A 142,740-nucleotide genomic window follows, 5' to 3' on the forward strand; every position below is an offset into this window, starting at 1 on the left:
GAAGGTCCAGGGAAGGGGGAATTCTGCCCCTCAGTCCCACTCAGGTGAGGCCCCAGCCCTGGATCCAGCACGGGAAGGAGCCGGAGCTGCTGGAGAGATCCAGAGGAGGCACCAGGATGATCCCAGGGATGGAGGAAAGGCTGGGAGAGCTGGGAATGTTCCCCTGGAGAGGAGAAGCTTTGGGATGAGCTCAGTGTGACCTTCCAGGACCTGGAGGAGCTGCAGGGAACATGGAGAGAGACAATTCCCAAGGGATGGAGGGACAGAACACAGGGAATGGCTCCCATTGGATGGATGGGATATTGGGAAGGAATTCCTGGCTGGGATGGAATTCCCAGAGCAGCTGGGGCTGCCCCTGGATCCCTGGAAGTGCCCAAGGCTGGGCTTGGAACAGCCTGGGATGCAGGGAATTCCCTGCTATGGAATGGGGTGGGAATGGCTGATCCACGATGAGGTCACCCCAGTGCTTCTCTTCTCCAGGTGAACATTCCCAACTCTCACAGCCTTCCAACATCCCAGAACATTTGGCAGAACCCTCTCCTTCACCTCACACCAAGGAAATCCAGGATTTCATTTGGGATCTGGGACCTGCGGGCTCTGCCCAGCGCTCCCAAGAGTTTTGGGTCCTTGCTGAGGATTCAGGGATTCCCAAATTATCCCAGGCTGAAAAATCCCGGGAATTCTCCTGCTGGTGTTGCCGCTCCCTTCCAACCCACAGCACTCTGGGATTCCAGGACTCTCGGATCTGTTTCCAAACGACCTTCCCAGTGCGGATTCCTGGAAATCCAGCTCCAGACGGGTTTGTCTGGGACCTCTCCCACCCCTGAACTCAGCGAACGGAGGTGCCGGAGGGAGCAGCTGCTTTTTATCACCCTCCCATGTTTGTCCTCCTAAACTCCTGGAATTCCATCGGAATTGCAGGGGAGGCAGGAATGGGGTGAGAAGGGCCAAGGGTTACTGCAATAAAATCACATGGGAATTCTGCTCCCACATTCCAGAAAAAGAGGAAAACAAATCCCGAGGAAAATCACGCTGGAAGGTCGAAACCAGCCCGGTGTTGAGATATTCCAGGAATATTCCACCTTTTCTCCCCCCGGGCTCTGCTTTCCTCTCTTTCCAGCAATCACAGATGAGGTTTCAGTGTTTTCCCAGGTTTTTTGGGATTTTTCCACGTGGAAAGTCACCGGACAATTCATCTCCACTGCCTCTAAGTCAGCAAAAAATTCCTTAATTTGGGTAAAATCAAGGTCTCCGTTAACCACGGAAAGTCCAAAAATTCCAAAGGGAAGTCCTTCCCCTGGGAAGATATTCGGGACAAAGTGGTGAAATCACCATCCCTGGAATTTTTGGAAAAGCGGTGGATGCCCCACTTTGGGATACGGTTTAGCGGGAATTTCAGTTGAAGGTTGGAACTGGAGATCTTTTCCAACCTTTGTGATTCCATGATTGTCCTAAACCTGGATAAATCTGATGGGAGAGAACTTTCCACTTGAAAAATAACCCAAATATTTCCTTCCAATGAAGGAATGTTGACTTTGGAATAAAGATCTCAGGAAGAATCGGATCTAGGAAATAACGATGGGACAAACCCAGCCCTGCAGCTCCAGGAAAAGAATGGAAGCTTTTCCCTTCCCAATTCCTGGATATTCACAGGGAGGAGGAGGGGGATGAAGGAAGAAAATTCCTTTTTCCATTTTTTTTTGTTTGTTATTGGGTTAAATATTTCCACACAATCCAAATATTTGGATCCCGGGCACGGATATTTTATTGGCATCGCTCCCCATCCTATGGAAGCGGGAATTTCCCTGTGTTTTCCTGCTCATTCCTGAATTCCCGTAGGAATTTCCCCCACACCAACTGGGTCAAGGAATTTCTGGAGTTAAAACCAACCCCAAATCAATGGAATTCGTTTTATTCTGGATGAGTTTTCCGGGTTTGTGGTAGCCCAAACATGGATCGGAGGGAGCAGAAATTCAGGATTAATAGGGAATATTCAACATCTGTTTATTAATTTGATTTATTTATTGATGTATTTATTTATTAATGTATTAATATTTACATTTTATAAATATTAATATTTATTAATTTTATATCTTTTCTTTACTTTAATATACACTTATATATCTTATATATACTTATTATCTATTTTCCCATATCTGTTTATTTAATATCTACTTCTTAATTTAAAAAGGTATTTAATAAAATAATTTCTATTTATTTAATTCATTTAAGATATTTATTAATTATTTCTTAATTTATTTAATTGATATATTTATTTAATATTGATATAATATTGTTATTTAAATAATATCGAATGTATTATTGAATATAAATATTATTAATATATTATTTAATCAATCACATAAATAAATTTATTTATTCATTTTATCCTATATAATTACACCATTTAATTTTTAATATAATTATTCAGTTTATTAATAGAATTAATTAATTAAAATCAATTTAATTGATTAATATCTAATTCAGCATTTAGATTTATTTGGTTTATTTATTATTTAACGAAGAGACATTAATTGCAAGGAATCTCATCCTGGGATATCTCTTAGGAAATCAATAATTCAGCTGCAAGAGATCCCACAGGGTTTAAATTGGAATTTTGGCTTTCCATAAAATATCCATCACAGAATTATTTATAAAAAAAATTATATATTTTATATATAAAATAATTTATATTTTATTATATTTCCTGCGGGGGCAGGAAATCCCTTCAAGGCAAATTTCCACATTCCTTTTCCTTTTCCCTTTGTCCAAATCCTTCTTTCCCTGGAGAGGGATCGCTCCAAGCTGGGTATTCGCACCTGAGGATGGATGTGATTTGGGAAAAAGGAATCCAGGATTCCTCCAAGACCTCTTCCAGCAGGAGAAAAATCATGGAAAGCCTTATTTGAAGTCACCAGGCAAGGATTTATGGGATTTGGGATCAACTCCCATCTCTCCCATTCCAGTTTTTATGATCCCATCACTCTGTTCACCATCTGGGAACGAGACATTTTTCCTTGACTCATCCACGAAATCCTTGGAGTAGGAGCCATAAATCTTCCCATAAATGCAGCGCTGAGCCAGACACATTGTCCTGCCTGAGGAATCCTGGGATTCCCGCTCATCTTTCCTGGGATTTTCTCTACCCTTTGGGAATTCTCCTTTTCCTCTTTCTCTTCATCCTCTCCCTCTCTCCTTCCTCTTCTCTTTTCCTGATTCTTCTCCTCTCTTTTTTCCCTTCCCTTTTCCCTTTCCCTTTCCCTTTTCCTTTTCCTTTTCCTTTTCCTTTTCCTTTTCCTTTTCCTTTTCCTTTTCCTTTTCCTTTTCCTTTTCCTTTTCCTTTTCCTTTTCCTTTTCCTTTTCCTTTTCCTTTTCCTTTTCCTTTTCCTTTTCCTTTTCCTTTTCCTTTTCCTTTTCCTTTTCCTTTTCCTTCTCCTTCTCCTTCTCCTTCTCCTTCTCCTTCCCCTTCCCCTTCCCCTTCCCCTTCCCCTTCCCCTTTCCCTTTCCCAGAACTCACAAACCTCTTTATCCCTGCATCTCCATCCCAGAACTTTCCCAGCTGATTATCCATTGCCGCCTCTTGTTCAGGGATTTTTTGTTTGTTTTTTTTCTCTTTTCCTGGAATTTTCCCTCCGCCCTCCTGATCGATTTTGACGGAATTGACACAAAATATTTACGGGACTTTCGTCCTTCTGGGAAATTTATTTAAAATTGAGCAACGGGGTCGAAAGTTCCAGGGGCAGGGCCTGGGAATGCCAGGGATAAAACACATGGTATAAAATAATTCCATTTCATATTAAAAATAAAAATCTGGGATGAACTTGACGGTGTCGATTGTTCCCATGGATTCATGGACACCATTTCTCGATCCAGCTGGGTTCTATCCTGGATTTATCCGACTTTTCCATCGCCGTTCCTTGGACACTTGGATGAGGCTGAGGGCGGTTGGGACCTCAAGGAACACAGACAAATTCCAAAATCTGGGATGCACTGCTTGGATCTGATAGCCAGGGACACATGGAATGAGCTCCATGCAGGAGGAGAACATCCAGGCAATTCCCAGTAAATCTGGGAGCCGTGGAATCCCAGAATCCCACAAGGGATTGGGTTGGATCATCTCATTCCAGACCCTGGATATTCCGATTGCGTTGGGTTGTGAGGAGTTTGGAGCTCAGCTGGGAATGTTCATCCTGGAGAAAAGGAACTCCAGGGGGATCTTCTGGGACAGGAGGGGGAAGCCAGAGGGAATTGGGATCTGCTCCCAGGGAATAGGGACAGGAGGAGAGGGAGTGGCCTGCAGTTCTTCCAGGGAAGGGTTAAATTGGATATTTGGAATCATTTCTCCAAGGAAATCCCATTGGAACCGCCCAGGGAGGTTTGGAGTCCCCATCCCTGGAGGTGTCCAAGGAATTCCTGGATTCCCCAGAGCTCTGCTGGGGGTTGGGCACAGCTTGGACTCGATGATCCCGGAGATCTTTCCCATCCTCAGGGATTTTAGGGTTCCCTGGATGCAAAAGCCACTTTTCCCAGCTCTGTTCCTCCTCCACATCCTCCAGCCCCTCCCTCAGCCCCGCCAAAACTCTCCAGGTGAATTTAGGAACTCCAGAAAAGGATTTTCCTGGGGTTTAATCCCAAACTACCCGGGATTTTTGGGAAGCAATTAACTCCCAGTTCCAGCACATCTGAGGAAGGCTCAGGTTGGACACCAGGAATTTCCCCATGGAAAGGGCGGTCAGGCCTTGGAAGGAGCTGCCCAGGGAGGTTCGGAGTCCCCATCCCTGGAGGTGTCCCAGGAATTCCTGGGTTCCCCTGGGCTCTGCTGGGGGTTGGGCACAGCTTGGACTCAATGATCCCAGAGATCTTTCCCAACCTCAGGGATCCTGGAATTCTGTAATTGCAGCTCCACAGGCACCTCTCCCAATCCTCAATATAAAGATTGATCCATCCAACTGAATCAGTGGATTTATCCCTTTCCCAGTCCTACACGTGGAGAGGGATCCCAAAGTCATCCAAGGTCATCCCTTCAAGGACATTTTGGATGCAAAGATCCAAACTTTTCCATAGATCTTGTTTCTGACTACCTGGATGCTAAAATAAAAATCCCTGAGTTGGGAATTTTATCATCATTCCAAATTTCCTTCCTCACCCATTCCTGCTAAAGCAGCACCGTTAAAAACCAAGGATTTTCCTGGACAAGTTGGGAAACATTCCTGCACTGAAAATCCCAGGACGCCGATTTCCAACAGCGGAAGCATCCAAACATTTGGAAAGGTTCGTTTGGAGCTGTTGGAGAAACATTCCAAGCCCTGCCATTCCCAAGGAGCTCCATAAAACAACAGCGTTCCAGACGCTCCTTTTATCCCACATTCCTTCCCGGTTCCCTCAATCCCTGCTCACGGATACAGTCGGAAAGGGAAGCAAAACAAACTCCTCCGAATTCCCTCGGAGAGGGACGCAAGGCTCCAACCGGGAATTGAGTTCTCCAATGGGAAGAATTCCAAGGAAAGAGCTCCCACACTCGGCTGCATCATCCCAAACAAAACCAGGATGCGCTGAAGAATTCCTCACGCTCTCCAAAGGCTGTGGAGAAGGAAAAATTCCCCTTGGAAGCAGCTTTGGGATAATGGGAGATGCCGGAATTCTTGGAGCACCTGCCCCATCCCAAACAGCAGCGGTGGGGCTGGGGCTGTTCCTGGAATTCTGGGTTTCCAAGGAAAAGCTTCCAAGTGCGGGGCCAGAATTTCCGCACCTTGTGATCCTTTGATGTGGGGAAAAGCTGGAGAGGCTCTTTGGGATCATGTGGATGTGGAGATGTTCCCATGGTTCCTCTGGCACCGGGATGGGATTCCCTGGGATTCCCTGGGATTCCAGGGAATTCCAGGGAAGCTCTCCCCACCCCAGCTCTTCCCAAAACGCAGGGAATGAGCAGGGTGGGATCCAAGGGGATCCTTCCTCAGGCTCTGAGCTCATCGCCAGCAGGGGCAGAATTCCACGGGAATGCTGCAGATCTGGGAATCGAACCTTCATTCCCATGGATCCAGGAGAGCGATGGGAATTGTCCACCCTCCCTTGCTCCTAGGGTTTGGAAAAAAGGATTCCAGCTGTGGAAAAATCCACTGCGCTGGATGGGATTTGGAGCTCATCCTGCCAAAGAATCGCTCCAGAAGCTGCAATTCCCATTTTTCCAGGAGGAAACAGAGGGATTAATCATTCCCTGGCTGTTGGGTCTGGCAGGGAGGGACTTTGGATCCAAGGATCCTGAGGAGCAAGTTGGGATTTTTGTGGATAAAAAGGAGCTGGAATTTCTCAGTCTTGGAATCAGGGACAGATTTCCCAGGAGAGCGCCTTGTACAAGGGTTAAACTGGGAAAAATTCCCAGTTTTGTGGAAGGGTTAAACTGGGAAAATTCCTGGTTTTGCCTGAGTTAAACTGGGAAAATTCCCAATTTTATGCCAGGGTTAAACTGGGAAAATTCCCTTTGCCAGGGTTAAACTGGGACAATTCCCAGTCTTGTGCAAGGGTTAAACTGGGAAAAATTCCCTTCTTTGCCTGGGTTAAACTGGAACAGTTCCCAGTTTTGTGGAAGGGTTAAACGGAAACTTCCTGGTTTTGCCTGAGTTAAACTGGGAAAATTCCCAATTTTATGCCAGGGTTAAACTGGGAAAATTCCCAGTCTTGTGGAAGGGTTAAACTGGGAAAATACCCTTTTTTGCCAGGGTTAAACTGGGAATTATTTCCAGCAGTTCATATTTTTATTCCCTTTAATTTGGGGGAGGAATAAAATAAATGCAAATATGGAGCTGATAAAGGAATCTAAAATAAAGCAATTATTTCACACATTTAAAATATTTAAAATATTTAAAATTATTCCGAATCAATAACCTCCAGATCAACAAATTTGAAAGAAATTAATTGGAAAGGAATTATAAATGTTAATAATAAATAAATTATTAATTTATTAAATTATTATTATTGCTACTAATAATAAATAAAATAAATAAATGAAGAAATAAATGATAAAGAAATAAATTAGAAACAAATTATAAACAAATCAATTATAAACTAATTAGAAATAAATAAATTAGAAACAAATAAATTAGAAACAAATAAATAATAGAGAAATAAATTAGAAACAAATTAATTAGAAACAAATTAATTAGAAACAAATTAATTAGAAGTAATAAAATGTCTCTAAATATTAAAATGTCTCTAAATTATGAAATATGGATAAAGAAAAGGCCCCAAATCCTAATTTTTAATATTAAATAATAAACCTATCCATGAAATTTTCCCTGCTTTCCCCTCTCTCCAAGGAAACATCCACCATGGAGCCCCTGGAAGTTTTTCCCTCCTTTTCCGAAGGCCTGTGGATCCCTGATTTGCTGCGTCCCGAAACCCCCGGAGATCCTGGGAATCCCTGGGAAGAATTTTCCAGGTTCCCATTGGTGGGAAAAGCAGCCGGATCCCACAAAAACTCCAGCAGAGGTGGGGACGGCTTCCCGGGAATTCCCAAAGGAGCCCCCTCGACCTTCCTCAGCCTCCGGAATGAGTAACGTGGGAATCGCTGCTGGAAAAGCAGATTTGGGATCCAGCTGGAATGGGAATGGGATGGGAGAGAAATCCCTCTCCTTCAGCATCCTCCATCCCAATCCCGCTCTCCAGGGATGGGATGGGATGGGATGGGATGGGATGGGATCCATGGGATGGGATTGGATGGGATGGGATGGGATGGGATGTGATGGGATGGGATCCATGGGATGGGATCCATGGGATGGGATGGGATGGGATGGGATGGGATGGGATGGGATGGGATGGGATGGGATGGGATGGGATGGGATGGGAAGGGATGGGATAGGGATGGGATGGGATATGGGATATGGGATAGGAATGGGATGGGATAGGGAAGGGATGGGATAGGGAAGGGATGGGATGGGATATGGGATATGGATGGGACGGGATGGGATGTGATGTGATGGAACAGGGATGGGATGGAACAGGGATGGGACGAATCCAGACCCCACCCCTCCATTCCCAATCCCTCTGCCCCGGACCCGCTGCAATCCCAGCCGGGAGCGGGGTGGGGGCGGGGGGCTCATCCCGGGGCCATCCCCCCGCAGGGAGGGGATGATCCTTTGGGATTCCAGGGCAAGGCGGAGGAGGAGGAGGAGGAGAAGGAGGAGGAGGAAGAGGAGGAGGCAGCGATCGCCCTTTTTTTATCCCTTCCCCTCTCTGCCTGTGCCAGGAAGCCCAACTCTACCTTCGCCTGGAAAGAGCCTTTCATAAACCCAGCTCAAGGCTCCCATTCACGGCCATGGAGCCGGGAAAAAAAAACCGGGAATAAAAAAAAAAAAAAAACCAACCCGAGCAAGCGGAGACTTTGGGATTTCTTCTTCCTCTTTTTTCGCTCTCCCTCTCGCTCTTTCGCTCTTCTTCTTTTTCTTTTCTTTTCTTTTTTTTTTTTTTTTATCTTTTTATTTTTATTCTGCGCTCCAAAAAAAAAAAAAAAAGAACCCAGCGAAAATTTGATGTTTTTACCTTCTGCTCCCCCAGAGAGGAAACTTTGGAATTTTTCGCTCCTCGCGGCAGTTCTGCCCCTAAATATCCACGAGAAAAGCGGGGAAATAACGGGAAAAAATGGGGGAACAAAAAAGGAAAACAAAATTCCTCAGAGTTTGATTTTTAAAGTTGAGTGAGTCAGCCCCGAGCCCGGCGCCTCTCTGTGTTTGCCCGCGTGGTGCATCCCTGGCAGGGTTTGTAACCCTTTCCCATCCTCGCTTCTCCTCCCGGCATGGAAAAACGAGCAGGGAATGCTGGATCCAGCCGCAATTCCCAAATAATCCCACCCACCCCCTCCCAGCTCGCTTGGGTGGGTGGGAATTTTTTATTTTTTATTATTTTTTTTTATTATTATTATTATTATTATTTTGTCTGCGGAGTTTTATGAATGAAAGCTCCCGGCTGAGCTGGGAGTGATATCCCAAGCCTGGAAGTTGGGAATGCTGGAGAAATCCAGGCTGGGAGTAAAGGGGGGGAGGGAGAGAGCAGCGGGATGGGCTCAGCCTGGAATCTCCGAACTCCCCCCTTTTCCCGGTTTTCAGGGATTCTGGGATCTGCCGGAGAACTCTGCGCCCATGTGGGTGGGAAATAAAAAAAAAATAAGTTAATTAATCCCTAAAAAAATCAAAATAATCCCAAATCCCGAGGATTTCTGGGGATTTGGGAGCGAGGGCAAAGCGCTTTTGCAAGGGGAGAATAAATTTTTAAAAAAACCTCCAAAACCTCTAAAATAAAGGACGGGAAAGGCGTGGAAAGAGGGGCAGGGAATTTTTCAGCCCCACGTTTGCAATCGGCTTTTCCAAACTGCTGCTCCTCGGAGGCAGGGAGAAGCCAAAAATTCCCGATTTCTCCTTAAAACCAGAGAATTCCCTGGCTGGCAAAACTTTCTTGGGATAAAAAGCAAAAAAAAAAACCTCCCCCTCCCACCACCCCACACCCCTCCAGTGCCGCCGCTGGGAAATGCGGGAAGGGAAAATATTCCCGGCTTTTGGAGCTTTTTTGGGGATTTTTGTTGGAGAGACAGAAAGAGGAAAAAAAATTTAAATAAATAAGAAAATCCGCAAAATGAAAAGGGACGGAGAGCGCTGGCGGCGGGGGGAGTTTGGGGGTTTGGGGCGAGCGAAAAGATAAAATTACTGCGGCTAAAAATAAAGCGGTGGTTAAAGGTTCCCCCTCCCTCTGCCATCTCCCACCCCTTCCCTGCCTCTCCCTGCTCCCTCCCTCCTTCCCTCCCTCCTTCCCTCCCTCTCCCGCTGCCTCTCCGTGTTTGCGTTTGACAAAGAAATGATTTGAACTTCCCGGAGCCGCAGAAAATCGGGATCCCGAGGCGCAGCCGGGCCCATATGGATGTGATTTTCCCGGCTCTCTCCCAGATGATCCAGCGGCACCGGGAGCCGCGGAGCTGAGCGGCTCCGCTGCCTCTTCCCATGGGCTCCGCCGCGGAATTTTGGGAGCTGCCCGCCACTCCAGCCATGAGAAAACGAGGAAAAGCCCCGGGATCTCTCGTCATGTGCCTCTCCGGCTGAAAACCGGGGCAGCGCAACCAACAAATCCCGCGGATCCCGCAGGGACGGGAGGGAGGAGGACGAGGAGAAACCCGCGCCGCTGGAATTCCGAGCTCCCGCTTCCCTGCGCGAGGCTGGATGCTGGAATCAGCCCCTTGGATATGGGATCATATCTGGTGTATCCCAGCCTGGGTTTGATCCTCTGCTGCTCCGTGCTCAGCTCCGTCTACGCGCTGGTGAGTCCCGCTCCAGTTTTTAGCGCTTTTTTCCCTGTTTTTTGCTCTTTTTCCCGTGTTGTTTTTCCCGCAGGATCCGTGCGGATCCTGCCGCCAGGAGGGATAAATGAGTTGGATGAAGGATTTTAGCTGCTCGGGGTTTTTTGGGATCCGCTGGCGGCTCCGGGCGCTGCAGTGCAAATGTCTGTGCTTCCCAAGAGTTGGGATCGCTTGGAAACCTCTGGACGGGACGTGGGAGGTTTGACAGGGACCTGGGTTGGCGTTTGGGGCAGGATTTCAGGATCTGCCTGTGGAGAAAGCACACCTTTGCTTCTTTTTCTCATTTCTTTTTCTCATTTTTTTCCCCTTTTTTTAATTTTTTATTCTGCTTTTAATTTTTTTTTCCTCTTTCGTTTTTTCTCTTTTTCTTCTCCTTTCTTCCTCTTCCTTTTCCTCTCTTTTTTATTTTCCTTCTCATTTCTTCCTTTTCCTTTCCCTTCACTTCCCTCTCCCTTTCCCCCTTTCCTCTGCCCTTCCCTTTTCCTTTTCCCCTTCCTCTTTTCCTTCTTCCCTTCACCTTCCCTCCCTCTCCACCCATTCCAGGACAATTTCATTCCCAATTCGTCTCCTTTCCCTGCAAACCTCCTTCAATCCCAACCGGAGCCTTCCCTTTGGAATTAAATCCAGGGAAAACAGGGAAGTTGTAGGAACCCTTTGCTCCTTTCCACCCCTTCCTGCAAGGCTGGAAAACCGGGATCAATCCATCCAAACTGGGAAGTGCAGGTTTTAAGACCTGCAGCTCCGAAACCTTTGGAAAGCAGGGAAGGGACATTTCCTTGGGAATCAGCCTCTGGATTTGGAGCCAGAGCTGGAATTCTGCTGTGACAGGAGCTCTCCTGGCTTTCCCCATCCCTGGGATTCTCTCTCCTGCTCCCATTTCCCGGTGTTTTCCGATCCAGGAAGGAGCAGGACACCCATGGAAAGTGGGAGCTGCACTCCAGGAGGGATGGAAATAGGGATTGGGATTGGGAATCATTCTGGCTCCCCTCGGTCCTTCCTGACCTTCCAGGATCCACCAGCCTGGGCCTTATCCCTGGATTTGGTAGTTTGGAATCTCGTGCAGAGCTGCTAGGGGGGAGTTTTCCAACTTTTCCAGAGGGAAACTTCTGCTCAATAGATGAGAAGGAGCAGCCCCTTGGAAAACAACCCCGGTCTGAGCCCATCCCAGCTAAAACGTGTGGAGAAACCTCCCAAAATCCAAAGGAAATTGGGGAAATCAGGAGAACCGCCTGGGGATTTGTTGGGATTTCAGGGCTGGATGAGGTTTTTCCCCCAAATTCCAGGGCTGGATCAGCGTCTCCCGGCTTTGGGGTCCTGCAGCACCTGCTGCCCCCTGCTCCAGAATTCCTGCAATTCCTGCTGCTTTGGGACTGGGAAAATCAGGATTGGGAACCAGCCAGGTGGGAGCTGGGGAAATCTCAGGATGCAAAAATCCAGGAAAGGCTGCGTCTCCCATTCCCAATCTCATTCCCGTTCCCGGCTCACCCAGTGTCAGCTGCCTGGAATTCCCAGTGGGATTTCTTTGGGATATCCCATCCCAAGAGCTCCTCTCCATCCCGAGGGATGAGCTGGGAGGAGCCCCCATGTCCCCAGCACCGGCTCAGGGAGAGCTGGACCTGGGCAAAAACCAGGAAAAACTCATCCAAGAATCCCAGAGGGCTGAGAAATCCCTGGAACTTGCTGGGAAAGCACGGGAATTTTCCCAAAGCCCCTCCTGGACCTGGATTTGTCGATCCCACGGGTCCTTCCCAACTCGGATTGTTACCAATTTCAGGTCCTGCTGCTCCAAACCCTGCTCGGTTTAGTTAGTCCAGGCTTAAATTCCCTTTCCAGACTCTTCCCTTGCTTTTCCAACAGCAGAAGGAATTCCCAGAGGTTTCCTAAATCCATCCCGGCAATCCGAGTGTCCCTCCTCAGGCAGGATCATGTCACCCCTCATCCAAAAATCGCCTCCAGCCCCGTTTTTATCGGAGCTTTTCCTTCTTTTCCCGGCTCACTGGATCTTTAAATAGCCTTTGGAAAGAGGGAATGGGATCCAGAGGAGAGCTTTGATGGATTTGTTATGGAATTTGTTGTTATTATTTATGGTAAAAATTGTCATTATTATTTATTATGAATTTTGTTGTTGCTGCTGCGGTTCTTTATGGGAGGCTCATAAATACATTCGGAATTTGCTCGGTGCTGCTGAGGGAGCTGCTGCCATAAATTTTGCCTTTCCTAGGAGCAACAAGGATAAAAAGAATCCATGGGAAAGCCCAGCAGGATGGGGATGCAGGGATTTAATCAAGGCTCTGGGCTGAGCTTAAAGCGCTGCCGAGGTTTTTCTCCCTGGGTCGGATCAGGAGATTCCCGCAGCCAGAGGCGGCTCCAGGGCGCAATTCCTGGCTGAGTCTCGGGAATGCGGGCCCTGATTCCCGGGATTTCTGCAGGATGGGGCAGAGCCCGGAGCGTCCCAAATCCGGCGCCGTCATTCCCGTTATTCCCGTTGGAGCTGGCAAGGATCGTGCGCCAGGTGCTTTTTTCAGGGAATCGTGCTGGAAATCCTTTCCCATCCCTGGAAATCCTTTCCCATTCCCTGGGATATGCCAGGACTGGGAGCTGGATCCGTCCTCTGCAGCAGCCGGGCTGGGTGTCCTGAATTCCAACCGGGAAGGGAAACCCAGCACCGGGAAAAATCTCTGGGAAGGAGAGAAAAGTGTGGGAAATCAGGGCCCTCTTCCCTGTGGCTCAAATCCCTGCGGGATCAGCTTCCCAATCCTGGGATTTCAGGGACGTTTGAGGTGGAGGGAAGACTTGGGCAAGGCTTTGTCCCAGCTCTCATGACAATCCGGGGAAATATTCCCAACATTTCCCTGGAACAGCCCAAAAACACCTGCCTGGAGAATGGCTGGAATTCCAGCCAGATGGAGCGCCCCAAACCTGGATGGATGAGGCTGGAAATCTGGGATAATTCTGCTCTTTAGTCCCAGAATTAAGGAATTAAGACCGGCCTAAAGCTGAGCTTGGGGAGAATCAGTGGCGAATTAAGAGTGGGGTCCGACACCAGCGGAGCTCAGGAGAAGGAAAAATTTGGGAATGATTTTGATTTGGGAAGTGCTGGCAGAGGAAAAAATCTCCCCATCTCCTAAAAGGGTTGGATTTTAGGATCTGAAGGATCTTTCCAAGCTAATCCTGGGATTCATGGAGCCAAAATCTCCAAGGTTTGCTCTCCCAACCTTTTTTCTTTTCCCTTTGCTTGCTCCTTGGGCTCGGCCTGGGAGAGCCCAGCCCTGTGGTGAATGGAGGAGATGTTCTGATTAATCAATCAATCAATTAATTATCTATTAATCAATTAATTATTAATAATAATAGGAAGCCTCCTGCAGGCCTTGGGACCAGAATATCCCAATTTTGGGAAGCAGCTGCCAGGCCAAGCTGGCTGCGCTGGGCTGAACTCAGGGAAGCAGATCCGTGTGGGAAGGGAATGGGTGGGAAAAGGGAGCATTCCCACTTTTTACTGGGAAAAGTTTGGTTTGGGAAAAGGGACCATTCCCACTTTTTATCAGGAAAAATTTGGGCTGGGAAAAGGGACCATTCCTATTTTTTATCGGGAAAAATTTGGGCTGGGAAAAGGGACCATTCCCACTTTTTATAGGCTGCAATCCCAGCCCTGGCCCTGCTCAGGGTTTTCGGGTGATGCTCGGAATTCCCTCGGCTTTTGTGACGCTCCCAAAAATTCCAATCCCGATCTTTGGGGGATTGGGAATCTTTTCTGGCACAAGGAGATGGATGCAGGGAGAAAATTCCCCAGGGAGCTGCATCCAGCCCTGGATCCCTGGAAATGTCCAGGAAAGGCTGGATGGGGCTTGGAGCAGCCCAGGACAGTTGGAATGGGATCATCCAGAAGGTCCTTTCCAAGGAAAAGCACCCTGGAATTCTGTGCTGGTGAGGAAAGTTGGGATTAAGGAAGTGCTGGATGGGGTTTTCCTCTTGGACTCGTTGCTTGTTGCTCGGATCAATCCCAGGGATCTCCAAAAATCGGGAAAAGGGAATGGTTTGAGGCTGGATGGAAGGAAGGAATGATGATGTTTGTCCTTGGAATAGAACCCGTAATAAAAAAGATAAAGATAAAATAAAAAATAAAAATTAAAAATTAAAATTTAAAAAAAATTAAAAATTAAACATTTTGAAAAATTAAAAATCAAAAATTTCAGAAATAAGAAAAATAAAAATTTAAATTTAAAAAAGAAGAAAAATAAAAATAAAAATAAAAATAAAAATAAAAATAAAAATAAAAATAAAAATAAAAATAAAAATAAAAATAAAAATAAAAATAAACCAAAACGAATAGTAATAAAAAATAATTATAATAAAAATAATTATAACATAAATAATAAAAATTAAAATAATAAATAGTCCTGCACAGAAACCCCACAAATCCCAACTTCATTAAACCAAGACTGGCCCCAAACAACGGGAAATGTCCTTTCCTAAGCACATTCCCGGGAAAGGAGCCCATCCCTTCTCCCAGATTTCTGAGGGACCCTCCTGCCATTCCAGCCCTCGGGATCAGCCGAAATCCCTGGATCTGAACCTCTCCAGCAGCAAAGGGAAAACCAACAAACCCCTGGGAGAGGTCAAAGCCTGGCCTGGCAGCTCGGCCCTCTCCAGACAAGAAAATTCCGGCAAATCCATGCTGGATTTGTGGGAGCTCCTGGGGAAGAGGAAAAGCGGGAGCACGGCTGGGCTCGCGGAGGGGTTGGTGGGAGATGAAATGCGAGGGGTGGCCCTGGCTCCGGCTGTTGTTGTTTGGTTTGTGCTCTCCCAGAAATAGCCCGGAGCGGTTTTTTGGGATCAGCGGGATTATCCCGGCTGGAGCGTGGCTGTGCCTGCAGGGATCCCCCAGACAGGGACAGCTGGGCACCCCCTGTCCTGTTGGATGCTGGGAGGGACATCCCAGAGCTCTTCCCGGGATAAGGGATTGTCCTGCTGGAAGATTCCCGTCCTTCCGAGAATTCCCTCCAGCCAATCCAGCCGGAGTCAGGCTCCGTTTGCAGAGGGATTTGGGATGCAAAGGTCATTTTTGGCACCCTGAAATCCCGGCTTTTATGGCTCTGGGGTGAGGGGGAAACTTTTCCTGGCACTGGACACCCCATCCCATCCCATCCCACTGATCCCATCCCACTGATTCCATCCCATCCCACTGATTCCATCCCATCCCATCCCATCCCATCCCATCCCATCCCATCCCATCCCACTGATCCCACTGATCCCATCCCACCTCCCTGACCCTCTCCAAGCGCAGAGCCAACGATCCCCCAAATCCCAAGGTTTGGAGCCTTTCCACCATAACGATCCCGAGGGTTCAAACTCCTCCTGGAAAAACTCCCCCAAAGGAATCTCGGCCTCTGGGAAAAGATCCCAGGATCCGTGTCTGGGGCAGGAATTGCTGACTCGGCAGCCCGGGCTCCTTATCTGGTTTTCCACATGGCTGATCCAGGCTCCCGATGTTATCTCGGCTCCGGCCTCCCATCCCCTCTCTCTCCGAGAATTCCCGAGGTTTTCTCTGGAGCAGCAGCCCCGCTCGGATCTGGACGGGCAGGATTGGATGTTGGAGTGTCCTTAGGAAGACTTCTCTCCCCTTCCCTGAATTTTGTTTTGGAATTGAAATGGGATTTGGGGATTTTTGGGAGGGTTTTTTATCTAATTTCTTTTCCATGTTTTAACAAAAGCCCCAAAATCCAGCTCATGTTTTTCATGGATTTAGGGATGAGCACTCTGTGGGGAATTCCCACCTAGAAAAGGACAAAGGATCAATGAATTGGTGGGATTTTGGGAATCTCTGGCACTTTTAGGTCCCTGCTCATTCCAGAGGGGATGGATAAGGTGGCCTTTAAATGTCCCTTCCAACCCAGATTATTCCACAATTCCATGATTTAATCACTTTATTGCCTGGATTTATCTTCCTGGCTGTGAGGATTCCCGGGATTGCAGCATCCCAGGAGCCCATTCCCTGCAGTAAATCTGGGAATGGGGCCGGGAGCAGACCTGGAGCAGGATATTCCTCAGCTCAGAGAAGGAGGAGCTGCTGGAATCGCTCTGGCTCTGCTCCACCCGGAAAGGCCGGGATTGCTGGATCTGGGATCTCCCTCTGAGCCTGGATTTTTCCATTCCCTTCATCATTCCCATGCTCCATCTCCCATCGGGATCAGACCCTGCTCCATCATTCCCGTCCCTGGATTTGGCCCTTTTGTCACAATTCTGAGGACAAAGAATCGACATTTTTGCCCTGGAAGGGCCACAGAGCTGAATCCTGCCTGATCCATGGAATTTCCCAAAGGGAAAAGCTGGCTCTGGCTCCTCCTCACTTCACTCCCTCCCAGCCCACGTTACTTCATATTCCAGAACTCCAAAACCTGGGAATAGTCTGGAATGCGCTTAATTTAGGGATACAGCAGGACCTGGGACTCCAGAGAATGCTCAGCTGTAGGAAATCAAGGAGTCATTAATGAATTAATTGATCTTCTTAATTAAAGCAACTCAGGCAATGCCTATCAAAGAGCTGAGCACGAATTTGCTTCCATAGAATCCCAGAATTCCAGGATGGAGTGGCTTGGAAGGCACCTGGAAGTTCAGCCCACTCCTCAGGTGTCTTTCATTTTCCAAAGGCACAAATTCCAAAACTCACTGAAAACTCTGGAATGATTTCCATGTTCTTCCCACATCTCCCGCTTTTTTTTTTTAATTTAATTTTAAATTAATTTCATTTAAATTTACTAATTTAATTTAATTTTAATTTAATTTTTGATTTAATTTAATTTTAATTTTTATAATTTTTTTACAATTTTTTTAATTGTGAACCCCTGGCTCACCTTGACTTCCATTCCTGCATCCAAATCCACGTTTCCTCTTGGACACAGAGGGATCCGAGTGGCTCCGGGACTCAGAGCAAGGACACGATCTCCTTGTCCCAGGTTTATTCCGAGACTCGGATCGATATCCATTACAAGGAGCTTTTATTTTGTGGGTTGCAATTCGACTCCGCTCAATAAAACCGCCGGAAAACGATCCCTAAAATAAAAACGGGAAGGAGCTGACAGAGGTGGGACTTCCAGGGTGTTTATGTATGGATCCAGAACGGCTTTAAGCTGGAAAAGGTGAGGGATGGATGGGATTTTGGGAAGGAATTCCTGGCTGGGAGGGTGGGGAAGGGCTGGGATGGAATTCCCAGAGTAGCTGTGGCTGTCCCTGGATCCCTGGAAGTGTCCAAGGCCAGGCTGGACGGGGCTGGGAGCAGCCTGGGATGGTGGGAAGTGTCCCTGATCCCATAAAATTATTCCAATTTGAAGGTCCCTTCCAGCCCAAACCATTCCAGGCTAACACAGACGTGGCTGATTTTCCAAGGAAATGGAAATGCCCCTGGATTGGGATAAGACAGGATAGGGCCAGGACTGGGTGGGCCCTCGGGGTGATTTTTCCTTGGCTGTATAAATCCATGGAATTTGGAACAAAACTGGGATGTGTTTGTGCATCCAAGAGAGCTCAAGGGTGTCCCTGCATGGCTCGGGATGGGAAAGAAAGGGATTCTCCCAATGGAGAGATCTGGGTTGGAGAGGAAGGAAAGGGATTCTCCTGATGGAGACATCCCAGTTGGATGGGAAGGGAAAGGATTTTCCAGATGGAAAGAGCTGGATGGGAAGGGAGAGGATTCTCCCAATGGAGAGATCTGGGTAGGAGAGGAAGGAAAGGGATTCTCCAGATGGAGAGATCCAAGTTGGATGGGAAAGGAGAGGATTCTCCCAATGGAGAGATTCCAGTTGGATGGGAAAGGAAAGGGAATCTCCCAATAGAGAGGATGATGGGAAGGGAAAGGGATTCTCCCAATGGAGAGATCTGGGTTGGAGAGGAAGGAAAGGGATTCTCCCAATGGAGAGATCCCAGTTGGATGGGAAAGGAGAGGATTCTCCAGATGGAAAGAGATCCCAGTTGGATGGGAAGGGAAAGGATTCTCCAGATGGAAAGATTCAAGCTGGATGGAGAGGATTCTCCAGATGGAGAGATCCCAGTTGGATAGGAGAGGATTCTCCCAATGGAGAAATCCCAGTTGGATGGGAAGGGAGAGGGATTCTCCCAGTGGAGAGATCCCAGTTGGATGGGAAAGGAAAGGGATTGTCCCAGTGAAGAGATCCCAGTTGGATGGGAAAGGAGAGGATTCTCCCAATGGAGAGACCTAAGCTGGAAGGAAAGGGATTCTCCCAATGGAGAGGGTGATGGGAAAGGAGAGGATTCTCCCAATGGAGAGGGTGATGGGAAGAGAAAGGATTCTCCCAGATGGAGAGATCCAAGCTGGAGGGAGAGGATTCTCACAATGGAGAAATCCCAGTTGGACGGGAAAGGAGAGGATTCTCCGAATGGAGAGATCCAAGATGGATGGGAAGGGAAAGGATCCTCCCAATGGAAAGAGGGTGATGGGAAGGAAAAGGATTCTCCAGATGGAAAGATCCAAAATGGAGGGAGAGGATTCTCCAGATGGAGAGATCCCGGTTGGATAGGGGAGGATTCTTCCAATGGAGAAATCCCAGTTGGATGGGAAAGGAGAGGATTCTCCCAATGGAGAAATCCCAGTTGGATGGGAAAGGAGAGGATTCTCCCAATGGAGAAATCCCAGTTGGATGGGAAAGGAGAGGATTCTCCCCATGGAGAGATCCCAGTTGGATGGGAAAGGAAAGGGATTCTCCCAGTGGAGAGGGTGATAGGAAAGGAGAGGATTCTCCCAGTGGAGAAATCCCAGTTTTCCAGCCACATCTCCAAGCCCTGGTGATGTCCAGCAGCTCCTGCTGTGTCTCCCTGCCCTGGGCACTGGAACCTTCCTGAAATGATTCCAGTGCCGGGCTCAGCCAGGCGGGAATGTTCCTCCTGTTCCTGGCCCTGGGAAGGAGGATGGACAAACTGGGAACGTGGATTTCCCAAACCACAGGACAGGGCTGGATCCCGCTGTGGATTTGGAGCTGTTTTTAAGGACTGCATAATTATCTCTGAGATTTGGGCAAATTGAGTTTCAGTCTTTAAAGCAGATTGTTCAGGAAATTAATTTTTCCCTTCTGCTCCCCAGATTTTCCCCTGATTTTGCCCTTGCCGATCAATAAACGGGATTTCAATCGCCTTTCCATGGATTTTGGAGGTTCAGAAGCAGGAAATCAGCGCCCTGCGTATTCCCAATTTTCCACTCCAGCAGCCAGAGGCCGCTCAGGCAGCTGGAAGCGGGGAGGGGCCGGAGCTCAGGTGGTGGAAAAGCAGCAGAGTTCTCGTGTTTGGGATCCAGGAGCTGGCTCTGCGCCAGGGAATGGGATCGCAGGGAGAATCTCCATGTGGGATGAGGCAGGCTCTGCCAGCCGCCCTGACTCAGCAGCGCTGGGCTGATAAGGGCTCTGATAAGGGCTCTGATAAGGACAGGGGAGCCCCAGGGTGACCCCACTGTCACCTCCTGAGGAGAGGCCAAAGCAGCGACATTCCCGTGCCCTTCCAATTCCCAGATTTCCTGCTCCGCTCTCCCGTCCCTCCTGTCATTCCAGCGGATTTGGGAATTCCCCATAATCATTGTGATCCATGAACTGCGATTTCTGGGATTTGGGGAATCTCTGGGACACTTTTAGGTGGTGGTTGAAGGTTTTCCTGCTTGTTCCGGAGGGGATGGATAAGGTGGCCTTGAAATGTCCCTTCCAAGGCAGATTATTCCACAATTCCATGATTTATTCGCTCTATTGGGATTCATCACTGTTAGATTTATATATTTAGATTTATATATTTCATTTAGTGTATAAATTTAAATAGATAAATAAATTTATAAATTATATATAATATATAATATCTCATATATCATATACAATATCTAATACATCATCTACAATATATCATATACAATATATACAATATACAATACACAATATACAATATATAATATATAATATACAATTTTATATATTTAATAAGCATTTCTATTTATTATCTCATTAATGAATATAAATTTATACATTTTTTAAAATACTATTTTTAAAAATATTTTTTATTTAAGAATGATAAAATATAAATATATTAATACTTATCACACAATTATTTCTTGGGATAAATCACTGGATTTATCCTGCTGGCTGTGAGGATTCCCAGGATTGCAGCATTCCAGGAGATCCCTGAGCCCATTCCCTGCAGTAAACCTGGGAATGGGGCCGGGAGCAGACCTGGAGCAGGATATTCCTCAGCTCTGAGGAGGAGGAGGAGACACTGGAATTGCTCCAGGTGGAAAAGCTGGAATTGCTGGATCTGGGATCTTCCTTTGAGCCTGGATTTAGAGCCCTGGGAAACTGGGGGAACATCCATGGAGAGGATCCCTAGGATTGAGCCCCTGGATCCCTGGAGTGCGGGAATGTCGATATTCCCACAGGAATGTGCGTGGCTATCCCATTGTAAAGTGCTCCAGGGTTGGATTTATTTGGATGGTGGATTTGGCTTCTTCCAGTGGGTCACAGGCAGGTTTTTTCTCTCCAGGGATTTTCCTTCTCCTTCCCATTATTTCCTGTGGAAAAGCCAATCCAGCTTTTCTCTTCTCCTGCCTTATCCCGGGGATTCCCTCAGCTCCAGGAGCAGGAGCCGCTCCAGTGTCTCTAGAAAAGGAGAAGAAGAGGGAATTCCGGAGCTGCATGGATGGAGGAGGAGATGAGGGAATGTGGGAGTGGAGGGGTTGGATTGAGGAGATGGGGGAATGGCAGAGCGGATCAACTGGATTTGGGATATGAGGGAATGGCAGAGCGGATCAACTGGATTTGGGAGATGAGGGAATGGCAGAGCGGATCAGCTGGATTTGGGATATGAGGGAATGGCAGAGCGGATCAACTGGATTTGGGAGATGAGGGAATGGCAGAGCGGATCAGCTGGATTTGGGATATGAGGGAATGCTGGAGTGGATCAGCTGGATTTGGGATATGAGGGAATGCTGGAGTGGATCAGCTGGATTTGGGATATGGGGGAATGGCAGAGCGGATCAGCTGGATTTGGGATATGAGGGAATGGCAGAGCAGATCATCTGGATTTGGGATATGAGGGAATGCTGGAGTGGATCAGCTGGATTTGGGATATGAGGGAATGCTGGAGTGGATCAGCTGGATTTGGGATATGAGGGAATGCTGGAGCTGATCAGATGGATTTGGGATATGAGGGATACCCTGGAATTGATTGTCTGGAGTGAGGAGATGAGGGAATGCTGGAGCTGCCTGGATGGATTCAGGAGAACGGGGAGATCCTGGAGTTGATTGTCTGGAGTTGGGACATGAGAGATGGATATCCTGGATGTGCCCAAGGGAGCTGGGATAGCAGGGATGGATATCCTGGATGTGCCCAAGGGAGCTGGGATAGCAGGGATGGATATCCTGGATGTGTCCAATGGAGCTGGGATAGCAGGGATGGATATCCTGGATGTGCCAAATGGAGCTGGGATAGCAGGGATGGATATCCTGGATGTGCCCAAGGGAGCTGGGATAGCAGGGATGGATATCCTGGATGTGCCCAATGGAGCTGGGATAGCAGGGATGGATATCCTGGATGTGCCCAAGGGAGCTGGGATAGCAGGGATGGATATCCTGGATGTGCCAAATGGAGCTGGGATAGCAGGGATGGATATCCTGGATGTGCCCAATGGAGCTGGGATCTGAGGGATACCCCAGCTCTCCCTGTGGGATCCCATGCCCCACACAGAGCCGCTCTTGTTGTCCAAGCTTCCCATCCCATTCCATGCCCCGCTCCCGGCCACCACTGGCAGCTCCCACTTGTTTTTTTGGGAACAGAAGTGCCCTTCCCAAGAAAAGGGAGAGCGACGGGTCGAAGGGAGCAGAGGGAGAGAGGAGGGGGCGGTGTCCCGCCATGGGGCTGGGAATTGGGACATGAAGCAGCATTCCAGGGATTGGGATGGGGATGGATACCTGCGGTATGGGACATTGCTGGAGCTGGAAGAGCATGCTCTGCTCCTGGAACGGGAGTGCGGCCTTCCAGTGGGGAAGAGGGAAGAGGGAAGAGGGAAGAGGAAAGAGGAAAGAGGAAAGAGGAAAGAGGAAAGTGGAAAGAGGAAAGAGGAAAGAGGAAAGAGGAAAGAGGAAAGAGGAAAGGTCCTTTCCATGGATTTCCCAGCTCTGCTCCAGGATTCCAGGAGGAGGGGACTCCCTGTTTTTTAACCTGCCTCTTGCGCCTTTGCCTTGATTTTTCCCTTTTGTCCCCTTACTCTGGCACTCTGGAATTCCTCTCCAGCTTCTTCCTGTTGCCAGGGCAGGCAAATTTCAGTTGGGAATTTTGTATCTCTCCATAAATAACTCTGGAAAACCATTCCTAAAACACAGCAGAGGAACAATGAGAACCCCCAATCCTGACATTCCCCATGTCCCTAAAGTGGAAAAGGAGCAAGGAAATCCCATTATCTCCTCCCGTGTGTCCTTCAGCAATTCCCCCTCTGGAAGCAGTTCACAAAGCAGATATCCAAAGGTTTGGGAGGGAAATCCTGGAATTAAATTAAATTTCGCTGCTTATTTTTTCATCACCTTATCCAGTTGGTCAGTGTGGGGTAGAGGGAAGTTCCAGGGAAAATTCCCAAAAATCCAGGTTTTAATTCCTGCAGGGATTTGTGTGTACAAGAATAGGGATTCTCCTGGAAATGCCTCGGCAGGGAATGAGTTGGATTTGTTCGGAGATTCGGGCACGGTTTGGGGTTTTTGTTGCGTTTTTTGGTGTTTGCAGTGGGAAGATTCGGACGTCGGAGTTTTTGCGGTGGGATTTGGGGAACATGCCTCTGGAAAGAGCGAGAGCTTTTAATTTTGAATTAAATTTCCAAAGATTCCCAAAATGGGTCCTGAAGGGGATAAAGGGGACAGCTCCAGTCGGAATCCCAGAGCTGAAAGGAATCAGAAAATCCTGGAATAGTTTGGGTTGGGAGGACCTTGAAGCTCATCCCATTCCTTGGGCAGGGAACTCCCACTATCCCAGGCTGCTCCAAGCCCCGTCCAGCCTGGCCTTGGGCACTTCCAGGGACCCAGGGGCAGCCACAGCTGCTCTGGGAATTCCATCCCAGCCCCTCCCCACCTTCCTTCCCAATATCCCATCTCTCCTTGTTGTCTCTCTGAGCTTTTTAGGGATTGCAGAGCTCATCCTGGATGGAGTGAGCCCAGATATTCCAAGGAGCTGTGTGAACATCTCCCAGCAGGACAATTAATTAGGACAATTAGGATAATTAGGACAATTAGGATAATTAGGAAGCTGCTTTCTCCTCCAGGTGCTCCTGTTTCCTCCTGGCTGGAATTTTTTCCATCCAGAGACTCCCTCATGCCCTGCTCCCGGTTCATCCCCCGGGAAGGAGATTCCCTGGGATGTCCAGGTGTCTCCGAGGTGGGAATTTATCCACGGAGCTCCTGGGGAGGGATCCGGTTCTTTCCATCGAGACACTGAAGGCTCCATTCATTCCTTGGCCTTCCTGGAGCCATCCAGAGGCACCCAGGGTATCCGAGAAATCTTCCCAGGGAAGGCAGAACTGGCTCAGGACCAGCGGGAAGCCATGGAGCGTCAAGTAGCACTCAACACCTCGCTTCCAGCAGCCTCTGGAAAAGCGGGAGTGGGGATTTTCCCGGCTGTGGTCGGGGAGCGGGACAGCCCCTGGAAAGGGAGCAGCGCCCTCACAAGCAGCGTCTGTCTCTCTCTGTTGACTGAGCCGGGCCTGCCCCGCGACAGCTCCGGATTTGGTGGAATTGGCTCCAAGATTTCCAGACAGTTCTGACTCCCACTCCAAAAGCGCGGTAATTCCATTTTTATACCAATAAAAATCCCTCCAAGGCTGCGGCAAAGGTGGGAATTTCATCCTTCCTCTCTGCCCAGTGTCGGACTCCAGGTTTAACGGGCTCTTTTCCCACCTTGGTGATTCCATCAGATCAGATGTCCGAAGTGCTTTTGGTGGGGGGGAAAAAAACATCCAGAATCCAGGGATTTATCTGGTTGTAAATGAAATTCAAAGAAGGAAAGCACCCAGCTGGGCAGGGATTTCTGGGAAAATCACGACGCATCCCTGTCATCTCCTTGCATTTCCATGGAATGCTGGAGAGTGGTTGATCCAATCCCAGTGTGAATTTGAGGAATATTCTCAGGAACCTCTGGAAGCGCAAATAAAATCTGCTGTCTCAGGCTGTGCCTCCCTGGGATTGAGCTCAGCTCCGCTGGCCACGGAGAGACTGAAAAAAGATGGATAAAAATTCCCAAATCCATCGTGAGCAGACACCATCTCCCAAAAAATATTACGGATAAAGGCTGGAAGCCTCCCCTCAGTCTGCAGCTGATCCCAAATATTCCCTTCAGAGCACCGGGATCTGAAACTTCCAACATTTTCAGCTCTGGATCCCAGTGATTACTCCGGTTCTGGAGGGAAATTTGGGATCACCTGTGGATCATGGCATGGGAACAGCGGGAGTTGACCCGCAGGAGAACAGGGATGGGAATATTTAATCTCACTTTATCCAAATCGTCGATTTCATAAATCATGGAGGTTTTTCCTACGGCATTCCAGAGTTCTCACCCCATGGAATTTTGTGCGTCCTGCTGCTCATTCCTACTTTTCTCTGAGATCCATGGAAACACCCTGGGCTGGATGTCCAACCTTTGGGTGGCTCCATCCCTGCTCATCATTCCAGGCAGGATTTTGAGGAGCTCCTTTCCCATTTTTTGTGGGGTTTTTGGCTCTTCCCTCCTTCCTCCAACTTCCTTCTTGGGAAAGCATCCCAAAGCTTGGCTTTGGGAGCATCCAGGTTCTCCCTGAGATCTGAGGGAATTCTCCCCTCAACAACTTCCCATCCAATTTCTGGGCTCTGAGCCAGGAGTTCCTCCCAGAACAGGAGGTTTTGTGTGGATTTTTGGGGATGGAGCAGCTCAGGGCAGGGCAGGAACCATTTCCAGTTGGGAAGGATCATCCATGGATCCGGAAGTGTGGAATTCAGGGACACTCCAAGATCTAGCTGCCAAATCCTCCTCGCTTCCTACAATTCCCTCAAATCGGCGGTAATCAGGTGGGGCTTGGTCCTTTCATCCAAGAGCTCAGTGATGGAAGGAGAGGGGAGGACCAGGATATATCGGAATATCGGGAATATTCCTCATGGAAAAGCTCATCCAGCCCTGGCTCAGGGCAGTGGTGAAACCCCCATTCCCAGGGGAATTCAACATCCGTGTGGATGTGGCTCTTGGGAATGCCAGCTCTGGTCCAAGGGCTTTGACAGCCACAGAGACACAGTGGGAATCTGAGGGAAAAACAAGGATAGGGCTGGAATTCCCTCGGGAGAACTCCGTGTCCCTGGGCCGGATGGAGCCTGGCCAGGGAAGCTTTCTCCTCCCTCATTGCCTTGGCTGCAGACGAGCCAGGACGGGAGGGAGGGGGAGAAAGGAATCCCAGTTAATGGATTTGAGGGATCATTAGGACAGGAACCGGGCCCTGGCTTCCGCAGCCACTCGAAAATTCCCGTTTTCCCTTTCCCCCTGCACCAGAGTGCTCCCGGATATTGTTTCAGGCTGAGCAGGAGAAGCCAGGTTTGTTCTATCCCAAATTCTCTCCTGGTTCTCCTTATTTCTCATGGAAACCTGGGGAATATTTGGGAGAGCCGGCTCCCTGTTCCCTTTGGATTACATATCCATCTCTCCAGCAGCTCTTGGATCAAATATCCCTCCGGAAAATTCCCAATTTTCCCTCTCCTCTGCGCCAGACTGGGATATGGCTGAGCAGGAGAGACCAGGTTTGGACTTGTTTAATCCCAAATTCTCTCCTGGTTCTCCTAATTTCCCATGGAAAAACCTGTGAAGCTGGGGAATATCCAGGAGGGCCAGCTCCTTTGGATCAAACCCCTCAGGCCATGGTTTCACATTCCACGCCTGGAATTCTCTCCCATCCATCCCTTTCTGCCCAGAGCAAGGGAAGAACTGTTGGAGAAAGCCCTCCAGGGGTCACCTTTGAACCTCCCATGGAGAACATGGAGCCATCCAAGGCTGGAAAATCCCAAATCTTTTTGGTTTTTCCACCTGGATTCCAAGGCGAGACCATGATCCTTCCCTTCCATCCAGAGCATCGGGGAAATCTTTGCTGTGGGTGCAGACCCGGAGAATCCCGGGATTCTTCAGCTGCCATCAAATCCTTGCGGCCGAGGTCACCCAGCTGCGTCCCGAGGTGGCCCTGGAGCAGCAGGATCTCGTGATCCATGATCCGGGAGAGGGGAGACAAGGAGACGTCTGGGCTGGAGGAGATCAAGGGGACACATGATCCCGATTCCCAACACATGAAAGGAGAGGGGAAAATCCTTCCTCAATCCCTCGGGGATTGGCTTGGGATGAGCTCAGATTGCCGGGAAGGAAAGTGGGTTAAAAGTCAGAAGATTCCTGGGAGGATGGCGGGGCTGGAATATTGGGAATGGAGGGATTGGTTATCGTGGGGAAGGGGTCTCAGCTCCAGAACCTCATCAAAGTAATTAAAGCGGAGCTGATCCTGGGTTTAATTAGGAAAATGGGCTCAGTGCTTCCCACAGATCCGTGTGGGAGCAGCTCAGCAGTGCCGGGATTATCCCAAACCTCCCCCAGCCCAGTTTTACCCCCTGCCCAAAGGAGACTTCCCAGAAAAAGAGATTTTCTCCTTCCGGAGAAAAGGAGCTCAGGAAGGACCTTCTGGATCCTCACAACTCCCTGAGAAGAGGAGCAGCTGGCGGGAATCGGGATCTGCTCCCAGGGAACAGGGTCAGGAGGAGAGGGAAGGGCTTCAGGGGAAGGTCCAGGTGGGATTCTGGGAAAATTCCGGCCTGGAATGGGCTGTCCAGGCCTGGCCCAGCTGCCCAGGGCTAGAGTCCCCATTCCTGGAGGGATTTCAAAGCCCTGGATGTGGCGCTGGGGTGGCCTTGGCAGAGCTGGATCCGATTGAGGGGCTTTTCCCACCTAAATAATTCTGGGATTGTAAGGAAAACCGACCGGGATCTCCCAGACAATTCCCTCCGCTCTGGGGAAGGAGAGCAGGGCACAAACATTCCGTCCGGGATAAACCACGGGATGTTTTCCAGAGGCTGGTGATGACCAGAGGGTGGGATCAGCTGGTATCTCCATCCCAGACGGACAACCCTGGAGGACAGGGAAGCGCTGGATAAAGGAATCTCCAGGAGTGAGACATTTTCTGGGATTCTCTGAGTGTTCCGGTCTGGAAGGAGATCCCGGGGCTGTCAACAAATCCTCCCTTTCCCGAGCGGAACAAAAGCGCTTCCCCTGCAGCCCGGGCTGCTTTTCCTTTGTTTTGTAACTCCCGGAGTTTTAACCATGGAATTTCACTCTCCAGAGCTGCCTCGGCTCCACGGGATTGCAAATTCCCAGCCCAGAGCTCCCAGGCACTTCCAAGGATCCAGAGGACACCCCTCAGCGAGCCGAGGAAGGTGCGATCCCTGGAGCACATTCCCAATATTCCCAGCCCCGAGTGCGAGGCTTGGCTCATCCCAGATGGTTTTTCATGGGAATGACAGAGTTCCAGCTGCTTTGGATCACCAGCAAAGCCCTTAATGCAGGCCAGGCAAAGCTTTCCCTGGAATATTCCCGGGGGTTTCCGTGTTTTTGGGATTTTTAAGGATCATTAGATCTGCTTCACCTTCTGGTTTTCCAGGTGGGAACAGCCAGGCTCTGCTCCCAAGGAATGGGGGCAGGATAATGGGGAACATCCCCAGGCTGGGCCAGGATGAGCTGAAATTGGAAAATAGGGAAAAGTTCTTTTCCCAGAAGGAATGTCCAGGCCTGTCCATGGAAGAGGTGGAATCCTGCTGGGGCAGGATTTTAAAGCGTGGATGTGGGATCTGGGGACCCTTGGCAGTGCTGGACTCCACAATCCCAATGGATCATCCGACAGAAATGATCCCGGGATTCCATAATGCCACAGAGAGCACGGGAATGCTGGAATATGCGGGACCTTGCTCCGCCTCTGCTGCTGATCATTTTCCATGAGGAAATCTGGGAATTCCATGAGGAAATCTGGGAATTCCATGAGGAAATCTGTGCTCTCTGAGCTGATTTCCAGGTGGTTGATCTGTATTTTCCAGACATCCACATGGATGTGCAGGCTTGATCCCATCATGTCCCAGCAGAGCGCAGGAATGTGGGAACTGGGAGCACGGACGGAGCTGGCACCTGGCTCAGCCCCTGGTTGTGCCGGAATTTTCCATGAGGAATTCTGGAAATTCCGTGAGGAATTCTGGAAATTCCAAGAGGAATTCTGCATCCTCTGACTCCGGTTTCCAGGTGGTCGATCCATATTTTCCAGGCATCTCCATGGATGTGCAGGCCCTCTGCAATTCCAGAGCCCCAAAAGCCAGGATTTCCTGATAACTCCGGGCCATTTCCACCGGAATAAATCCAGAATCTCCTGGACAGGATTCTCCAGAGGGAGATCCAAGCCTGCCTAGACTGGCACCAGTTCTGCTCCCTCGGGCAGCAGCATTTTTTGGGAATATCCCCAGTTATGGATCGGGATAATCCCGCGCTCCATCTCTCCGAAATAAACTCATGGAAAGCGCAACCAACGGATATTTCCCAAGCCAATCCAGGCTCCTGCTCCTCCTTCCCTCCTTTTAATGGATCTTATTTCTCCTTCCTGCCGTTCCACCCGGGAAATGTTGGGATGCTGCTTTTCCTGGAATTCCCAGGAGCCGGAGCTGATTGATTTTTAATTCCATTTCCTTCCCTTCTCCGGCAGATTTTCAGGCAAAGCGCCTGAAAGAGGCAAAAGGCTGGAAAGAGGCAGGTGGGAATTCTGATTCCCAGAATTTTGGGAGTGAAGGAAGGCTGAACTGTAGATTCCTGCTAAATTGTGGAGGGGAAAAATGGGGAAAAACAAGGATTATTTTCCTCTTTGGAAAAGGATTTCCTTTCCTTTTTTTTAATCCATTGGGAAATGGGATGGGCCTTGGAAAAGGGAAATTTTTGTTCCGCGCCTCTTAAAATCCAGAGCCACGCCAGCTCCTCAGGGATGCGGCTGGAATTCCGGAGGGAGCAGGGAATTCAGTCCCTGACAAACACAGAATATTCCAGTCTTAAATTCCTGCAGAGCTTCAGAAGCCCCAGGATCCAAACATTCCGGGCTGGGCTGGCTCTGACGGGATCCGTGTTCCTGGCTGGATCCGCTCCTCCTCATCCCAGGGCTCGCTCCGAAGGCCGGGAATGACTCCTCAGTGCCTTTGGAAAGGCTGGAATGGAGGCTGAGAGAGGCTCTCGGAGCTCCTCACCTGGTGGAAAATCCCATTTATCCGCTCTGGCTCCCAGGGATCGAGAATGGGAGGAACAGGAGGAATTCCATTGGGGGTGATGGAATTCCAACCGGGAACAGTCCACGATCCAATAATCCCAATCCACATGGGACAGGCATAGAGCAAGGACAGGGAATGTTCAGGCCATGGAACCTTGATTGGGATATCCCTGGATAAATGGGATATCCCTGGATAAACAATATATCCCTGGATAAACAGGATATCCCTGGATAAACAATATATCCCTGGATAAACGGGATATCCCTGGATAAACAATATATCCCTGGATAAACGGGATATCCCTGGATAAACAATATATCCCTGGATAAACGGGATATCCCTGGATAAACAATATATCCCTGGATAAACGGGATATCCCTGGATAAACAATATATCCCTGGATAAACAGGATCCTTCCCATCCCAAAATCCACTCCTTCCTTCTCCATCTGCTCCCTCCACGCGGGGAAAGTCCAGGATTTTCCAAAGGCAGCAGCTGGAGCAGGGATGGGGGGAGTGAGGAGGGATGGGAGACACAGCAGGCACTGCTGGAATTCCCTCTCCGTGGGCTCTGCCTGTTATTCCCTGGCCGCAGAAAAAATCTGGGATAAATATCCCGAGGAAAAGATCCTTCCAAGCATCCCTTTCCCAGCAATCTCTTCTATGGAGACACGGAGTCACCTCTGTGGGAATGCTGTGTCCTGCTCTCCTGCTGGCATCCCAGGGGCTTTTCTTGGGAATCTGGGATATCCCAGCACCATTTTCCGATCCCATCAGGATCAGGAGTTGTTGTTTATTTTCAGGGAATTTGTGAGATATCTATTTTCAGGGATTTTAGGAGATATTTATTTTCAGGGATTTTAGGAGATATTTATTTTTAGGGAATTTAGGATTTATTTATTTTTAGGGAATTTGTGAGTTATCTATTGTCAGGGAATTTAGCATATATTTCTTTTTAGGGAATTTGTGAGTTATCTATTTTCAGGCAATTTAAGGAATATTTATTTTTAGGGAATTTGTGAGTTATCTATTTTCAGGGAATTTAGGATATATTTATTTTTAGGGAATTTAGGATTTATTTAATTTTAGGGAATTTGTGAGTTATCTATTTTCAGGGAATTTAATAAATATTTATTTTCAGGGAATTTAAGAGAGATTTATTTTCAGGGAATTTAGGAAATATTTATTTTTAGGGAATTTAGGATATGTTTATTTTTAGGGAATTTAGGAGATATTTATGAGGAGCGTTGATCCGTGGCTTTCCCGAGGGCAGGAAGGACAGAGAGGAGAGGGAAGTGGAGGGAATGCCACAATTCCAGGAGTCCATCCCAACCCTCCAGGAAAAGTTTTCCTTGAACGGGAGCATTCCCGCAGGAAGCTGATCCCATCCATAGCCCAAATCCCTGGAAGTGTCCTAGGAAAGGCTGGAGAATCCCGGGATAATGGGAGGCGTCCCTGCTGGAATTAAATGATTTTCCAGCTCCCTTCCCACCCCAACCACTCCATGATTCCAGGAATATCCAGCTTTACCGAACACTTCCAGAGACAGCAATTCCATCGTTTCCCTGGGCAGCTTTTCCAAGGCTTTGCTCTTTCAGGGAAGAAATCCCGGAGTTTTCAGAGCAGCCGCTCCCAAAACGCTCGGAAAATGCCACAATTTCCATCCCCGCTCCATGAAATATTCCAAATATTTCTGCTCCACTCTCCGGGGAGGGAAAACTCCTCTCCGGAGGTGGCCAAGAGCTTTGGAAACAAATCCCAGGTCAAGGATAATGGAAAACTTCCTTTCCAGATCCGGGGATTTCCTGACCCAAGCTTTATTTTCCCACGGAATTCAGGACCCGGGTGGGGTTTTTTGGTTGGTTCTTTCCGAATCTGTTCCCATCAAATTTCAGTGTCCGCAGGGCTTTACATCCAGAAGTTTTCCAGCTTTCCCAGAATTCCTGCAGGGCTGGAATTATCAAGGTGGGATGAGATGGAGGAATCTGATTCGGGAGTCTTGGGTATCCATTCCTTTTCCCAAAGGAATTGTTGTGTTTGGAATTCCATGTGGGATCCCGAAATGTCCCAGTGGATCAGGGATGAGCCTTTGGAGCTGTGTCTGAGCTCCCTTTGACTTCCAGGATGCAACATCCCAAATTCTTTATCCTTGGAATAAAGAACGGAGCTGAGTTAAAAACGGGATACCTCGGGATACCTCGGGATAGCTCGGGAGCAGGGAATCCAAACATTCCCTTTGTTCCCCTAGGATTTGGATAAAGGGAAAATCCTGGTGATGGTTTGAGGCTGGACACGCCGAGATCAGCACGGCAGGAGCGGGAATATCTGGGAATTTCCCATGGGAAGAGGGCTCAGCTGTGGAGGAACCTGTCTCTCCCCACAGCTGATCCTTGATCCAGCCTTTTCCATGGAAGCTGGAGGGGCTCCAGCTCCTCATTTCCCTGCGTCTCTGGAGCTCATCCTGCCACCCAACCCCATTCCAGCTTCCCGGATTTCTGGGATCGACTGGAGCAATCCCACACCAGAGTCCCAGCTCGGAGCTCCTTTCTGTGCTTCCCACAGGATTCTCCCAGATATCCAAGGCTCTCAGGGGACCTGGATTTGGAGAGGGGAAAGGGAGGGAAAGGGACTGGCCCCTGCTGGGCTTTCCCAGGAACACAGATCCCTTTTCCCGGCCTTCTCCTGGAAAGGTTCGGGTTTCCCTGGAAAGGACCTCCCACCTCCCTGGAGCTGGAGGCGGCTCCTGGGAGCATCCAGAGGGGGATCCCCGATCCGGAGCTCGGGAAGCGGAGCCTGGCAGGGAAGCGGCTGCGGCTCCACGGCCTCGGGATCCTGCCAGGACAAACAGCGGCGCTCGGGATTCCCAGACCGGGAATGCGCTCCCGCCTCGCCAGGAGGGAGGGAGGAGGGGGAGGGAGAGAGGCACCGCCCGCTCCCTGCGCAGCCCGAATTCCTGCTGCTCCCATCCCAAATCCCACTGCTCCCATCCCAAATCCCAGTGTTCATATCCCAAATCCCCACTGCTCCCATCCCAAATCCCGCTGCTCCCATCCCAAATCCTGCTGTTCCCATCCCAAATCCCTGCTGCTCCCATCCCAAATCTCTGCTGTTCCCGTCCCAAATTCCCGCTTCTCGGATCCCAGTTCCCGGTGCTCCCATCCCAGATTCCCGGGTGCTCACGCGGCACTTGCTCCCGGAATTTGGGTCGGGATGCGGGGATTCAGATTCCCAGGGAAATGCTGGTGAAGCAGCATCAGGACTGGACGTTTTCCAGGCATCGACCCTGGAGAAACAGGGAAGAGGGAAACGAGAAGGAAGGAAAAGGGCAGGAATGTTTTCCAATCCTTCCAGGTGTGTCCGTGCCTCCCCTCTGGAGCAGCTGTGCATTCCCAAACCCAGATTATCCCGGGAAATTCCTTTCTCAGCTCTGCACTTCCCACCCGTTCCTGGTGGGCTCTGAGCGTCCTGTGGACGCTGGGATGGAGGTTTTCCATGAAAAAGGATTCCTAGGAATTCCTCTGCTTCCCCATTCCCCGTTCCCAGCCTTCTCCAAGCACCCCAGTGCCCAGGAAAATCCTGGAGCCAGAGCCAGGTCTCCCCCGGCTTTTTGCACTATTTGGGATTGGCCGTAGATGGCAGCAAATGTCTCGGAGCTTCCCGCTGAGTTGGCTGCAGCCGGGAAAATTCCGGCGTCCCGGAAAATTCCGGCATCCCGGAAAATTCCTGAGTCCCGGAAAATTCCTGCGTCCCGGAAAATTCCTGCGTCCGGCTGCCGTGCAGGGATGGTCTCCTCTCCAAAGGGAGAGGGAGCACGGGTGGGATCAGAGCTGCTCCCATCCCGGGATCTCCGGCGGAGCAGTTCTGGCACCGCCGGCAGCATCTCCAGCTCCTGGATCCTTGGGAATCCTGGAATCCCGGGGAGATCCTTGGGAATGCTCCTGGAGCTGATCCAGGAGGGATTGCCCTGCAGGGACAGGACAAGGAGCAGCAGTTTCTAACTGGGAAAAGGGAGGTTTAGATGGGATTTTGGGAAGGAATTCCTGGCTGGGAATGTGGGGAGGGGCTGGGATGGAATTCCCAGAGAAGCCCCTGGATCCCTGGAAGTGCCCAAGACCAGGCTGGATGGGGCTTGGAGCAGCCTGGAATGCTGGAAATTTCCCTGGAACAAGATGAGCTTTAAGGGCTCTTCCAACCCAAACCAGCCTCGGATTCCGCGATTCCATGAAAAGTCTGTCCAGCTCAAGGCCCTTATTCCACAGAGGATTTTCCCAAGTGCTTGGGAAAAGGAATAATGGAATTGTTGGGAGTGATCCTTCCCCTTCTCCCACCCCCGCTGTCATTTTTGGGCCCCATCCCCAGGGATATGGGAAAGGCTCCCAGTGTTTCCATCCCCTCTGTTCCGGGATGATTTAACAGGAGCTCCCAGTGTCCCGTTTCCTGAGTGGAGCCGTGTTCCAATTTCCATGGAATCCTGGAATGGTTTGGGATGGAAGGACTTTAAAACCCATCCCATTCCACCCCCGTGCCATGGGAAGGGACAGCTCCCATTATCCCAGGCTGCTCCAAGCCCCATCCAAGCAGAGAATCCAACACCTTCTCCACCATGGAGAGCCAGAATCCCGCTGTTCCTCCCTTTGCTGTGACTTTCCCAAATCCCTGGATTCTCCAGCTCTTTGTTAGCCGGGCTCAGCCCCGTGGCTCTTTCCAGAGCCTGGAATGCTCCTGGAATGCTGATTCCTGCCTGCTCTCTTCTCCTTTAATTATCCTTTCGGGAGCAGAACCACCCAGGGAGGGCAGAGACGGAGCAGGAATGTGAATCCCCACACACAATTCCCTCTGGAATTCCAGAGCAGGAATGCTGCGGTTCCATAGGTTTTCTCCCACAATTAGCAGGATCCCTGTAATTAGCCGGAAGCAGGAATGCTGCGGTTCTGTAGGTTTTCTCCCACAATTAGCAGCATCTCTGTAATTAGCCCAAGATAGACGGAGCTGGCAAGGAAACTCCTCATCATCCTAATTCCAAACTGTTGTAAAACCAGGGAATGGAAAAGGGACAGCGCCCGTTTGTTTCCAATTGGGAAAAGTGCCGCCCTTGGGATCCGTGATGGATCCTTTGCCTTCCCGGGATGTTGGGATACTCCGGAGTCAGGGCGGGGGGGTCAAACCCAGCTCCGAAATTCCCTTGTTTATTTGGCTGCTCCCTTTATTTCCCTCTTTCCCTCTTCCTAATCCCTGATTTGGATTCCCAAATGCTCCTCCATTCCAGCCTGGTTCCATTCCAGGGAGTTTGGAGTTGGAAAATGCAGGAAAATCCTCACATTTATCCCGTGAATCCATGCCAGAGGAGAGGTTCTGGTTCCTAAATGTTCTCCCGAGCTGCAAAGGATCCACCGAGCTTTGAATTCATCCCTTTCCCAGTGACTCTGCTCCCTTCTCCCAATTTTTTTCATCCCTGCTCCCTTTTCCCAGTTTTCTTCATCCCTGATCTCCCTTTCCCACCAAAATTTTCCTTCCCACCATATTTCCTTTCTCCACCGTGGAAAACTTCCTGGGTCCAGTCTCAGTGACTGCACAATCCTTTCCACTGCCTGGGGCTGCTCGGCTCGGGATGGGATGGGATCAGTGGGATGGGATTGGGAATGGGATCAGTGGGATGGGATCACTGTCTGGGGATGGAATTGTGGCTCCCAAATGTCGCCTCTCCCTCTTCCCTAAGAAAACCGCTCCGAGATTGTCTCAGCCTTGGGATTTTTGCTTCGGGGTAGCTCTGGGCCCCCTGTGCTGCCCAAACCTTGGGCAAAGCTCCGAGGTTCCGCAGCTCCAGGGGATGTTGTCCTGTGAAATTCAAGGAATCAGCTTTTCCACAGGAAATATTCCCAGAATCCAGCGAGACCCCCACTGTCCTGTCCTGGCACAGGGAAAGCAAAGGCAGCCTTTGGAATTAAATCCCACCGAGGGCAGATGGATCCTGTTGTTCCAAACTCCAAACCCCTGCCAGCTCCAACATTCCAAGCTCACCGAACCTTCGGTGCTCCCCAGGAGACGCCGTGGGGGGACGGGAAAGGGCCAGCACGTGGGGATGGGAATCCTCTCCTTCAGAAACCTCTGGAAAAGGAGTGGAAAAGCGGGATCTGGGCCTGGCAGAGGTGCAGAGAGAGTAGTCGGGTTTATTTGGGATGCAAAGGAGTTGTTTTGGTTTATTCCTGTCACGAGAAAAGCCAAACCCAAAATGTGCGGATGTCTCTGGAGCGTCCTTGAGAATTCCTCCCTAATCCAGGCAGGAATTCCAGGCTGCCTTCCCTCGCTCCAGTGCAGAGGGGCTGAACTGGCCAGGGATGATTTTGTCAATGTTTTTCTAGGAATTCTGGATTTTGACCCCAAATTCCAGCAGAAAGATGAAGAGGAAAGTTCACACCTGCCCTTAGAGAGAAATCCATCGGGATTTGTAGAATCCCAGGATCATTTGGGGTTGGGAGGGACTTTAATGAAACAAATCCAATTTCTTTTGGGAATTAAATTTATTAACGCCAGTTTTGGACTGATTAAAGACTCCTCAGGATTCTGGGTTTTATTCAGGAATTCCACCCCATTCCAAGGGCAGGGATGCCTTCCACTATCCCGGGCTGCTCCAAACCCCGTCCAGCCCAGCTTTGAACAATCCCAGGGATGAGACAGCCACAAGTTCTCGAGTCTAGCTCGAGTCTAGCCCAAACCCAGCTTTACCCAGCAGCCAGTGTGGGCTTTTCCAAGAGGAATCGTGCCTTGGGATGGGCTGACTCATCCCACGGAGCCCTCCCTGCCCTTTGTGGCGAGCAGGGGCTGCCACAAACTCTGCTCCCGATTTCGGTGCTGTGGGAGGTGAGGCGAGATCAGAGCATTCGGAGCTGTGGCAGCAGTGTTTTGGGAAGGAAACCAAACCCCTGGATGGCTTGGAATTAAAGCCCATATCCCAATTTAACTTGGAATATTGTGTTCCCAACCGGGAAACCCTGCCTGGCTCCTCAGGGCGTTGGATCACGCCTCTCCACCTCCCACATGGTGGATGTGGATCCAAAATTCCCCCCCACATCCCCAGAACTCCAGAATCGCTTCTCTGCCATTTCCAATTGTCCAGAAACCCTTCCCAAGCACCTCAGGATTTCTCCTGGCACAGGGAGCTGCTCCTTAGGCGCGGGAATTCCCCCGAGATGGGCTGGAGCCACGAGGAGCCGTGATCTCCTGGCTGTGAACCTCCAAGAGAAGCCCAAATCCATCAGCACGGATCGAATCCCACCCCGTTCGGTGTGGGGAAGCAAAGCACTCTTGGATCCACGCTTAGAGGGAACTCTGCCATCAGTTTTCCACCCGAATTCCCGTCGGAAAGGGTCGGTTTGTGCCCAGGGGTGGCCAAAGGGGCAGAGGGACTTCCCTCAGGTCTGCTGTGATCCCAGCAAGATCCTGAGCCAGCTCCTGTGTCCCGGGAAACCAGAGCTCCTTCCTCTCCTGCCTTTTCCTTTCATCCCTCCTCCACCTGCTCCCTTAAGCCTGGCTTAGGGGCAGGCTCAGGCCTAAAGCCCTAAACCGAGGAGGTTTCCCGTTGCAGATCTTTGTGCCAGGCTCCAGGTGCCGGAGGCCGCCTTTCCCCCGTGCTTTTCCGAGCCCTCTTTCCCTGCTCGTTACTTCCAGTTGGGATTCGTCACCCGCTGGGAACAGCTGCTGTGGGAAACGGGAAGCCACGAGCGCAGTGGTGACACGGGACATCAGCGTTCCTGCTGGGAATTCCCCCAAGGAAAACGGGCCTCCGGCTTTTCCCACCCCGTTCCTGGCTCCAAAGGGGTCAAATCCCACATTTTAGGAAATGTGGAAGAAACTCCATCGTAAAAATGTGCAGTGTAACATCTCTCCCTCTCCTCCATCCAAGTTTATTTTCCAGCTGACTCCTGAATAAAAACCGGAATCCTGAGGAATCTTTAATCAGTCCAAAATCGGAATTTTTTTCATTTAATTCCCTAAAGAAATTTGATTTCTTTCATTTTGTGTTTGTGCACATCTGGGGCCGGAGACGGCTCATCCTTGAGGTCCCTTCCAACCCTGACCGTGCCGTGACCTCCAAAACTTTCCAAAAGCTCGGAATATATTGGAAAACTGGGACTCAATCCGATTTTGAGCTGAGGTATCAAAGCCGGTTGGAGTCTGGAAAATCCAGAGTGAGGGGAGAGAAATGGAACCGCCGGTGACCTCGAGAGCCCAAACTTGCCCTGGGTTTTATTGCCCAGTGAAGCATCCAGAGCCCAGTCTGGGATAAACTGGAATTCCCTGCATCCATTGTTTACTCACAGATCCATTGGCACGAACTATTCCGAGATACAAAACTCCAGACGGAATTCCCGCCGTTATTCCAGAACAAAGCCCATTTCTCAAGGATGAGATGCCCGTCTCTTTTTCGGGAGGCATCCAATCTAGTTTTTTTTTTTAAATTTGGACGGAGAGGAGTCTGTGCTAAATTTAAGGCCCAGACAGGAGTAAATTCATCATCCCACAGTCACGGGCTCGGGTGTGCCCCGAAATTCCCAGCGCCGCTCTGAGCGTTTCTAACTGGGGCGCCGGTAACGCGATATCCGCACGTGCCGAGAGCCGGATCCCTCGGGATATTCCTGGATACAAACCCTGGATTGTGGCTGTGGGATTCTCCAGTGGGCTCTCGGTAAGGGATCCTTCCCCAGCTGACGTCAGCGGGGCGGCTCGATTTCCACCGGCCGAAATTCCAGGTCTTTTTGCCGTGTCTCGGAGGGGCTGGGGATGCTGGGGGAATTTGCGTCATTCCCGCCGTGATAGGGATTGGAAAACAGCTGGGAAAAAATGCAGCCCTGCATTTCCCGGCTCCAGGACGAGGAACACAAAGGGAAGATGTCAATGGATGTCGGGATTTTGTGAGCCCCAGGCTGGCTTGGGTTTGGATAACTCCAAACCAGACCTGGGAATGCGAGGCTTAAATATTCCTTTTTCCCTTGGTTTTAAGATGAAGGAGAGTGGATTGAGATCGGATTTGGGAAGGAATTCCTGGCTGGGAAGGTGGGGAGGGGCTGGGATGGAATTCCCAGAGCAGCTGTGGCTGTCCCTGGATCCCTGGAAGTGCCCAAGGCCAGGTTGGACAGGGCTTGGAGCAGCCTGGGATGGTGGGAGGTGTCCCTGCCATGGCAGGGGTGGGATGGGTGATCCCCAAGTTCCTTTCCATCCCAAACCATCCCAGAATTCCCTGATGTGGGACAGCCAATCCAGCTTCAGCCAGGCCTGAGGTGACTAAATCGGGGCCAGCTTGTCCTGGGAATGCCCCATGGATTGAGGGACACCTCCAGATCCGCTGTGGGAATGCTGGAAGGATTCTCCTCCCAGTGATGGAATGACCCTGGGGACAAATCCCGCTGCCAGGGCATCCCTGATGTCTGAGAAAAGCCAGATGGGCCAAGCCCAGCAGCGACCAGGAAAGCCTCAGGTGGCCTCAGAGCTGGGATAGCCCGGCCTAAAGTCCAAACCACACAGATGGAGGTGGAAAATTGGGATCACAGGGTGGTGTGGATGGACAGTGCAGGGAGCGGCTCCTAGGGAACAAGGAGACCCCAAAATTGTGGAATGGTCTCCTGAGGATGGCTGGGAAGGCTCAGCTCAGGGAATCGGCCAAACTTAAACCAGGCCCAGGAAGAACAAGGTCTTAGGCTGGTGGGGACAACTTAAATGCATCTTGTTTCCCAAAAAAATTTTAAAAAAATTAAAAAAAAAATAGGGAATGGCCTTTTCCAGCACACACCCAGAGCTCCTGGCAGCATCTTTACAGCTGTGTCCAAAAATCCCAATCAGGAACAGTCACAATTCAAATATTCCCTGGTGACAGAACTGGGAGATTTCCAGAGCCATAAAAACCTATCCCTCTGATTTCCAGATTTTTCCTTCTCTTGTTTTCTGATGGAAAAATCCCGGCACCCCTGCATGAAAAAAGTACAGAAGGCACCTGCCTGGCTCAGGTTTCCTTTCCCAGTATTTCCATCCTGATCCCAGAGTCACAGAATTCCCGACTGGTTGGAGTGGGAAAGGACCTTGAACACCATCTCCAACCCCATGGGCAGGGAACATTCCGCTATCCCAAGCTGATCCAAGCTTTATTCACGGAGAATTCCAGGGACGGGGCATCCCAGGAGTCCCACTCCTGTCTCACCTTCTCACAGCTCTCCAACATCCCCCTGATCCCAACGGAATTTTTTCCCCCTTCCTTTCTTGTTGACAGCCAGGTGGAGCCTCCAAAGCAGGATGTGAGCACTGTTGGTTGGAATCCCTGCGCCAACCTCATCCCAAAAAAAGTCTGTTTTCATCCAGACAAAAACTCATTCCTTGTTTTACGGGCTCGTGGACAGGCACTGGCCTCGCTTTGGGAATTTCTGGAAAAGCTTCCAGCTGGGACGGTGAAACACAGGGAGATATTTTTAGTGTGGGCTTGTTGGGTTGTTGTTTTTTGGGTTTTTTTTTTTTTTGCCTTCCCATAAATCACGAGGACCTGCCTTTGTCCGTGCTGAAAAGGTCACGGGTAGCCGGGAATTTTGGCTGTGCTGGAGGGATCAGCACATCCTCGATCCTGGAAAAGGCGATGGAATCCCAAGTGGGGGGTCCCGGAGAAGCCGGTGATTAATAAGCGGCTTTTTTAGGGAAAGCAGCAGCAGCAGAAGGAAATAAATCCCAGCTCCAGCCAGGTGATCCATGATTCCCCACCGCAAAGCTCTGGCTCCGGCAGGGAGCGCTTGGAAGGGAAACTCGGTTGCGACACTTTTAAGGAGGCTGTGGCTTATCGGGAACATCTGTCCCGGCCTAAACCGGGCCGGTAACTTCCTAAAGCCCGAGTTGAAAGCCAGGGATTGGCACTGGGAACGGCAATTCTGGGAAAGGCCCGTGGAGAGGGCACAGAGGAGCGGGAGGAAGGCAAGCGAGTCCCTTTGGGTGGCGGAGCCGCTCCCTGTGAGCTCATCCCGGGCTCCCTTTATGGCCTCCCAGGGAAAAGAGGCACTTTTAGGGAATGATTTAAGGAATGATTCACGGCCCTGTTTACGTGCCTGGGTTCGGAGGAGATAAATCACTCCTGGCACTCCAGGCACCGCCGGCTCCAACAAACCAAACACCGCCTGGATCCGCTCGGGATTTCGCTCGGGATTAAACTCCTCCGGCCTCCGGCAGCGTGTGGCCCCAGCCCAGCTGGGATGGGGTTTATTCCCTGCCCAGGAATAATCTGGGATGAAGGAATGGGGCAGCCCATGGTCTGAGTGCTTCTCCAGAGCCAGAGGGTTTCCCCAGCCGTAACTCATCCCCTCAGGAATAGAAATCCCAGATTTTTTGAGAGGATCTGGGCTGGCATGGGCGCAGCCCGAGGTGCCCAGTTCCAGTGGGAGCTGCACGGATCAGCCGGATCCTCCCAAAATGGGATTTTAAAAGGGATTTTGGGCCATTTGGACTCATCTGGTCTCTTTTATATGATCCCAAGCACAGTTACAATCAGGCAGATAAGTGTGGAGGGAATAGGGGAAGGGTTCAGTGGAATATTGGGAAGGAATTCCTGACTGGGAAGGTGGGGAGGAGCTGGGATGGAATTCCCAGAGAAGCTGTGGCCAATCCCTGCTAGTGCCCAAGGCCAGGCTGGACGGGGCTTGGAGCAGCCTGGGATAGTGGGAAGTGTCCCTGCCATGGCAGGGGTGGAATGGGATCATCCTTCAGGCCCTTTCCATCCCAAACCATTCCCTGATTCCATGTCTAAGCACTAGGATGTGTTATTTCCTCTGATAATATCACGCCACTCGTTTATTCTATGCCTTCCATGGAGACCTGTCTAAGCCTTCTCTTCCCGGTGTTTATGGATAGTCTGGGACAGCAGTGTCCCCTGGAATCTGGGAATTGTGATCTCCCTGGATCGGGAGAGCTCTGACTCACGGAGCAAAGGCATCACCACCTGCAGCCTCGCGTCTCCCGGGGAAACATCTGGGATATTTTCCAAGCAAATCCAAAATTAAAAAAATCCAATCCAAAAATAAGAAACCTTCAGGGATTGACCAGAATGAGGAATTTGTTGTTCCACGAGAGGGATGGAAACCGGGAGCTGGAGTCAGACTGGGAATCTGAAGAGACAGGAGGTGTCCAAGGCCGGCTTGGACAGGGCTTGGAGCATCCTGGGACAGTGGGAATTGTCCCTGTTCACGGCAGGGATGGAACTGGATGATCCTTGAGGTCCCTTCCAACCCAAACCGTTCCATGCTGGTGCCAGATGTTTGGATTCTCCGATGCAAACCCACAGCTCCTTTCCCGAAGGCAATTCCCTGCTCATGGCTGGGATTCCTGCCCTGGACAAGATCCAGAACTGGGATCCTTCCCTGGCCTCGGCCGGGGAACAGCCTCTGTGACATCAGCCTCATCAGGGCGACTTCCAGGCCAGAAGGTTCCCCCTCCCACCCTGGAAATCCTTCTTTTCCTTCCCTGACCTCCAAATTTCCGGGATATGGAGCTCATCAGTGTAAATGGATGGGCCTCAGCAGCTCCCACCCTGAGGGACAATTCCCTGCTTAGTCCATGCTGGAATGTATCCCTGGTGTCACGCTGCCCATGTGAATGATCCATGAATTCCATGTGGGATCCCAAAACACAATGGATGATCCATGGATGATGCCGAGGGAGCAGCTGCCGGCACTGGGAGCTCTCCGAGGTTTCGCAGCTCCCGGCTGTGGCTCCTGAACGTGGCCTGGAGCCCGCGGCTGCCCCACGGCCTTGGCACGGCATTCCCAGCACACGGATTCCGCCTCTCCCTGCGGTCCAATCCCACCAGCGGACGTGACCTGGCAGGAATCAATCCCAAATCCCTGCTGGGGCAGCAGGGAGGGATGTGGGATTGACCATTACGGCAGAAATATCTTGGGAGCATCCCCCGAGCCCCTTCAGGGACACCAAGGATGGAAAGGCAGTTTTTCTTCCAGCTCAGTTTCTCTGGATGGGAGGGAAGAAGGGAGGGCTGCTCTGTGCCTCTGGAGAAGGGAATTTCTGGGATTAGGATGCAGCTGGATGTCTGAACAAATGCTCCAGGGAAAGGAGCAGGTTATCCTGACCTGAAGGATTTGTGCTGTCCCAGGTCTCCAAGCTACAGCAGGGAAGTCATGCCAAGATTTTACCTCTCTCCCAAAATTCCTGGGCTGCCTGAGGCCACGGAGCGGTCCTGAGCTGGTTCCCGGTCAGGGCTGCTGGAAAGTGAAGGATTGGTGTTTTGGAAGGAGGAAAAAACAGGAAAATGTATGGAAAAGAAAGTGGCGGGGGGAAAGGAATCGATCCCAGAATGGCCTGGAGCAGCTTCACTGGGGTCCCTGTGAATGACCTTTGGATCATTTTCCCATGGGAATTTGGGAGCAGGAGCTCTTTTCCCATTCCTGGTACAGGCGGGCCCCCCCCCCCCCCATCTGTAATTTCCTGCTTCTCCAGCTCATTTCTCCCAAATCCCTGCTCCCAAATCCATCTTTTCCTCCCCTCCTCCTGAGGCAGACGGACCAAAAACTTTGGGATAGTCCAAAGGCAGGGAAAGGGGAAAAGCTTTGCTGTGCCTGCGGGGAAACTGAGGCAGGAAGGCCGGATCTGCTTTCCACATTCCCAGATGGAATTCCTTAGGGAGCTTGGAGTCACCAAGGTGTGCAGGATCTGAAGGCCTGGAGTTCACTAAGACAAGGTCACTCAGAATTCCCAGATGAATCCTGAGGATGTTTTGCCTCCTGAGGGACATTCCTGGTTTTTCCAGGGGCAGGGAAGTGCAGAACCATGGAGGGGCCAGAGGTGATCCCAAATCCTGGCTCTGCTTCCTGAGGAGACTCCGATCCCTTTTGGATTGAGAAGTTGGGCTGGAGGAGGACAAGGACTTCTCCAGAGGAAAGAGTTCCATGAGTGGGAAGAATTCCACAAGTGGGAAGAATTCCATGAGCAGGAAGCATTCCATGAGCGCGGGATCCCGGTGGGACAGGAGGGGATCCAGAGGACATAGTGGGAATCTCCTCAGTGGAGCATCTTCATAGGAAACCAACCCCAGTAAATCATTGGAACCCAAATCCCGGGATCCCAGAATGGCTGGGGTTGGAAGGAACCTTAAGGATCATCCATTTCCACAGAAAATTTGGATTCCTCTCTCTTTTAGGGCCACTAATAGGAAAACTGGGATTTTTGCTCTAAATTCCTGGAATTTAATGATGTTGGAATTGGCATTTTAACGACTCTTTCCCAAGCACTGTAGGAAAAGCTTGGATTGGCTGGATTTGGAAGCAAACCAAAGGGATTTGGAAGTGCGGGTTTGGGAAAGAGACCAAATATTGGTGATTTTTATGGATAATCGGAATTTTGCCTCATTCTGAGCATCTGAAGGCAGCTGAGGCGGGACAGTGGTGCATTAATTGCCGATATTAACGAACTGGAATCGGCAGAATTCGCTGGAATTCCTATAAAATAATAAGGAATTAATTCTTCCTGCTTAATTCGTGGTGTTGACTCCCAGCCCTTTAATTGCTGTCTTAATTAACTTTCAATTAACACCTCCGTGGAATCCTTCGCTCTTCATTGATGGTACTGGCCCAGATTCAGAGGAAAATGGAGAGTATCCCATTTTTTGGGGGGTTGGGAGAGCTGGGAAAATCTGGCATCCTCTTCCCGAGCACATTCCCACTGGGAATATTCCGCTTTATATCCCACAGCTCTTTTGCTGCTGGGCAAAAAAAAACAAAAATCCAAAATTGTCTTTTTTTAAAAGATTTAATCTCATAATTGAATCAAGATTTTTGTCCTGCACCGGCTCTTGGTGGGAGGAAATCCAGGGAATACATGTCAGGATGCATTAAGGAATTCTGGTGCATCCCAGCTGTTTGGAAGTCTCAGTGTGTGGAAAAAGGGTTGGAGAGAGGCAAGGAAGGACTTGGAATTCCCCACGGAGAATCAAGGAGAATCCATTCCTTCAGCTGCTCTGTCCGAGAGCGTCCATCGCAGATCTGGGACAGATTTCCTTAAAAGATTTCAGGATTACAGAGGCTGCACTCAGATGATCCTTCTGGGAATCTTCCAGGTCACCCTTCTTGGGATCATCCCTTGGAAGAGAGAGGAAGGGACGGCTGTGAGCCAAACCAAATCCAAACCAGAACAATCCCGACTTTCCCGCTCTCCCAGCTTTCCTTCCTGCTCCTCCCAGCTGGATGCAGGGATCCAGCAGCAGCACACCGGGAATCTCCAGGCCACAAGAGTTGGGAATCACCTTCAGCTGCTGCAGAAGCAGCGGGAGAAATCCGGATTTTCTCGGAATTTCTCGCCGATCCGCTCGTCCACCTTAAGTTTAATCCTGCCTCGGTCTAGGCCTAGTCCTTGAGGTCCTCGATCTCGAGCTTAGCTGAGTTAGGCTTGGCTCATCTCATGGGAGTTACGGAGAAGCGGGGACATCTCCAGTGAGGCCAGAGGGAGACCGGGATGGGATTCCTGGGAATATCCGAGACATTTCGGTTGGGATGAATCATTCCTGAAGCGCGGAACACAATGGGTGTGGGTTTTGATCCAGGAATAGAATTCCAAGCCCTGCTGATCCCTCTGCACCATGCTCCGATCTCTGGGAAGGACATCACTGCTCAGGCAGCCTGATAGGAAATCGTGGGAATTCTCTCCTTGCCTGGAAGTTGATTTTTCCATAGCTCAGCCCCTCGGTTTCCACCTCGTTTGCTCCAGGGGTGGAAAGCGGGAAATCCTTTGGGATTGACAAAAGTTGTCCCTGAATTCCTGTTCCTGGAAAGGCACCATAAATCTCAGTTCTCCTGGATAAATGGCACGCGCTGACTTCAAATCGCAGATTCCCAACCCCTGGAAGTGTCCAAGGACAGGCTGGAGCACCCTGGGACTGCGGAAAATGTCCTTGCCCGGGGGTTGGAATGGGATGAGCCTTAAGGACCCTTCCAACACAAACCAAACATTCCAGAGCTGGAATATTTTCCCTTCTTTCTCCTGCGCCCCCTTTCCCCTTCCCTGCGATTCCCCGGCTCTCTCCCAGCAGATCCCGGCATTCCTTGCCCTCGATCCCAGGAAATCTGTTTGCCTCGAGCTGCTCTTTGAGCACAGAGAGGACCCCGTTATTCCCGAAAACGAGGCCCATAAACCGGGATGACCGGGACCTCCCCAGGAACATTTGGGGTTTGCTTTCATGGCTGGGACATCAGCCAGGGAATGGAAATTCCAGAGGACATCCTCATCCTACCCCGCAGGCTCCGGAGGGGCAAGGAGAGGGGGGAAAACGGATCCAAATGGATCTGACAGCCTCAGGATAAAGTTGTGGTGTCCCCCTTCCCTTTGGCGTTTCTGCTTCCTCCAGACAAGGAGGGAAAAGCGACATTCCCAGATCTTTTCCCCACAAGGAACTTTTATTTTCCAGCAAAACCCAGCGCTGGGAAGGGAGGAGGGGATGACTGAGCAAGAGGAGCAGGTGGGATCTGATTGGAAAACCGGGAAGCCCCGGGGGAGGCTCCATCCCTTCCAGGTGCTCCTGGGGTGGGATTGCAGGAATGAAGGGAAAAGCCCAGGCTCCCGCATCCCTCGGGATAAAGCCACTCCTTGGAAAAACCGCCTGCCAAGAAACTCAGTGCAGGAATTCCTGCTGAGGAAATTTAGGGAAAGCTGATTTAAAGGGATTTGCTGGAAGCTTTTAGAGGGATTAAATCTGCAGGGACAGGATAACCTCGACCTCTTCCTCCGAAACCGCTGGATTTGGGAACTGGACATGTCTGGGACAATTTCTGCCTTCCCTTAGATGCTCCTCTTGCTCCCAGAATTCCCACCAGCAAAAATTCCTCCTCAAAAATCTTCTCAGTGCTCCCGACTGGCCAATTGATTGGGAAATAAAAGGAGGGGAGGGAAAGAAAACCAAAAAAAAGGCTGATCCAATTTATTTCAGGCGCTGGTTTGAGGATGGAATAAATTCCAGCTGCTCTGGGCAGGTCAAGGCTGTAAGAGGAGCTCTGAGGGAATAGCTCAGGTTGGTGAAGCCCATCCTGGATATTCCCAGATTATTTGGATTATTATTGGAATTGTTATTGGATTAGCAGGAAAAATGTATCCTACATTTATTCCTTGCTGTTGGTTAAAGGGTTTCACCAGGATGAGAGATTTTTTGGGGGGAGGATAAAAAGGTGATTTTTTTTAAATCCTTGAAAATTCCAAGGCACTTGGGAATTTGGTAGAAGAGGAGGGAAACGTTGAATACGGGAATCTTGAGGAGTTTTTGGCTCTGGAATTCACTGGGATGAAAAATTCCCAGTGCCTTTTACCTCCTTTTTCATTGTCCTGAGCAGAATGTGCAGGGAATTCATGGAATAAACGGTGATGAACTGGAGCAAATTCTGGATACTAATGTGGATTTTTGGGATTCTCAGCATGGCATGGCCTGAAAAAGAGAGGAAATCCATGGATATCAATGAAAATATCCCTTTTTTGGCTGATTTTCCATCCTAGCCCAGTTCCAGTTTAGGAAAAGAGGTGACACTTGAGGGGCAGCAGCAGTTTAGGACATTCCTGCCCCTGGAATTTACATCCAGGCTCCGGGTTTTCCCAGCTCCCACTGGATTTGGGCTTTGTTCATTTGTCTGATCCCAGTTTGGATCCTGGTTGGGATTTGCTGGGATTTTTCCCTTTTTGTTCTCTTCATACAAGTCTCAAATCCCACAAACTAGAGATTAATTTCCCTCCTTTCTCCGTATCCTATGGACATCTCACCCCGGGACCTCCATCCCTGTTTTTCTCCCATCCAAAGGGATCCAAATCCCCTCCAAAGCAGCGGCTGCTTCATTCCCAGCACTTCCCACCCATTCCCAAATCCTGAAGACCCACCTGGGCACTCCTGGAAGCGAAGCCGCTTCTTTTGCTGCCTGGGAATCTCCGGATTCCCAAAAATCGGCACAAACGATTCCCAATGGTTTCAGCAAGGCCGTCCCCCGGTGTTTTTTCGGATCAGGTGTTGGGATTGTTTACCAAGGGAAAGCTTTGCCCACCCAGAGCCAAATGTGCCGTGGATCAGGGAGTGATCACAAGGAAAATACTCCCGTGGATTCCTTCAACCTTGGACAGCCTGGCCAGGAAGAGGAGCAGGGATCCAGGAGATCCAGGGCAGGAAAATCCAAGAAAAAATCAGGAAAATGTGCAGCTGGGGAACTGAAATTCTTCCAGAAGCTGGGAGATCCAAAGGTGCTCCGGGTTTTTGAGCTCTGGGTGTTTGTGCTGTGCCACCTGCAGTCCCTTGATCCCAAATCTGAGGATTCCAGCCTTGGATAATCCTCAATCCCAGCTCCCACCTGTGTTTTCCCTGGATGTTGAATGGCATTTATCCAGAACCATTCCATAGTTTACCCAAAAGCTTTTGTCTTCAAACACCAGGATTCCGTGAAAATCTTTGTTCTAATCCATAAATTTATTTACATTTGCATTTCGACCCCTTTGACCAAGGGGAAGCCCACAAAGTCAGGTCCAAAATAGAATTTTTTTGGCATTTAAACCATTTTTTGGAAGAGAGGAGGGAACGTGGGGTCGGTTTCCATGGATTTTTTTTAAGGATCAGGCAGATTAAGGAAATAAAACCTGAGCTGAGCTCGGAGATCTTTCTCTGCCCAGCCCCAGGCTCAGCCCTTGGAGATTTTTCCCCTTTTATTTCTGGGAATGAAAATGTGTTTTCTGTGCATCCCTCCGAGCACAGCCAGAGGAGCTGAGCGTGCTTGGGATGAATCCCTTGGAATTCCTGAGGTCCCATCCCTCCAAATCCAGCCTAACTCCTCCAGCTTTGGCGGAATCGCTCCGGCTTTGTACAGCTCCGAACGCCAGCGGGAGCTGACCCCGAGCTTTTCTGTTCCCGATCCAAGCTGAAATGAGGGATGGTGCCTTAAATGCGGACAGGCCAAACATCTGGGAAGGGCTGGAACAGTTCCCATTAACGTGGACGCGGTTTGGAAGCGACTCCCGCTGGTGAAGGGATTTCAGCCTGGATTTGCTCCAAGGACATGAAAACCCAACTCCTGTTTTACTCCCAGCCCCTTATCAGATTGAACTCCGCAGCTGCTCGTCCCTTGCCCCCGTTCCTCTCCCTGGGAGCCCACTGGGAAATCCAATCCCACTTTATTTGTGAGCTGGGATTCATTAACCCTCGTTATGGCACTTGGAGGGAGCTTTTGTCGGGAGTTAATTGGCCCTCAGCTGGTTCCCGTTACTGGCTTGGCAAAGGGAATGAACTGGGAAGGAGGGAAGGGACCTGGATTCGGGATTGGGGTGGCTTGGGGAGTGCAGGGAAATCATGGAATGGGTTGCTTGGAAGGGATCTTAAGGATCATCCCATCCACATCTGCCATGGGCAGGGACACCTCCCACTGTCCCAGGTGGATCCAGGGCAAGTGGCCTTGGGCACTGCCAGGGATCCAGGGGCAGCCACAGCTACTCTGGGAATTCCATCCCAGCCAGGAATTCCCAATTCCCAATATCCCAAAATCCAACCAGTGGGAGCCATTCCCTGTGTCCTGTCCCTCCATCCCTTGTCCCCAGTCCCTCTCCAGTTCTCCTGGAGCAGAGGGTGGGGAGATGCCGTCAGCTCCCAGCCCTGCCTGGGGCAGATCCCTCCACACATTCCTGGGATTCAGGCAGGATTTTATGGAGCCTGTGGGTGAAATCTCCGTGCAGAGGAGCACAGGAGGTTGTAATTCCTAAGTAGAGAGGAGTCCTCAGCATTAAATTATTTACTAGGAATGTTTTCCTCCTGGAAGAGCCTCACCCCTGCAACCTGGGATGCTCCATCCCAAAACCGCCGCTTCCATGTGGGAATGCACGACGGGACCGGTCCCAGGCTGTGCTCCCTGTGCCACATCCACGGATGAGAATTCCGTGGAGGAGCCGCTCCTCGGGACACGACGGCAGCGCAAACCGGGGCGAGGCTGAGAGATGCGGAGGAGGGTTTGGAATGGGAGCGTGACCTCTCTGTCCCCTCCCCGCAGGTGGATGCCGATGATGTCATCACCAAGGAGGAGCAGATCTTCCTCCTGCTGAAGGCCAAGGCCAAGTGCGAGCGCCACCTGAAAGCCAAGGTGCCCAAGGTGCACGGTGAGTGCTCCCAAATCCTGGGGCTGGAGCTGGATCCACCCCTGCTCCTCCCAGCCCTCATCCCCGCGTGCAGAGCTGGGAGCAGGGCGGGAAGGGAGGCAGTGGGAGCATCCCGGTGAATCGGTTTTTCAGGATATCCACCGGGACTGAGGTTTCAGCGCCGGGTGTTGGGAAGCAAAGTTGTCCCAGAGTTGCTGTGCTCTAGAATTCCAAATTCCGGGGGTCCGGGAGGATGCAGAGGTTGTGGGATTTTAGCCCTGACTGTTCCACCCCATGCACAGGAGAGAGCTCCAACCACCAGCTCTCCCAGGATCACAGAATTCCAGAATGGTTTGGGTTGGAAGGGACCATAAAGATCCTGTTCCACTCCTCTGGAATGGGCAGGGACACCTCCCATCATCCCAGAGCCCTCCAGCCTGGCCTTGGACACTGCCAGGGATCCAGGGGCAGCCACAGCTGCTCTGGGAATTCCATCCCAGCCAGGAATTCCTTCCCAATATCCCAAAATCCAAGCAGTGGGAGCCATTCCCTGTGTCCTGTCCCTCCATCCCTTGTCCCCAGTCCCTCTCCAGCTCTCCTGGAGCCCCTTCAGGCCCTGCAAGGGGCTCTGAGCTCTCCCTGGAGCTTCTCCTCTCCAGGGGAACATTCCCAGCTCTCCCAGCCTGGCTCCAGCCCTGGAGCAGCTCCATGGCCACCTCTGGAGTATTCCAAACCCCAAAAATCCTTTGCAACCAGTGATGGGGAAAACAAAACATCGCCCCAAGACCTTTCTCCTTCCCCACCCTCTCTCCTCGAAAGGACCTGAGCTCAGCTGAGCCTCTTCCTTCCACTTCCTTTCTATTTTGGGCTGGAAAATCGCTCCCAGCTGTGGGGCTGTGGGGAGGAGGAAGGCGAGAGCTTTCTCGTGTGGGGAGCGAAGTCCTCACCCTCTGCTGCTTCCTTTCCCCACATTGCCAAGTGAGAATTCCTGGCCAGCTGAGGCACCCTCCAGTCCCCCGAGTGTCCCCCTTCCCTCTGTTTCCTGGGAAAACGGGACAAGCCACGATGTTCCAGCACCTCGGCTCTCTCTTCCCTCAGGGAGTGCTGTGGGAAAACTGGGAGAAGCCCCCATATCCAGTTTTTCCACCTGGAAGGCGGGCAAGGGGCCATAAAATCCCGGCTTCCCTTTGATTCCAAGCCTCCTGTTTTCCATCAGAAAACCTCAAGCCACATCCTCTGCTGCTCCTTTGTCCCCTCACCCCGTGCCCAATTAACACCTCGTTAATGAGCACATGTGCAAAGGCATTTCCTGCTGGTGTCCCACGGCCCACCTGGTCCTGCTCCCACACCCCTTCTCCAACATTTGGGGTCGATCCCCCTTCCTTGCGGGCAGGGATAGGGATGGGATTGACAGCCGAGTTTGGGGCTCTTTCCCGAGTGGAAAGGGAGCGGAACCCAGGGGTTTGGAGACCTGGGTTTGGGAGCTGGGTCTGGGACTGGAACAGAAAACTTCCAATATCCCACAAATCCTGCCTTTGGAAAAAGCTGTTCTGAGCTCCTCCCTCCTCCATCAGCAGCAAATCCAATCCCAAAGAATCCAAGAGGAGGAACCACCTGGATTTTGAGGCTTTGGAGATTTCACTCATGATCAGAGGAGAATTAGATCCAATTAATCTGCACTAATCCAAAGGCAGGAATTAATTCCCGCTCAACCTTTCACAGGGAATGGGGTTTTTTTCAGGATTTGGCACCCCAGAAATTCCCTTTAGGAGTTCCCAATCAAGGCAGGGATTTGCCAGACTGGCCCTGAGATGGTTTAAGGAGTTTGTGGTCCCAACAGAAAATTTTCCAATCTGGAAAAGTTCTTCCCACTTTTCAGAGGAGCTGTCATCCACAGATTTCGGGATTTCAGATGCCCTCGGACACAGGGAAAGTGGTTGGGTCCAGTGCTTTCCTCCTCGGATGATCCAGAATTTGGGATGTGACATCCAGGTCTGTGCCCTCCTCATCCAGAGGGAGGATCTCATCCCACTACCTCTCCCCTCACTGCAGATCCCAAAGAAAAATCTGGGAAGGGCAACAATGTTCACAGTTATGATGCTCCAGCTCCTTCTCCCAGATAGGATTTAAAAGGAAGACTTTATGAGGAAAAGTAGGGCTGCTTTGGAGGAAAATAAATCCCAGATGTGCTTTCCAGCTGATCCATGGTCAAATCCGTGCTGGGCTTGTCATTCCAAAGAAGGGAAAAGCCACAAAGAGGCAGCAGTTTTGGGGAGATCCTCGGGAAAACACTTCCCACAGTTATCCGAGGGTGGGATTTCTCCAGCCTTTCTTAGGGAGTTGTTTGTGCTGAGGGAGAAGATCCACGTTCAGCTCTGCTGGAAGGGATCTGCCTGGAGAGTCCAAATCCCTCTGGGATCATCCTGGAGCAGCTCCAGTCCAGGGCCAGCCCTGCCGACAGCCCAGCGGTGCCGGATGTTTGGGAAAGGAGAAAGTTTCTACTTAAAATTCCTGACCCAAGGCAACAACTTGAGGACTTGAGGGGGATCTCTCTTGGGAAACTCCTCACCACAGGGGTCATAGGAAAAGAGTCTTTGACCCCATTCCAGAAAGTGGGAACATGTTCTGGCTGGCAGGGTTGATATTCCAAAGAAAAATCTTAGGGAACAAAAAGGTTTAAAAACCTCTAGAATGTCAAACTTCCTTCAGCCACTGTTTATGTGTAAAATCTCCAAATTGCCTTTTTTTTACCCCCGCTAAAAAGGTTCAAATTCTGTTTTTACGGGAGGGTGAGGTCCGTCCTCTCCTCCTGGATGGCTCGCAGGGATCCTCTGGCACCTCCCAGGTGTCTCGGAGCTCTGGCTCCTGATCCCTGTGGCTCCCACATGGATCGGTGCCATGGGCAGCCCATGAGCTGCTCCAGGAGCTTCCAAAGAGCCCCGTCAGGATTCGTGCGTCATCTCCACCTCTGGCTGAGGCGCTGAGGGCTGGAGACCCAAAATACGAAACCAAAAAAACCCCAAAACCCTTCCCCCACAAGCATTTGGTTTCCTCCTTTTCTCTTTCTTTCCCCCCCTCCCCTTTTTTCCTTAAATTTAGTCTCCAGATGAAAGCCTTTGGGAAAGAACAGGAAACCCGAAAATTTCTCTTCTCCCGACACAAATATTCCATCCCAGTCCTGGTGGGCAGCTGATGCCACCCCAAAGTTAAACCTGGAAGGGGATGAAGTGAAGTTCCCAGCCCCAAGCCATCAGACCTGACTCTTATTTTTTTTTTATCCATGAATTAAAAGCCTGTCTTTCCCTGGTTTGGAAAAGGAGATGGGACATTTTGTGGGGGAAGAAGAGGGATTTTTACACAACCCTGTCATTAGCAAAGGCCGTGGCCAACCCTTTCTCTGAGCCTGGGGTGTCGCAGCTCCAAACTGGGCTGTTTTTTTAATAAATAAAAACATTCCTGTTTTCCCAGGAAAGGTGTTATTTTTAGTTGGGAATCTGGGTCTGTTTACCTGGGTTGTGCATCCCAGTTTGGCTTCACTGTCCCTAAAGGACCTAGAGCTGATTCCAGGCTCTCGCTGGGCTTGAGGGACCCCAAAATCTGCTCCTGGTTTCCTCTCCAGAGGGTTCAGCACCATTCCCTGATGCCAGGAGCTCACAGAGGTTGGGAGAAGCCTCAGGCACCTCAGAAATTAAGGGAGGTGATTAATTAAGAGGCATCCTAAGCCCTGAACACCCCAGCCCTCTATAAATCCACAGTTTCCCCAGCTATTCCCCTCTTCTCCCCGTTTCTGTTCTCAGTCCTTGCAAATGTGGCTCAAATTCCACAAAAAAAACAAAAGTATCCCTTGGGAACTTATTCCCATCACAGTTTTGGCTTGGAAAAGCTGTCACTGCCCCAGTGGACACGAGCTGGGGGGGTCAATGTGGAGCAGGAGGCTTTTTAGGATGGAATTATGGACTGGGAGATCTTCGAGGATGGAATTATGGACCAGGAGATCTTTGAGGATGGAATTATGGACCGGGAGACTTTTTAGGATGGAATTATGGACCAGGAGACTTTTTAGGATGGAATTATGGATCAGGAGGCTTTTTAGGATAGAATTATGGGCCAGGAGGCTTTTTAGGATGGAATTATGGACCAGGAGGTCTTTGAGGATGGAATTATGGACCAGGAGGCTTTTTAGGATGGAATTATGGACCAGGAGACCTTTGAGGATGGAATCACAGACCAGGCTGTTCTTCTGGAACATGAGGGAGTTCAGAATCACAGATATGAACCGTGACAGACGCGGAGGAGCTGGAACTGGGATTTGGCCTCTACCTGTGAAGTTTTGTGGGCCAGGAGCTCCTGGTCCTGTTGAGGAATGCCCAGAGAACAGCCAAACAGCACTTGGAACACCTGGGATGGATGGATCTTGGGAATTAGGAGAGGCACAAGTGGTCTGTGGTTTAGATTTGTAAAGGAAACCAAATTTGGATTTGTAAAGGAAGGAGAAAGAGTGGAAAACATTCCAAAGGGTGGCTGAACTCTAATGTTAATTATCAACCCTATTTTAACGATTGCTGTGAGCGATGTTTTCCCCTCTCAGAGGGAGGCTGGAGGGGTTTGGAAGGACTGGATTTGCTGGAATGAGGAAAGAATGGGATGTGGCAGCAGTAGCAGGTCGGGAGTTTCCGAGGGGATGTTGGAGGTTGTGTTTCTGCTCCTGGGTTGGGAAGCTGGGGGTGGAATTGGCTGGTGAGGTCAGGAAGGTGTCTCCGGAGCTGGGTCATGGAATTGCCTGGTGGCACTTGTGGCCGTGGGGCTGGGGTGAGGCAAGACGTGTGTTGTGACTGGGAACAGCCCCCGTGTCCATCCCCTTGATGTCCATTTCCTCCGGGCTGGGCGTGGCAGGGGCGTTCTGCCCAGGAAACACCACGGGGACACCAGGAGAGGTCTTTGAACAGTGACAGAGAGGAGCTGCCTCCGTCCATGGCCAGGGGACTCCTGGAGCGGGTCCGATGGGGATGAGGAAGGGCCTGGAGTGTCTCCGTGCCCAGGAAATGCTGAGGGAGCTGGGGCTGCTCAGCCTGGAGAGGAGACACAGCTGAGAGGGACCCTCAGCCCTGGGGGTCCCTGGCTGTCCCTGGCTGACGCTAAGTGTCCCTGGCTGCTCCTGAGTGTCCCTGTCTGTCCCTGTCTGTCCCTGTCTGTCCCTGAGTGTCCCTGGGTGTCCCTGTTTGTCCCTGAGTGTCCCTGGCTGTCCCTGAGTGTCCCTGGCTGTCCCTGGGTGCAGGGAGGGTCAGAGCAGGCCCAGGTTCTGCTCCAGGCCCAGCAATGGCACCAGAGGAACGGGCAGGGACCGATCCCAGGAATTCCCCCGGCACAGAAGGCAGAACTTGTGCCCTGGGCAGTGCCCAGCCCTGGGCAGTGCCCAGCCCTGAGCAGAGCCCAGAGAGGCTGTGGAGTCTCCCTGACCGGGGATATTCCAGAGTTATCGGGATGTCATCCTGAGCCCTGTGCTCTGGGACGGCCCTGCTGGAGCAGGATCCACTCTGGTCCCTTCCAACCTGATTCTGCTGGATCACTGAGGATCCCACTCCTCACCTCCTTCCATACTATCCGAACATCTGTATCCACACACAGCCAGGTCATTCCCTCTTCCTCCAGCCACGCCCCCAAAACACCCCCAAAAGCAGCCCCCCATCCCCCCTGCCCTCACAGCCACATTTGAAATCCATCTGCAAACCCCAAAACTTAATTCCTGCCCCTCCAAGCCCCCATTCCTCCCCCTTCCAACCCCCAAAACAATTCCTCCCCCTTCCAATCCCAAAACACTTTCTCCCCTTTCCTACCCCAAAATTTCTCCCCCTTTCTATCACCAAACAATTCCTCCCCCTTCCTACCCCAAAATTATTTCTCCTCCTTCAAATCCCCAAATGATTCCTCCCCCTTCCAATCCCAAAATGATTCCTCCCCTTTCCAATCTCCAAATTATTTTTCCTCCTTCCTATCCCAAAATTATTTTTTCCCCTCTTCCTATCCCAAAATGATTCCTTCCCCTCTTCCTATCCCAAAACAATTCTTCCCCCTTCCTATCCCAAAACAATTTCTCCCTTTTCCTATCCCAAAACAATTTCTCCCCTTTCCTACTCCAAAATTTCTCCCCCTTTCTATCACCAAACAATTCCTCCCCCTTCCTACCCCAAAATGATTCCACCCCCTCCCAATCCCCAAACAATTCCTCCCCCTTCCAATCCCCAAATAATTTCTCCCTTTCCTATCCCAAAACGCTGCCTCATTTATTTTTGGTCCCTCCTCCCTGCCCGCTTCCAATGCCCCAAATGTCCTTCCCGTAATGGAGTGACCACAATCGCACAGCCTATTCCAACTGTGGTCTCCCGGGTGCCGGAATGAGCCGGGCTGATTTATATTCCGTGCCCCTGGATAAACACCTCGAGCCCGTGTTTGCGTTTGTGCAGCTGCCAAGGAGCCTTGCAGATGGTTTGAATGTGTTCTCCACATGCAAAGTGTCCCGTTCCGGCTGGAACGGGATTGAGGATGGGGGAAAGGGGGATGGGATTGGAGCAGGAAGGAGGGAATAACTCACCCTGAGCAGGGATGGCCCAAACCTGCTCCTGCTTTTCTACCGGAGCAGCCTCTGGGATTTTGGGATTCTGACTTGGCTCAGGTGAGGGAGAGAAATCAAGGAGCAAAATGAGGGGTGCGTTTGGGACAGCCCCTTCCCAAAGAAATCTGGGATTGGCCTTCCTGCCTTCCAAAGGGAAATCCTGCAGCAATGACATCCAAGAGAGTTTTTCCTTGTTCCCATCTTGGAATGACTTCAGCTTCCACCAAGATTCCAAGTTTCAGTGGGAAAGGATTGATCCAAGAGATGTCCTGGTGGATAAGGAGCCAGTGGGATCCTGGAGGGATCCCATGTTTCCCGTCAGGACTCATTTCTTCAGGAATGTCATCCAAGAGAGTTTTTGCTTGTTCCCATCTTGGAATGACTGCAACTTCCATGTGCTTGCGGGGGGAAGGACAGATCCAGGAGATGTCCTGGTGGAGCCAGTGGGATCCTGGAGGGATCCCATGTTTCCCTTCAGGACTCATTTCTCTGGCACTGAAGTGGTCAGTGATGTCCTCAAATCACGAGGAATTCCAGTGCCGTTCCCATGCTCCGTGTCCCCATCCATGAGACACCCAGCTCTGGATTCGGAGGAGCTTCACCCACAGGCAAATCCCTGAGGGATGAGCAGGATCATCCCTCCAGCATTGCCTGGATGATGGAAACACACCCAAAACACTTTGGGATGTGGGATATGGGTGAGATTTCCTTGTTTTCTTAACAGTTCATGAATTCTTTCGGACTTCCATCATCCGTGAATCCTACTATTTCTTCCAAGGACAGAAATGTTTGATTTTTGCAGTTCCATGATCGATCCAAGCAGCACGGTGGAACCCTCAAACTCATTTTCACCAGAATTCCCAACGTTTTTCAACAAGCTTTTACAACTGGATCCTTTGGAGCTCTCCGTGATTTGGAATCTCGTTACCAGTGTCTCAGGAGGGGCTGAATTATTGCTAACAGGCCAAACGTCCCCAATTTTCTGTTTTCTTCTTGGAATTCAGCCTGGATCTCCTCGGAGAAATGACCGGGAGAAAAGGAAAACAAAGGGAGAAGCCAAGTTGTTGATACTGTGAATGTTTTTGTAAATTCAGGGAAAAAAAAAAAAAAAAAAAAAAAGATGTTTGGAGGAGCTCTTTGGGCAAACAAACAGAAAGGAATGGCTTGTTTGGATTCCAGCACAGTGGGAAATATGGGATTTTTCCTTCCTGCCTTATCAGGGATTCATGGAATGATTTGGGCTTGGGAGGGGCCTTAAAGATTATCCTCTTCCACCCCTGCCATGGGCAAGGACAGCTCCCCCTATCCCGGGTTGCTCCAGGCCCTGTCCAACCTGGCCTTGGACACTTCCAGGGATCCAGGGGCATCCACAAATTCTTTGGAAAAGCTGTTCCAGTGTTCCACCACCCTCATTATAAAAAATTTCTCGCTTGTAATCAGTGGGGATGAACCCTCCTGTGGTTTAAACCCATCCCCGCCGTGCTCCCAGCTCTCCTTAGCTGGGAGGATTGGAGGGATTTGGGATAGCAGAGGAGGGTGGTGAGGCTCCTCTCCAGGACACAGAGAGGACAAACCCCAGGAATGTGGATCCAACAATCCCAAAGTGCGGCTGCTCCTGGTATCAGTCCATATTCCCGTTTGAAAAAGGTTTTCCAAGAGTTTCGGTCAGTGTAGGAGCTCCTCAAATCATTCCAGGAGCTCCACAGGCACCTGGCTTGACCTGTGGATGTTCCTCACCAGGTTCCCCTACCTGCAATCCCTGTTCCCAACCCAAATCCTGTCTCCTTCCCCCGTGGCTCCGGGGAATTTCAGGAAACAGCTGCGTTATCCTGAGTTTTAGGGAGGGATGTCCCAAATATCCACCTGCCCTTCTCTCAATTCATCATCCATCACTGGGGAATTCCAGGAAGGAAACGACCCCTGAGACGTTTTATCCCTCCTCCAAATTTTCCTGGAATGCCTTTTCCAAGCAAGGAATGGGGAGAGGGAGGCCAGAGATGATGGAGGGGAGGGGGAAGAGATTTCTCTGGGGTGGTTCAGCTCTCGGTAACAGCGACGGATCCTTTTGTTGGGAATCTCCGACACTTCCCGGCAATTTATCTGGAATTTTGAGTCCCACTGGATTCTTACCAGCTTTAATGACTCAGTTCTGGGATTAAATCATTTAAGGAATCATTTCCATGCAGAGGGAAAATTTTAAATGCAAAAAAATCATCTTTTGGAATATTCCTGGGGGAGCTCTTGGCTCCCCAAATTGTCCCATCCTAAAGCAGCATCCCAGAGGTGTCCCACCACCGCTCCCTTCAGATTTCGGGGAGGATTTTGGGGGGCTCAAAGTACCCAAAAATCAACAGCTGTGGGGTTTGTCATCAGTTTTCCACGTTTCCAGCACAAGGAGGACGCACCCACCGCAAAATTTAGCACGTTCCTCTTTTCTGGCCACAGATTTTGGTGGGGTGCGAAATGAAACCTCTGAAAAACGAAGTCGCCCTTTGCAATTCGTGAAGGTTTTGGAAAAGCGGGAGATTTTCCCCTCTCGTTTCAGAGCACTTTTGGAGGAATATTTTTCTCTCAGACTCGTTTCTCCGCTGTGTTTCTTTTAATGTTTACTCAAATTGATTTATTTTGTCATAAGGACTGATTTTATTTTAAGCAAGAGCACTTTGAGGGCTCCATTAAATCTTTATTTACTTTCTTGTCTGCAGAAAAGACCTCAAGGACATCAACATTTTGTCCTGAGCCAAATTCTGTGGGGCCCTGTGTTGTTTTTTTAGGTTTGGTTTTATTTTTCCTTTGTCTTTTGTACCTTCCAGAGAACTGAGAAATAAATAAACTCTTTTTTCCCAGTGTAAGTTATCCTGCAAACAACAAGCCAGAGGGAAGGATTTTCCCGGTTTTCATGAGTAGGAAATGTATTTTTCTTCTCCTAGTGGGACTTTAAGCAGAGAAAATGCAGTAAATTATTTCCCTCTTCTTTTTATCACGCGGATGTTGAGGAATTTTAGCTCCTGACCCTCACTCCCAGTTGATGCTTCAGAAGAAAGGCTGTGATTTGTCTGGTCCTTTTCATCCCCACTAAATTAGAGATAAGAAATCAGCTGCTGCATGAGGAGATCTTCTGTGTTTTTCATCTCCTAAAAACCACCAAACCAAATTAACCCGTGTCGGCTCCCACTCTAGACCGGCCAAAGGGCTTTGAAGCAATCCTGGTTTTCCTTTAATCTCGGGAAATCGCAGTGGTGAGGAAAGATGAATTCCTGGGTGCTCGGAAGCTTTGATATCCATGGAAAATGGAGCTGATCCATGGAAAATGCTGAGCTCTTGGCCCTGTCTGGATTTCATTCCTAGCGGAGTTTTTTGCGGATAAGAGCAGGTGGTTCCTGCTCCTTTTGACTCTGAGCTGACTCCTGTGTCTGACACTTGACTGAGGGCAGACACAGGTCCTGGAGCAGATCTGGGGCAGATTCGCCGCTTTTAGCATTTCTCAATATCCCACTGCAGCTGGAATTTAAGGGATGGGTGCAGTTATCCAGCCCGAAGCAGAGGAGATCCCTGAGGACACCGAGCTGGGGGCAAGCGATGCCTTGGGGGGTGGTGGAGCCCTTCAGAGGGACCTGGAAAGGTTGGGGAGGGGGGCAGGGAGGAAACTTCTGGAACTGAGCAAGGGCAAGAGCAGGTCCTGGGCCTGGGAAGATCATCCCACCCCTGCTGTGACACCTCCCACCATCCCAGGCTGCTCCAAGCTCCATCCAGCCCGGCCTTGGGCAATTCCAGAGTTCCTGGGACAGCCACAGCTGCTCTGGAAATTCCATCCCAGCCAGGAATTCTTTCCCAATATCCCAAAATCCAACCAGTGGGAGCCATTCCCTGTGTCCTGTCCCTCCATCCCTTGTCCCAAGTCCCTCTCCAGCTCTCCTGGAGCCCCTTCAGGCCCTGCAAGGGGCCCTGAGGTGTCCCTGGAGCTTCTCCTCTCCAGGGGAACATTCCCAGCTCTCCCAGCCCAGCTCCAGAGGGGCTCCAGCTCTTGGAGAAACTTCTCTGGAGCTCTCTGGACTCTCCAGCAGTGCCACGCCTTTCTGATCCTGGGGATCCCAGAGCCGGACACAGTTTGTCCTTGTGGAATAAACCTTGGGATAATACACACCTTCTAGAGGCAGGCACTAAGGAATTGGCAATGATTCCTAGGATGGGTTTCTCCAAGGGAACACCAGTGGGGAGCCCTCTGGAGCAGGGGAATCGGTGTCACCCCTGCGGGTGCAGTGACTCCTCCTGGTGCCTCTTCTCTCCCACAGATGGCTTCTGCCTGCCCGAGTGGGATGGCATCGTGTGCTGGCCCGAGGGCGTGCCCGGCAAGGTGGTGGCCATGCCGTGCCCCGAGTACATCTACGACTTCAACCACAAAGGTGCGTGCGGCTCCAGGCATTCCCGACGGCCGGGAAGCTCAGAATTCCCTTCCTCATCCCTGTTTTTCTCTCATGTGGTACCTCCCTTCCAAGCGGGAGTGAAGCCGGGGAAGAGGAAGGAAAGAGGCGGCCGTTGTTTATTGATAAGCGTTGAGAAACATAAATATATATATATATAATCTAAAAATTATATAAATTTATATAAATATATTTATTTTTATATATATCTAAAAGTCATGTAAATTTATATACATATGTTTATTTTTATACATATAAAATTATATAAATTTATATAAATATATTTATTTAAATATTTATAAAATATATATTTATAAAATATAAAAAATATATATCTATAGATGTACAATATATATAAACATATTTATAAATAAATATATTAATATATGAAATATTTATATACTATAAATATTATTAATTATTACTATTACTAATTATTAATATTAATTCTTAATATTGTTATATATATTATATATGAAATATCTAAATTGTGTTTATATATGTATAAATATTTATATGTATAAATATTTATAAATATTATATAAATATTATATAAATATGTATTATAAATATTTAGAAATATAAATATATATATATATATATATGTATATATAAATTATTGGAAGAAAAGCTCCATTTGAACTGAAATAATGACAATTTCCCGCTCAGAATCACCAATTTCCCACCTGCCCCTCACGGACTGTGACATTCTAAACACCAATTTCCTGCTCCCAGCTGTAAATCCTGGAGATTCCCAAATCCGGATTCGTTGGAAACCCTGAACTTTGTGTAGCAAGAAAATCCCAAAATATAAATCCAAAATATTAATTTATTCCTGATCTCGGGGCTTTGTTAATTCCACGTCCAGAGCCCAGTGGGTGTCTGGGAGCAGAATGTGGGAATTCCTCCCTGCTCAGGGGATGCACGAAGGACATTCCTGACAGCCGGGAAATTCAAAATTCCTTTCCTCATCCCAGTTTTCTCACACGTTGCCTCCCTTCCAAGCAAGAGTGAAGCCGGGGAAAAGGAAGGAGAGAGGCAGCCGTGGTTTATTGATAAACGTTGATAAACATAAATTCTATAAATATATAATCCTGCCCTGGGCAGCTGGGCCAGGCCTGGAGAGCCCTTTCCAGGAAGGAATTTTCCCAATATCCAACCCAGACCCCAGCACAATCCTTCCCTTTTTTATCAATATTCCTGCATGGCTTGGGGTTCTTATTTCACTGATATCCGCTGGATAAATCAGGAAATGTGGGAGCCCAATGGAGACACTTGGATGATGGGATCAGAGAATCCTGGGATGGTTTGGGATGGAAAGGATCATAAAGATCATCCCATTCCCACCCCTGCCATGGGCAGGGACACCTCCCATCATCCCAAGATGCTCCAAGCTCCATCCAGCCTGGCCTTGGACACTTCCAGGGATCCAGGGGCAGCCACAGCTGCTCTGGGAATTCCATACCAGCCCCTCCCCACCCTCCCAGCCTGGAATTCCTTCCCAATATCCCATCCAACCAGTGGGAAGCCATTCCCTGTGTCCTGTCCCTCCATCCCTTGTCCCAGTCCCTCTCGGTCTTTCCTTAGGCTCCCTGTTCTCCTTCCGTAGTTCCAGGATCTGTGGGATTAATCCCTGTTTTCTGTGAGTGGATTTTAACACACACCCGATGCCCCAATTCCCACATGGATATTCTCCTCTGCCAGACTAATCCAAGGATGAAACCTTGCATTCCCTTCCTCCTGCATCCCTGTGAGGAGGACAGGGATAAAAAAATACCCCTGGACATGACCTGAACCTGGAAACAAAGAGCAAAATAGTACAAATCGCCTTTTATTCTTTTCCCTTAGGGAGAGATACAAGGAATTCTGAGGATAATGCTAGGTTTTATGTTTTTCCAAATCTTCTCTCCTTGGTTTGCAGACCCAACCTCTGAATTTCAACCCTGGGCAACTTATTAAAGGCTCCGTGGTGTTTCTCAGCTAAAAAATTTGATAGAACTTTGATAAAATTGACGTGGAGATTGAAGTTGGTTTTTGCAGCCGAGCCTCTGAGCAGGCAGGAGGCCCCAGCGTGGATGGGCGTCACCTTGGGATGGAATTTCTCCCCTTTTCCCGCTGATTCCATGTCTCCTCTCTCTCCTCAGGCCACGCTTATCGCCGGTGTGACCTGAACGGGAGCTGGGAGCTGGTCCCGGGCAACAACCGCACCTGGGCCAACTACAGCGAGTGTGCCAAGTTCCTCACCAACGAGACGAGGGAAAGGGTAGGCATTCCCATTCCTGCATGGAGCTGGAATTTCCGGCCTCATGCCAGGCTAACCCACGGACCTCTGTCTCAAATAAAACCTCTCCAGCTCATCTTCCTCCTCTTGGAAAGCCTTTCCGAGCTTGCCAAAGCCACACCGCGCTTTGATGGGCAATGATTTGATTGGAAAATTGTCCTCAAAGGCAGGAAAGTTTCCTGCAGCTGCCATGATCCCATTCCTGAAGAGATCTTGGGGGAAATTGGTCTCGGGGATGCTCAGAAGTGGTTGGAGCTTGTTCCGTGGCATTGAGGCTCCCTCTGCCACAGCAGGAAATCCTTTTGCTGCCAGGTTGTTATCGAAAATTCCGATGTTTCTGTGGTTGTCTGTGGGAGGGGATGTCCAAACACGTGTGGAATCAAACCAGGAGCAACTGGTTGGGAGAGCTGAGAATGTTCCCCTGGAGAGGAGAAGCTCCAGGGAGAGCTCAGAGTCCCTTGCAGGGCCTGAAGGGGCTCCAGGAGAGCTGGAGAGGGACTGGGGACAAGGGATGGAGGGACAGGAATAGCTTTGAGCCAGAAGGAAGTAGATTCAGATGGGATTTTGGGAAGGAATTCCAGGCTGGGAGGGTGGGGAGGCTCTGGCACAGATTCCCAGAGCAGCTGTGGCTGCCCCTGGATCCCTGGAAGTGCCCAAGGCCAGGCTAGATGGAGCTTGGAGCAACCTGGGAAGGTGGGAGGTGTCCCTGAACATGGCAGGGGTGGAATGGGATCATCCTTCAGATCCCTTCCCACCCAAACCTAACTGCTATTCCACAGTCTTGAATTAATTCTGGTGTAGTCACAATCTGGAAAGAGTGACACCAGTCACCAGCTGGAAAAGGGTTTCCAAGCACATGGAGAAGGTCTGGTGTGCTCTTGGAATTAAATAAAAATAAAAATCTGTCAGCCATAAATTTAGAAACATCCAGAAAACGGTAAAATAGCCAAATAGCAGCTGCCAGAAATTTCCCACCTCCCCAGGAGCCAGCCTGGGGCTCTGGAAATGCTGGAAGTCTGGAAGGAATTCTGTGCTAAGGTGACAGCAAAGCTGTCCCTGGTGTCACTCGGGAGGATGTGACCTCCTTGTCCCACAGAGAATGACGCTCCCACCCACACGCACCTGTAATTCCCAAAGAATTTATCCAAACCCTCTGGTTTTCCAGTGGTTCTTGGAAGAGTCCCCTCGGATCTGGGGCACGGCGTTAGGGGTTGATGAGCCGCAGGGAGGATTAGCCCAGACAGCTGGAGATAAGGATCTAACCACAGCTTCCTTGAGGATGATCCAGAGGCCCTTCAGGACAATGTTCTTAATTTGAAATCTAACCACAGAGTAGGGTTTTTTGGGGTCGGGGTTTTGTTTTGGTTTGGGTTTTTTTTGTTGTTTGTTTGGGGTTTTTTTCTTTTTTTTTTTCCGGTTGTTCAAAAAGTTCGCTCTTTTGGGTTGTTCCAAAGTTTGCTCTTTTTTCTCCTCAAGAGTGAAGCAGCTCATGAATGAAGAGATTTAGGACATGAGGGAAAGGAGGAAATGAGTTTTTTCTCTGACATGGGCAAGGGGCAGAAGGTTGTGTGCACTGGATGCTGCTCCAGCAAAGGGCTGGGTGATGTTCCCATCCCAAACCAGTTTGGTGGGATTTTTCCCAGTTCTTAGAACTTAGAAAAGAGCTCTTCCAGCCCCAGAATTTTCTGGAAAGCTCCTGGAGCAGGTGTGAGAGTCATCGAGCACCGTGATCAAAGCACAGACTTTTGACCTCTCCGAAATCGTCTCCTCTGTCCCGCTACCCTCAGCCACATCCTGGGGTGGGAATTGTCCAGCTGATTTCCCCCGATCCAAGATTTCCCCCAGGGAAAGGATATCCTTTCCCTTTACCCTCCCACAGGCAGGACTTGTCAGGGTGACCTGGTAAAGGAAGGGCACGAAGAAGAGCAGAGTTGCTCTTTTTTTTTCCCACCACAGAGGCAGAAATGGAAACTTTCCACCTCCAGGGTGATTGAAAAGGATGAAAGCAAAATCTCCCATGGTGATTCCTCCTTTAATCTCAGCCTCTTGGGAAATTCCTGCTCCTCATGAGCTCTCCCTAAATGATCTGTGTTAATTACCCATCCCCAAATCCTCCCCCTCGTTATTCTGTACCCAAAGCTGAGGCATCTTTTGCCAGGAATTTTCTGTCATGGCTCCAAAGGTGAATGGAATGATATTTAATATGAAGACAAATTAAACCATCATCACTGTTCACATTAAGTGACCAGGCTGCTCTTACGTAAGTGGTGCTTACCCAGGGCAAAGAACATGGAAATAATGGATGTTTCTGCCAGCTTTGAAATCATACCTTGATCAACTAATGCTTTTTAATGACATCAAAAATATTATTATTATTGTTATTATTATTATTATTATCATTATTATTATTATTATCATCATTATCATTATTATTATTATAATCATTATAATCATTATCATTATCATTATCATGATTATAATTGCAAGACTCCTTTCCCTCAGGCCTGGCCTCACCTCAGTGATTCTGTGCCTTGTCACGGAGTTCCCTGATTCTTTCACAGAGGTGGCTGAATTATTGTGGCAAATAAAGTGCATCCACTGTGGGTTTCTTGGGGTGTGAAAACCACTCTGGAAGTAAAAGAGAGGGAAAAAATGCACTTTTTCCTCTCAGTGTGGTGTGACTTTGCCCACAGAGAGCACAGAAGGCCTCTTGTCAAGCTTAAGGGGATTATAAGCTTTCCTGTGATATCTCTTTTTTATGGAATAGATTTTCAGCATCTCATTATTATCATTATTATTATTACTATTACTATTATTATTATTATTATTATTATTACTATTACTATTATTATTGTATTTGCAAGAGACCTTTCCCTCAGGCCCGGCCTCGCCTCAGTGATTCTGTGCCTTGTCACAGAGTTCCCTGATTTTATCACAGAGGTGGCTGAATTCTGGTGACAAATTAAACAATATCTGTGCATCCACTGTGGGTTTCTTAGGCTTTGGGGTGTGAAAACCACTCTGGAAATAAAAAAGGGGGAAAAAAATGCACTTTTCCCCTCAGCATGGTGTGACTTTGCTCACAGAGAGCACAGAAGGCCTCTTGTCACACTTCAATGTGGCTCTGCTGGGATTAATAAACCTCCCTTTGATATCTCTTTTTCATGGAGTAAATACATCCAGAGATGTCAGAACAGGGGAATTTGGCCACATAGAGCTGTCGTCTTGAGCGAGAGATCGTTTTCTATTATTATTTCCCTCCCTGGGGAGCGGCATCTTTGCGTCACCACCAACAGCTGCATTTCCCCAGCATTCTGCCAGGAGATTGTGGCTGACTCCAAGCAGATGCAACCAGAGGGAATTTTAAGAAACTGGGCATTTAGGAGGGAAAAAAAAAAAAAAAAACCCTAACCCAACTGTCTGTGGCTATAAATATATGGATTTGGTGGCTATCTCTGGAAATAGGCCTGAACCTATAGATAGCTGGAGATATCCACGCCTAAATAAACACCACGTGCGTGCACACATCTCCAGCCAGGGATGTTTGTTTAGGTGGAGAGTTTTCCCATTTTAGCCGTGCTGGGATAATTTTAAGATTGGCCAAAGCAGCGAACAGAGGGCCCCAGAGCAAGTTGGTGTCCTGCCCCGAAGAAATGGGGATTATTTCACACAGAGCAGCTCGGAAACCGCTCTCTGCAAAGAGCAAAGTGTGTTAAAGCCATCAGAGCCTGGAGAATTAACAGCTCGTAACTGCCCCGGGAGCAACTGCTCCTGGGCTGTTTCCTCAGGGAAAAATTCCACTGGAGGATGGGAACTGGCAGCCCCGGAGGTTGATTCCTCCTTTAGCCAGGTAGGATGAAGCAATCTAGGGAAGTGTTTCCTCAAATTCCTTCCAGATAACATGAAAGAGGGAGTGGACAATCAGCTGGAAGTGTCCAAGGCCGGGTTGGACAGGGTTTGGAGCAGCCTGGGATAGTGGGAGGTGTCCCTGCCATGGCAGGACTGGCACTGGATGGGCTTTAAGGCCCCTTCCCAAAGCATTCCATGATTCCAGGACCTTGCAGTGGTCAAAGGACTGGACTTCCACACTCCCCATCCATCGGTGATGGACACGGGATGAGCAGAGGAGAGGATAAGAGGAACCTGCTCCAATCGTCCCAGCTTCGTCTGAACTTTTGGGAAGAAATTCCTCCCTGGGATGGAATTCTCGGGGCAGCTGTGGCCTGGATCCCTGGCAGTGCCCAAGGCTGGGTTGGATGGGGTTTGGAGCACCCTGGGATAGTGGGAGGTGTCCCTGCCATGGTAGGGGGTGGCATTGGGTGGTCTTGTCCCTCATGGCAGGGACCTTCCACTGTCCCAGGATGCTCCAAGCTGTGTCCAGCCTCGGTCACTGCCAGGGATCCAGGGACAGCCACAGCTGCTCTGGGAATTCTATTCCCATCCCTCCCCACCTCCATAGCCAGGAATTCCTTCCCAATATCCCATCTAATTCGACTCTCTTTCAATTTGAACCCAATCCCCTCATCCTGCCTTGTCCCCAGTCCCTCTCCAGCTCTCCTGGAGCCCCTTCAGGCCCTGCAAGGGGCTCTGAGCCCTCCCTGGAGCCTTCTCCTCTCCAGGGGAACATTCCCAGCTCTCCCAGCCTGGCTCCAGCCCTGGAGCAGCTCCGGGACCTCCTCTGGATCTTTCCAGCCGCTCCAAATCACATTTATTGTGGATTTGTTCTGTTCCCACACTCTTCCCTAAGCACCCCTTCCTGGCCACGAAGGAGACGGGGAGCAGAGCTGAAAGGACCATTGGCCTGGCCCTTCTCCTCTGTTCCCTAAATTCCCTTAAAACCAGGAGTGAGGGTGACCTGTATTCCTCGAGCTCCTCACTCTTTGGATAAAATGCAGCACGAAGGACAAGTGATGATCCTCGGGCAGCTTTTTAGCCCATTCCTCCCCAAATTCCGTCGAGCCGCCGACTGCGGATCCCTTTCCTTCCACACATCCAGCCAATAGCAGCCAGATCCTTTTTCCGGTCACTTTTTCCAGCACTGGCAGCAGCAATGGCATGTTTGGGTCAAAAACCAGGGATTTCCCTCATTCCCATCTCCCCCAAAAGAGCAGGGATGCCAAACACAGCTTATTTTTATGGCAGGTCTAACCCATCCTCTTCCCAAGGATGAGCTGAAGGGTGAGTGGGATCTCCCTCTCCCAAAATCCCGGGGAAGGGGAGTCGGAGCCAGCAACTTGGGAGGTTGGCTCGGCTTGGGAGCCACCAGCAGGATGGGCCATCCTAAGATCCAACCTCAACCCTGTCTTCATCTGCTCCTGCTTGTTTGTAGCGTGAGGGTTTTACGGCTTCCCAGGAATTCGGAGGGGCCTGGAGAATCCATCCCCTTCCAAACACAATGGGAAGGGCCCAGCGTGTTGCAGGGCTGCTTTATCTAAACTCCATTGTTCCAAGCAACAATCCTGGAGCTCTCTGGGGTCCTGGGAAAAGCAAACAACTTTGTGGAGGCTCAAAGTGACGGCACAGGAACGGGTTTGGATTGTTGTATCCCGAACTCTGCCAAAGCGTGCCAGCAAAGCGTCAGGCATTTGCAGCAGGACGCGGGCAGAGGTTTTTAAAGGCCGTGGAGGAATAAAACAAATTATCCGAGAGGTGTTTTGTTCATAATTTCAATTAACCCCGAGGTGCCGTCCTCATTCCATGCCTGTGGATTTGGTGCGGTGCTTTCCTGGAAATAGAATCCCAGAATCCTAGAATGGTTTGGGTTGGAAAGGAGCTTAAAGATGATTTTTGTGGACATCCATGTCTAAATTGGCATGTCTGAGGCTAAATCGGGGGCCTTTTGTGAGAGCCAGTCCCAGCGACTCTCAGATTGGGGGGATTTAAGAGCCTGGAATCTCTGTGGATGAGGGGAACAGAGTCCTGCAGGAACAGGATCATCAGCACTTAAAGTTTTCCCTGAAGCTTTGGAAATCAGTGCCTGTTCTGTGCCTTTTGTGAATATCCCGTTTTGTGAATATCCCATTTTGTGAATATCCCATTTTGTGAATATCCCATTTGGTAAATATCCCATTTTGTGAATATCCCATTTTGTGAATATCTCATTTTGTGAATATCCCGTTTTGTGAATATCCCGTTTTGTGAAAATCCCATTTTGTGAATATCCCATTTGGTGAATATCCCATTTTGTGAATATCGCATTTTGTGAATATCCCATTTTGTGAATATCCCATTGTGTGAATATCCCACTTAGCTTTTTATTTAGTCCCATTTTTCCTGAAAAAAAAAAAAAAAAAAAGAAAAAAGAAAAGGGAAAAAAGAGAAAAAAGGCAAGAAAAGAAAGGACAGAGATTTTATGGCTTTGTTTATCACTCAAAGCAGCAAACCATGAAACTCAGGATAGGATTTGCCACCAGAAAATTCCTGCTCTGTCTGGTTTTCCTTTTCCTTTTGCACACATGGCAGCCGTTGAAAAAGTGGAGGGCTCCTGCAGGAATCAAATTTGTGGAATCATGGAATCCTGAATTGGTTGGGGTTGGAACAGACCTTAAAGTTCGGCCAGTTCCAGCTCTGTGTCGTGGGCAGGGACACCTCCATGAAGCCCTGAATGCTTCGATTAAATGATAATTAAATTTAATTTAGTTAAATTATCATTAAATTTAAATTAAATTTAAAGTCAATTCAAGTTTTGTTATCACACTTAATAAACCAGGACCTCACGGCAATGCCAGGTTTGGCCTCTTCCACCAATGGATGACCAGGGATGGTCTCCTCAGGCTGGGCTTCCAGGAGGCCTCAGGTGGGAACTCCCTGGAGTGATAGAGCTCCACGTTGTGTCCGTGGCTTGGCCATCGTGACCTTTGTGGTTTTCTGGGAATTATTTAACTTCCCATCCATCTCAGCTCCCTAAGGATGCTCCTCAAACCATGGAGATCGTCTTTGCAGATCATTCAGTATTTCCCTACCTGGAGGACCTTTCCTGGTTGTTCATTGTGGTTTCCATGAGCCAGGACATCCCTTGGGAGACTTGGAATTCCTTTGGAGATTTTTTTCCCCTCATGGGTAAACCCAGGGAGGAAAAGCTCCTGGGAACAACCAGTCCTGAGCTCCAAGTGAGGGAGAAGTGGAAGTGGAGAGACTCAATTTTTTGCTCCAAAGGCTTTCCCCAAAGATCTGAGAAACTCATCCAAGAAATCACATTTCCCAACAGCTTTCCAGTGACTCCAGGTGGAATTTGGGGCACCTCCTTCTGTTGGGTTACTGAGAATTCCAACCTTGGAGTGAAAAGACTACTATTATTATTATTATTATTATTATTATTATTATTATTATCATCATCATCATCATCATCATCATCATCATCATCATTGTTACTTTTTAAAATATTTCACTATATATATTTTCACATATTTATATTTTATATATATATAATATATATATTATTTATTACATATAGTTATGTTTATATTTGCATTATTTATAATAGTAGTAGTTTTTTTTCTATTTTTATTTCTATATTTTATTTATATTATCATTACATTTTTTACTATGGAGCTTTTTTATATTTTTTACTTGGAGCTTTCCAGCTCCAAGAGGATTCCAGCTTGGCAGCAGGAAAATCACGCCAGGATATTTTTCCCTGAAAGCTTTGAAATCTCCTTTTCTTGGCTTTTCAGGGCCTGCTGCCTGCACAGACAGATCTATAAAAATCTATAAAAATATCCCATAAATACGCACAGACACACTCAGTAAATTAATATTGGCAAGGGCTTCGCTCCTCCAGCGCAAACCGCAGAGAAACATTCCCAAATCTGCGGATTCTGATGTAATAGGGCTGAGGTTTGGCATTCCAGGACAGCGTTCCAAGCCTCAAATCCCAATCAGAGCTGTCATTCAGGGCCCAGCATTCCTGACGTTATTGCAGCCCAGTGGGCAGGGCGAGGGGAAGGAGGGAATGAGGAGAAAGATGCTGAATTTGTAGGGTTTTTTGGGATTTATTGCTAAAATCGGTCTGGGAAAAGCAGGACAGGCCGGGACAGCAGTGGGCAGGAATTTTAACCCTTTCCAGGAATCCCTGAGTTCAGCTGCAAGTCCCAGCAGGATCAAGGAAAATATCCCGATGTTTGTTGGAAACCTCAGGGTTTCGAGGCCAACTTCAGGAAACAGCAACCTTAAGTTCCTAAATTCTTAATTCCTAAAGGATTAATTATTAGGAACTACCCTGTGACAGGATCTTTTCCAATGGGATTTTGGCAAGCTCCGGTTGTGTCTGGATTGGATAACCACAGGCAGAGGCTGCTTGGGATTTCAAAACGGGAAAAATAAACGCAGGTGATTTTTTTTCCCTCATATCCCATAGCCAAAGCATTTCCTTCCCGTGTTTTCTGGTGTGGGTTACACTTGCCCAGGCTGGACATCAGTCATCCAGCAATGGCTAAATTGTGCAATTCCAGCAAAATTCCCAGCCCAGAAGGCATTTTGTCCAGGAAAAAATTCCCAAGTGATCCCTGAAATGGACCAGGAGTTTGTAAAGCGCTTTGGGTTCCTCTGGGATGAAAATGCCGCGAGATTCCCAGCCATGGGATTAACCCCACTCCATCATTAATCCCTTGCAAAATTCCCAGCCCAGAAGGCGTTTTGTCCAGGAAAAATTCCCAAGTGATCCCTGAATTGGGCCAGGAGTTTGTAAAGCACTTTGGGTTCCTCTGGGATGAAAATGCCGCGAGATTCCCAGCCATGGGATTAACCCCACTCCATCATTAATCCCTTGGGGAAAATCCCACCTCCCCACCTCAGGGAACACAAACCCCGCTTCCCAAGCTTCCAAAGAGACGGGAATCCCCAAGGATCCGGGCTCTGTGTGCTGCCAGGGTTGTGTGGTGCAGCAGTTCCCCGTGTGACGCTGTTTTCTCCATCGTTTCTGCTGCAGGAGGTCTTTGATCGCCTCTATTTGATTTATACTGTTGGATACTCCATCTCCCTGGGATCCCTCACAGTTGCTGTCCTTATCCTGGGATATTTCAGGTAGGCGGCTCTGTTTTTACCTAAGTGACACTGGAAAAGCCTCGGGTTTTTCCGGGAGGATAAAAATGGGGTGGCACGCTTCAGGAAGCCGCCAGTGGTGGTGGTGGCATCTGGGATTTGGGCTGTGTTAGGGTATCCTAGGGAAAACTTCCCACGGGATGGCGGGTGGGATGTTGAAATTCCTTCTGCTTCCCTCAGGTGGAGTTTTCCAGGCCCTCTTTGTAGCAAATCTTCCAGGAATCCCTTGGAAGACTGTCCAGGAATTTTCTGTCCCTATCGTCCCCACAGGTGGTTTAGCTTTAGGTGGCTGATTTGCAGAGAAATATGATTTCCTGAGGGAAATTCCGCTCTAAATCCGGATGTTCTCGAAGGATAAAGCACTTGAAATGGATGGAAAACTCCCAGGCTGATTTCTCCAATCTCCCCACGCTGCTGCTCTTCCCAGAGATCCAAAAATTACCCTCCTGACCCCATCATGTGCCCTCCCTTCCCACCACCCCTGCCAAGGGATTTAAACCCCTAAATACCACTTTGAACCCTCATTATGCATTCCTCGATCCAGCGTTGCATCTTCCATCCCCGGAAGTGCCCAAGGCCAGGTTGGACATGGCTTGGAGCAACCTGGGATAGTTGGAATGGGATATTTACAGTCCCTTCCAGCCCAAACCATTCTGGGATTCTGGGATTCCTGCAGGCACAGACAGCGAGGGGTGGGAGGGATGAAAGGTGTCACCCATATCCAGGAATTTGTCCTTTGGGGAATGTTCTGTCTGGTGACCCGACAGAGAAGGGTGACCCCAAACCCTGAGCCCCAGATTTGCTTCCCTTCGATGTCTGCTCGTGTCTTCTCCTAAAAAAACCCACGGGACGTGGATCAGAGCTGGTGGGGGCCACGACAGCCACATGGTGTCTGCAGTGGGACTTGGGAAGCTCAAGCCAAGCCCTCGACATGGAACACTGGGAATGAAACGTGGGGCTTTGGGCTCTGAGAGTGCTCGGAGCCCTCGGCAGGCAGCAAAAGGTGTCAGGGCAGTTTGCTTGGATAGCAAATCCCAAATCCATGACAGACCCAATCCAAAGGGAGCTGCAGACCCCATCCCTCTACCACGCTCCTGTTCTCCCAACATTTTCCTTCCACTGATTTCCCACTGGACACTGGCAAGGTTGTTAAAATATTCCATGTCCACGTGTGCAAGAGAATTCCTGGTTTTCCTTTATCCATGTCTTTATCCCACTCAGAGCATTTCATTTCCAGCCCAGACCACCTGGGCAGCTGTGGTGGAGCATCTTTATCCCAAGGATCAGAGCAGCAGTAGGGATCGAGCCAGATTTTATCCTCGATAATCCGGAGATTCACTCCGACTCCCTTTCAAACGCAGGGAGCAAAGCCAATTTAGACCTCATCAGTTCCACTTAGTGTAATTTGGATTATAAAAGCTCAGAGAGCAACTGGTGATGTTATCATAACGTCCTGCAAAAGGGATAAAAACATAACCATTAATTAGTGCAGGTTATTGGGATTTAAGAGGATATAAATCCATTCATAAATCCAGAGCTCCAGAGGATGGAGGGCACCCAAAGAGGTCAGTTCCTTCTTCCCAAAAATCCTGATTCTAAAATGCACCTCTTCTCCCTGGTTCTGACCCATTCCCCTCTCACCATCCCCAAAAAAGCTTTTTCCTCCTAAAAGGACCTTAAAGCGCTTTACAACCGGGACTTGTGGGGTCACTGCTGCCGCTGCTGGGGTGGAGCCCACAAACTGCTCCAAAGGATCACATTTACAGCAGGAAAACTGGGAGAACAGCCCAGCACACCGGAGTTTCTGCTGGAGCTGCTCCTAAATTGAGCTGGACAAAAAAAATAAAAATAAAAATTAATGGTTTACAAGAAGCTCTATGAGGTTTCCAGTGGCCCCAAGTTCTGGAGCCTCTGGAATCCAAGGGCAAGTGTGGATAGGAGTGTGGGAATGGCTTCCCACTGCTGAAGGGCAGGGTTGGAGCAGATTTGAGGAAGGAATTCTTGGCTGGGAGGGTGGGGAGGGGCTGGGATGGAATTCCCAGAGCAGCTGTGGCTGCCCCTGGATCCCTGGAAGTGCCCAAGGCCAGGCTGGACGGGGCTTGGAGCAACCTGGGACAGTGGAAGGTGTCCCTGCCATGGCAGAGGGTGGGATTGGGTGGGCTTGAAGTCCCGTCTATCCCAAACCATTCCATGATTCCCTGAAGCCCCTGGAGAAGGTGTCAATCCATTTCCCAAGGCCAAGGGAGAGCAGGGAGTGAGGTGACCCTCACTCTGCTCCCCATGGGGACACGGCGCTGGTGGGAGGAGCTGGGGCTCTCCAGAGCCAGAAGAGGCCCTGACTCCATCCAACAGCTGGAGTAAACTTCCCAATCCTTTTTCTCCTCTTCCAGACGTTTGCACTGCACTAGGAACTACATCCACATGCACCTGTTTGTGTCCTTCATGCTGAGAGCCGTCAGCATCTTCGTGAAGGACGCGGTCCTGTACTCCGGGTCAGCCCTGGAGGAGATGGAGCGGATCTCCGAGGAAGACTTGAAATCCATCACGGAAGCACCTCCAGCAGATAAATCGCAGTTTGTGAGTATTCTCAGAGCAGCATTTTCGCAGGATTCATGTCTTTGTCCTCCCTGTTCAACACTTACCCTCTTTTTGGGGAGTTTTCCACCCAACTCATCTGTCACAGCCTCTTCCCGTCCTTTCCCATTCTCAATCCATCGGTTCAGAGGGATTCCCCATTCCTGAGCTAAGGAAAAGCTTCTCTCATGGCAGTCAAGGTTGATGGTTTGATTCCCACCTACATTCCCCTGAGACCCCCTGGAATTTACGGCTGTGGAAACGTTCCCGACCATCCCAGCACAAGGCACATCCAGCTTGGCTCGTAACACCTCCACGGATGGGGAACGCACGATTTTCCTCCCTCCCATTTGGAAAAAAAGACATTTTGGAAGGGAAAATGGGGGAAGGATGTGGTGTCGTAAAAAAGGGCGGGGCTCATCTGCATAAAGGAGGTGGTGTCTGTGAGAGGGACCTTGGGCAGAATCACTGAGCTTGGAAAAGAATTCCAAGGTCATCCAACCTTGGAATGGTTGTTTGGTTCCCAATCCTCACCTTGTCCCCAGCCCAGAGCCCCAAGTGCCACATCCAGGAATTCCTTGGACTCGTCCAGGGATGGGCACTCCAGGCCTCCCTGGACAGCTCCTTCCAATGCCTGACCACCCTTTCCATGGGGAAATTCCTGCTGATGTCCAACCTGAACCTCAGGTTCCCTTTATTGGTTGAGTCAATCGAGTTGACTCAGCATCCCAAGATTAAACTGGAACTGAGGTCAGCTGGACTCGCCTCCAAAATTCCATGGGGATTTCGCTGTACAGAAATCTCTGATGGCAATATCTGCATTGTCCATGTGCTTGGGGGCATGAAGCCCATCCTCACGTTTCCCACATCCTGAAACTCTCGGCTCTCCCTGTCATTGGTTTCATCAAGGATTTCACATGGAATCCATGGAATGGAATCCTGGATCTGGCCCCTTCTCACTTCCCACAATTCCTTGCCAGGAGGGGACAGCTGGGGAGGGTCGGGCTCTGCTCCCAGGGAACAGGAACAGGAGGAGAGGGAACGGCCTCAGGCTGGTCCAGGGGAGGCTCAGGCTGGACACCAGCAGGAATTTCCTCGTGGAAAGCGTGGCCAGACCTTGGAACTGCCCAGGGAGGGTTTGGATTCCCCACCCCTGGAGGTGTCCAAGGAATTCCTGGATGTGGCACTTGGTGCTCTGGTGGGGATCAGGCACAGGTTGGACTCGATGGCCTTGGAGATCTTTTCCAACCTCAAGGATCCCAGGATAAACCTTCCCGCCTGTGGATTTGCTTGGCATCTCAAGTCTTTCCCAGCTTGTGCTACAACCATAGACCAGCACCACCCCGTGAAAAATCAGAGGGTTTGGGAATGTCCCACTGTGCATCCGAGTGTCCAGCTGGGATGACTTTGTCATTGTGTTCCTTTCCCATCCCGAAGATCTGTGTCATTCATTTACAGAGTCTCACTCAATTCGCTCCAAAACTCTCAATTTTTTGGACAGAACACAAAATGTTTCACTGCATTGTTTGGTGTTTCTCCTCATGGCGAGCTCATTATAAGGAATAATTAGGATAATCCATGGCATTCTTTGGATATTAGCATTTAATGGCATTTCCCAATCTTCAGAATAGTGAGGCAAACAAGAGATGAAGGCGACAATTAATTCATTTATTTTGTATCCAAATGAAGTGGGGACTTGGCAGTTTTTGCTTCACTTTCCCTGCATGAGGCAATAAATATGAAAAATAAATATAGAAAATATTACCAAGCCTAGTAATTTGTAGGGATTTTTAATAAATATAAAAAATATTAATTCATTTAGGGGGATTTTTAATGAACCTATTTTAATTTCTTCTGTCTATGAAAAAAAAAAATTAGTGCAACGTGTACATATCTTATCAATATGCAAATATATGTATAGATGTCTATATTGATGGACAAAAAATTAACAAAAGAGCTGTACCGGGATAAAAAAAATCTCTTTTTTTTCCAAGTTATTATAATTGTCATTTTCTGTCAGTCCTTTGTATTCCTCTCAAAGGAAAGGACAGCACAAAGCTGGGCCAAGGGATGGGGCAGCCACAGAAATCCTGGGAAATCCAACTTCCCAGGACACCCACAGTGACAGGGAATGGCTTTGTACTGATTAAACCCAAAGTGGCACCAATATTTTGCAGCCTTTGTCTGCTGGAGGTGAGAAATTTGGGAAGAGGGGTGGCTTTGTCCCGCTCTGCCCCATGGGAGTGTTGGGTCACAGTTGGGGTTTTGCTTCCAAAAAAATTATAGGATTTCATCCCAGTGTGGAGCGAGAGCTGAGTGTAGGAGCCCGTTTAACATCAGAATGTCCTGGAAGCCTCTCCCAGATCTCCCACCTTTGCAGCTCAGGTTTTTCAAGGAGAAACCTCCAGGCTCTGTTTGCTCTTGGAGCTCCCGGCTCCAAAGGCAGCAGGAACCATCTGCAGTGGCTCCCGATTGCTGAGGACAGACAAACAACCCCGGAGGATCCTGGCGTGGACATCCATGGCAGGATGGGGTGACCTCATCCCACCTTGTTCTCTCCTGGAAGGAGCTGTAATTCCAGGTGCTGTGGCACCAGGACAACTTGGCCGAGGCCCTTTGGCCTCCAACATGGACAAGGGACAGAGGGAGAAGATGAAATACAGGGAAAGACGAAACCAAACTGCTCTAGGAAGTGTGTGAGCCCCTCCTCACCGGGCTGGGAGACAGCAGGATCAGGCCATCATCTCTTTTTCTCTCCTTCCCAACTCACCTGCCGTAAGAAAAAACATCTTTGGCTCAGGAGTTTTTTCCCCCCACTTTTTTTCCTTCCTACTCTTCCACGGATTTCCCCCCTCATAAAAAACCCCGGAACAGAATTTTCCGATTTAATTATTTTCTTTTCTCCACCTCTGTTTCCCGCCCCACCAAGAATTTCACACCCTGTTCCTTCTCTGTCCTTCTGTGGTCGCTGCAGGTGGGCTGTAAAGTAGCTGTCACCTTCTTCCTCTACTTCCTGGCAACCAATTACTACTGGATCCTGGTGGAAGGGCTCTATCTCCACAGCCTCATCTTCATGGCATTTTTCTCAGAGAAGAAATATCTTTGGGGATTCACATTATTTGGCTGGGGTAAGTCGTGGCTGCTCCTCATGGCTGTCTGGAAAAGCCTCTTGGAGGTGTTTCTGGAAACTGTGGATGTACAGAAATATGGGAGAGGTGGTGGAGGCAGGATGAGCATCAGGGGGCTCTCACAAGGACGGGTTTTCCACCCTTTTCCATCCTTTATCATTCCAGAATTGTGGTGTTCACACTGTGGCTCTTCCAGGGTCTCCAGAAGGATCAGCCCAGGCTTGGAGAGGCAGCACAAAGAGCCAGGGAATCCCAGGATGGGTTGGGATTGGGAGGGACCTTAAAGCCCCTCCAGTGCCACCCCTGCCATGGCAGGGACACCTACCACTGTCCCAGGCTGCTCCAAACCCCGTCCAACCTGGCCTTGGGCACTGCCAGGGATCTGGGGCAGCCACAAATCTCTGGTGGAGCCTCACCAACTCAGCGTTCTGCCGCCCTTCCAGGGCAGGAAATGTGAGAGCTAAATTTGGGATGAGACAGCCAATTTCAGGGATTTATCCCCATCTCTTCCCAGGATCTCCTGTTGAGAAACCAATGCTGAGCTGGAGGGGCAGAAATCTGTGGGAGGTTTTGAGCATCTGCTCCCAATGAGAGCCCCAAGCTCCGATTTCCTCCCTCAAACCTCAGCTGGTTCAAATCCCTGAGGTCTCCTGAGCCTCGGAACACCACTGGAAAACCTGCAATTTGTGGGGAAGACTTTTTTATTTTCCTTTTCTTTCAACTTGGGCATCTTTTCCCTGAGTAATGAGAAAGGGGCGGGATGTGGGTGCAGGGAAGGGGCTCATTAGGAGAAGACGTTTTGGGCACGCACATTTCGGAGGAGAATGGGATTTCTGTTCGCTCCTGGCTTTAATTTTGGCTTCCCAGGAGTTACGAGGTGCTGGGATAATAAAACAGCTGCCCACAGTTGTCTCGGAGTCTGGAGGTTGGGAGGAGAACAGGGAATGTTTCCGATGATCCTCGAGGATGTGAGGGAGGATAATGGGGTGCAGGTTTAAACAGGAATTACAGCAGGAAAACCTGTCCGGGGGGGTTGTGGCTACCTGGCTCAGCACCTCTTCCCAAATTCCATATCCCAAATCCACCTGGCCGCATTCTGACTGCAATTTAGGACAAGGTTCAGGTGTGCACCACCCCATCCCCATTCCAGAACTAGATTTTTATGGGAAAAGAAAGTTGGTGGCTCTCCCTTAACAGTGGAGGTGGGAGCAAGGCAGGGAACACAGAACTGGGTTTATGAAGGATTTCAGATTTTTGGGATTCCATACTCTGGGGCAGGGCTCTCTCCAGCCTTTATCCTTCCCAAAGGGGATATGGGGAAGATGCTGCTTCCCAAACCATCAGCTGCTCCACGGGTCAGAAACTGCTGACAGATGATAAAGATGGGAAGTGTAAATACAGAAATATTCCAAAGTGGGATTCCAACTCTCAGGAAAAACCTAGTCCTGGGCAGCTGGAAAAAAAATTTGGGAAAATCAACAAATTAAGAGATATTTGAAGGGGCTTGGAGTAACCTGGGATAGTGGAAGTTGTCCCTGCCCTTGGCAGGGGGTGGAATGAGATGGGATGAGAAGGTCCCTCGTAACTCAGATTATTTTGGGATTCTATTTTGGGGATTTGGCATTTCTTATCTCAGCTGCTGAGGGACAGAGAGGGCTTTGGATGGCACATCTTTGCTAAAGCAAATGAACAAAACCCCAAATAAATTGAATTAGAGAAGAGAAATAAACTCATCTTCCTCCAAACCTTCAGGCTCTGTAAAAAATTCCATCTCCAAAAAAAAAAAAATAACATCAGACTGCAAAAAGAGCAGACTTAAAGAAGCAACTTCCCAGAGGGAATTCAGGAGGAGAGGGGGAAGCGGCTGGAAAATAATGCCGTGTGTTTAACGAGCAGGACCAAAGGAAAACGTTGGGATGGGCAGGGGTTGCTCTCGTTAATTCTCCCGAGCTCTGCCAGGGAATAATCATTTTATCGGAGCGACCGCAGGGCTGGAGGCACACCTGTCACAACAGCCAGCATCCCCGGGCTTCCAGGAGGCTGTCCCGTGGAAATTTCTCTGGAATGAGAACACACGATCCCTCCGGTGGCAGTTGGGATTGCTTTGTTTGGATTGGGATGATAATGTCCGCACAGGCACCCGCTCAGGCGGATTGTTTGGATAATTTTTGGGCACTGGAAAGGGCAAACCAATCCAGGAGCCACTGGAGACAGTGGAAAAATTCCAGTTCCCTGCAGCGGGCACTGGATCCCGCCCCACACCGCAGCAATGAGTGACAGGGAATCGGGGATAAATAATTATCCCACAGAAAAGACAGATTTGCACTCCAACCTGGAATATTCAGGCAATAATCAGAGTCAAATTTGTCCTGCCTGGAAATCTCCAAGGTGGAAACAGGGAGTGAAAATCACCCTACAACATTTTATTTCTGGGAAAAGCAGGACAAAGAGCAATTCTTTGATGTCACCTCCACGGATTTCTGTCCGGTATTTTCAATCCACATCCTCACTGGCACACGCTCCATCAAAGTCCTCAATTCCCTTCTTCCAAGGGATCCATCCTGCCGAGGGAAAGGAACTCGTTCCCTGCCAGCACCCACCCCAAATAAATAAATAATGACATTATGGGATACAATAAATCCCTTGGGAGACTCCCAGCTCCCTGCAGCTGTTTTTTGAAGGAAGTTTAGGAACCATGACCAATAGCCAGGAAACCCAAGCTGATTCCGTTGGCAATTTCCTTCACACCGCGTTAATTCCCACACATGCGGCTGGGCTGCCCTGGATTTCAGCAAATTGGGGGCTGCAGGGACACCTGGAAAAGATAAAACAGGATGGTGGAAGGTGCTCTGAAAATCCATGAGGATGAGCCCTGCGTGTTTATCCAAGCAGGAATAATCCTTCCCTGAAAAATTTGTACCAAGCAGGACCAGAGGCCTTCAAAGTATTATATTATTACTACTATGACTATTACTACTACTACTACTTTTATTATTATTATTATTATTATTATTATTATTACTACTATTATTATCATTATCATTATCATTACTATTACTATTCTATTACTATTACTATTATTATTCCCTTTTAATATCCAGGAAAAAGGGACACAGAGGGATTCATAAAATACAGGCATCGTTCCTCAGAGAGGCCTTTAAATCCCAGGGAACTGACAGAATTCCAAGATCCATGGTCTTTATTCCTAAACTCCCTTCCAGCAGTTGCTCCTTTACTCCACGTGCCTGAAACCCGTTTTTCCAGCTGCTGGGAGACACGGACACGGGAAAATCCCTGGAAGGATTGGGGTGGCCAGCAGATTGTTCCCATTTTCTGGCTGCTGGGGAGATTCCTGACTTTATAGCACCTGCATTGTACACACTGTGTGTGGGGCTGGAAATGCACAGCGCATACAATGTGGATTCTGTACAAGTCGCTCACGGCATGGCGGGCTGGGTTGGATCGGGGTAGGACTTCCATCATCCATCCATCCATCCATCCATCCATCCATCCATCATCCATCTATCCATCCATGGATTCCATCCATGGATTCCATCCATCCATCCATCCATCCATCCATCATCCATCCATCCATCCATCCATCCATCCATCATCCATCCATCCATCCATCCATCCATCCATCCATCCATCAATCCATCCATCATCCATCCATCATCCATCATCCATCCATCCATCCATCATCCATCCATCCATCCATCATCCATCCATCCATCATCCATCCATCCATGGATTCCATCCATCCATCCACCCATCCATCCATCCATCCATCCATCCATCCATCCATCCATCATCCATCCATCCATCCATCCATCCATCCATCCATCATCCATCCATCCATCCATCATCCATCCATCATCCATCCATCCATCATCCATCCATCCATCCATCCATCCAACCATCCATCCATCCAACCATCATCCATCCATCATCCATCCATCCATCCATCATCCATCCATCCATCCATTCATCCATTCATCCATCATCCATCCATCCATCCATGCACATGCTGGGATTTTTAGGGATAACTCTTTTCCCCTGGTTATTTTATTGTTGCTTGGGAGCTCAAAGTCAGCACAGGATTAGTAAAAACGGGAATTGTGTCTCTCCTGAAGTTCAGGACAGGCAAAAGAGGAACAAATTCCTGCCAAATATATCCCAATCTCCCAAAAAGTCCACAGTCCACCCTTAGAGCTTTGCCATGGTGGGAATATCCAATCTTTCATGGACAGCCTTTCAACACGGCAGCTCCTCAGTGGATATAAACAGAATGAGCACCAAAAAATTCAATCCATTGGATGATTTTCCAGCGCCTGCCCTACTTTCCATGGATAGGTGGATAGCAGGGAGGAGGAAAGATCCAATGCCTGTCACCTTCCCTCGTTCCAAGTCCCCAGTGCGACAGGTCAAGGATTTTCTTCCCAGTGCCAGCACCACAGGGAATTGTGGAACGGGGATGAATTCCTTATAAATGTGGCTTTGTAGGAGCTCTGGGCCTGAGTGAGGCTCTGTGTTTAATTATTTATGCTTTCTTATATTACCTCGGCATTCCCAGCTCCCAGCCAGGATAAGGGCCCCGTTGTCCCCGGCTTTGGGACACAGCCGTCCCTGCTCCACACCCCGTGGTCAGGAAAACCTTTAAGCACCCTAATGAGACTTAAGTGCATGCTGAAAGTTAAGCCTGGGCTTATCCCTGAGCCCCAGTGAGCTTAGGCTGGGAACAGCCTCTTCACAGTCCCCGCTGATAAATGTCGCCTTTATTTATTTTTTAATAATTTTTTTTTTTCCCCACCTGAAAGGGGTCATTCTTCCCGAATTTGTGGAAGCTACTGTGGCTTGGATCCTGCTTTTTAAGGGAAGCCAGTAGGGGACTCAGTTGTACAAATAACTGGACCCTAAAAAAATAAATACAAGGTTGCATTTGGATTTGGGGGGATTTTTTTTTTTTTCCAGGGAAAAGATGATGGCTTAGGGTATCTGTGCTGGAATCAGGATGGTTCATTTGGGAATGAACCTTTGGCTGGATATTTTGGAAGTATAATCCTAAATTTCAGCATTTCTCCGCTTCGTGCAGCAGCTCTCTTGTATTTAACAGAGCTTCCAATCCATCCAGGGATTTTCTGGGAGAAACTCTCTGAGCCTGACTCCTGCTCTACCTTTCCTTGATGCGAAGGAAGGGAGGAAATATCTTGGAGAAGGTGTGCTGCATAAAACCATTGGAATCATGGAATCGTGGAATAGTTTGGGTTGGAAGGGGTCTTGAGGATCATCCCATTCCACCTCCTACCATGGGCAGGGACACCTCCCACTGTCCCAGGTTGCTCCAAGCCCTGTCCATCCTGGCCTTGGACACTTCCAGGGATCCAGGAGCAGCCCCAGCTGCTCTGGGAATTCCATCCCAGCCAGGAATTCCATCCCAGCCAGGAATTCCTTCCCAATATCCCAAAATCCAAGCAGTGGGAGCCATTCCCTGTGTCCTGTCCCTCCATCCCTTGTCCCCAGTCCCTCTCCAGCTCTCCTGGAGCCCCTTCAGGCCCTGCAAGGGGCTCTGAGGTGTCCCTGGAGCTTCTCCTCTCCAGGGGAACATTCCCAGCTCTCCCAGCCTGGCTCCTGAGTTTTCTGCTTCCCATGGGATGGGTTGACCAAAGTTGGTTCCAGCACTCTCAGGCCTCGGAGACCATAGAGCCCAACCAACCCCAGCTCTGCCAATGCCTGCCCTGACCTTGTCCCCAAGTGCCACATCCACAGGGATGTCACATCCTAACAGGGATGGGGACTCCACCCCTGTCCCGGGCAGCTGGGCCAGGCCTGGACAGCCCATTCCAGGAGGGAATTTTCCCAATTTCCAACTGAACATCCCCTGGCCCAGCCTGAGGCCGTTCCCTCTCCTCCTGTCCCTGTTCCCTGGGAGCAGAGCCCGACCCCCCCCAGCTGTTCCCTCCTGGCAGGGACTTGTGCAGAGCCACAAGGGCCCCCTGAGCCTCCTTTGCTCCAGGCTGAGCCCCTTCCCATCTCCCTCAGGAATTCTCCAGCCCCTTCCCAGCTCCCTCAGGAATTCTCCAGCCCCTTCCCAGCTCCATTCCCTTCCCTGGACTCACTCCAGCCCCTCAATATCTTGGCTATGTGCACCCCAAACTGAACCAGTTCAGTTCTTAGACATGAAAGCTCAGCTTTCCCAAGACTCAGTTATTCCTGAATAATTAAAAACTGCTCCTTCCACCTTCCCCTAACCCAATCCACCTGGAATTTTGGTGCCAGAGCCCTCGGTCGCACGCTGACCTTGTGTCACCTGTGTTCTCTTGCAGGACTCCCTGCTGTGTTTGTCACAGTGTGGGCCAGCGTCAGAGCCACTCTGGCCGACACAGAGTAAGTCCCACTGGGTTTCCTTCTCTCCCCTTCATGTGCGGAGTTTTGTGGGATTTCAGATTCAAAAGGAAAAAGAACCAGGCAAAGCTGGAATTCTACTCCGACGTCATTAACTTTCGGAGGAGGGTGGTGGATGGAAGGGAAGGATAATTTTTCCTTTCATTTCGCAGGATTCAGTAAATGGGAATACCTGTGGTGGTTATCCCTGGGGACAAAGGGATTGTCTGGAATCAATTTGGGACACAGCAGCTGCAGCACAGTCAGAGAAGTTTGGTGGTGCTGGGGTGGTAGAACTCCAACTCCTCCATGGATTTTACAATCCCAGAATGGTTTGGGTTAGGAGAGACCTTAAAGCCCATCCCATTCCACCCCCTGCCATGGGCAGGGACTCCTTCCACTATCCCAGGTTGCTCCAAGCCCCATCCGACCTGGCCTTTCCCCCAGAATTCCCAGGCTTGACCACACAAGCGCTTCCATTTTGCCAGGATCCTCCAGCAGAGGGTCCTCAGGCATTCCCAAATGGCTTTGCATGGCAAGACTCCACTTTCCAAGGGGGATTTCAGCTCCCGGCTTGGACAGGTGGATCAGCAGAGCTACTGAAGGGTGACACGTGTGTGACACCAGCCCATCCTCACAGTGGCTTCCAGGGAACACTGACGGCTTTCCCGCCTCGCTTTCCTGGAGGAGCTGGCCTGGAAAAACTGCAGCTGCCACATGGGGGTTACCTGGATCAGATAAGGAAAAGCCTGTGGCATTCCTGTCTCCAGAGCTGGAGAGAATTCCAGCAGAATATTTAACACTGAGCCAGCTTTTCCAAGGACTGCTGGAAACTCCTGGGAGCAAATAGAGCCTGCCCATTCTTGGCAGATGGAGGATTGGATCCAAATTTCCCAATATCTCAACATCCCAACATCCCAACTTCCCAATATCCAAACATCCCAATATCCCAACATCCCAACTTCCCAATATCCCAACATCCCAATATCCCAACCTCCCAACATCCCAGCTTCCCAATATCCCAATATCCCAATATCCCAATATCCCAACCTCCCAACATCCCAATATCCCAAAATCCCAACCTCCCAACATCCCAACATCCCAACTTCCCAATATCCCAATATCCTAATATCCCAACATCCCAACATCCCAACATCCCAACCTCCCAATATCCCAACATCCCAATATCCCAACCTCCCAACATCCCAACATCCCAACATCCCAATATCCCAATATCCCAACATCCCAATATCCCAACATCCCAACATCCCAACCTCCCAATATCCCAACATCCCAACATCCCAATATCCACGTCACCAACAGGCCCTTCCAGTCCTCACTGGGATAAGGACCGAAGGTGGATGGAGATAAAGATTTGGGGAGATTTGGCTGGGTCTCCCTGCCAGGGCAGCGTTGAAGGAAAACCGGGAAGCGAGTGTGGAATCCCAGCACTGTCCCCGTCACCACGTGTCAGACACCACCTGTCCCCATGGGAAGCTGTGCAGGTGTATTCCAAGAGGAAATCACGGAATGGTTGGCTTGGAAAAGACCTTTCAAGGTCATCTAATCCAACTCCCTGACATGAGCAGGGACAGATCCCGAGAGAGTCCTGCAGGGAAACTGGAGAGGGATTATCCAGCAGGAACTGGAGGGACAGGACACGGGGAGTGGAAATGGAAAATTCCCACTGCCAGAGGTCAAGAATAGATGGGATATTGGGAAAAATTCTTCCCTGAGAGGGTAGGGAGGCCCTGGCACTGTTCACGCAGAGAAGCTGTGGCTGCCTCATCCTTGGAAGCGTCCAAGGCCAGGTTGGAAGGGGCTTGGAGCAACCTCTCTCCCATGGCAGGGATTTGGAATTAAACCATTCCAACCCCACTCATTCCAGGATCCTGTGATCCTACATCTCTCCTGTGTTCATGAAACCTGGATTACTTTTAATGTAGGGATTTTTTTCTGGCAAGGAGGCAAAAAAGTGGGAAAGGACCAAGTCTGGATGAGTGTGGAAAGATCTGGAAAGAGCTTCACCCTCTGGAGAGCAGAACCATCCTAGTCTTAAAAATATTCTCATTTTTTAATAGCAAAACAGCAGGAAAAGGGACATCCCAAAGTTTCACTGAGTGCAGGTAGGGTTAGAGTAAGGTCCTTCCACCAGGCTTTGGAGGAACTCATCCTTCCAGGGGGATTTTTCCAAGGAAACTCTTGAGTCGCTGGCTCTTCCGATGCTTTCCTGACCTGATGTCCATCTCTCCTCAGGTGTTGGGACTTGAGTGCTGGCAATTTAAAGTGGATTATTCAGGTGCCCATCCTGGCAGCTATCGTGGTGAGTTTGGGAGGAGAGAGGGGCTGGCAGGACTTTGGGTCCTTGGGAAGGGCTGATCCAGGATTTCCCACTCTAATCACCCCATTATCAAAAATCCTGCCCTATAATGATCCCTCCGTGTCCCTTTCGAGGGGTTGATGTTTGTCCTGCCTGGAATTTTGGCAGCTGAATGTGGCAGAAGGATTTGTGGGTGACTTCAAGGAGAGAAAAATCCCACATTTTTAGGGCTAAGACCCTAAAATCATTAATGAAAACAACATTCAAGGCGATATTTCCAACCCAGGTGATCCTGGAAAATCTCAGGGGTCATAGCGTGTTCTTACCAGGCATCTCTGGTTGGAAGAGATGGAATTTGGGGTCTGTAGCTGGACCAAAGCTTTTCCCAGGCATGTTCCAGGGTGATCCTGTTCTTTCTGAGCAGATAAAAGTTTGGGAATCCAGAGGTGGGAAGGGAAATGAAACCATCCCAGCTTTGACTGGGTCTTTAATCACTGAGGGCGGATTATTCCAACCCCCACCCAGGAGCCAGAGGGGAAAGAAAGGATCCAAGTGACATTATCCCAACACAGGAGGAGCTCTGCAAAGCTGGGGAGAGCATTAAAAGATTTAATTATCCACACCAGATGAATCCAATTATGTCCCCATTAATGAATTCATTAATTACCCTCTTCCCCCTCTCTTTATTTGGGGTTCTCCATTGCTCAATCTCCTGATGGAATCCAGGTAAAAGAGCTCATGCACTCCCCCAAATCCCATCTCCCTTTCCACTCATCCACAAGCAGAGTCCGTAGGAATCTCTCCAGAGGCTTTGGAGTCAGGTTCTTCCTCCTGCCTCACAAATCAGGAGGCCTTGGAAGATGTTCAGTGAAGGTGAGAAGAACTCCAGACGCACAAAGAGCAGGAAATTTTCCGAGGTGGATGTGCTCATCTGTGCCATTAGGTGAAATTTTTGGGGTCTGGGGGCACTGCATTTCATCCTTTTGGTGGAAATTCTCCACCTGGCTCCAGCGATTCCTCGGAAGAGGCGCATCACCGAGACCACATCTTTGGAAATGGAACAGCGGAGGCTGGAGGAGAAAGTTCAGATGGCTCAATTAAATGAATTCCAGCAACCCCATCGCATTCCATTTAAAGGCCAATTAGCAGAGAAGAAGGAGCCCAATTGAGGCTCATCCTTGGAAAAATAAGGTTTCTCTGGGAGGCTGTGCCTGTGCCCTGGCAATATGCAAATGCAGCTGTTTATTATGCAAAAATATTCTGCGGGTTGTGTCTGTTTGATTTCTGTGGGTTCGTATTGTTCGCTTGGCTGCTTCTGCCATTCCCACGTTGCTGGACTGAATCCTGCAATTTCTGGATGAGATTTTGGAGGCTGAGGGGTTTAAAAATCTCTCCATTTTATGCTAACTCGGATGTGATTCTTTTGTCTGGGTTTCTTTTCCAACTCAGCACGTTTGGGGAAACCAGAGGAGTTTCCCTCCTGGGTGTGATAAGGTTGGGCATCTTTAATTCTGCCGACAAATGCAGAACAAGATCCCGCTTTTGAGCCTTTAAAGCTGGAAAAGCTCCTGTAGAGAGATAAATCCTGCTTGGTTTTTCCCTTCCAGATGATTTCCAAGGAATTAAATGCCCCCAGGCTCTGCGCTTCCCTGCCTGTCTGTCTGTCCATTCCTCCCTTATAATCCCTGTGCCAGCCAGGAAATTTCAGCCAAATGGAACTCAGGGAATGGGGCTGCAGGGATGTAAAATTCCCACAAATCTCATGAAAATGGGGAAATGGATATGGGAGAGGATTTTCACTCATATCCCAGTGACAGAAAGGGTGTGGCACAACCTTCCCTGCTTTTTTTTTTTTGTGGAGAAGTTCCAAATGAGCTCCCACCTCCTTAAAAGAGAAGGAAAACCAGGAAAACCAGGAAAACCAGGACCTTCATCAACTCAGGGAATTCCTGGTTTTGCCAGGCAGGATAATTGACCACGGGAACAACTCTCCAATGGTTGTGGTGGGATCTCTGTCATGGAAATTCTAGAACACAGATCTGCTCCAACCAAAATGAATCCAAGGAGGTCTCCTGGACTGCCCAACCTGAGGTTCACGATGGTCCCTCCCTAAAATTCCGAGCCTGTTTGTGGTGTGGTAATTCAGTGTCCTGAAATGCCGAAGGCTCCAGAGGAATCCGTAGGCATTATCCAACAACGTGGATCTGCTCCCTGCAGTTACAGGCCGGTTCTGCCTGTACCCTCTCCATAATCCCGTGGGTGGGTTTGGCTGGGCCAGCAGCTGCTGGAATCCAGGGAAACCAAGCCCTGAAGAGCTCTACAGAGACGGGAATCTCCCCAGTGTCAACCCATCTTTCCTCCCCATGAGGTGTCGCCATTAAATTTTCCTCAGTTCCTCGTAGGACAAGATTGGAATCGTGGAGGCACAAAGGCTAGAAATGTTCTCCCAGACCAAGTCCAACCATTCCCCAAGCACCACCATGGTCACCGCTTACTCTTGTCCTCAAGTGCCACATCCACCCAAGATTTCACCACTTCCTGGGATGGGAATTCCACCACTTCCTGGGATGGGAACTCCACCACTTCCTGGGGTGGGAATTCCACCACTTCCTGGGATGGGAATTCCACCACTCCTGGAATGGAATGGGAACTCCACCACTTCCTGGGATGGGAATTCCACCACTTCCTGGGATGGGAACTCCACCACTTCCTGGGATAGGAATTCCACCACTTCCTGGGATGGGAATTCCACCACTTCCTGGGATGGGAACTCCACCACTTCCTGGGATGGGAACTCCACCACTTCCTGGGATGGGAACTCCACCACTTCCCAGGACAGTGATTCCACTTCTTCTTGGGACAGCCTGTTCCAAGGTGCGTGGGCGCCACTGGAATTCTCTTGAGCCTTTGACCACGAGTTGGGTTCACAGATGTGTCTCCCTGAAAAGCTGAAAAGATATTCCCTGACTGTCCTTGTCTGCTCCACCCAAAACACTTCCCAGAGGAAGCTCAGCAGTAGGAATATGGGAGAAGTCCAACAGTTTCATTGCCCTTCTGCATTCTTGAGCTGTCGTTTCCACTTAGATCCACTCTGTGTCCTCGCCACGGTGCATTTGGCTTGTTCCTCTTTCCTTCGGCGCATGGAAATGTGGGGAGACATCCTACGGGTGCTCCCGGTATCCCAAGGGGATCTGAATCCCAGCTGGGCTGGGAAAGACAAATCAAACCTCGTTTTGGCCTTCTCCGGGTGTCTGCTGGGCTGGCTGGCTCAGATGTTTCCACGTGAAATGTCTACACCTTGTGAGCTGTTCCATATTGTCCCTGAAGGCTAAAAACTGTGGGATCACTCCTGGAACGCTCATCCCTTCCACAGGACGAGGTTCCTCCCCAGCCCCTGCTTCACCTGGGGGAAACACCAACTGAACAACTCCACCATTTTCATCATTTTTTAACGGTTCTCCTCTCTTTGTTGTTTGTTCTCTTCTCCTTGCAGGTAAATTTTATTCTCTTTATCAATATTATCAGAGTCCTTGCAACCAAGCTCCGAGAGACGAATGCAGGGAGGTGCGACTCGAGACAACAGTACAGGTGAGGGTCACCCGCCCTGTCCCCTCCTGGGATGGGACAAAGTCCCTGGTTCACCCCCTTGGCTCTGGAGAAAACCCAGGGTGACGCTGGTGCCACCTCAAATGACTTGAAACGTTCGTTCTCTTCCAAGTGTGGCAATGCAGAATGAGCCAGAGCGATTTAAAACTCTCCTAAAGCTTTCAAATCCAACCTGCTGGAGGTTAGGGAGGAATTCCAGCTCTTCAGGCAGTTTTTGAACCAAAAATACAAAAATGAAATGTTGTTTGCGCTGTTGAAGGCTGTAAAACTTGAATCGGTTTATTTGCTTATTTTTATTTCCCTCCTGCGTTTTGTTAAGCTTGGCCTATTTGTTAAACCTGCCCTTGAGCGGGTGTTTTGCTGCCTTGGCTGAACTGAAAAAAAAAAAAATTCCAATTTCATTTCATGTTTTGTTTGGTTTTCCTTTGTCCTGCCAGCTCATCTCCCTTGATAGTTCAGGTTATTTGTGGCGTGGTCAAAAATTGGATGGAAAAATTGGATTGCTGGGCCACCACGGCTGCTTGAGAGCTCCCAAGGTTTCTCAGGATCTCCCGGACTGCCCAACAGGCCACTTGGGAAGGGGGGAGAGCGGAATGATCCGGGATGTAAACCATGAGCTCATTGCTCCCACCTCCCTCTCCAAACACACATTTGAGGCGGGAGGGGATTTGGCAGGAAAACACCTCCCAGTTTTCCCCGCTGCCCTGTCAGGGCTCTGATTTATCCATTTATTTACTTCTCCCTGGCTGAAGCTTTGCCATTAATTATGGTTTGGATGGGGCCTGCTCCTTTTAAAGTGTTAAATTCCCTCGGTGGTTTGCAGGCGCTGGACAGAGGCAGCGCCGGAGTTTTCTGGGAGCGATTCCCGCCCTTCCCGATCCCTGCTGCACTCAGGGACTTGCTGGAACTCTTGGCACAAAGTTTAATCCCTCAATTAATGTCACTTCCAGGCAAAGCCGATTCCCTCCGGAGCCAGCCCAGCCAAACACTCCGGGTTGTGGTGTCTTCTCAGAGTCCTCAGCGCTGGTTCTGTGCTGAGGTGGAGCTGCTTCCTGAAAAAAGGAGCTTTTCCAAGTGATGCTGAAGCCTGGAGCACCTCCTGGGAGTGCTCACCTCTGCTCTGTCCTCCTCCCCTGGATATCTGGAGCAATTCCACTCCTAATTCCTGAATCCCTCTGCTCCAGATCTGCTCATTGCACAGGAGCCGCTGATCCAGGGTGGATTTTCCTGTCTTGCCTTGACAGAGTGGTTGAGGTTGGAAAAGACCTCTGGAAGTCCATTTTCCGACCTGCTGCTCGAGCAGTGTCGGCCTCTGCGGGTCGTGTGGGAAGGTGGAGAGCCATCCTTTAGGGATCAGGGGGTTTGGAGCCTGAGGGCTGGAATGGCAGTACAAATCCCTTCCTTTCCTTTGATCCTGGATTCCTCCAAACCCTGAGGCTGGAAAAGACACCTCGGTGTCGTCACCTCCAGCATCGCACAAGGACGTGTTGAGGGGTTGGACCGGCACACACTGGGGCACGAAACAACAGCGGAATTCCTCCGTAAACATCCCATATCCAAGGGGACAAGGAGAAAACCGCGAGCAGCTCATGCCCAGTGACAAAACTCTGGCTTGGTGATGCCGGGGAGGTTTATCCATGCACTAATTCCCGCTGTATCCCTGGTTTTTTTTTCCCTGCAGGAAGCTGCTGAAATCTACCCTCGTCCTTATGCCTCTGTTTGGCGTTCACTATATTGTTTTCATGGCTATGCCATACACAGACGTGTCAGGGATTCTTTGGCAAGTTCAAATGCACTATGAAATGCTGTTCAACTCTTTCCAGGTACTGGGACTCTGGGAAACCATGGGAATTTCAGTGGGGAGGGGAGGGAAAGGCTGGCTTTGGAAGCAGAGCTGGGTTTACAATACGCTAGAATTCATTCAGGAGGGGAATTGAAAATATTTTCTATTTGTGAAACGCAATGAAAAAAGGGGAAGTGTGTCCAGGAAAAGACGCTCTTCCCAATGCATCCCAAGATCCCATCGGCCTCTTGTCCCCCAGGACACTCTGCTGGCTCCTTGTCCACCAGGAGCTCCGTCCACAGGGAATTCTCTCTGCTTACTGCCCCGCTGAACAATCCCACGTTTCTCTCACACATTTTCCACAGCAGGTTTTCAATCTCTGGGGGTGCTGGGCAGAAAAGAGACCCACATTTCCTTCAATTCCCATTAATTTGTTGTTTCTTCTTTCCAGGGATTTTTTGTTGCCATCATATACTGTTTTTGCAACGGGGAGGTGAGTCATGAACATCTTCATTCCCTCCTTTCATGGGTTAATTCCACACCCAGGTGGAATTACATCCTCATTTTTCGACAACAAACAACCTCATTTTGTAGTCCAAAGTCCCTCAGTCCACATAAAAAATTCAAATTCTCATTTCTTTTTTTCTGGAGGAAAACCCCCAGGTCGATACGGCGCCGATAAATGAGCTACTGGAAGGAGATAATGGAGAAAAAATGTGGAATTTTTAATTTCCCAGCACAAGCGCTGCTTAGTGCTGCTTCATTTCAAATTAAGAAGATAAATGGATTGATTGAGTCACTGATTAAACAACAAAAAAAAAAAATCTGGATTTTTCCAGGCTTTTTTTGGCTTTTTTTATCTATTTCCAGAATAATACACTTTAATTTCTCCATTTCCATTAATTCCCTCTATTGCTAGTCAAGCAAGTGGATGGTCAGCGGCTGCACCCCAGGGAAGAATTTCCACGGACTGGCATAAAACAAAATTTATGGATTTTTAAGGGGAATTTATCACCTGAATTTGTGGATTTTAAGGGGAATTTATAACTTCAATTTATGGATTGTAAGGGGAATTTATAACTTCAATTTATGGATTTTAAGGGGAAATAAAACCACAGAATCACTTTTTATGTTCTGCAGATCAAACAAAGATAAAATCTAAGGGGAACTGATCTCATCCTAACTTTAGCAACCTACTTTAGACCCAGTCTAAAATTCCCATTCCAGGGAAATTTCTCAGGATTCGGGTGCCTCTCAAGGTGATTTTTCCCACTCACACTTGATTTTGACGGGACACAGAGACAATTCCCCCCCGGAAGCACCGCTCTCCATCCCTTAACCCTTGGCCAGAGCTATCCCACCTGTCCAGCCAGATCTTTTCAGCCATTCCCAGTGTCCAATATTTCATTTGGAAAGGGCAGATTTAATGTGAGCTTTTTGTTCCTTCCAATTTCATGGAATCACGGATCCTCCTGAATTGGAAGGGACCACAAAATTCCGAGTCCCCACAGAGTTTCCCACCCGTTCTGCCTACGGACACTGCGTTTTTCCAGCATTTTTTCCCTCTCCCACTGATGAGGTTTTTTTCCCCCCTTCCTTTATTTTTCCCCTCAGGTCCAAGCAGAAATAAAGAAGTCATGGAGCAGGTGGACTTTAGCACTTGACTTTAAAAGGAAAGCCCGGAGTGGGAGCACAACCTACAGTTATGGACCAATGGTTTCCCACACCAGCATCACAAACGTAGCCACCAGAGGGGCCCTCGCCCTCCACCTCAACACCAGACTTATCCCAGGGACCCTCAACGGCCACCGGAATTTGCCAGGTTATGTGAAAAACGGCTCCATTTCCGAGAATTCCATGCCTTCCTCCGGCCCAGAGCAGTACAACAAAGATGAGGAATACCTGAACGGCTCCGGGCTTTACGACGGAGACAGACCCACAGTCCTTGTGGAAGAGGAGAGAGAGACAGTGATGTAAAGACGGGAGGAGGGGGGAAAAAAATTCAGCCAAAGGATGAAAAAGGTTCCTGGAGTGGAGCATTTAGTGGGAAAAGACCATCAGGCCACGCAGCGGATTCCAAGGGTTTCCATGCAGTTTCTCCGTTCTGTGGAATGAGAGATTAAGTTATTTGGGGGGGAAAAAAAAAAAGCGAGCCACCGACGTGGCCAGCGGGTGATCCCATCCATGAATTCCACGACCCAGAGCTCTCCAGACCTGCTGGACACCAGAGATCCTCGTGGAGGGATCTGCGTGGTCCTCGGATTCCTCAGAGAGCGTGGGTGGCCAAGGAGGACGGGAGTGTCCCCCAGGAAAGCGGGAGGCGCGCAGGGAGGGAGCGGTGCCATCGTCCTGGGAGGGGACAAGCCAGGCTGGGCGCTGGCTTTGGTTTGTTCTCTGCCTGTGAACCTGCCTGGTGACACACACAGGGACGGGAACGGTCACGTGGGGTACGACCCGTCCCGTTCTTCCCTTGGGAATTCTCACTCCTTGGCAAAATGCTCCTCTGGGGGTGGGGAGGGTTAACAGCTCATGGATGCAGGTGGGGATGTTCCTCTCTTTTCCCTGAGTTCTGAGAGCAAGGAGGGGAACCAGAACAATCTGGATGTGGTTATGGGAATGTGCAGCATTCCTGTTCTTCCAGAGGGGGTGTTGGAGAGGGAACCACCGAGGGCATGGAATTTGCACATCCCAGAGGGGTCTTTGTGGCTAAAATTGGTTTCCAGGGTGGATAAGTCAGCCCTCCCTTTTTGTGGGCGCTCCTGGAAAGCGGCTTCAGTCCTTCCTTAAAACTCAGAATTGTTCCTCACTCTGCCCTCTGAATGTCCTGTTCCACAGGGTCATGGAATCCTGGAATGGTTTGGGCAGGAAGGGACCTTAAAAGGTCACCTGGTTCCAACCCCTGCCCCGGGCAGGGACACCTCCCACTGTCCCCGGCTGCTCCAAGCCCCGTCCAACCTGGCCTTGGACACTTCCAGGGATGGAGGATCCACAGTTTCTCTGGACAATTAATCCAAACCCTAATGAGGAGAAAGACTCCACCAGCAGCAACCAGCTGCTCTTCTGAGGGCTAATTAAGAGTTAATTTCCCCAAGCTCTGAAGGAAGCCAGGAAGAGAAGGTGGGATCCTAACTTTGTGTCCCAAATCTTTATCAGCCTCTCAGATTAGGGCCTGACCAAATCCCAGTGGAATCCAGGGAGAAATCTCCTCCCTCTGACATGTCTGAGGTTTGGATTCAGATTCAATGGGGGATGTGGTGGCTGTGAGATTCTGACAGGAGCTGGAGCTCCTCTCCATCTATCCCAGGGCACAGAATCCCAGAATCCCTGAGGTTGGAAAAGCCCTCCAAGATCATCGAGTCCAATCCCCAGCAGAGCCCCGAGTGCCACATCCAGGAATTCCTTGGACACCTCCAGGAATGGGCACTCCAAACCTCCCTGGGCAGCTCCTTCCAATGCCTGAGCTCCCTTTCCATGGGGGAATTCCTGCTGTCCACCCTGAGCCTCCCCTGGCCCAGCCTGAGATCGTTCCCTCTTGTCCCGAATAGAAATCTTTAACAGCCAATATTTATTTGTGATGTTCTTTTCTTGTTTTAAGTCAAACCTCATCATAACCATTTCCCACCAAGTGAGAGGCAGCAAAATATCAACTTTTCAAAATTTAATCCATTTCCCTGCTCTCTTCTTCTACCCTTCTTGATTTTCTGGCTCAGAGACGTTTCTGAATTATCATTTCACTGCTGGAACAAAGCAAAAAATACCAAAAACTCCAACCGGTGACTCACTCTTTGCTTGTGTTTATTACTCAAGATTGAGAACATTTGACAATCCCTCAGAAATTCAAGGAATCAGCAAAAGCCATAAATTTATTTATAAACAAACATAACCCCCCCCTCCTAAAATGCAGCTCTCACTGAAATGAATTTCAACACTGGGTTATTTAGGATTAAAATCAATCAAACCTGTTGTTAAAAGTAGATAAAAATTACAGCCACGAGGGTTGTGCAGGGAGAAGAAATATTTTAATTTTTTAAAATCATTTTGAATTGCAAATCACAAATAAATTTTTCTTCTCTGGATGTTTCTGTGCGTGAGCAACATCCATGCAAAAATTTGGATCATGCTGACACCAAAACAGAAGGAAAACTGCCACCAAGGCCCAGCAGGATCTGTTTGTCACAGGGTGTTCCCATCATTCCTGGGCTGATCCCAAACTCTTGATTGAGTGTGTGGATCAGGATCTATCCTCTGGAGATCCAGAGTCCTCCCTCTTGGATTTTAGTGAGGAAGGATCAGAGCTGGAATGTCTGGAAAGAGGAGAAGCCCCAGATTTGGGTTGGGATTTGCCCTGGAAGGACAAACGGAATGATCCTGTTGGAGCTTAGCCAGAGCCCGGGGATTCAGAGCAGGCTCCTCTTCCCTTCCTCCATCGCCAGGAGCTGAGGACATTTCCCAAGGAGTTTGTCCCTTCCAAAGGTCTGAGTCCAGCTGGGATGAGAGTTCCTCTCCTTTGGGATTTGCCTGTGGAAACACAGCCCCAAAGGCCACCGGGAACAGAAACCTTGGAGGAGAGGATTAATTTGTTCAGGATTTAGCCACAAATCCTGCAGGAATTACAGGACTTGTGCCCATCCTGGCTCAGATCCAACATGGGATTGTGGAGAGAGCAGATTGGAGCTGGGGTGTAGCAAACATAGCATGGAATCGTTGTCATGGAATCGTTGCCATGGAATCATTGTTGTGGAATCATCCCAGAATGAGCTGGGAAGGGACCTCAAAGTCCATCTCATTCCATGGGCAGGGATGTCTTCCACAATCCCAGGTTGCTCCAAGCGCTGTCCACCTCAGAAAACAGGGGAAGAAACTTTCCCAAGTTCACTTCCAGGAGGAGGCCAAGATCCAAAAGAGCTGTTCCCGGATTTTTCCTAGTTTTCCCTCCTCCTTTGTGTCAGATCTGTGCCCGTTTTCCTCTCATCCTGGAAAACATCTGGCAGTACTCCAGAGTTCTGTGGAGCCTCTCACTTCTCCAAGGCAAGCTGTGCATTGCAGTATCCTGGCTGACTGGCTCGCATGGAATCTCCCCGGAATCTTTTGGATCGGCGTCCTCTTCTCCAGAGCCACATGTTGGGCTTGGACGGGGAATCTCACCCCTGGCAGGTTCCTCGTTGTTCCTCTTCTATTCTCACCCACAGCAGCAGAGTTCTCCTCCTGATTCCCACTCTTTTCTGGGATTTAACAGCTGTTAAATCTTCCTTTTATTTCTTTGGGATGGCTTTTGGCAGCAGTTTTGCTGTTCCTGCTTCTCCTGGATGAGCACAGATGATTGTTTTTCTGCCTCCTCCATTCTCCTTGGTCCAGGTTCAGATGAGATCATGTCTTGTCCTACCCCTCATCATTCCTCGACTCTGCTCCTTGTCTTCTTCTGGAGCCAAAAGGGTTCACAAAGATCTCCCAGAATCGAATTTCTCAGCCAGGGATTGGCTCTGTTAATCTCTTTATCGGCAATCAGCTGCAGGTCAGGGAACATCCACAGAGCCAGGAAGGATTTGCCACCTTTTAAACTATGAAAATCCAGGGAGAGGGAAGATCTCCAATGTTTTTCTTCCTTTTGGTTGTCTTGACAAACTCAGTGGCTGAAAGGGTTTTTAATTTCAGGTTCTGATCTTTCAGGAAGTCAAGAAACCTCATTTATAGGTTGGGTTCTTTTTCTCACACGTCCTCCTTGGTGATTCCACATCCTCCTTGGTGATTCCATGTCCTCCTTGATATCTTCATGTCTTCCCTGATGTTTCCATGTCCTCCTCGGTCTTTCCAAGTTCTTCTCAGTGTTTCCAAGTTCTCCTTGATGTTTCCAGGTCCCCCTTGGTGTCTTCATATCCTCCCTGATGTTTCCATGTCCTCCTCAGTGTTTTCAGGTCTTCCTTGGTGTTTCCAAGTTCTCCTTGGCATTTCCATGTCCTCCTTGATGTTTCCAAGTTCTCCTTGGTGTTTCCAAGTTCTCCTTGGTGTTTCCAAGTTCTCCTTGGTGTTTCCAAGTTCTCTTTGATGTTTCCAAGTTTTCCTTGGTGTTTCCAAGTTTTCCTTGGTGTTTCCAGGTCCTCCTTGGTGTTTCCAAGTTCTCCTTGGTGTTTCCAAGTTCTCCTTGGTGTTTCCAAGTTCTCCTTGGTGTTTCCAAGTCCTCCTTGATGTTTCCAAGTCCTCCCTGATGTTTCCATGTCCTCCATGGTGTTTCCAGGTCCTCCTTGACGTTTCCAGGTCCTCCTTGGCCATTTAAAGCTCAGAGATATCAAACAAACTTTGCTAAGACACAAATCCTTTGGATGTGCTTCAGTTAGTGATTAACTCCAAACTAATTTGCTGTCAAGGATTTCAATGGACCTTGATAAATCTCCTAATCCCATCTTTTCTTCCCTCAGTGCTGGCAGGAATCATCACTGGCTGCTCTTGGCTCTGTAGGAGGTTTGGGATGGTTCGGAGCTGGGATTTTCTTCTGGGAGTCTTTTCCCACACTTCAATTCTTTTTCCTAACTGTCCCTCCAAAACAACCCCAAAACTTCTTTAAATAACTTAATTCAGCATTTAATTTCCCATTTTTAACTGTGTGCAAATCTGGCTGGAGGGAAGGGTTTATGGTACAAAGCCAATCTCAGCTTGGCAGCTCCCAAACCAATCCAGAGCTTTGGGATAGGAATGGGATTTCCTTGGATCACCTGGGTCTCATTGGGCTCGTCTCACCTGGGGCAGAGTTCGGGTATCCCGAGGCAGGAGATGACTCCCAAACAGTCCTAAATCTTGGTGGATTTATAGGAAAAGGGCACAGAGAGCAGGGAAAACAATCCTTGTGTTTGTGCCCCACTCCTCGAGGATTTCGAACAATAAAATAGAAATCTCAAGTTATTTTTGTTTATTTTCTGGGGTCCTGCTGAGTGCTCTGCTGGGCTCTGGACAGTGTCTGGAATTTTGGCTTCTCCCAACTCCCTGTGCTGGATAAAACCTCTCCAGTGAGTGGGCAGAGATGTTCTGACCTGGGCTCCAGGGCAGGACAGCTGGAAGCAGCTCCAGTGTGGATTTGATATTCCTTGGCACGAGGCAGGAGGGACTCAGGGTAACTCAGAGCAGTGAAAAGGCAGAGCAGCTCTGGAGCTGAAACACAGCTCAGGACTCCTGTCCAATTTGCAGAATGGATTTCAAATCCAGCTTCCAAGTGCAGCTCCAGAAATGCTCTGCTGAGAGTTACAGACCAGGCTTGGTGTTGGGATTAAACCCAAGGACATCCAATGATCAACTGGACATAAAACAATCTTTCCTTTCCTTTCCTTTCCTTTCCTTTCCTTTCCTTTCCTTTCCTTTCCTTTCCTTTCCTTTCCTTTCCTTTCCTTTCCTTTCCTTTCCTTTCCTTTCCTTTCCTTTCCTTTCCTTTCCTTTCCTTTCCTTTCCTTTCCTTTCCTTTCCTTTCCTTTCCTTTCCTTTCCTTTCCTTTCCTTTCCTTTCCTTTCCTTTCCTTTCCTTTCCTTTCCTTTCCTTTCCTTTCCTTTCCTTTCCTTTCCTTTCCTTTCCTTTCCTTTCCTTTCCTTTCCTTTCCTTTCCTTTCCTTTCCTTTCCTTTCCTTTCCTTTCCTTTCCTTTCCTTTCCTTTCCTTTCCTTTCCTTTCCTTTCCTTTCCTTTCCTTTCCTTTCCATTTTTGCCCCCTTTTTTTCCTCTTTTTTTCCCTTTTCCCACCTTTTACTCCTTTCCCCTCCTTTTCCCCTTTCCCATCCCCGCATGTGAACTCAAATCCTCCAAGTTTTCCCACTCTTTTCCAAGTTTCCAGCAGCCCCAGAGCACACAAAGTTCCCAATAATATCAACATTTTGCCAGGATTTGGGAGTCAAGCAGAGGAAAGATGATCCTGGGGGAACATTAAAAGAAACTTTAACTCAGGTTCCTCTGAAATCTTTCCCACGGAGCAGGGAAGGGTTTCCAGCCCAGCCCTTCACTCTCCAAGTGAACTCTTGTTTTCCTCAAGGATCTGGACTCGGTGTTCCAGAGTTCCCAGGAATCTTTCCACCGTGTCCAGGGCTTTGGGATTAGAGCTGATCCAACTTTAAATATTCCTGTTTAATTTGAGCTTCACCTTCCCCTCTGCTCCTGCGGTTTCTGCATCCAGCTCTGTGTCGGTGCTTTCTGGTTCTGATGATCCAATTTGGGCTTTTCCAATCCCAGCAATTCCCTGATTTTCTGATAGTTCTCCTTTGGGAACATTTGTCCCTTGAGCTTTCCATGGCACATCACAAAATCTGTCCCCAGAGAGGCGTTCCAAGGAATTTCCAGGCATTTTCCAGGGCTGGAAATCAGCTGAGGGATTGGCAGAGGCCAGGAATGAATGGAAAAGTTCTGGAAGAGTCACCCGGTTAATCAGGAGTAATTAACAAGGAGCTCCAATAAATCTGACTTCCTTGCAGGCAGACGGCCTGGTCAGCACAGATCTGACAGGGGTAATTAGTGCCTAATTAGGATTTCCCCTGATTGGAGGAATATTCAGGGAGAAAAAGGGGCAAGGTGGGGTGTGACAAAGTCAGTAAAACTTCCTCTTCCCTCTCATCCTCACTGCCACTTTTCCTTCTTCATTTTTCACTGGAAAAAGGGGGAAATTAGCACAAACTCAGCTTGAGAACACAGAATTCCGACCCATTTCTCCTGGGTCCCGCGGAGTAACTTCTCCCTTCGACTGGAGCAACAGTTTTCCTGGCACGTTAGCTAAGGAATTCAATGGAATTTAATTATTTCCTTGGACTGAGGGTTAATGATTCCAGGCTAACGATGGGGTGTGTAAAACCAGAGGTGCTGGGACAATTCTGGGGTGAAATCCTCATCCCAGGAAAATCAACACCGAGGTGTCTGTTGATTTCCACGGAGTGGGTTTCACCCGTAAATTCTGAAAAGGGGAATGGTTCAAATAAATTCCCTGTTCCCACAACCTTAATTGGAACTGGGATTTCAGGGTGCCTTTATCCTTTAGATCCAGAATCCAGCAGGATCCCTGACACCCAGAGGTAGGAGAAGGTCTGAGGGGCAGCTTCCTCTCCTCAAATTCTTCATTTTCTCTCTCTATCAGCTTCCCCGTGTGGAGATTTGGGATGTGGGAGGCACTTGGCTGGAAAAACCTGGCATTAAAATGTTTGGGATGGAGGGATCAGTGTGTGCCTGGTTTCCAAAATGCCCAGGGTCGCATCCTCTGAAACAGGGATACAAAATCCGCTGGAAAGGCAGCTTAAGCCCAGTTTAACTGAAGGGTGGCCCAAGCAGGCAGGGCTCAGGTGCCCGAAGAGGGGACAAAACCATGAGAAGCAACATCGATTTAAAGCCGAGCTTTATGAGACATGAGCCAGCCTAAATGTAGACCTGAGCTCTTCTTGCCAGGCCAACCTTTTCCCTCATTCTCCATCTAAATGAGCCCTTCTTCCCTGAGAGCTGCAGGAAAGGAAGAATCGGAGAATCCCGGGATGGTTTAGGTTGGAAAGGAGTTTAAAAACCACCCAGCTCTGGTTCCATGGACAGGGAACCTTCCACCACCCCAGGGTCTCCGAGGTGGCCGTGGACAAGAAGCCGTTTGTTGTTGGAGCTGGGATGTTTGGAAGGGCAGGTTGGGAGAGGTGGAGCTGGTGGACGGGAATGTTGGTGGTGGGAGAAGAGGAAGGACAGGCACAGCCGAGCACCAAACCCATCCCATATTCCAAATCCTTTTCCCATCTCTTCCTATCAGGATCCATGAGGAGACAAAGCTGCTGCTAAACCCCTTTGCCTCATCTCAGCAGCTTCAGGGTGACCCAGCCCTGGTGGTCACCACAGGCCATGGGGTCCGGGCTTTGGGAAAAGGGGTTTTTCCGGGATATTGGCTCCTTTTTCCACTCGGAGCAGGAGGGAGAGGAGCAGGGGGGTGTTTTTCCCTCCGCAACACCTCCGGGTGGGTTTCAAGATCTTGTTCCCCTCCAGAAGAGGGACAAAACCCAACAAAATACGGGATGAGGGTGAGATTCCAGGGGTAATGCCAGGTGTGTGTCTCCAGGCAGGAATTTGGTTTACATTCCTCCGCTTCTGCTTTCTGCATGGACCAAAGTAACGAGCGGGAAAAGGCAAACCACAGGTGTATGTAAAAGGGAATTCCAATAAAAAAGAAACCTTTATTGATTCTCATGGAATCTTGCTCCTGTGTCTTTTCCTGTCTCTTCGACTCGGAACCTCAAAAATCCCGTTGGGAATGCTTGGATGGAGGTGGGTTCATTATTCCTCTGGGTTCGTGAGGAAGGAGCTCCATGGGATCCTCCAGTTCATTATGGAAACAGAAAGATGGGAGCGAGTTTCTCTGGAAATCCTTCAGGAAAATCTCCCCCTGGGTGGCTTCAAAACCTCCTCAGGCTTTTGATTTTCAGGAGCACTGGCAACAATCCCGGTCAGCTCCCATCCGTGCTTCCAGGAGTCCTGGAGATGTAATTCCACTCCTGATATCCTTATCCTTGTGCCCGGTTTAGCTCCTTAAATCAGAGAATCCCGGAATGGTTTGGGCTGGAAGGGACCTTAGGGATGATCCAGTGGCACCCCCTGCCACAGACAGGTACACTTTCCATTATCCCAGGTTGCTCCAAGCCCTGTCCAACCTGGATACAGAAGGGCCCCAGATTCCCTGAAATAAAATTCCCCGCTGAACTGGGCCTTGTGGATTCTGGAGCCATTTTGTTTGAGAATGACTAAACCTGCAGGGAAGGGCGGCTGCAGGAGTGAATTCCAAGGAGGGATTGATGGTACTGAGCAGCCAAAGCAGTGGGAATGACATTGCATGAAGGACTCCCCCAGCTCCCCTGGGTTTGTATTTCACATTTCCAGGAGCAGCATCTGCTCCTGCCCTGTTCCAGCCTCCTCCCTCTGCTCCGGGGGATCCACGAGGTGCCCCCAATCCCGGAGGGAAAATCAGGGAGCTCCCTTCAAAATGGAGGAACGGGGCTGGAGGGCTCAGTGCTGTGGGAGGGACAAAAGGGACATTTCAGGACCGGTCCAGCTTTTCCCGCTGTTTTCTGTTCATTCCTCAATTTCTCCTGCATTCTTCAGCTGGGATTTAGGGCCACGCTCAGGGAGATGCTGTGCAGCCTCTTCTCCAGGGGAACTTGAGGAAAACGATGTGGGAAAGGCTCAGTCTTAAAACGTGAGGTGAAGGGAAGGCTCAGATTTACCAAACTGAGTCATCCAAGAAATTATTTTCCCCATGGCTGGTTCATGGAAGCGGGTCTGGAGTGATCCCTGCTGTGATCCATTAAGGCCAGGACCGGGAGAAGGGTTTTAAACTAGAACAGGGAAGATTCAGACTGGATAAAAGGAAGATCATTTTAAGATGAAGGTGGGAAGGGGCTGGGATGGAATTCCCAGAGCAGCTGTGGCTGCCTCTGGATCCCTGGAAGCGTCCAAGGCCAGGCTGGACATAAACCTTGGATAATTTTCCCCCAGGGATTTCAGTTTGTGGCCGGCTGAGCCAGCAGCAGCTCCAAATCTCTTCAGTTCTCTCTCGAAGAACAAAACCTTTGGAAAACATTTTCCGTTTCTCTCCGCTCCACGGAATACCACAAGGATTAACGAGTAATATCGGCTCTGCCGGAGTGCCTTCATCTGCTCCTGGAAAAGAGGGAACATCCAAGAAGCCCCTGGAAAAGAGGGAACATCCAAGCAGCCAAGCTTTGAGCAAGAAAATGAAATTTAATCCCAACGATGTCTGTTTGGAATCAGCAGCCCCTGGAGAAGGGAAGGATCGAGACGTGCCAGAGCGCTGACAAACAGCTGGATTCCATATGCGCAGGCTTTCCGTCGGAATTCTGCTGGATGCAGGGATAGGGATCGGCCTCCCTGGAGCAGCAGGTGGATCACAAAGCGCGTTCCGAGCTGGTTTGTCTAGGAAGGGATGAGGGGTAAACTGAGGCCGTGGATGCAGGAGGGTGGGAGCCAACCAGGCCATTCCATGAGTCTGTCCCTGAGTTCCAGCATCCAAAGAGTTTGTGCGATATTCCTTGGATATATTTTATCCCATTTGGGAGAGCAGAGAAATCGCCGTGGCAAAGGAGGAACCCGGAATTCTGACTCCAAAAGGTTCTGTTTAACCCAGAAATCTCTTTTTGAGAGCCGCCCATTCTCAGTGGATGCAGTTCCTATGAGTTTGGGAAGGATCAGAGAGGGATGGAGAACTTTCCTGTGAGGAAAGGCTGGGACAGTTGGGAATGTCCAGGCTGGAGAGGAGAAGCTTTGGGGTGACCTCAGTGTGGCTTTCCAGTGCCTGAAGGAGCTGCAGGAAATGTGGAGAGAGAGAATTCCCAAGGGATGAAGGGACAGGACACAGGGAATGGCTTCAAACTGAAAAGGAGTAGCTTTAGATGGGATATTGGGGAGGAATCCTTCCCTGGGAAGGCTCCCAGAGAAGCTGCAGCTGCCCCTTGAGGACTGGAAATTTCATTTGGATCTTGAAGGAAATTTTCCCTCTCTGGGAACAGCCACAGGACTCCAGAAGCTGAATCCTGAGAGGAAAATTCTCTTGGAAAAGCGGCAGTAAATTCGAAGGAACCGGCAAGGCCTGAAAGGCAGCGAGAGTTATTTGAGGGAGCATCTGGCGAGGGAAAGAAGACACGAGACCAATCCCGAGGGATTTGTCCAATCCAAAACAATTCTTGTTTGTTATTGCTCACATTCCCTTTGTCAGCCTCTATCTGCCGGCAGGACGCCGCCGGATCCTAAGGAAAAACAACTTCGGTGCATTCTGAATCATTTTCCTTGACAAAAACAGCTGAGGGATGTGGGGAGTTTCGGGGAAAAAAATAAAAATCCAACGTTAAACAGCTGGAATGTTGCCGAAGGAATGCTGAAAATCCCTCTTTCCCTCAATCCCACGGTTAATTCCAGCGGCGTTTGGAGGTTTTGTCTTCTCTTGGATGTGGTTTGTCTATTCTATCCCACACCTTCCCCCATCCTCGTGTGGGATAAATCTCCGTGTGCATCCAAAATCTTGAGAAGTGGGAATCCTGTGGAGCGTCCCAAAACACGAGGGGGTTTCACAAGATGGGAAAATTACCAAAAAAAAGAAGATTTGCTCAGAAAAAAGGACTTGGGATTTTTCCGGTCGAGGCTGGGGTGTGTTTCAAATTCGGGATGATTCCCAATAAAGGTTTGTTTCCAAGAATTTCCTGGAGCACTATGAAAACCAGAAAAAAATAAAATAAAATAAAATAAAATAAAATAAAATAAAATAAAATAAAATAAAATAAAATAAAATAAAATAAAATAAAATAAAATAAAATAAAATAAAATAAAATAAAATAAAATAAAATAAAAATTATTATAATAATGATGATGATAATAATAAATAGCATCATTATCATTACCATTATAATTATCATCATTATTATCATTATTATTATTACTATTTTTTAATTTTAAAAATAAACTTAATAAAAAATAAGAAAAATAAACTTTAATAAAACTTAAAACTTTAAGTTTTAAGCTCTCCGTGCCTCTAAATCACTGAAATTCTGGGAAATTCCGGAATTCCAGCTCCAGAAATTCTGGGAATGTCAGCTCCAGGATTGACTCCTGGATTTTAATCAGACTGGATTCTCTCATTGTCCCCAAACCCACGGCAATGGAGACCTGGGGGGACACTGAGGTACAGGGACAGTGACATCACTGAGGTCAAATTTGGGGATTTAATTATCCAGTTTCTTTTAAATCCCACAAATCCGTATGAAGCTGTTTGGGAAATTTTATTATAGGGACAAACCTGGTTTTTATTCTCTGCCCAGACAACTCTTTTACAACAGGTAATAAAAAACCTTATTTTTATGCTTTGATTGGATTATCCTCCGGCTCAAACCCAATTCCACGAGTATCTCCCGTCTCCAAACATCTCTGATTAGTTTATGCCGTCTGAAATGATTCATTCCCTCACCAAAGTCATTTTCCCTGGTAAATTCCATGGATTTAAAACATCCCCAGCTTCCTTCTCCCTGTGTGGGGCAGGAGAAGCTTTTCCATCCTCCAGATCTCAGGATATTCCATGAAATCTCCCTCTGGGGCAAAGTGAGGAGGTTTTGTCCTCGTTCACAGGGTTTTGGACACCCAAAAATTCCAGCCAGCTCCGAACATTTCCCTCTGTGCTTTTCCCTGCCGTGTTTAGATCCAGCCCAATCCACAGGGGAGGTTTCCGAGAACCTGGAAGACATTAAAGGCCTAAATAATATAAAATATAAATAGAATCCTATAGAAATTGGTGCTTTTCACTCCTGAATTTTCCCTGGGAATCGTTACTGATGCCATTTCCCAAATTCCCTTTCTCCTCACCTCACCAACTTCCCAAGGTATTTATGGGAGCACCAGCTGCTCTTATTCCCACCTGGATACCTTCAACAGGTGAATTAAACCCAATCCACGTTTATTTTTGTTCTCTCTTCCCGGGCAGGAACAGAGCCTGGAAAATTCCCTGAAGAGCCAGAGGTTAAAGATCCGTTGTTCCCTGAAAACCTGGGATATTCCTGGTGCCACCACCAAGGGAAGAGCCCCGGCTGATTGACCAGGAGCCACCCTGGCCCAGCAGAAGGGTGGGAATCACCACATCTCCACAACGGGAACGACAGGGATCTGTTGGAGCAGATCCAGAGGAGACCCTGGAGCTGCTTCAGGGCTGGAGCCAGGCTGGGAGAGCTGGGAATGTTCCCCTGGAGAGGAGAAGCTCCAGGGACACCTCAGAGCCCCTTGCAGGGCCTGAAGGGGCTCCAGGAGAGCTGGAGAGGGACTGGGGACAAGGGATGGAGGGACGGGACACAGGGAATGGCTCCCACTGGTTGGATTTTGGGATATTGGGAATTGGGAATTGCTGGCTGGGATGGAATTCCCAGAGCAGCTGGGGCTGCCCCTGGATCCCTGGAATTGCCCAAGGCCAGGCTGGACAGGGCTTGGAGCAGTCTGGGATGATGGGAGGTGTCACAGCAGGGGTGGGATGGGATGATCCTCCCAGGCCCAGGACCTGCTCTTGCACTTGCTGAATTCCAGAAACTTCCTCCCTCCCCCCTCCCCAACCTTTCCAGGTCCCTCTGAAGGGCTCCACCACCCCCCAAGGCATCGCTTGCCCCCAGCTCGGTCTCCTCAGGGATCTCCTCTACTTCGGGCTGGATAACTGCACCCATCCCTTAAATTCCAGCTGCAGTGGAATATTGAAAACAAAATGCTAAATGGATCTGCCCCAAATCTGCTCCAGGACCCGTGTCTGCCCTCAGTCAAGTGTCAGACACCATCAAGGAATTCCAGGCTGGGAGAGTGGTGAAGGGCTGGGATGGAATTCCCAGAGCAGCTGGGGCTGCCCCTGGATCCCTGGAAGTGCCCAAGGCTGGGCTGGATGAGGTTCGGAGCAGCCTGGGACAGTGGGAGGTGTCCCTGCCCACAGAATGATCCTTATGGTCCCTTCCAACCCAAATTATTCTGGGATGTTATGATATTCCCACCTGTGACCACCTTTTTAATCCAAAATTTCTGATTTTCACGGCAAAACTCTCCACACCCAACCCATGGAGAAGCTCTGGAAGAGCAGAGCAGGATCAGCGCTCCTGCAGGAATCTCATCAACATCCCAGCTGATCCCAGCCAGGAATAACACTCTGGTTTTTCCCTAAAGAAGGAAAATTCTAATTCTCTTCCATTCTAAAATATATCCTGACTGAAAAAAAAAAAAAAAAAAAGAAAAAAAAAAAGAAAAAAAAAGAAGAGAAGGAATTCCAGGACTCTGGGCAGTTGTGGAGCTGTCAGAAAATAAAAAAAAAATTAAAATATTCCAAGCCAATTAAAATCCAATTAATGGTAATTTGCTTGTATCATTAAGCAAACCCTGCTGAGCTCCGGGGGTATAACATTCCAAGGAAAGCCAGGGATGGAGATGTGATGAGATTCCCTTTCCTTTGTCTGAGGCTCCTGAATTTTTCATTACTCTGCAGGAGGAGAGATCCCAGGGATGTGTCCCCGGCTTCACCTTCCCTGGCACAATTCCTTCCTGGGAAGCAAAGGAAAAGGGGTTGTTTTTCCAAGGGTTTGTATCCCACTGGGATGAATCCTGGAATTCGTCCTGGGCTTGGATTTTCCTTTCAGACAGATCCAGGAAGGAGGAAGTTCTGCCTTCCTTAGAGCCAGAGAGTCCCAGGTAAATCTGGGATCTCCATCCCTCATCATCCTCTCTCTGAGTGTATCTGTGGCCCTGGACTGATATCCAAGGATTGATATCCATGGATTGATATCCATGGATTGATACCCCTGGATTGAACCCCTGGATTGATATCCATGGATTGGTACCCCTGGATTGATATCCCTGCATTGATATCCATGGACTGATATCCCTGGATTGATATCCCTGGATTGATACCCCTGGATTGATATCCATGGACTGATATCCCTGCATTGATATCCATGGACTGATATCCCTGGATTGATATCCATGGATTGATATCCCAGCTCCAGGACAGCCCTCCTGCCTCAGCCCATCTGTTTCCCCCCACACTTTGTTCTTCCCAGCAGGAAAAGGTTCTTTTCCCATGGAATACTTGTCCTTTTTTCCCTGTCCTGGGGCTTTGGGCAGAGTCAGGATCGTTCGTGTTCTCCCCCCAAGCTGTGAAACCAGGGAAAAATGATCCCCCTTTTCCCAGGAATGCTGAGCTCCTGCAGCACTGGTGACAATCCAAGGATTTTAATTAGGAATGTGATCATTAGAACCACCAGTTTTTCCACGGATAAGCCTTTACTCCAAGAACTCCTGGCGCTGCAAATCCATGACTTTCCACTCCTCCTAAATTTGGCTTTCCCGGGCCCCTTCCATGGTGACAAATTCCATGAAGCGCCCCCAGGCACGTTCCCTGATTTAATCAGGAGATTAACTAGACTCAACCCTTGGCCTGAGCTCAAGTTTAATCCCCTCAGCTCTTGATGCGCTGCTTTCCTCACGGTTCCCTCTGGAGACGCTGCCAGAGGTCGGAAAAGCAGCAGTGCTTCCCAAAAACATTTGTTCCACCCCTGGCACGGAGCACCCAGCGGGAATCTCGGGATGTAAGACCAGCAGCCAGCTCCGGATCCTCTCTCTCCATGGAAAAACAGCATCCAGACAAAAAGGGAAGGGCTCCCGAGGAAGAGCAGGGCTCTAATACACTCACCCAGTAATTAGCGACAAAACCGTGTCCCAAGCCAGGAATTCTCTTCCGTGGAATAACGAGGAGAGCGGATTCTGCGCCTTTTTGTGGATCTTCACCGCTCCCTTTCCATGTGGGCTTTGGGATTTGCCCAGAGCTTCCCACGGGAAAGAAACCACATCCAGGAAAATCTCTCCTGCTTCATCACACAGATCCTGGAAAGTCCAACCTCCAGCTCAAAGACCAGCCAGGACAGGGAGAAAGGGCCCCAAGACAGAGGGAATTGTGAGGGTCCCTTTGGAATTTCACCTCTGGAGTCAGCACCTCCCTCAGTTTTCCATTTGTTTTCATTTGCAAACCTCACCCTCACCCTCAGGGATGAATTTCCTCTCCCTGGATGAGGAATCCCTTGGATTCCCTCTGGTTTCCATTTGGGAAGCAGAGTGTCGCTATCCAAGGAGAATCATTCCTGGTTTTTCAATCCCCTCTGGACTAACAATCCCTGGGGATCGCGCTCCCCATGGAATGCTGAAATATCCATATTTAGGTGAAGAGAGCTTGTGACACGGTTGTAAAACCTCTCCAGAGAGTCATTCAGGGCGGGAATCAGAGAATCCTGGAATTTTTGTGTTGGGAAGGACCCCAAAGGCCATTCCATGGGCAGGGACACTTCCCACCATCCCAGGCTGCTCCAAGCTCTGTCCAGCCCAGCCTTGGACAGTTCCAGGGATCCAGGGACAGACACAGTTCCTCTGGAAAACCAGGGCCTCAAACCATCCTGGGATGATTCCATGATCCAGACAGGGCCTTCCAGCCGCTCCCTCCGTCCTGCCATTCGTGGAATTTTGTCCCAATATCCGTTTTTAGGGAGCCAGCCATGGATCACTGGCTCTGGATCCGCAGTTTGTGTTGTGAAGGTCAGGTCAGCCAGTGTCCAGGAGCCTCCATCCCTGGGAAAAGTGGGAAAGTGGAAAAAGTGGGAAAAGTGCTCCTTCCGGCCTTTTTTTCCCTTTCCTGCCGGGCTGGATTTACCGGATCCCTTTCCAGGAGCCCTGGCCTAAGCCAGGCCTGCTTAAACTCAGCTCTAATTTAGGCAGGGAGGAGGTGGAAAGCAGACTCCAGTCCTCCCTCCAGGCAGCTCTGGCTCTCTCCTCTTTCCTTCCGCCTCCTTTTCCCTGTGCTCTCCACAGAAAGGATGGAACATCGGCTCCTCCCTGTTCACAGCTCCACTCCCTGCTTCTCCCTGGTTAAACCAACACCATTCCATGAAAAAAAATTAAAATAAAATAAAATAAAATAAAATAAAATAAAATAAAATAAAATAAAATAAAATAAAATAAAATAAAATAAAATAAAATAAAATAAAATAAAATAAAATAAAATAAAATAAAATAAAATAAAGTATGAAATGAAATTAAATGAAATAAAATAAAATAAAATGAAATAAAGTATGAAATGAAATTAAATGAAATAAAATAAAATAAAATAAAATAAAATAAAATAAAAAATATATAATAAAATCAAAGAAAATCAAAGAAAATTAAATAAAATCTGAAATAAAAAATATAAAATAAAATAAAATAAAATAGAAAATAGAAAATAGAAAATAAAATAGAATATAAAATAAAATAAAATAAAATAAAATAAAATAAAATAAAATAAAATAAAATAAAAGTATAAAATGAAATAAAGTATGAAATGAAATTAAATGAAATAAAATAAAATAAAATATAAAATATAAAATACAAACTAAACTAAACTAAACTAAAATAAAATAAAATAAAATAAAATAAAAAATATATAATAAAATCAAAGAAAATCAAAGAAAATCAAAGAAAATCTGAAATAAAAAATATAAAATAAAATATAATAGAAAATAGAAAATAGAAAATAAAATAGAATATAAAATAAAATAAAATAAAATAAAATAAAATAAAATAAAATAAAATAAAATAAAATAAAATAAAATAAAATAAAATAAAATAAAATAAAATAAAATAAAATAAAATAAAATAAAATAAACCCTCAGTCCAGTGTACTGTTCTAAACAGGACAAAAAGTCCAAACCCTGTCCTTGGAGGCCCAGGAGCACAAAACCACAGGAGAGGAGGTCAGCGCTGATCCCAGAATTCCTCCTCCTGCTCCTCAAGAGCAGCATTGGCCTCAAATCCAGCGAGAATGGCTGCAGAGCCACAGCACGAGCTGGGATCAGCTGGAATCAGGAATTTGAAGCAGGAAAAGCCTCTTGGCTTTCCCCCAGTGCCCGCTCTGCTCCGGGGGTTTGGGACATTTCATTCCCAGCTCAGGATTCCTGGGAGCCTTTCCCAGCCCTGACCCTGCAGGGACACTCCCAAACCTGCCCTGGGCCTCTGTCCCTCTTCCCAGGCCAAGGAGCTCCGAGTCCGGCCTGGCACAGCTTCTCAGGGCACTCCCAGGGCCCAGGAGGTGGCACCTGGGGACAGGGGTCCCTCCCTGGAGGTGACACCTGGGGACACGGATCCCTCCCTGGAGGTGACACCTGGGGACAGGGGTCCCTCCCTGGAGGTGACACCTGGGGACACGGATCCCTCCCTGGAGTTGGCACCTGGGAAAATGGATCCCTGCTGGACTCAATGATCTCAGGGATCTTTTCCAACCTCAGTGATTCCATGGCCTCTCCTTGCCCACAGCACAATTCCCAGTGCTGGATGGGAGCACCCAGCACTTCCAGCAGCAGCCAAGGATCCGGATTGATCCCAGCCAAGGATCCGGATTGATCCCAGCCAAGGATCCGGATTGATCCCAGCCAAGGATCCGGACTGATCCCAACCAGAGCTGTGGGATAGGGGAACTGCTCTGGAGCATCAAGGAGAGGCCTTGGCCAAGGCCACAGGGACAGGAGCATTCCCACCTTTCCTTCAGCTCCTGCATTCCCACCTTTCCTTCAGGAGCTACATTCCTGCCTTTCCTTCAGCTCCTGCATTCCCAACTCTTCCTTCAGCTCCTGCATTCCCACCTTTCCTTCAGCTCCTGTATTCCCACCTTTCCTTCAGCTCCTGCATTCCCACCTTTCCTTCAGCTCCTGTATTCCCACCTTTTCCTTCAGCTCCTGCATTCCCACCTTTCCTTCAGCTCCTGCATTCCCACCTTTCCTTCGCTCCTGCATTCCCACCTTTCCTTCAGCTCCTGCATTCCCACCTTTTCCTTCAGCTCCTGTATTCCCACCTTTTCCTTCAGCTCCTGCATTCCAACCATTCCAACAAGGACTTGGTTGTTTGGAGGTCAGATGAGACCTTGCTGGAGCAGCTCAGTAATGAAATTAAGGAATTTTAATTAAATAAATTAACCAATTAATAATAAAATAAATAAATACATACATACATACATACATAAATAAATTCTAGCTCGTAATTAATAATAATATAAAATATTATATATAAATAATTATATTTTCTATTTTCCATTCTGTTTTCTATTTTCTATAATATCTATTATGTATTAGATATTAGATATTAGATATTAGATATAAAATAAATATGATTAATGAACATATAATAAATATAAATAATTAATAATAATAAATACAGTAATGTAATAATATATGATATAATATCTATGTATTCTATATAATAAGTTACAGAATAATGTAGTAATAAATAAATAATAATAAATTAACTAAACCAATTAATCATAAATAAAACACCAGGAATCAGAGTTTTTCCAGCCATTTGGTGTCCAGAGAAAGATTTGGGATTTTTTGGGTTTGCTCCACATCCCTATCCCCAAGCTGAGATTTCCACAGGGAAAACCCCAGGATTGGGACATTCCTGATTCTCTTGGATCATCCACAGTCCTGCAGGCGCTGTGGGAATCTTGACCCGGCTCAGCTGGAAAATCTCCTGTGCCTCATCTTCCAGCAAGGCTTTATTTTGGGATTTGCTGCGGGAATTCCACAGCTTCTCTCCATGCAACGAGTGCAAGAATGAGCCCAACAAATCCTCCTTTTCCAGGGATCTGTGAAGCTGAACTCCTTGGATTTAGGGAGTAACAAAGGCTGGGAGGGATCCATTGATACTTCTGGTCCAAGCTTGGCCCAAATCGGAGAAGGAATTTGGATCCGAGGGTTGGATGTCCCCAGGGAAGGAGATCCAGGAAAACTCTCCAGGTTTTGCTTTTTTCCCAGGATTTGACCACTACTGGTGTAAAATGTCTGGTCTGAATCTTCCTTCCTCCAACTTGCATCCATGGATCCCTGTCCATAACCTTCCCAGAAGAGTCAGGATCTGCCTCTGGATCATCGGGTAAATGTTAGGAACCTCTGTCCAGGCAGAACAATTCCAGATCCCTCCAATATCCACTGCTCCAGGGCTCCCTCCAGTTTTTCCACGGTTTTCCTCTGCTGGGAAGCCCCAAACTGGGCAGTGCTGATCCAAAATCCCCTCCATTTCCACCAGGACCCCCCTTCTTTCCCATAAATCCCTTTTCCTGCTCACCTGGCAACAAAGCTGTAGGGTTGGGCATCCCAAATAATGGAATTACTCCTTCCAATCCTTTTCCATAACGGACTCCTCAGTAATTCCTTCCCTCGTCTTTCCCTCTTTAAAGCTCTGCCTTGCACTTCTCCCTCCCCCCGAGTCCTTCATCTGATTTCCACGAGCAACAGCCCTGGGAAATCCTGCAATTCCACTGCCTGGCTCCCAAAATGTTTAAGGATGGAGCGAGGGCAGCCAGCTGGAAATCCTCTCATGCGTTGGAGTGTAGAAACCAACTCATTCCCTGCTCCAATCCCGGGATTTCCCTCCTTTAGCCCTGGCTTTGATGTTCCCTGCTCCCGGATGATATTTTTGGGATACACCGCACAGAAAGGGCACTTCAGCCTTCCCAGGAATATCCATCCATGGATGCAGCTCCAGCTGCCTCTCAGATCTCCAATCTGGGATGGCAGCAGGGCCATAAAAGGGCTGTGGAATTCCTTTGGGAATACCCTCGAGGTGTCCTGGGATTCATCCCCACATGGAGCACAGCCCGAGGATTGTTCCCAGTGCCCCGGCCAGATGGGACACACATTTCAAGAATCCAGATTTAAAGGCTCCATGGAATTCCTTTATTTGTTTTCTTCCCAGAGTGGAGAGATAATTTAATATCCCAGCCCTTAATTAGTACCACAATTAACGAGATTTAGGAACCGCAGCTTGAGGACGTTCCCTGCAGCTCCTACGATCCCTTTCAAGTCCCATCGCCTCATCCCAGCCTTGGAAATTTCCAGGGTTCTGCTTCCTGAGCTCCACAAAGCCTCTGGAGCAGGTCCCACCCATTCCAGAGGGTCTCCAGGCTGGAAATTGTCACTCCTGGATTTATTCTCCATCAGTGGGAAGAGCCTGGAGTGGGTACAGCCACAGCTGGGACAGCAAGGTGCCTGGAAAAATCCTTCCTGGGCTTTTTCTGGAATCTTGGAGGGGCACATCCAGATCAGGGCAGGACTGAAAGACCCCGAGCTGGGAGAGGGCGGAACTTCAGTGGGGAATTCCAGTGGGATTGGGATTTAACTCACATTTCCCACAGTTTCCATCCCAAGGACGTGCCTTGGGTTGGCGTGGCCAGGATTTGGGAGTGAGGGAAAATCCATGGGCAGGGACAGCTCCCACTATCCCAGACAGGTCAGAATTCCATCCAGCCTGGCCTTGGTCACTTCCAGGGATCCAGGAGCAGCCACAGCTCCTCTGGGAATCTGTGCCAGAGCCTCCCCACCCTTCCAGGCAGGAATTGCTTCCCAAAATCCCATCCAGCCCTGCTGTTTTTCAGTTTGAATACATTCCCCCTCATCCTGGCATTCCAGGTTCTTGGAAAAAGTCCCTCTCCATCTCTTCTGTAGCTGCCTTCAGGTTCTGGAGAGCTGCAGAAAAGAATCCTGGAATTGTTTGGGTTGGAAAAGACCTTAAAGCTCATCCAGAGCCTCCCACTGTCCCAGGCTGCTCCAAGCCCCATCCAATTCCAAGCTCTGGGAATTCCATCCCAATGTTTTACCACCGTCACTGGAAACCCTCCTCCCTTATCTCCAAATAAATTTCCTCTCTTTAATTTTTTTAATTAATTCCTCCTCTCCTTCCCAGGTCCTCTTTGTCCTCCAGCCCCTGATGCAAAAGTCCAGAGAAATTCCATGTTTTCCAGGCCCTCATGGATATTTAAATGACCTCAGGACATCTCCTGCACCTTTGTATGGACAACAGAAGTGATCCCTGGAATTCTGCTGGAATTCAAGAGATCCCTTATTCTCTATTAAATTGAATTCCAGGAGCCTGGTTAACCCTGTTTGATATAAAATGGGATAAATCCTGGTCCCTCCTGCCTCATTTGCTCTGGAGTGTTCCCAATCCCCACTTTAATTCCTTTAAAACAGGTGACATGGACTCAGTTAAAGCTGATCTAATTCTGCGCTCCTGGGATTCAGCACAAAATCCGGTTTTGTCCTTCCAGCACTGCTCCAAAACCTCCCATCCCTCCAAAAACCCGGCACAGGACCAGGGATTTAGTGGGAAAGGAAAACAATTCCACGCGGCTCCAATGAAACTGTCAAAATGGGGGTGGGAATTTTAAAAAAAGGGAGCCTCACATTCCACTCCAAAAATCTCCCGTTTTTCCTCCCTGCTGGATCCTCTCCGATGCTCCGGGGGGACACCGGAGTGGAAAGCAGCTGGAAACCTTTGTTCCTGCTGCAGATGGGAAATCAGAGCCCTTCCAATGGTGGTTGGAGCTGGAAATTTGGGAGAGCCACTTGGGATTGTGACAAATCGCGTTTGCCGCTCGCGAATATCCCGGGATAATTCCCCGCTGCTGCTTTGGTACTGCAAACAAGGCGGGATTGGTTTGGGATGCAGTAATTTTGGGAATTCCCTTCTGGGAGGGGTAATTAAAATCTGTTTCTAGGGGCACAACCAGGCTCACCTCTCCAGAAGAACGAGTCCATTTTTCCCTGGGGGAATCTCCTCTTCCATAGGATTTGTGAGTGCTTTCCCACATCAGTTAAAATATTAGGGACTGGGAATTCCAGCTCCACTGCCTTTCCCTGTCAGGGATGTTTTTCCTTCCTGCAATGTTGTTTGGCCCATCGGGACACAGAGAAACTGCGAAAGGGTGTCCAGAGGGGTTGGGAAATCTCCGCTCCTGGAGGTTTTCCCGCTGGGAAAAGAGCTGTCCCTGCCCTGAGCAGGAGGTTGGATTCCAAACCCCCATCCTGAAGTTCTTTCCAGCTTCAGTGATTCCATGATCCTTCTGCTGCCCTGGAGCTCCTTCCTTTGAGGCACGCAGGGATATTTAAATGTCCTTCAGAGCCGGGATAATTTCCCAGTGCCTCCGTTTAGCGCAGCATCCGTAAGGAATCCAGAACTGGAATTTCTCAGCAGCCACTGGGGCACCTCCACAGCTGCCTGGGAAAGATTGAATTGTCAGGTCATGGAACTCCACAATGGTTTGGATTGGCAGGAACCTTAAGGGTTATCCCAACCCCATCCCATTCCATGGGCAGAGACACCTTCCAACATCCCAGGAGGATCCAAGCCCTGTCCAGCCTGGCCTTGGGCACTTCCAGGGATCCAGGGACAGCCACAGCTGCTCTGGGAATTCCATCCCAGCCAGCAATTCCTTCCCAATATCCCAAAATCTAACCAGTGGGAGCCATTCCCTGTGTCCTGTCCCTCCATCCCTTGTCCCCAGTCCCTCTCCAGCTCTCCTGGAACCCCTCCAGGCCGTGGAAGCAGCTCCGAGGTCTCTCTGCTCCGGGCTGGAATCCTCTTGGGTGGGATTCACCTGCAGCTCCGGCCTCTTCCCCTCTGCCACTCAGCATCCAAGAGGAACAATGGGAGAGGAGCTGCCGGGTGGTCCCTCCCGTGGGCTGCGGGATCTGAAGGGCGGAAAAGCTTTGGGAAAGCAGAGCCTGCAGGAATCTGCTGAAGCCTCCGTGGTGAACACACACACGGCAGCTGGATTTATGTTCCGGCTGGATGAGATTTATTCCAGCGGTGGGAATGATTAGGATCAGGAAAAGATGCAGCTCGCACGGCTGCTTCAAGGAGGAGGGAAGGACCAGCACTCCCCAGCCAGGATTCCAGGGAAAACAGGCACCTTTCTCTCAGGGATAAGGAAGCTGAGATTCAGGTGCCAGGCACTCCTTGGATAGCAGCTCTGCAGCCTCTCCCTCACATCTGGGCCTGGAGCTCCAAATCTCAGCAATATCCCAAATTCCGGAGCTCCAGGAGCTCCCCGGGCACAAGCTGGGATCGGTGGGATGTCTGCGCAGGGCAGGAGCTGCACTGGATGATCCCTGTGGCTCAGCTCCGAATATTCTGTGGTTCTACAGCTCTCCAAGGCCTGGAATGAGGTGGGGTTTCCACAGGCAGCTCCATCCCATCGGATCCGAGTGAGAAACTCTCGCTCCGTAGGGATGAACGGTTTCATGGGGGGATGGCAAGCGACACAGCCAGGGGCTGGAATTCCCTCTTTCCCATGCTGTTCCTGCTCCCTGCTCCGTACAGGAATTCCTGCTGGGAAGTAGTGATGAATTTGGCCTGAAATTCAGGATTTCCTGGGATTTCTGCAGTCAGGAGATGTTGGGAACTCTCCACACTTGGAATGTCATATCCTGCTTTGTTTCTCACCTCTTCACTCTGGGTACCTTCCAGTCCAAGCTGGACCTGGCTCCTGAGGCACCCAAATTCCAGCTGACCCCATGGCTGTCCCTCCAAAAGGAATAATGATCCGCTAAAACCTCTTCCAACCCATCCAGCTCCATCCATCCTGCGCCTTTCCCTGCCTATCCCGTTACTTCCTGGATTTATTCCCTCGTCCTTCCGCTGTGCTCCATGTCTTCCCTCCACGAGCCATCCCTGCTTCCCAATCCAGCTGGGAAGTGAGAGGAACCTGTTCAGGTTTAGGGATTTGCCTTCAATGTCACATCATGGGACAGCTGGGAATGCCACGGGCATATCCCAAAATTCCTTCATTTCACTCCATCCAGGAGCCACCCATGTGGATTTTAAGCCTCTCAGGCCCCCATTCCATATGGGGGAATGTTGTTCCCCCTCTCACAGAGGGAAATAATTGAAACCGAGGAGGGAACAAAAAAAAAAGGGAAAAAAGACCAGAGGGAAAACTACTACAGAGTCTCCCAGGGATTCTCTGGAAAACAGGCAGCCCCCTCCAGGCTTGGATTGCATCCCGGCCTCGGGAGCAGGGCTGGGAGGTCGCCACCCATCAGGACAGAGATCTGGGAAGGGATTGGAGAGCTTTGTTCTGGGATTCCAGGCCACATCCCAAGGCAAGAGAGGGGGGAAGCCTCGGGATGAGTGGGATGAGATGGGATTGGAAGGCAGGGAAAGCAGAAAAGGTGGGAAATTGTGCCTGGAGGAGGCTTCCAGTCCTTATCGGAGCCACAACCTCAGGGGCTCATTAGCATATCATTTGCCTATCAAGCTAATCACCAGCCTGGGCTGACATGGATTCAATGCAGGGAAATCCTTGGGCTGTTCAGCAGCTCCTTCATCCCGCTCCAAGCCCAGGAAAACCAGGATGATGTTGGGATTTCCCATCCCGGGATCTCCCCCAAACCCATCCTGGTTCCTCTCCCCATTTCCCTCTTCCCCCATGGAATGACCGCTCCCCTTTCCAGTCCCTGTGGTCACTTCGGGGCAGTGCAGGGGGAGCTGGACGCTCTGAGGTGACCGATTTGGGTCAATAATCCCAGCTTTAATTCCAGCTTGAAGGATCCTTGGAATACTTGATGGATCGTGTCAGCACTCCCATCATCTCTGAACAGGACAAAAGCTGGAAATAAATCTCTGCTCGCAGTGTCAGGGATAAACATCCCCCATTCCTGATCATCTTTTACCTGGGAAAGATGGATACCCCAGCCAAGGCAAGCTGGAAAATTTATTTGGAAGGTTTAATCTCTTTCCTCATGGAGTATCCAAACGCCTCCCATCCGTTATCCAGGAAATAACGAGGAGAGCAGGACTCCCGGCCACAGAGGGATTTTTTATCACCGCTTCAGGGAATTATCCAGCATTTATCCTGTTTTGTCTGGAATTATTGCCCCCTGCCCTTGGCCTGAGTGGCCTGGGATTTCCAGACTCTGATAAGATTCCAGGGATTGTCCATTAAATCTCAGCAGCCAATTAAGGCTCCATCCTGCCAGGATTTGGGAAAATACTGGGGGAAGGAATATTTGAAGTTTTTTGTTGTCCCAAGTTCAGATTGCTGTGATTTGAGGCTTTTCTGCCACACTGTGACCTTTTAATCCCGGAAACCTGGAATGGTTTGGGTTTGGGAAGGGATCTTAAGGATCATCCCATTCCACCCCCTTCACACCTTCCACACCTTCCAGGTCGCTCCAAGCCCCATCCAGCCTGGCCTTGGACACTTCCAGGGATCCAGGGACCATGCCAGGGTCTCCCCATCCCCATTTGATGGAAAGGGAGGAGATAAAATCCCAAAATCCCAGATCTTTGTGTCCAGATTCTTCCTGAAAAGACTTTTCTGGTCAGAGTCCATGCTCCCTTCCGTGAGAAACGTTCCCTAAAAGTTGTGGATTTCTTCTGTTCCCTCTTCCCTCATTTCCAGCCCAAGGGGTTCTGCCTCCAAATTCCAGTTCTGACTCCCTTTGGATCACGGCCTTGTCCTTAGGATCAGCTGTTCACTCCCATGGATTTCCCAGCAAATTTTCCATGGGCCAGTGTAGGAATGCTGAGGGAATTCCACTCCTCTTTGGATCTGGTGACCCTTAGGGAGATGTTTTCCCTACTCCGGAACTCGATGGAGGCCAGCAGAACGCTTGGATCACCACCTGGAAGCAATCCGGCCTCCTGGCAGCGGGAATTCCTTCCAGGCATGGAATGCAGGAGCCGTAAATATTTTTACGGCTCCAAACATCGAATGACTTCCGACGGGAAGAGCCCATGGGATCTTCTGAGCAGACCTGAACAACTGGATAATCAACTTCTTTGGGAACGAAGGGTCAGAGGAAGGGATGGGAGAGTTGAGCCAGGAAAAACAGATCCCAAAAAACCATGGAAGAGGCGGGAAAGAGCACACCAAGACATCACGGGGAGGGAAGGAGCCTTTCCAACATGGGATGTTCCCTATCCCATGGAAGTGATGGCTCCATGTGAAATCATCCCATCAGTTCCTGGGAACTGGAATATTTCCCAGTCTCTGTGTGGGATCAATGCATTAATTCTTGGGGATTCTTTGGGTTTTTTTTCTGGCCAGGGCACCTTGGAATGCACCCACCTGTAAGGGATGCTCCAGCACCAACCAGCATCCGGCCCTTGGTCCGGGAATTCTTGGCCCTCCTGCCTCTCCCGTTGGTAATTCTAGGTTCTCCACCTGCTGCACAAGACTCTTCCCTTCCCCAGGAATCTTGGAAATAGAACCTAAACTTAAAGGAAAACCATGGCGATTCATCCTTGCGGAGATTCCCTCATTTTTAGCAGGTTTAAGAACAACAATTCCTGGGAATTGTCTGGACCATCTGGAGCAGGAATCACCTCATAACCAGAAAGCTGGGACAGCTGGATTGTCTGTTTGCTATTAATCCTTGATTTTGTGTTTTCCCGGGAAGGGTGGAGATAGGAATGCTGTGTTTACCAGCCCTGCTCACCTCCCACATTCCCCACGCTTCCGAAGGCAGTCACATCCCACCACCAGGTTCCCATTCCCATTTTTCCAGACCCTCAGCAGGGAAAGAATCACCTCAGACCCCCCAAGTGCTGGTGCCACCTCCGGTGTTCCCACTCCAGGGAGACCCCGGATGTGCCCCCATTCCGGTAGGAATGATGTGGGACAAAGCAGATTCCAGGAGCTGCCTCCTTCCTTCCCACGCCTGGGATTCCGGTGCCTGGAGCTTCCCTGGATCCAGCACACGAGGAAAGATGAGCTCATGAGAAAATCCGTGTCAAGCTCCACAGGCTGGGATCCCTCTTTGCCAGAGGGCGGGATGGAGGTCCCGTTCCCGGAGGTGTGGGATGAGGGAGAGGAGTGGAGGTGAAGAGAGGAACAAAGGCTGGGAATTGTTGGCTGCTCTCCCTTTCCCTCGGTGTTTGTGGAGAATTCCGCTCATTCCGGACCGGGAGACGCGAAGGGTGCTGGGTGTTGGTGACATCCTCACCCCTCCTGGCTCTGGATTCATCCCGACCACTCCACACCCACCGGAGCGAGGTCAGGGAGCCCTCAGGAGAGCAGAGGGTTCACGCAGCGGTCAGGAGAACATTCCGAGGGCAACCAGCTGCTCCGGATGTGCTAAATCAGGGAATCATGGAATCATCAGCGTTGGGAAAGACCTCCAAGACGATGGACTCCAACCATTCCCCAGCCCTGGGGCCACCAGTGACCCCTGTCCCCAAGAGCCACATCCACACGGATTTAAAATCCCTCTGGGGGCTCCACCACTGCCCTGGGAATACAGGGAAAGGAGGGAAATATTGCATGGAAAACACTTTTTGTGGAACCCAAACCTTCGGATCTGACTGACGGTAACAACCCACGGGAATCTGTGGGAATTTCATCCTACTGTCGCCAATTTTAGCTTGGATTGGAAGCAAAAGCCATTCCAGGGAATAAAGCTCCCTAGATGTTCCGTCCAAACAATACCTCAACATCCCTCTTCCAGGCATGTTATCATGGAATGGTTCTGTTTGGAGAGGACCTTAAAGATCATCCAGTGCCACCACGGACACCTCCCACTGTCCCAGGCTGCTCCAAGCCCCTGTGTCCAGCCTGGCCTTGGGCACTGCCAGGGATCCAGGGACAGCCACAGCTGCTCTGGGAATTCCATCCCAGCCAGGAATTCCTTCCCAATATCCCATCCAACCAGTGGGAGCCATTCCCTGTGTCCTGTCCCTCCATCCCTTGTCCCCAGTCCCTCTCCAGCTCTCCTGGATGTTCCTTTTGGGCCGTTTCCCAATTTCCAACTGAACATCCCCTGGCCCAGCCTGAGGCCGTTCCCTCTCCTCCTGTCCCTGTTCCCTGGGAGCAGAGCCCGACACCCCCAGCTGTCCCCTCCTGCCAGGGACTTGTGCAGAGCCAGAAATTCTCCCTGAGCCTCCTTTGCTCCAGGCTGAGCCCCTTCCCAGCTCCCTCAGGAATTCTCCAGCCCCTTCCCAGCTCCCTCAGGAATTCTCCAGCACCTTCCCAGCTCCCTCAGGAATTCTCCAGCCCCTTCCCAGCTCCATTTCCCTTCCCTGGACTTGCTCCAGCCCCTCATAACAAACTCTGAAGCAGCACCCGGAGGATCCAGGTGAGGAAGGAGAATTTGTGTTATTCCAACTCACAAGCAGGGGAACGATGTCCCATCCCACGAATTCCTTCTGGCTGATCCCATACTTGCAAACCAGGATAAATCTGGGGACAAATGGAATCAACACCCAGCCCCCGGATGCCTCAGGAAAGTGTGGAGTAAAAATATTACGGAATTAAGAATTCATTTCAGGGAGAGCGCTTGTCACGTTGAACGGCACCAATCCCGCATAGCCAGGAATTCCAAGCTTTGTTGGAAATTCCATGGAAAGGCCCAAAGGAAAATGTGGGGTTGAGAGACCCCTCAGCTGAGGCATGGGGTGGGAAAAACACACACAGCCTGGGAATTGTCATTTCTTTGCCTTCCTGGGAATGGTGACTTTGCCCAAGAAGAATTCCACCAGCAGGCACTGCTTTGGGGAAAAAAAAAACGTTTTTAACTCCAAGCAGGAAGGAATTTCTGGTGATTTTTGTATTGGGTGTGCCAGTCCATGAAGATCCAGAAATATATCCCAGGATCCAGAAATATGGCCCAGAAATACGTCCTGTGATCCAGAAAGAGATTCCATGATCCAGAAATACATCCCAGGATCTGGAAATCCAGCCCAGAAATACATTCCATGATCCAGAAATACATCCCATGATCCAGAAATACATCCCATGATCTGGAAAATTATTCCATTATCTGGAAATACAGCCCAGAAACACATTCCATGATCCAGAAATACATTCCATGATCCGGAAATATGGTCCAGAAATATGTCCCGTGATCCAGAAATACATTCCGTGAGCCCGAAATCAATTCCATGATCCAGAAATACATTCCATGATCCAGAAATCGATTCCATGATCCAGAAATACGGTCCAGATCAAGCTTTAATCAGTGAGATGATTTCTTTTCTTACACAAAAATCAGGGAAACCTTCCCAAGCAAGAGTGTTTCCACCTCCATGAAGATCCATGGAATAAAAAAAAAAAAACACACATAATTTTTTTTAAAAAAAATCCCACAGAACTTTATTTTTTCAACCAAAATTGGCTTTTGCTTCACCGAAAAACTTCCCAAGCGAAATCTCATCGGCGCAGCTGGAAACCAGAAAAACAACAACAAAAAAGAAAAGAATTGGGAAAAAGAAGAGGAAAAAGAGAGAGTCTGAGTGACGAGTTGAAATATTCCAGCACCTTTCCACAGAGGAATGTTTCATCCCTGTTTAGAGGAGTTCCAATCAGGTCTGTTCTTCCCCCATCCATGTGTTCCCTATGGAATTGGAGCTGTGCCAAGGAGCTGCTCAGACTCATCTTTCCGGAAAGCAATTCCGCGTTTTCCCAGCTCCGAGGGATGCCCGCTGTGAGGCAGAGCCGGCAGCAGAGCGAGGAGAAGCTCTGGTGTTCCTCACGGCCTTTCCATGGGGAAAAGGGAAAGGGAAAGGGGGAAAGGGAGAGGGAAAAGGAAAGGGAAAGGGAAAGGGAAAGGGAAAGGAAAAGGAAAAGGAAAAGGAAAAGGAAAAGGAAAAGGAAAAGGAAAAGGAAAAGGAAAAGGAAAAGGAAAAGGAAAAGGAAAAGGAAAAGGAAAAGGAAAAGGAAAAGGAAAAGGAAAAAAGGGAAATGGAAAAGGAAAAGGAAAAGGAAAAGGAAAATGGAAAAGGAAAAACTTTGTGAAGATCCAGACAGGGAGAACAAGGGAGGTCATCGGAGCTGTCCTAAGAAATCATTTGTCCAGGGATGATGTTCCATTCTTCCCATCATCTTCCTTTCTGGATAACAGGATGTTTTTGGAAGATCCAACAACTGGGGTGTGAATTTTGTGCTTCCTTCACTATCAAATCAGCCAAGGTCATTTAAACTGAAAGAAGAGAGGTTTTGATGGGATATTGGGAAGGAATTCCTGGCTGGAATTCCCGGAGAAGCTGTGGCTGCCCCTGTGTCTCTGCAAGTGCCCAAGGCCAGCTTGGATGGGGCTTGGAACAGCCTGGAATGGTGGAAATGGACAAATCCTAGCCCAGAACTGGAGCACATCAGGATCATCCCAGGATGGATCCAGCTCCAAATGTCTCCAGCTCAGATGGAGGTTGCACGATTCCCACAGAAACAAGGAAATCATGGAATCGAGGATTTATCAATTTTGGATGAGATCATCATTGATTAAGTTTCAATAAAAGCTTTTCAGGGGGCAGGGGGCTGGAAACATCCAGAACATCCAGCTTGATCAAGGATGGATCCCCCTATTTTCCATGATCCACAGGCCCAGCAGCACAGGGCAAAGCTGGGAGGACCCCGTAAAACCTACCCTGCTCTCTGTGGTGCAGACATTCCTTCCTTCTGGCATCTGGGAGCAGGAGGGGGTGTCGAGACAGGGAAAGCGGAGCAATCCCAAATCCCGCTCCGGCATCCCGGGATCTCACGCAGGAGCCCATCACAGCCCCGGTTATCGCTGCCACTCACTCATCGCTTCCCATCCCTGGCGGGCGGACAGCTCCAAGCAGGGAACACATCTTGCCTCCACATTTTCTGCTGGAATCAGGGAACATCACATCCAGCCCAGATGTGCCTGCAGAAATCCAAATCCGCTGCGGTCGGAGGGTTCTGCTCCTCTCTCGCAGCCCGGCTCCGTGATCAGAGCCAAATTCCTCGCCTTATTTTAGGATTTGGGTGGAAGCGGGATCCAAGATCAAACGCGCAGGGTCCAGAGCTGCGTTTTTCCCCGTTCTTATGATTCCTCGTGCTTGGCAAAGGCGGTTGGTGAGGTCATTCCCACAGATGGTGTGGGAGCAATCCCATCCCAAATCCTGGGCCTTAAAAAGCAGGATAGGGATGAGCGGGAACCACAGCCAAGTCCTAGAGATGCAGGGATTGGGATGGGCCTTCCCGCCTTGTCCCATTAGCTTTCCTACCTGTTCCTTTACCTTCATCCAAATCCAAGCAGGAAAAATCAACTAAAGGAGCCCTGAGTTATAAACACTGCTGGCAACTCTTGGAAAAAATTCCAGTGGGAATATTTCAAGCTCCTTTTCCACTTGGGTTCTTTTTCTGCATTTCCTTTGCTTTCAGTTGGAAGATCCCACCTGGATTTTTGGGTGCATCCCACTTTCTGCCAGAGCTTGTCCACGGGTCTTCAGGCAAGACTTTGAGCCTTTATTTTTTTTTAATTCAAAGTACCTAAAAAAGCAAATTTTTGGAATTTAGAAGTTTCCAGCTGGAGTTGTTTCACTTCTCTTGTGGATTAAAAAAAACGCTTTGTGCAGTCAAGGTCTAAAAAAGGAGCCCACAGAGGGGATGGATGGGTGAGAAGGGGCTCCTCCTGAGAATCCCAGGAATGTGAGCCCTTCCCATGGTCGGGAGAGGCGTTCCCATGGGATGAATCCCCTCAGCAGGGTTTGGCACCTGATCCAAGCAGGGATAATCTTGGAATGACAGCTTGGGGAGTAGAAGATGTTGGAGATGGTCCCAAAGCATCTCCCTGAGCTCTGATCTTGCCGTGCCGGCCACGGAGGATCCCAGCCAAGGAATCCCTGGAATTGGGAGGAGCCGCTCTCTTCCAGCTTTGCTGAGGATGAACCTGCTCCGACTTCAGAGAACATTTTATGGGAATGATAATTTTATGGGAATGGTGAAAACTCAGCTCTGAAAGGTTCGCGGTGGCTCCAGCGCTGTTGTTTGTGGCAGACATTTGGGGTTTCTGTGGGGATTAGAGATTGAAGAAAAAAGTAGAAGGAAAGAGGGAATAAAAAAGGAGAGGAAAAAAAAAGAAGAAAGCTCAGGGAAAAAGAGAAAAATAAGGAAAAAAGTAGAAGGAAAGGGGGAATAAAAAAGGAGATAAAGAAAAGAAGAAAGCTCGGGAAAAAAAGAGAAAAATAAGTAAAAAAGTAGAAGGAAAGAGGGAATAAGAAAGGAGATTAAAAAAAAGAAGAAAGCTCGGGAAAAAAATAGAAAAATAAGGAAAAGAGAGAAATAGAGACCATTTAGTCCAACCTTTATTCCCCCACTAAACCACGTCCCAAGTGCCACATCCACAAACCTTCAGAACTTCCAGTGATGGCAGCGACACCAGGAATTCCAGGGAATTTCCCATGGGATGCAGGTGCAGTGGGATAAGCAAGCTGCTGTCACTGCATGTTCCTCGTCAAGGTTAAAAACCGGCTGAGGGATTTGCCACGTGAAACCTGAGCTGGAGCCCAAAGTTAATCCCAAAATGAGCAGGGTATCCCATGATGTCATTCCCAACAAACCTTCTCCTGGATGAAACTCCAAATCCAGGTCTGCACATGGAATCTCGGTGAGGAATCACCTGTTATTCCTTGGATCTCTTTTCCTCCCTTCCGTTCTGGAAGCTTTTCCCTATAAACCTCTAGGTGGCCACCAACCAGCTGTAAAGGTTTCATTTAGAAATGTGTGAGGGATAATCCAAGGAAAGAGGCTGGGAAAACAGATGTGGAAAATTATTTCCGGGCTCACTGTCACCATCGGATGCTCCGGAGCTGTTGGATGCACCCCATGAGCCAAAAACGTCATTTAAGGGTGCTGGAGTGAAGGATCACCAGGAATGAACCTGTGTCCTTGGGAAGCAAAAATTCCACTCATCCCTGAGTGGAATCCAATCCCAAAATCCCGGGATTTTCCTCCTTGCTCCACACACAGTTTGGGAAGCTCCGGCTCCACTCAGCCTGGACGGAAGAAGGTTGAGCTTCTCCTGGCCGTGTCTCCTCAGGAGGGTTCTGCTCCTGGCTGTCCTCAGCTGGAATGACACATCCATGATCCCTTCCAGCTGGGAATTCCAGGATCCCATGGTTCCATTTGGATGCTCACAGCGTGGTGGTCACACGCTCAGCACCCACCGGAAGTTGTTCTTCACCTGCACAAAGCTCCAAAAGCTGGGAATTGCCTGGATAAGCAGGAATGAACCCGATTTAGACGAGATGTGGAGAAGGAATTCTTCCCTGTGAGGGTAGGGAAGGACTGGAATAAATTGGTTGGATGAAGCTTGGAGCAGCCTGGGAGAGTGGGAGGTCTCCCTGCCCTTGGAATGGGGTGGCACTGGATGATCCTTGAGGTCCTTCTAAATTCCCAGGAGGTGGGAGTTCTGGGAAGTTTCGGGAGAGTCCTCTCCTTCAGGAACAGCAGGTTGGCCTTACTGGAATTCCAGTTTTTGTTGTGGGAGCATCCAGAATCCCGCAGCGAAATAAGGGGATGGAAGGGAAAAGGAAGCTCCTGGCACTGGCTCAAGGGAAGGGTTTTCCTCCTCTCAGGAATTAAATTCCAGAGAACTGGGGAATTAAAGTCCAGAGAAGGACTAAGCTCTTTCCCAGGTGGATCATGGATCTAAATCACCTTTAAAGGTCCCTTCCAAACCAAGCCATTCCCTGATTCTGGGAGGAGCTGGACCTTTGGAATGAGGATGGGGAGTCAGGAACGTCCCACTCCCACCAGGAATAGGAGCCAGGATAGGGAATAGGATCCCTTTGATACCAACCAGCCAAGGCTTCGCTTGTGCAAAATTCCAGGGAAATCCCACAAACCCAACTGCTGGAGACCAACTGGGATCATTCCTGCACCATCTTTTAACTCCAAGTCCAGACTTTTCCCATTCCTGTGCTGCTCCGGACACAAAAGGGATGATTCCATTTTCCCATTCCGTATTTACGGAGCCCTGGCCACCAGCCAAGGGAGCACAACTGTGCCTGATCCCAAAATATCCCTCTGCCAGCTCCCCCTGGATTTTTCACAGCCACTGAGCAGAACCCAAACAGAGATAACCAACAATGGAGCAAATGGGATTTTTTGGTTTTTGTTTTGTTTTGGGGGGTTTGGTTGGATGGTTTTGAGTTTTGGGGGTTTTTGGGGGGATTGATTTTTTGGGTTTTTTAATTTTTTTGCTTTTGGGGGTTTGGTTGGTTGGTTTGGGGTTTTTAGACTTTTGGGGGGTTCGGTTTTTAGGGTTTGTTTTTGGGTTAGGGGGTTTTGTTTGTTGTTTTGTTGTTGTTCCCTGTTTTGGGTTGGGGGATTGTTTGTGTTTTTGTTTGGTTTTTTGGGGTTTGGTTGGTTTTAAGTTTTGGGTGATTTTGGGGGAGGTGGGGGTTTTTTTGTTGTGTTTTTTTTTTGTTTGGGGGTTTGGTTGGTTGGTTTTGAGTTTTGGGTTTGGGGGTTTTTTTGTTGTTGTTGTTTGTTTGTTGGTTTTGTTTTTGGGGGTTTGGTTGGGTTTGGTTTTTGGGGTTTTTTGGCAGGGTCGGATTTTGGGGTTTTTTGGCAGGGTCGGATTTTGGGGTTTTGTTTGTTTGTTTGGTTGGTTTTTTGTTTTAGGTTCTTTGGTTGGTTTTGGGTATTGGGATTTTTTTGGGGGGCTCGGTTTTTTGGCGTTTGTTTTTGAGTTTTGGGTGGTGTTTTTTTTGTTGTTTGTTTGTTTTTTGGGGTTTTTTTTGTGGGGTCCCATCTATTCCCAATCCCCTCTTCCCAAACAGCATCCAGAGCCACCTCCGCATCGGCCGGGATTTCTGGGAGCATCCTCGCCCTGGATCTGTGGAGCATCCCAAGGAGGGGGCTAGAAAACCACCGAGGGTGTCGCTGGAGAAGAAACACCACAGACACGCGAGGATTTCGGGATCATATTCCAGGCTGAGCGCGGGATCATATTCCAGGCTGGGAATCGATGACGGGGCTCCTCTGTCCATCCCTGGCCCGGCTCAAGTTACAAACTCGTTTGAGTCTTGCCACCGTTTTCCAGGCAGGAAAACTGAGCTCCCTTCCCAGCTGGATTAACCCTTGAGGTGCCCTGGGAATGCTGGAGCAGGGAAAAGCACCCCGGACTTGGGAAAAGGCTGGAGTTAGGAAGGTGGACATGGAAATCATGGAGAAAAGGAGAATTCCTTGGAGCTCCTGAATTCCCAGGAAGCCAAGGCAGCTCCTTCTCTGCTGGGATTTCCTTGGGGAATCCCTTGAAATCTGTTCTCCAAATTTTTTGTGTCCAGGCTGATTTCCCAGCTTTTTCTCCACGAATTTCTCCCGTTCTCTTTGTGTTTTTCCAGCCTTTGCTCCCCGTGTTTCTCCCTTTCTCCCTCTGCTTTTCCAGTCTTTTTTCCCTGAATTTCTCCCTTTTTCCCTCTGCTTTTCCAGACTCTGCTCACCCAGTTTCTCCCTTTTTCCCTTCGTTTCTCACGCCTTCACTCCCCGAATTTCTCCCTTTTTCCCTTTATTTTTCCAGTCTTTGCTCCCCATGTTTCTCCCTTCTTCCCTTTTCTTTTCCAGTCTTTGCTCCCCGTGTTTCTCCCTTTCTCTTTGTGTCTTTCCAGACTTTTCTCCCCGAATTTCTCCCTTTTTCCCTTTGTTTTTCCAGCCTTTTCTCCCCATGATTCTCCCTTTTTCCCTTTGTTTTCCCAGCCTCTGCTCTCCCAGTTTCTCCCTTTTCCCCTTTGTTTTTCCAGCTTTTTCTCCACGCTATTCCTCCCCTTTCCCCTGCGTTTCTCTCCCTGCCTCGAGTCCCAATCCTGACCCTGTTGGGTTTCATTATGTTGGAAAAAGGAGCCACTTTGGATACAGAGACTTTCCAGGACAATTCCTCTTTTATTTCTCTGGGATCAACCTTCTCTGTGCCTGGGAATCACCTTTCCAGCAGAGATTACAATAATTTACCCTTCCCAGGCAGGCCACGGTGCCTCTGCCATCCCAGATCCCGGATGGATCAGCCTGAAATCTCCCAATCCCAAATAAAAGCGGCTCTGCTGCTTTTCCACCTCCTCCTTTCATCCCTAATTCCAAGGAAATCCAAGCCCTTTGTCCCTCGTTATCCATATAATCTCCCAGTTGCTTCCAAATGTATCCGTGGCAGGTTTTCTCTTTTCTTGTGAGAAATGAGGAATATTTTTATGGGAATTAGAGGATTTAAAAGGTTTATCCCTGAACTCTGTCCCATATTCAGGGAGAAGAGTCTGGAGGCAGCAGTAATTTCATCCAGAGCCATAAATTATTCCAAAGGAAGCTCTGACAAATAATGGAGTCTCCTCCACTTCAAAAAGGGAAGAAAATGAGATTTGGGAGTCAGACTGGGAAGGGTTTTTTTATAATAAATCCTGGATGGGATGGAAAATCAGCCCCGAGGTGAAGGAACAACCAATTCCCTGCCTGCTCACTCTCATTCCCACTCCCAGCTGCTTCCCATCCTTCCTCCTCATTTCCCAAGGGATTCAAATCACCAGGCCTAACCTGGGGGCTCCTGTTTTTATCAGGTTTATCCTGGTTTTATCAGAACTGATAAGGGATCCCGTGCTCAGAGGGGCTTGATGGTTTTATGACTGATAAATTCTCTTTCCCAATAAACCGTAGATCCTGAAATGCACAGGTAGGAATAGCTGGGATTTATGGGGAGTTCACTAGAGGTAGGTTTTGGTTTAAAATCAGGGAAGGGCCATGGAAATTGGATGAACTGGGAAAGGTGGAAGGATTCAGGCAGAGCCACGGCTGGCTCTCCTGGGGGAAGCTGCTGCCGCTTGGAATGCGATAAACAACAGCTAAAACTTGGGAATCTCAGCTGAGAGATGGAAATCTGGAATTGGGTTGGAATTGGGATCCTTAAGGATCATCCCATTCCATGGGTAGAGACACCTTCCCTGTCCCAGGCTGCTCCAAACCCCATCCAGCCTGGCCTTGGACACTTCCAGGGATCCAGGGGCAGCCACAGCTGCTCTGGGAATTCCTTCCCAGCCAGGAATTCCTTCCCAATATCCCAATATCCCATCCTCTGGCAGCGGGAGGCCATTCCTCCATTACTCTTTTCCTAAGAGGATTCCAAATGAAGAGCAAGGACTGTGGTTCCTAATCCACCAGGGAAATCTGCCCAGCCAGGGAAACTGAGGCAGCTGGAAGAGGAGGACCTGGGTGATTCATCCCAGGGATCCAAACACCCTGAGATGGATCAGTGGAAAATCCTGCCAGGTTCCCACAGTGGCTGACAGTGCCCAGAGCATTCCTTTGAAAACAAAATCCGTGGTTTAGGCAACGAAAGGAAGATGAAATCCCAACTTCAGTCGACCCCTGGACATTCCCACAATGTGAGACCCTCCCTGAGAAAAACATTGGATCGGAGCATAAGGACACCGTAGGTAACAGCTGGAACAGCAAATTTATTGGAATTGTGGTATTGATTCATTGGAATTCCCCAGAGCAGCTTTGGCTGCCCCTGGATCCCTGGAAGTGCCAAGGCCAGGCTGGAAGGGGCTTGGAAGAACCTGGGATAGAGCCTGGTGTCCCTGCCCATGGCAGGGGTGGCACTGGATGAGCTGAAATTCCTTCCAACCGAGAGCATTCCATGATTTTCTCCTGCAGGAACACCGCTGCTCAAAGAGCAGAGCGCGGCCTTCTCCTCCAGGACATCCACGGGATTTGATCCACGCGGAAGATCCCTTTCCATCCTGGTCTGGAAAATCCCGATGCCCCCAGACCATCCCCAAGGAGCCCAGGGAATGTGGGAACGAAGGCCAAAGCTCCGCCAGGGAATGAGGGATTTGTGGGGAGCAGGCGGTGGAAAAGACGACGGGAGAGGAATCTCATTAAGGAATCCAAAGCCACCAATGGAAGGAGACGGGAATGTTGGGAAAGAGGAAAAAAAAAAAATAAAAAATAAAAAATGGAGGGGAAAAATAATCAAAAGGCCCAAACATTGCCAGGTTTGGTGGAGAAACTCCGTACAAAGAGAGCCTTTCTGGGAAAGAAAGACAAAGCGCTACCTTTGCTGGAATTCAGGGATACAGACGTCTCTTTTTTGGGAATTGTTTACACCTGGACACCAGGGAGGGAACGGAACAGCCAAAAAAGACTGAGGGAACGTTGAAAAAATCCGCGTCGGGCCTGTGGGTTTTGTTTTATATGATTTGTTTATTTAAATGGGTTTTTTTCCCGATGAAGCAGCCACTGTTTGAAGAGCTGGAGCGTGGTGGGATCAAGGAACATTTTTAGGTCAGTGGTAGCTCTATTTATCATTTTTAAGACAAATTTGATTATCCTGATGGGAATTCAGGTCTTCAGGGAAAGCTGCCCAGTTGTCATATTAATCATTGCTTTTAGTGTTTTCCTTAGGCTTTGGGGTTTGGGTTTAATAGGGAATATTCATTTTTTTTTCCCCTTTTAATTTAGCTTTCAGTTGCCCCAGGGCTTTGGCCTGGGAACCTTTGCAGAGTGTTTTTCCTTCAGTTCCACCTTTGGAATTCTGGGAAGGCTGTTCACTCCATCCCTCCTTCCACTGGTGGGGAGCTGGGATTCAGGGAATTCTTTCTTGGAAGGAGAAGAAGAAGAAGAAATAAAGGGGAAAAAAAAAAAAGTCAGAGTAAAAATAAACATTTACAGTTCCAGCTATGGAACACATCACGTTGTCCTCCCGATGGCTTCATGGGAAACTGTTCCTCGCTTTTTCGATGATCATGGAATCATGGAACGGTTTGGGTGGGAAGGGACAGTAAAGCCCATCTGGTGCCACCCCCTGCCGTGGGCAGGGACACCTCCCACAATCCCAGGCTGCTCCAAGCCCTGTCCAACCCGGCCTTGGAGATTCCAGGGGGAAGTGGGATTGGACTGAGGGATTGACCAAAACCTCAGCCTCATCCAGTGCATCCCAGAGCTCCGTACAGAGACACCGGGAGTGAACGGAACCTTTGGAAAAGGGGGAATCATCGTTTTTGGAGGAGTTGGATCCTCAACGACAGCAAAGGAGTTTGGTTTAAGGATGTCTCTGGTTTAGGAATCTCCATGGAGCGGAAAACCGGGAAAGGAAAATCCAGCTGCAGCAGGATCGACCGGCAGTGCCGCCGTTCCCGCTCCCTGAAATGAGAACAGGAAAAGAGTCAGGAAAACAGTCCGTAAAACTTAACTAGTGCCCATATTTAAGAGAAATTAGAGGAAATGGCCCCACATCCTGTGGAATTCACCTTTGCCAAAGTCTGCAAAGCCCGGTCCCGGGGCCGGATTTAGAAAGGGAGCGGAGATTTTAACGGCCAGGAACGCAGGGAAGGAAAAACTCTCCACGGCCACAAGAGCGAGGCTTCTGTTTGGGCTGGGATCGCTGCAAGCGTGGCTGGGACACGGGGCATGAATTCCATGGAAATTCCAGCTATTCCATGGAAATATCTCCATTACAATTTCAGATGTGGAAATGTCTTCAGCGCTACAATTACAGCACCAAGGGCACACAGGAGGAACCAGGGTGGGAAGGTTTTAGAGGCAAAATCCATCACCCCTCGGCTAAAGCCGTCTAAAGTTAAGCTTGAAATAACCCAGATTTTAAGCTCAGCTCAGCTGACTTTACAAGAGGTCACAGGGAAGAATTTTAGGAATTTTTTACCCCTATGGAATAAAACGGTGCCACAAAGGATGGAGTGGGAACATCAGCTCGTGGTTCCAGCACATCCCACAACAGTTTTGGGTGCTGCTCCCAATTTCCTGAATGTTTTCCATGAATTCCCTTCGTGGTCCAGGTGTTGCTGTGTCTGCTGGTTTCCACCACGAGCAAAGGTCGAAATTCAGCTCCTGCAGAATGGTTCTGGATTCTGTCCAGGAGCTACAGGAATTTAGGAGGCAGCAAGACCCTAAGTTGAGGAAAACAGCAAGCCACAATTCCCAATGTCCTCTTCCAAGTGTCTCTCCCAGTTTTTTGGACCTGCCTCATCACCACTTCATCCCTCCCTTCCCTCGCTCAGGATTAAAACCATGGGAAATGCGTTGCAGACGTATAAAGAGGTTTAGACTCAATATTAGGAATTCTTTTTTCGTGGAAAGTGGGGTAAATCATTGGAACAGACTCCTCGGGGCAGCGGTGGAATCACCATCCCTGGAAATGTTCCAAAAAGTGTGGGTGTGGCACTCGAGGATGCGCTGTAATGTTCAACACGGTGTCGGTGCTGGGCTGATGGCTGGACTCGATTTTAAAGGTCTTTTCCAACCTTAGAATTCCATGATTTTCTATCAGGATGCACAGGCCATTCTTCATGGCTTGCACGAAGTCTGAAGGCAATCCTCTCTTCCTTCCTTTTTTTCCTTTTTTCCTTCTTCCTTTCTTCCCTTCTTCTGCTCTTCCCTTCTTCTTCCCTTCTTCCCTTCTCTTTCCCTTCTTCCCTTCTCTTTCCCTTCTTCCCATCTCCAGAGGTTCTCCTCATACAAACAGAACCTCTGCACCTCAAAAAGCTCCTGTCACCCCCTGGAAAATCCCCATTAATTGGGATAAAGGCTGATATCCACAAAGGAAAAAATTCGGGGGAATTTGGATGGTTAAATCCATGAAAACGTCCTGCACTCGGTGCTTCCGGGTGTTCCGAGCAGGACCAGGAGGATGGTGAGTGAGGCAAAGCAGATCCCAGATGGGGAAGGATTGTCCCTCCTCATTCCATGAAAATGAGGATTTATAAGAGGCATAAAAACGCCGGAATGATCCCAGTGGTGCAGACGGAGTGGCTGCTCTTTGTCTTTTCCAGAAAAAGCCGTTATCCCAGTGCTTCCCTATTTTTAGGAAGGGAAAAATCACTTAGGATGGAGTTCTCAGTGGTAGACTTGGAATGGCAGAAGAGCAGAGTGGCAGAGGAGGAAAAGCCCTCCAAGGTGGAGTCTAAGCCTTCCCCACCACTTACCGTGTTCCCACGTGTCACATCCGCAGGAATATTAAATCCCTCCAGGAACGGGAGGGATTCCACCAGTCAGCACCAGCCTGGAATTTGGCTCCCCACAGATCCCAGACATGATCCCTCTTGCCCAACAATGGGATCAGGAGATAAATCCAGATGTCTTGGGCTCTTCCACACAGATTTCCAAGCAAACCTTCGTGACTCTGCTTGCAGGATCGGAGCAGGGACAGAGATTATCCAAGCACGGAAAACATTCCCGTTTCTGGAATATAAAACGCTGTTCAGACCAAGGCCCAGTAATTTAAAATTAATTCTTCCAACACCGAAGTGGAGGCTTCTCCCAAGATCCAGGTCCTGCTCAGATCTCCCTCAGGTGTAATTTAAATGATCTATGTGTTTCATTCCCAAAATCCCTGGAGAACTGATTGCATGTGCCGACGCCTTCCGTATCCAACACCCAGCTCATTTTTATGAGTCCCACGCTCATGGAAGTGTGATCTGAAATTGAAATGTCATCGGCTATTTGATCCCGATCCCCAACCTTCTGACATCTCTTTTCCCCTTAATGCATTCCAGGTGACTCTGAGAAATCCCGGGAAAACATCCGCAGTTTATTTAATAAACTGAAGAGGATTTGTTCTTTTCATTTTCCTAAGGGCTGAGGGAGCCCTTTGGGCAATGTTTTTCCATGTTTTCCTTCCAAATTGCTGACACTTTGTTGGTATCAAGATGTCCGGATGCCGTTTTTTTTTCTTCCCTCTGGATCCGCCTGCCGAGACGCCTCGCTCCGTGGTGTTGATGTGTATATGAACTCCAGAATTCCCTGGATTTTACAGCTCCCGTGGTTTTGTGGTGTTGGATTTCATAAATCACGCATCACCTCGGCTCGTATTCCTGGTTTTTAGAGTGGTTCACAGTCCCGGGGAGCAGGAATTCAGCAGGATCCGGGAAGATGCTGACAGGAGCACTCAGAGCCTGAGCCCCACTGAGGCTGTTCCCAAATTGTCTGGGGAATCTCCTGTCCTGCTGGAATGAGATACAGCGGGAATGCGCATCTGGAACGTCCTCACAGCACGAGGAGCAGGAGAGCGTGCAGTCGTTGCACTCGAGTTGGGCCAGAGGAGTTTAGGCTGGATTTTGGGAATATTTCTTCCTGGAAAGAGCTGTCCAGCCCAGGGTGGAGTCCCCATTCCTGGAGGGATTTAAATCCGTGTGGAGGTGGCACTTGGGGACATGGTCAGTGGTGGCCTCAGCAGTGCTGGGGACAGTTGGACTTGATATTGGAGATCTTTTCCAATGATTCCATGATTCAATCAAGGATCCAAAGAGCTCCACACCAAAAATGGGGGAAGTAAATCCTGCTTGGTGCTCCCGCTCCGGATCTTGGGCGCAGCCCTTCAGCATCCTGAGAACCCCAATCACAGGTCCTGCCACGGAGCACGTCTGGAACCTGAGATTGGATAAGGATTTGACATCTCATTCCAAATTTTCCAAGATTTTAACATCTCTTTCCAAAGCTGATTCCTGCCTCGGGCTCCTGCTCAAAGCCAGAGGGGATCACACCTCTGAATTTGGGATTCCCTTCCCAAATGTGGGATGTGACCCCCTCCAGCTGAGCTGGCACTTGGAGCTTGTCCCTTCCCACTGCTCCTCCCCAGCACCCAAAGCCACGAACTGAAAGGAGAAGCAAAAGAATCCTGGGATGATTCTGATCCTCAGAGAATCCCGAAGGGAAAAAAGAAGTTGGAAAGGAGATAGCAATGAAAAAAATAAGAATAAAAATAAGAAATAAAATAAAATAAAATAAAATAAAATAAAATAAAATAAAATAAAATAAAATAAAATAAAATAAATAATGATAATGATAAATGAATACTAATATAGTATAATATAATAACAAAATAAAATAAAATTAAAAATAAAATATAATAATAATAATAATAATAATAACAACAACAACAACAACAATTTCTTTAGTCCCTGTCTGGATGTTTTTAAAGCACAGCCAAACCAACCATGGAAGATTTGCAGAGCCCAGAGTGAAAAGGAAACTCAAAGACACAGAAATACAGAAGCAAAACATTTCAGTGGGAGATCCTGGGAATTCATTCCAGCCAAAGGACTCTCCTGGAGCGGCCGCATTATCCAAACAATGCCAGAAGAATAATGAGGGGTGAGGAATCACATGAAGAGTCTGAATACAAGGGATGGAGGGACAGGACACAGGGAATGGCTCCCACTGGATGGATGGGATATTGGGAAGGAATTCCTGGCTGGGATGGAATTCCCAGAGCAGCTGTGGCTGCCCCTGGATCCCTGGCAGTGCCCAAGGCCGGGCTGGATGGGGTTTGGAGCAGCCTGGGACGGTGGGAGGTGTCCCTGCCATGGCAGGGGTGGAACAGGACAATCCTTAAGTTCTCTTCCCACCCAAACCATTCCAGAGTTCCACAAATGCACCCATCCCACTCAAGACCTCAGATTTCCTGCAGCTGAGCATCCACCCAAGAAAAATGATCCAAAATTTGGGCCAGAATCAGAAAAAAAACCACCATTTGAAGCTCCCAAGTCCCTGTCATCCTGAACATGACAAGAAACAGAGATCAGCTGGGTTTCATTGGTCTGACAGCAGGAATTTGTTCCAAATGGATGAGCTTTAAGCAGCTGTCACAAGCCCAAATTAACTCCCGACGCGTGATCCATAAAAGCCAGCAGATAAATCATCCAGGAATGCCAGCCACACTCTCAATGGGAAGAAAAATGGATCCAAAGTGTTTGCTCAAGGATGATTTTTGCCATTTGGTGAGAGGAGGGGTGGCCAAAAAACCCCCTGACAGCTCCGGAAAGAAATTGTTCCTTTTCCAGTCACCAAAACTCAGCTGAGGTTTTGTTCGCTGTCGTAACCTTCTTCATTCACCCCGAAAAATCTCTGCCAACCGGGGAAATGTTGTGCAGAGCCCAGATCCTGCCTGGATTTGAAAGGATCCCAAAATTAGAGTCATTTACAATGTTCTGGAAGGAATCAATTCCTTCCAGAAGGAATGAATTCCTGAATGGGATTTTACTGCTCTTAGGAGCACGGAGCTGATGGGAGGAGGGAACGCTGTGGGTCTTCTCCTGCTCCTCGGTTATTCCAGGATGGAGATGATGTGGGGATGGGATGAAAGGTCCCGGTTTTGGTTGTCTCAGGATCCCCTCCCAGTCCTGTCCCAGTTGGCAAACTGGGCCAAGGGAGGGTTTGGTGCCTCCCGGGCTCACCTGAGCAGGTGAGTGACGGCCACAGAAATCCCGAGGGCCAAATTCACTCCTTGCCACGTTTGTTCCCATCTCGGCAGGAAGAGAAGTTGAAATCCTGGATTTTTCGACTCCAAATCTTCTGCCGAGACATCAGAGCCGTGTAGCTTTGAGGGGAAAGCCAGAATTACCTGGATCAGCCTGAACTCCTGGAGTGAAAGAGGGATCTCACACATCCCAAATCCTGGGAGCTGCTGTTTCCCTCACGGACGAGGTTTGGCTGGTTTGGCTTTTTGCCGTTGTCATTCCAGCCACGGATTCGGATGTCTCATCCAGGGAAGAGGCCACAATCCGTCTCTGATGACATCACGGATCCAGGGCCCATCCAAGAGGACACGGGGTGAGCCACGGAAGTGGCAGCTCCAAAAGGGATGGGTGCAAATGGACCCGAAAAATGCATCCAGGATTTGGAATGGGGATTTTGGGAAAACGGTGTTTTATCCAAGTAATCCCTGGTGTTTGTGTACAATGGGAAATATCCAGGAAATCCCAGGATTGTCCCAGTCCTGGGCACTTGTCCCAGTGTTGGGATGAGATGTCTGGAGGTCAATCCAAGCAGAGCTCCGGAGCTTCGGTTCTGATATTCCCAAAAACCTGGGCCAACAATCAAATCCATCCCCGGTCACTTCACTGTGCTACAGTCATGGAAAAAGCAGCCAGAAATGTAGTGAGGAGAGGGAAAATCTCTGAGTCATGGAATGGTTTGGGTGGGAAGGGATCGTACGGATCATCCCATGGAACGGGACAACTTCCACTGTCCCAGGCTGCTCCAAACCCCATCCAACCCGGCCTTGGGCACTTCCAGGGATCCAGGGGCAGCCACAGCTGCTCTGGACACCTTGTGCTGGTGTTCCATCACCTTCCAGGAATTTTCCAGAGCTCCACCTCAGCTGGAGCACCAAGCCAAGGAATCCGCGCTGGTGGTTCCCCAAACACGGATCTCGAGGTGCTTTGGTTACCTTTGGGATCCACCTCCAAACTTTTGGGAGCGTTAAACGTGGAGCGGTCACTTTGCAAAGCTCCAAAACGTCCTTCAGGATTCATGTGGAATCCTCGGTGGCTCCCGGGAGGGCCCAAGGTAAATTGGACCTAATTAAACACAACCACGGATTCATAAAGTCACAGAAGGACTTTAAGGATCACTCCCAACCCCTCTGCCATGGGCAGAAATGCCATTATCCAGGATTACAGCAGGAAAGTCACAGCAATGGAACACCAGTGATCCCAATCCGAGGGCTGGAATGCTGCTGACATTCCTGCCGGCCATGGCAGCTTCTCCTCGGGCACATTTTTGGCCCAAAATTCTCTGGAAACTGAGGAAGAGGGAAGGGCTTTGCTCATCTCCAACTGATTTATGGCGAGAATGTCAGGAATTCCTTGTCATTCCTGCAGGGGAATCACTCCTGGCAGGGAGATTCCCTACAAAGGGAACAACTTCCCATTCCTTCCCGCCAGCAGGAATTGCAGGGAATAGGAGAGGGGACAAATTTCAGAGCATCCGAAATCCAAGCTTTGGTGTCCTGCTCCGGCAGGATCCCCCTGCTCGTCCCAGATTCCAAGGAGCCCCCGAGCAAACAGAGCTCCTCAATCCCGACTGGGAATGCGGGGGGGAGGGAAGCTGAAGGAAAATAAATAATTTCTGGCTGCTCTGAATCAAAGCCTGTTACAATCAAAACAGTTCCCTGCTGCAGCAGGGCCCTGGGGCCTCGTTCCCAAAAATTATGTGTGTGCTGGAAGCCACAGGGAAAAACTCCCGGACAGAGGAGACCTTCCCGGTGTCCACGGGAGCCAGGGAATGCTTTGAATCCAATATCTCGGTCCGGGCTCTCCCGGAGCTTGTGCAGCCTCTTTGTCCAGAGTCCAAGCCGGAGTGGGTTAATCCTGCAGCTCCTGCTGCCCCTGGGAATGCCCGGAGGGAAAAACGGGAAAGGAAATGAGGATTTGGGGGCTAAATTGAAATGGGAAGTGGACAAGAGAGCATTGAAGGAGGTTGGAGGGCAAAACCCTCGGCAGAAAGGCCAGCAAGGAGCCCGGATCCTTGTTGGTCCGAGTGCCACAGATTTCGGGGGAATTATTCCTGATTTACGGGAATTACTCCTGGTTTTTGGGAATGGTACATGGATACAGGAATGCAGCAGTTCAAACAGGAATTCAGGAATCTCACTGGGAGGGATCTCATGGGGATCAGCAAGGCGAGATCCTGGATCAGGGTGGGAGCAACCCCAAGCAGAAACACGAGCTGGGTGGAGAATGGACGGAGAGGCCTGAGGGGAAGAATTTGGGATGATCACGGATGAGGGGCTGGATGTGCCCAGGCCAGAGACCCCCCCATGGCCCAAGGCTGATCCCAAGGGTGGGACACAGGATTAGGGATGGGATTCTGTCCCTCTGTGCTCTCAGGTGATTCCCCATCTGCAGAGCTGCCCCAGACCTGGATCCTACAGCTCAGGAGGGACTTGGAGAGATCCAGAGAGATCCAGAGGAGACCCTGGAGCTGCTTCAGGGCTGGAGCCAGGCTGGGAGAGCTGGGAATGTTCCCCTGGAGAGGAGAAGCTCCAGGGAGAGCTCAGAGCCCCTTGCAGGGCCTGAAGGGGCTCCAGGAGAGCTGGAGATGGACTGGGGACAAGGGATGGAGGGACAGGACACAGGGAATGGCTCCCACTGGTTGGATTTTAGGATATTGGGAATTGGGAATTGCTGGCTGGGATGGAATTCCCAGAGCAGCTGTGGCTGCCCCTGGATCCCTGGAAGTGCCCAAGGCCAGGCTGGAGCAGCCTGGGACAGCGGGAGGTGTCCCTGCCATGGCAGGGGTGGGAATGGGATGATCCTTAAAATCCCTCCCTGTCCAAACCATCCTGGGGTCCTGTGAGAGGATGGAACGTCTGGGATTACACCCCTAAGAGACACTGATTTATCCAGACATTTTCCTTTTTCCAAGAAACTCTGCAAGCTCCACTTTTCCTCTGATTCCTTCAGCAGCTCCAGGTTCTTCCCCCATCCTGGTGAGCTCCAAAGTGACCCCAGCGCTTGTCCCAGGGATGGGATTGGATCAAGACCTGGATCTTGCTGCTCCGGAGGATCCCAAGAGCAGACCCCACCCCACCAAATTCCAGGCTGTGGGGAATCCACAAGGAAAATCGGGTCAGCAGCAGGATAAAGCAGCGATTTTCCTCATTCCAGAGAATCCCAAGTGCAACCTGCGCTCCAGAAATTCCAGCTAAACTTCCTCAACACCTTGGATTTCCCGAGAGGATGGAGGGGAGAGAAAACAGGGATCAAACTCAGCTGCCTGGGATCCCAATTTCCCTTTTTCCCCCTCTCGTGGTGCTGCCACAAAGACAGAATTCCTTTCCTCCCGGACATATTCCAGGTTCTTTTTGTGGATACGGAGCTTGTTCTCCCTCCATGACCGGTCATTTTGGGCATTTTTTAACCCCAAAAAGAGATGGAAACTCGGTCAGATCCCAAATTCCGATGGAGACATCACTGAAAGCAAAGAATTGGGAGCCAGTGATGGATCCAAGGATATCCAGAGGTGCCTTCCAAGCCAAATTACTCCGATTTTCCAGCACAAATCCACAAAAGAAGGGCAGAATCCCTCCAGGAAAGAAATAAAAAAAGAAATGACCAAACCTCGTTTTCTGTTGGATTCTCCAGCAGCATGGACATTCCAATGGAGTGGAAATGGAATGGAAGGAGAAGCTGGGAACAAGAAAGGTGGGAATTGGAGCTGAATAAGCTCAGGGTAGTTACAATGGATCCTTGTCCTGCCGCTGGAATGTGGCCGGGAGGTGCCGAACAAGGAGCTGCTCATTCCCTCGGTGACAGATAGGATTTCATGGCTTGGTTTTATGGGATGTGGCCGTAAATCCATGGATTCTGCACGGCTGGAATGGGCTGGGCTCCTGCTTATTCTTTCCTGCCTTAAAACAACTGGAGCAGGGTGAGGAAGCAGCTGTGGGCAGATGTGGCACCTTCCAGAGAGGAGCCAGGCTCCAAGGATGATCCAGCATGGATTCAGCATGGAATTCTCACGGGGTGGAGCTTTCCATGGATTACAGGGAAACCCGGGAGTTGTTCTTGATTAAAATGATGAGCTGGACTTAGGACAGGGAGTCTGGGCCAGCTTTGTCTCAAGCCCATCCTGGGAAATCCAGCTTGTCCTGCCTTGCCCCGTGAAAATTCCTTGGAAAACAAGGAAGGAAATGGGATTTTTCATCCTGTAAAATCCCAGAAATAATAGCAATAATTGGGGGGTGCTATAAATAATATAGAAATACTAGCTATAATTGGTGGAGGATTCAGGTTCTTTGAAATGTCCAGTGCTGATTTGCCTGATAAATCCTGTTAAGAGAGGTTGTAAAGGCAGATTTTTTTGGGGGAAGAAACAACATTCCCACGTGGAAAGACTTTAGGATTGGAGTGAGGGATAATTGTGAGGCAGCTCCCGGCAGTCCCTAAATCCAGACGGAGCTGGAAGTGACTGAGCAGAGCTCCTGATCCAGCTTTTCCCTGGAACACGGGGATTTGGGGGAGCCGGAGGT

The 142,740-nt window shown here is 49.2% G+C and overlaps 1 protein-coding gene across 2 annotated transcripts; it reads left to right on the forward strand.

Moving 5' to 3' along the window:
* The first annotated feature begins 9,808 nt into the window (after positions 1 to 9,808).
* PTH1R (parathyroid hormone 1 receptor) lies at positions 9,809 to 98,782 on the forward strand. 2 transcript variants are annotated; one of them, XM_086847345.1, is made up of 13 exons: positions 9,809 to 10,297; positions 49,661 to 49,766; positions 60,648 to 60,758; positions 62,921 to 63,039; positions 71,984 to 72,078; positions 74,487 to 74,673; positions 77,645 to 77,798; positions 84,122 to 84,182; positions 86,436 to 86,502; positions 89,993 to 90,087; positions 91,787 to 91,928; positions 92,340 to 92,381; positions 93,503 to 98,782. In XM_086847345.1, the coding sequence occupies exons 1-13, from the start codon at positions 10,223 to 10,225 to the stop codon at positions 93,863 to 93,865; spliced, it is 1,617 nt and encodes a 538-aa protein (XP_086703471.1). In that variant the 5' UTR covers positions 9,809 to 10,222; the 3' UTR covers positions 93,866 to 98,782. The 2 variants fall into 2 exon arrangements, with proteins under 2 accessions (XP_086703471.1, XP_086703544.1); XM_086847418.1 differs by lacking the exons at positions 89,993 to 90,087; positions 91,787 to 91,928; positions 92,340 to 92,381; positions 93,503 to 98,782 and adding an exon at positions 87,226 to 87,755.
* Positions 98,783 to 142,740: the final 43,958 nt, after the last annotated feature.

This window comes from Cyanistes caeruleus, chromosome 1, assembly GCF_971803275.1.
Source record: "Cyanistes caeruleus chromosome 1, bCyaCae1.hap1.1, whole genome shotgun sequence".
In the NCBI taxonomy this organism is placed as follows: domain Eukaryota; kingdom Metazoa; phylum Chordata; class Aves; order Passeriformes; family Paridae; genus Cyanistes; species Cyanistes caeruleus.

Bases quoted from the DNA above. Each gene is read 5' to 3' on its own strand.
- PTH1R (XM_086847345.1), top strand. From the start codon at position 10,223: ATGGGATCATATCTGGTGTATCCCAGCCTGGGTTTGATCCTCTGCTGC. The intron at 74,674-77,644 runs GTGAGTATTCTC...TGGTCGCTGCAG, and splicing joins CAGCAGATAAATCGCAGTTT to GTGGGCTGTAAAGTAGCTGT. The intron at 77,799-84,121 runs GTAAGTCGTGGC...GTTCTCTTGCAG, and splicing joins ATTCACATTATTTGGCTGGG to GACTCCCTGCTGTGTTTGTC.